At 37.5% G+C, this 131,321-nt stretch overlaps 7 protein-coding genes and 1 long non-coding RNA gene across 10 annotated transcripts; 4 read left to right on the top strand and 4 right to left on the bottom strand.

Moving 5' to 3' along the window:
- The first annotated feature begins 22,665 nt into the window (after window positions 1-22,665).
- On the top strand, window positions 22,666-23,906 carry LOC127162410 (uncharacterized). The gene is made up of 3 exons (XR_007827337.1): window positions 22,666-23,062; window positions 23,164-23,222; window positions 23,376-23,906. It is a non-coding gene; the product is annotated as an uncharacterized LOC127162410 (long non-coding RNA).
- A 13,030-nt stretch (window positions 23,907-36,936) lies between these two features.
- On the top strand, window positions 36,937-40,482 carry LOC127162407 (uncharacterized). Its single transcript, XM_051105195.1, has 3 exons — window positions 36,937-37,051; window positions 38,369-38,563; window positions 39,692-40,482. The coding sequence occupies exons 1-3, from the start codon at window positions 36,937-36,939 to the stop codon at window positions 40,261-40,263; spliced, it is 882 nt and encodes a 293-aa protein (XP_050961152.1). The 3' UTR covers window positions 40,264-40,482.
- Window positions 40,483-42,199: 1,717 nt separating this feature from the next.
- Window positions 42,200-67,764, bottom strand: LOC127162414 (segment polarity protein dishevelled homolog DVL-3). Of its 2 annotated transcripts, XM_051105199.1 has the most exons (4): window positions 67,331-67,764; window positions 57,249-58,080; window positions 56,609-56,844; window positions 56,265-56,456 (listed from the first exon to the last, which is right to left on the bottom strand). In XM_051105199.1, exons 1-2 carry the CDS (start codon window positions 67,489-67,491, stop codon window positions 57,846-57,848), a joined length of 396 nt encoding a protein of 131 aa, XP_050961156.1. In that variant the 5' UTR covers window positions 67,492-67,764; the 3' UTR covers window positions 56,265-56,456; window positions 56,609-56,844; window positions 57,249-57,845. The 2 variants fall into 2 exon arrangements, with proteins under 2 accessions (XP_050961157.1, XP_050961156.1); XM_051105200.1 differs by lacking the exons at window positions 56,265-56,456; window positions 56,609-56,844; window positions 57,249-58,080 and adding exons at window positions 42,200-44,556; window positions 55,698-55,767.
- Window positions 67,765-68,389: 625 nt separating this feature from the next.
- Window positions 68,390-70,995, bottom strand: LOC127162406 (zona pellucida sperm-binding protein 3-like). The gene is made up of 8 exons (XM_051105194.1): window positions 70,515-70,995; window positions 70,215-70,330; window positions 70,028-70,131; window positions 69,773-69,950; window positions 69,351-69,468; window positions 69,098-69,177; window positions 68,632-68,750; window positions 68,390-68,487 (listed from the first exon to the last, which is right to left on the bottom strand). Exons 1-8 carry the CDS (start codon window positions 70,923-70,925, stop codon window positions 68,435-68,437), a joined length of 1,179 nt encoding a protein of 392 aa, XP_050961151.1. The 5' UTR covers window positions 70,926-70,995; the 3' UTR covers window positions 68,390-68,434.
- Window positions 70,996-71,678: 683 nt separating this feature from the next.
- On the bottom strand, window positions 71,679-78,118 carry LOC127162405 (zona pellucida sperm-binding protein 3-like). Its single transcript, XM_051105193.1, has 10 exons — window positions 77,629-78,118; window positions 75,507-75,622; window positions 75,110-75,213; window positions 74,276-74,453; window positions 74,023-74,140; window positions 73,766-73,851; window positions 73,335-73,609; window positions 72,993-73,169; window positions 72,088-72,321; window positions 71,679-71,991 (listed from the first exon to the last, which is right to left on the bottom strand). Exons 1-10 carry the CDS (start codon window positions 78,034-78,036, stop codon window positions 71,864-71,866), a joined length of 1,824 nt encoding a protein of 607 aa, XP_050961150.1. The 5' UTR covers window positions 78,037-78,118; the 3' UTR covers window positions 71,679-71,863.
- Window positions 78,119-78,769: 651 nt separating this feature from the next.
- taf6 (TAF6 RNA polymerase II, TATA box binding protein (TBP)-associated factor) lies at window positions 78,770-117,652 on the top strand. The gene is given in 16 exon segments (XM_051105196.1): window positions 78,770-79,020; window positions 80,254-80,434; window positions 81,193-81,279; window positions 81,419-81,572; window positions 82,139-82,195; window positions 92,063-92,182; window positions 92,288-92,403; window positions 94,527-94,604; window positions 99,087-99,119; window positions 99,121-99,189; window positions 99,618-99,800; window positions 100,896-100,970; window positions 111,048-111,173; window positions 114,355-114,528; window positions 114,666-114,857; window positions 116,708-117,652. Coding segments are annotated over 15 exon segments (1,911 nt in total). The 5' UTR covers window positions 78,770-79,020; window positions 80,254-80,278; the 3' UTR covers window positions 116,999-117,652.
- Window positions 117,653-118,199: 547 nt separating this feature from the next.
- On the top strand, window positions 118,200-122,654 carry LOC127162413 (transmembrane protein 272-like). The gene is made up of 5 exons (XM_051105198.1): window positions 118,200-118,347; window positions 120,933-121,016; window positions 121,134-121,184; window positions 121,271-121,477; window positions 122,084-122,654. The coding sequence occupies exons 2-5, from the start codon at window positions 120,953-120,955 to the stop codon at window positions 122,278-122,280; spliced, it is 519 nt and encodes a 172-aa protein (XP_050961155.1). The 5' UTR covers window positions 118,200-118,347; window positions 120,933-120,952; the 3' UTR covers window positions 122,281-122,654.
- A 51-nt stretch (window positions 122,655-122,705) lies between these two features.
- LOC127162411 (low density lipoprotein receptor adapter protein 1-like) lies at window positions 122,706-127,704 on the bottom strand. 2 transcript variants are annotated; one of them, XR_007827338.1, is made up of 3 exons: window positions 127,564-127,704; window positions 127,395-127,462; window positions 122,706-125,641 (listed from the first exon to the last, which is right to left on the bottom strand). XR_007827338.1 is itself a non-coding variant. In XM_051105197.1 (2 exons), exon 2 carries the CDS (start codon window positions 125,637-125,639, stop codon window positions 125,034-125,036), a length of 606 nt encoding a protein of 201 aa, XP_050961154.1. In that variant the 5' UTR covers window positions 125,640-125,641; window positions 127,395-127,462; the 3' UTR covers window positions 123,043-125,033. The 2 variants fall into 2 exon arrangements, 1 of the variants encoding a protein (XP_050961154.1); XM_051105197.1 differs by lacking the exon at window positions 127,564-127,704 and having other exon boundaries at window positions 123,043-125,641.
- Between the last annotated feature and the right edge of the window lie 3,617 nt (window positions 127,705-131,321).

The raw sequence follows: 131,321 nt of genomic DNA, 5'->3' as shown, positions 1-131,321 counted from the left end.
TTCACTCAGCTGCTCTATCCTGGGTTTTATGTTTCAAACGGATCATCAGTGAAGCTGTGTTGATGAATCATGTGTGAAAACGTGTGAAACTCTTTCATGAAAAAAAAAACAAAACATTTTGGCATTTTAACTTATGAATGAGGACAGAATAATAAAATAAATTATTGGCAATTTCAATAACAGTTATGGTACAGCATTATAACATTTAATCTCAACTAATTAATCATCATGTATGTTAAATGTTTCAGATATTTGACTACTGTTACAGTGAAACATTACAATGACGGCAGTGCTTTAAGTGTGATTACTATTTACTGTATGGTATTAGCTAGTATTTTTGACTATTACACATTTAAAGCATATTTGTGCATATTTACTTTGTCACCATTGCAGTCAGATTTGAAACTTACATTTAATAATTCAATTATGTATTTTAGCAGGCCACATACATGCTTATTTGTTATCTGTCCTTTTTTTTCACAAATCTATTCTGGCACTACACATCCCTGCCTGTGATATGCTATCAAATATAATGTCCATTAATTAAATTGTTGATCAAATTGTTTTTCATATTAGTTAAAACGTAAGAGCACTGTATTTATTTGTTACCATGATTTAACAAAAAAAAACAAAAAACAAAAAGGTTCATACCAAAATAATGGAACATACACCAAGGGAAGTAATTAATAAAAATGTTCTTAAAAAGTTGACATCTTTTTTTGTTTTGCTCATTGTCATGCATGGAGCTTTGAATTGGCCTGCATTTATAATATTTTTTGTGCAAATTTAAGGTCATTTTAAGTTAAATTTAAGGTTTAAAAAAAATCTATACAAAAAATTATTTCATTTTAAAGGGGTCATGAACTGATAAACCAATAGGTTACTAGCATAACCCCAGTTCACAGATAGCATTAAGTGAGGCATTCAGTTAAAAATTAAAAACAAGCACACCTCTTCCTCTCTTCACACAGCACAGAGGGTGATCTGGTGAGACACCTCACTTAATGCTTTCAGAGAATCGGGGTTACGCTAGTAACCTATTGTTCTCTTTCAAGCATACGTTTTGGTGTCGAACTATGGGATATCCTAACTCCCGTATTGCCAGATAGCCTGTCTCGAAGTCTCCTGCCAACCACAATCAACACATCCGGGGTTGAACAAGTCTGACTCGCATGTGCTGAAGTTTGAGCTGTAACATCCAGTTTATAAAAAGCAAATGTATGCGGTGAGGACCAACTCACTGCTTCGCAAATATCCTGTAACGTGATTCCTTTAAATAGAGCCCACAAAGTTGACATTCCCCTTGTTGAATGTGCACGTAAACCAGGTGGGGGCACATGAAGCCCCTTATATGCCAATAAAATCACCTCCACTATCCAATGCGATAGACGCTGCTTAGTAATTGGCTTACCCGTACGGGGTTTCGTCCAAGAAACAAACAGCTGATCACTCTTTCTGAATCCTCTGGTTCTTTCTGTATAAATGTGCAAAGCACACACTGGGCACAATGTATTTAACTTTTGCTGTTCTGATGAATCAAAAGGTGGTGGATAGAAGGCTCTTAACTCAAGAGGAATGATAGCATTAACTATTTTGGGCATAAATGCAGGATTAGGTTTCAGAACTACTCCTGCTTCCCCAGACATGAACTGCAAGCACACTGAATGCACTGAAAACACGTGAATCTTGCTTACACGCTTTGCCGAAATAAAAGCTACTAGCAGTGCCATCTTAAATGACTATATTTAGAAATCAACCTTGTCCAGCGGCTCAACTGGGGACATGGAAAGGGCATCAAGCACCAATGCAAAATCCCATAAGGGGGAAAGCAGTTTTGAAACTGGCAAAGCACGGTGCACACCCTTCATGAATCTGCATGCCAAAGGATGCTACCGAACAGTTCTATTATCAAAACCAATGTGACAAGCAAATATAGCAGCCAGAAACACTTTTATGGTTGAAAACACTTGATAGAACAACTGCCACTGAGCACTGAAAGGGAATCTCATGTTTAGTTGTGCACCAAGACTCAAACACACCCCATTTGGATTCATAAAGAGACCTAGTCTAACAATAGTTAGTCCAGGTGTTTCTATTGCAACAGCTAATGGGTTGGAAAGCACATTTGGAGCTGATAGCTGGCTGCTAGATATTAAAACTTGGCTACAGTTGGTTGTTTTCCTTTTTGTGGATTGACTCTTGCTTCCACACTGTAAAATATTTGACAACAAATTCACAGTAAATTACTGGCTACAAGTTGCATTACTTTTACAGTAAGTTACTGTATGTAAATTCACAGTAAATTACTAAGAAGACAGCTGTATACTGTGACCTCACAGTAGTTATTCCATACTGTAATATAACAGTATGATGCTGTGGAACTACTGTATTTAGCTGTGCAGTTAATGCCATCAGATTACTGCGATTTAGCAGTATTCTGCTGTAGAATTACAGTGCAAACTGTAATAGTAATGCAAATCAGTAGCCAGTAATGTTCTTTTAATTTACTATAAAATGTATTGTCAATTAAAAACTTTTAACTAAAAATTTACTTCTAAGTTATTATAAAATACTGTAATTTTGACATTTTATTTTAGCCTATAACACTGGAATCAATAACCTATAATCAATAACCTATAATGCTGGAAAGATGTCCACTTCAAATAAACAAACAAACAAAAACAACAAAATCAATTTTACACATTTATCTGATAGTTTAATAAAGTTCTAAACTTTTCAGCAAAGAGGTTCAGATGGTCATGCAAGCTTCTCTCCACTGAATCAGGACACACCAGAGAACATATTCAGTGACATATTCAGTGATAATCTTACTACATGACTACATCTATTTTAACACAAGCAAGAATTGGGTGTGTCCATTTTGGCATTGGAACAGTGCTTACACACTAGATTGACATCCATTCAAACTCAGTGACTTTCCTGATAAGTGTACAGACTTGCTGATTGATATGTCCTCTCTGCCTCTTCGAATTTGTGCCTGTCTCTGGATTGATGCCCAAGAAGTATCTATAAACAAAAAGGCAGAGAGGAAAGCTGTTAGTTCCATTTAAGTGGGATGAAGAAGATGTCATTTCCCAGTCACCACCTTCACTGGTGGTCTGCAGTACAGACCAAAAAGGTGACAGAACAAGGTAATATTAACCCTAACTATTTAAATAACAGCTGCTTGAAAACATTTCCATCACAAACAGAAAGTCAAGAACAGTTCTGCAACAAAGTAGAGGTGTGTGAGTTATCCAAGCAGAGCATTAGCACACCGCAGTGTACATCATTCTATATGTTCTTTTGCAGAGGATGCAGCATCATTTTAAAATCAGCTTCCTCTCTGGTCTCCAAGACAACACAAAAGTATAATCTGCAACACACCACTTGTTTAACCCACCAAATAAATCATTGATCATACAAAATTTTATTTTTTATTTAGTACTGACCCGAATAAGGTATTTCACATAAGACATTCAGTCCACAAGAGAAAATAATAGTTGAATTTATAAAAATGATTCAAAAGTTTACATTCACTTGTCACTTGATTCTTAATACTGTGTTGTTTCCTGAATGATCAGTTTAACAACTTTTGAACAGAATGAAGATATGTACATTTTGTCTTTTTTTTCCCCTAAATATATACATTTTTAATTTAGTATGGTCCTTCAGAAGCTACTTACATGTTTCCAAGAAGACTAAGTAAGTTAAATTTACCCTGATTTTCACATTCAAAGTTTTCACTCCTGACTCTTTCATATGTTGTTTTTCCTGTAAACTTTTGGTTTAAACATTAAACTTTTTGGTTTAGCGCTCAAACATGAGTAAGCTAACTGCTAACAACGTGACAATGGGACCTACAACCAGTGGCATACCGCACATCTTAGAGGCCCCTCCCACCAGCTGTGATGTCATGCACGAAAATTTATTGTGCACCTGAGTCCATCCCCCCCATTTATATAACTGATTTATCAGTAATGAATGTGGTGAATTATCATTGCCATTGATGCATTTGACATTATTATTGAATAGCATAGTCTATATTATGCGTGTATTTGATATTGCTTTTCAGTCAGACTGAAATCCCTGCAGGAATAAATATATTTAGTCTATGAACGTGGAGGCAAAAGTGCTGTTGATTTATTTGATTCCTCAACAATAATAATACACAAATATCTGTTATAGGCCAAGGTCTGCATTTTATTTAATAGTAAGCTCAATAAAATCAATGTACGCCAGCATGTTTTAGTTCAAACACCGTGCCATACATACGACTGGCTAACTCTTTTAAAAAAAAAAAAAATATATATATATATATATATATATATATATATATATATACACACACACAAGCAAAATTCATGTCTTTCAGTGAGAAAATTAGCTTTCTATATATATACCAACTTTTGTAATGAACTTATTTATTCTTTTTAATGAGCTGACAATCACAAACAAGCAAAACTCTACCAAATCCTTTGCATACTCCGAGCGTTTTGGTGTGCAAAGACTTTGACTGCAGCTTAATGTCGATGTTGCGAGCGTGTGCATTCTCTATACTTAGAGGAGCTAAACTGGACAGTCTTTCTTGTAACATTATGCTCTGGAAAAATGTCTTAATCACTGTAAATTTTGAGAACAAATGGTAAATTTAATGTCAAAATCTGGTGACAAGTCATCAGTGAACAGCTAAAGCGTTTAACAAGAACCAAATGACTGAGAATGGACTGTTAAAATAGTATTTCGCAGAGATGTGGACTCAAGTCACATGACTTTTGAGGACTTGTGACTTGACATAATAAAGGAAGACTTGCGACTCAATTCAGCCTTTGACAACAATGACTCAAACCTTGACTTGGACTTGAGCCCTGTGACTCGGCTGTGACTCAGAAGTTTTTATGGCTTACCTTATATTTAATTTAAAAAAAAAACACGTATGGTCACACTGGTATGATTCTCGCAGCTTTTGGCAACGAGCCAAAGACACTAAGTGAGCGCTTCTTAGTGTTTTCATCCACATAATCTTACAGAAGAAATAGAATAAAGAAAAACAAAGACTAAAATAGATTATAACTGATATTGCGCTTGATCGTCTCCGTGACAGCATGAAATTTGAATAATTTGTTATTATGGATATTTGTTGAAGGAATAGCCTGTATAAGAACATAAAATACTATAGAACTATAATAAAAAACATCCCATCCAATCTTTTAAATCCATTCACGGATGGTTTCTTATTTTTTATTTAACATTTGTATATATTATAACCAGTGGTGTAGTGGTGCCTGAAGCAAGTATACCCGGCTGCAGCATTTGTGGGCGGGGCGATGTGTGTAGCCCCGCCCCCATATGCAGCCCCGCCCACAAATGCTTTAATTGGCTAATGACATGTAATGACGTAGTCAACTCCGTAAACAGGAAATGCGGTTACGAGCATAGTTCAAGCTACAATTCATTCGTGATATTAAATATCTGTTACATATAAAATATTAAACAATATATTATAAATTCGTTAATTATCTACGTGTCATAATAATAATAAATGGTCCAGTTGGCTAATGACATGTAATGACGTAGACACCTCTGTAAACAGGAAATGCGGTTAAGAGCACAGCTGAAACTATATATATATATATATATATATATATATATATAGAATATCATTCGTGATATTAACTTACATACAAAAATAAACAATATATTATGAATTCGTTAATTATCTACACGTTATATTAATCTATACCAAACATAATACATTATGTTTTCATTCATTATTTTGGGCAAAATTTCATTATTATTTCTAAGCAAGCATCCACTTCCTGCTTTCGACCTGTCATATCTTTGTGCATTAAGAACTGTATATCGCAACGATTAATGTTTATTTGCAAATTTAAATTATTTATGGGTTTTTATTTTTATTTACGCATTTACTTGTATTTAATGTATTTTTTTTTGTCACCAACTCAACACTTAAAGTTTCTGAAAATGTTGTCTTAGAATTGAATTGATAAAGTGCCATTTTTATAAGAACTACATGACAGCTATTGCTTTGTTCTGATAACAAAACCTTTCACAATAAATTATGTGTACATGTAGAGATAAAATATAGAGATTACCTCATGTTAAAGAAAGTTGGAAGTCCAAAAGCGTTGGACTAAACAATATATGAAGAGGAATAAACTCAAAGAACATGAAGATAATGCAGTTTGAGTATTTAATTTTATTGGTCATACAAAACTGCAGTTTAACATCACTGTTTTATTAGCAGAGGCACACCTGTTGTGTCTTCCGTTGTTACCACATACATTTAACATGTAATAATACACACACACACACACACGAGGGCAGTCTTATTTTAACTACTTCACATCTCCTTATACAATCGCTCATTAGTGACATAATGAACGCAATGTTGTAATCAAATATTACAACTAATCAAATAAGACAAAACTCGTAGCTCAACTACTCACCAACGCAGCGACAAACGAGTGGAAATAAAATCCTGCTGACCAATGATATAATTTGTGGGCGGGGTGACACATGTAGCCCTGCCCCACATGCAGCTCCACCCCATTCTGCAGGCTGCAGCCAGGACCTTCTCGCCTGAAGTGGGTATACGCTTCATTTATTCCCTGACTCTTCACAATCTCTGATAAAATCGGTTGGGTTTTCCCTGTATTAGAGCCGTTTAAACTTACTATTTGAACACATTCGTTTACTGGATCCTTGGACTGAAAAGTTTACAGGGGTTTACCGGTTTCAGAAATTTCTGATCGTAAAAACCTGCATCTTTTTTTTCGTAAGGTATTTTTTTCGTTAAAATGTAATGATTCAAATCAGTAATCAATAAAAATTATTATTTCACCACAGCGCACCTCCCCCGACATGCTCTCACGTATGACCGGGTGCGGAAGACTGAGCAGACGCGGGCGCATCAGGTGCAATCATCAAACATATTTTAAAAGGAGGCCGGCACCACGGTCCTGGCCGCATCACCACTGTCTTTACTGGGTTTTTTTAGTGAATATTTGCATTTATTCACACATGACTGGATGTGGTGGACTGTCATGATTTTGGCTAATGCAGGGCACTACTGAATGGTGCGCATCAGAGGGGTTTTAAGTGGGTATAGGTCTACTCTGTACTTGCGTATACCCTCCACTACACCACTGATTATAACTATTCTTATATATTTACTTTCCTGCTTCATTTCATGTATCTCTTTGCTCAGTAATTAATGTTCTGTATCAATGTATCAGTTTAGGACTTACAAATATTTTGTAAATATTATAAATGATACCTGTCAATCATTTCAATAAAGCTATGTTCTGTAGACCTAATGTTACGTCAGTAGGTGGCGATAAATGAGTGTCTGTACTATGTTTTAGCAAGTTATTAAATAATTTGACTCAGCTGATTCATTAAAATCACTGATTCATTAACAAATGAAACAGGGGACTTAAAATAAATTATTCATTCACATAGGCCCATATTTCTTCAAGAACAATGATTCATTCCTCAATGAAACACCACAAATTATTATATCTTTATATTATACTTACTATAGACTATTATTGATATTAAATTTACTGTAGTAATTAATACAGAGACACTAATTTGGGCAAATAGCACTAATGACTTTACGACTTGATGCTTAAAGCGGAGGACTTGTGACTCAAATTGGACTTGCCCGTCTTGACTCGGGACTTGACTTGAGACTTGAATGTAAAGACTCGAGACTTGCAAAAGAATGACTTGGTCCCACCTCTGGTATTTAGTTGAGCTGGGACTCTGAATCATTAACTGAATCGTTATCTCGTTCATGAAATGTGGAAAAGTTTCTGAAGGACTAGTTGATGTTGAAAACTAAAAGAACTAGTATTTTCACAAAGAAATGACTCATGCTATGGTTATAAGTGGGCACACAGACGTGAGTTAAGTTAAAAAATGTATTACATGAAGTGTTGTTTGTAATATTGGCTTTGAACATATGCTGATGTGATTTATTGTATTTATGTTTTCATTTATTCAGAACTCTGTTATGCATGTGATAATTGTTTAAGGAAGAAAGAAATTAGTCACAGCCAATACAGCTCAATGCACAGACAGCAGTACGAGTTTGTGTCGTCTTTTATAGATGTCTTAATTTTCCCTTTTTCAGGGGTGCAACACAGACGCGAGGCAGAATTTACAGTAGTTTCCTGTAACTGCTCCATCTGGATTGGTTCAACAGTAAAATTTTGAATATGCCATTATACTGTGAAATATAACAGTAAACGCCTGTAAAGTGAAAATAATGTAATTTACTGTGAAATATTACAGTTACATATGCGAAATCCTGGAAATGTTTTACAGTGCAAGATTGCCATCATTTAAGTGTTGCTTTTTTCTGTCATTTCGTATCTCTTTTGCTCAATTCTCAACCTCAGGCTTCTGAATCTTTTAATGATTTTTTTCTTTTACTCGACAGCATGATGAAAGCCTAGTGGAAAGGGCCAGAGCTTTTTTCTCCACGACATCCACTGCATTGGGGACCTCCATGAGGGTGGAAGCAGTCTTGGACCGAAATAGTTCCTCAATTTGTTGGGTCAAGTCATATGATTCTTGGGAGGGACGACGAAGAGCAACTGCCTGGAACTCTTAAGTTAACTAAAATGCTGTCATCTCCAGCAGAATTGTCATCATTGTACTGTGTTGCAGTTTTGCATTTTCCACAGATGCTGGGAAATTTGATGACTGTGGATAATGTAGCCTGGAAGATGAAAGAAAATACATTTCTCAGTTTTTGTGAGGTCATGTGCTGTTCTGTTCTCCACCATCAGCTGTTCCACTCTGTTGGAGTTACATTTTGTTACACTGTGTCCAGGAAGTCTGCCAAAATGCTACTGTCGTCTTCCTTGTAGCTCCCAGTCCTGACAGTGGTGAGAAACTGCCCCACAGAAATGATTCTCAGAGCATTGTGGAATTCCCCTGGAGTTGGTATGGGATTTTTAGACAGCTGAAAGTAGTTTTAAGGCAGTCTTGTGTGAACCTTCAGGTTAACACAAACCTATGTCCTCGTGCTAGCATCTCCTCCTGTATGGCCAAAATTGATGTTGTTGCCATTATAACCCCATTTTGAACAGGCTACCTTCCTCCCATTTGACCAATCTTCATCTCTCGGAGTAGATGGATGATATCCTGGAGGAAGGTGATGGCCATATCATACTGCGCCATCTTGATTTTGCTGGATGACGAGATGACATGAGGTAAAAAAAAAAACTGGTCAATTTGCTCTAGGAACCACACTGTAGTCAGGTAGGACAGAGGGTGGTTTTCTTGCTGTACCATGTATTTTAGTCCAGCACTTGTTGGCTTACTAAATACATTGAGAGCAGGACGAGCCTTCATTTTTTTCAAAGTGACTTGGCTCGATAGCTGCAGCTGATAGATGGGGAGCTATTTTTAATGCCATCCCATCTTGAAAGGACAATAAGTTCTTAATAGGGATCACTGAAACCTCGTTGGAGGGGAGGATCTCTTTTTTTAACATCATTCTCTGGAATTTTAAACACCTGTCCATGGACAAGGGCACTTCTTAGAATTTTTACCAGATGTGGGACATCAGGCATGAAATATAAAAAATTAAAAAAAATATAGAAAGCCTTTCTGGTGTTGATGGATGTGGCACAGATGTTTTGTTGTGGTCGACCACAAATGATTTCCACATGCCCTGTTAGGGCTACCCATATCAGTGGTGACATCAAGCACATGTAGCCCTATTGATGCTGCCCTCTGTATTATTTTGGTAATTATTGGCTTGTACTCTGCTCCATTGGTAGAACTGCCACTGTAATGATATGCCACTACTTGTTGCATAAACACACAAGCATGTGTTGCTGCTCCTGTGTGACCTGGCAAAGTGACATCACCGTATAATTTGCATGTGCAGCTCCACACATAGAGTAATTGCCATTTCATCCAAGGACAGCACACACTCCTTTTCAAGGTCTGTCAATCCATCTATCTTCAGTTTTAGGAAATTGAAGACCTCTGTCAGCACACCAAGTTCAGATTTAACACACTGCATCCTTCTTTGCAGGTTTCTGATTTCTGGCAGGGGAATCTGTGGTTCCTGTAGGGTCTTGTAGCCTGTTGGACCAGTGCCAAAGAGAATTTTTAATGCTTTCTTAATTGTCATTGCTCCATTTCATCCTGTTTGTAGTTAGTCTGCCTAATGTGTTAATTTGGTCTTTTGAAAATATTCTTTAAATTTTTGTACCTAATTTTCATCATCTTCTTGAGAGCTGCATTTCCTTCCTTATTCTTCTTAAAGCTGCCTTTGCATTTTTTTTGGTCTCTTTAATTTTTTTTAATAGACCCAGTTGACTTGCTGGTGGCTCCCTGTCTCTCCTTACTAGCCATGTCCTCTCTTTTTTCACTTTCACTGTCCTTTCTGAGTGTCCTCGTCCCGTTTTTCCTCAACCTTTGATACTGGTATAGGCAGACAATATGGTATTGCCAATATTAACTATTTAAAATAATACTAATAAATAAATAAATAAATAAATATTACTACAAAAAAGATCATACATGGCACCTGTAACGCTATAGCTGTGATCAGCAGCTGTGTGCTGTATGTGTATTGTGGTGCAGAGCTCTACACTTTTTGACCACATACATTCCAATAAGAAAGGCTTTACAATACTACACATTTCAATACTACACATTTATTCATATATTTTAAAAAATAATAGGCAAAATTCGTTTATTAGGGAGTGGACTATGTATGCCATAAAACAATGTGAATGACATTGCAAAACTTGCCTGATGCAACAGCTTTCACTGCAGTAGTTATTAGAAACAAACACAACTTTAAGAATAATTGAGAATTAGTTAATGAACTGTCAAAGCTCCACACTACATTCCAGTAGGTGGCGGAAATGCACCATAAGCTGGTTTGCTAACCGCCATAAAATGCAAAAGAACAAGAAGACAAATACAGGTCCAATGTTGACTCCTAACTGTATTTTGAAGGAGGCTTGTAATTGGTAGGTATGTTCAAAAGTCAGTTATTTTATTAAGTTAGCAAGTTATTTCACTTGCATATTACATTACAATAGAAAGCAAACAAGGGCTTTCAAGCACACGTGGTAGCACACGCCCCTTGCCGCCTGTGGTAATCAGCATGCTCCAGTGCAAATATTGCGCCAGTATCAAATCAAATTGAGTGCAATTTAAAATGGAGAAGAGGAGCGTGCAGAACTGATTTTGAACTTCCAAAATGCAGTTTAAATGCGACTTCAAACGATCCCAAATCTAGTTGTAGACATGAACACCTTGGATGACAAGGGGGTGATTACATTATATGTGAATCTTTGTTTTGGAAGTGGACTTCTCCTTTAAGCTGGCATTTTAGCTGATCACCAAGGTTAACCAGCATAAAAATGAGGCTAAAACCAGCCTGGGTGACCAGCTAACCAACAGGGTTTTTTTTTTCCAGCAGGGTGTCAAGTAGGTATCTCTTCAAAACCAAAAAGGGCTGTTTCCTAATCAGTGGACATTTGGCATCCACTTTACTTGACCTTTGTAAGTCATAAAGTTCCTCCTCAGTGGGTAACAGAAAGTCCGGTAAAGTGGTTTACCAGTGCCCAGATGATTGGGGAACAACCTCTAGAGCAGTGGTTCTCAATCCTGGTCCTGAGGGCCCCCTGCTCTGCACATTTTGCATGTCTTCTTTATATAACACACCTGATTGAGATCATCAGCTCATTAAGACAGCTCATTAAGAGATCCATGAGCGGAACAAGCTGATGACCTCAATCAGTGTGTTAAATTGCTCCTGATATTAAATTAGGGAGACATGCAAAATGTGCAAAGCAGGGGTCCCCCAGGACTGGAATCGAGAACCGTTGCTCTAAGGCAGTGGTTTTCATTCCTGGTTCTGGGGACCCACTGCTCTGCACATTTTGTGTGTCTCCCTTATTTAACACACCTGATTCAGATCATCAGCTCGTTAGGAGAGAGATCCTTTTACTGAACTGAGTGCGTCAAATAAGGGAGACATACAAACTGTGCAGAACATTGGGTCTCCCAGGACTAGGATTGAAAAGATCTGGAAGAGTAGTCACAGGTAAGTATACTACAGTATGGTACCTTTACACAATGTTCTGTTGCCATCCTATGAGTAAAACACAAAGGGAAAATGCACAGAATGCCAATGATGATACCTTAATTATAAAAAAATGTACAAAAGGTAAACAAACTGTTTCCTTTTTTGTGAAAGTTATTATGAGTGTTTCATCAGGTGAGTGTTTAACACTTTTGTTATGTTTTTGTCTAAGTTTGTTGAATGCTAATCTGATAATGATCGGTGATGGTTGATAAACAAGTGCCTATGCACTTGTAGGATAATTTTTGATTTAATATCGGTTTTGTCCTAATCTATATTCTGTGTAAATGTTATATTTGAGTTTAACTTGAGTTATATTGTTAATTGTTTTATGAGAATGTTATATTTGAGTCTGACTGAGCTAATTGCTTTAATGAGAATGTAAATTCAGCAGATAGCTGTGTCCCAGTTGTTTTTTGCTATATGAGGTGGGATCTCAGCTTACAAATTTTTTTTTATTTTCATCATTCTCAGTTGGAAGTACTGGGAAAGTCGTCTTCCTGGACTATGTTTCTTTGCTCAAGCCTTTATTATAATTTAGAGACTCCATAGCTGAACCTAACTGGTCCAAATAACATCCATAACTGCACTTGCGAAATTGAACGAAAAAATAACACAAAGAATAACTATGTGGTCCATAATTAGACATACTAGTTAAACATACTAACTGTTGAGGTAACCTAAATGTATTTGTGTGTGAAAATATCAGATGAACAACTTTTTGAATAGAAAATGTATTTATAAATTTAAAGCATGAGAGAATAAATATTTTATTTACGAATTAAATGCAACCAAAACATTTAAATGAACAGAAAATAAATGTTACTATATACATACTATATGTAAACAAACTGAACTAAATGAATTACTATAAACTACCAAATGAAAAAGCTACTATATTAACTAAATTCACTTATGACTGCAACTATGAACTAAACTATTAAACCATTTTTGGAGCAATACGTGGAGGAATTCCTGAGCGTTGTACACCTGGTGAGTTGAAGCGATGCAATGATTAACGCGTGTTTTCAGATGGGGCTAAAAGATGACCAGTTGTTCCATAACTCCTGACGATTGCCGCAGACCCATAGCGGAATTTATCAACTATGTCCTTGCTCTCTGTAATTCCAATTTCTATGTCGATGTGGAAGATTCTAATCTTCCCCCCATCCGTAAACACGCGGCCGCTCCAGCTCAGCACCAGCCAGTGTCCTCCGCCTGCTGCTCCAACGAGTTCATTTCCTCCGGTCCTCCCTCGCTCACCCCAGTTCTCCAGAGCTCCTCCCTCATCCTCAGCCCAGAACCCGCTCACAGACTCCATTCACGGACTTCAGCCACGGCCCCATGCTTGAGTCGGCCTTCCGTCGCCCCACGCTCAAATTGGCTGGAAGAGTAAGCCTGCAGCGAATAAGCCTGCAGCCGCCCCGCGCACTGGATTGACGGCTGAGAATATGGCAAGCCACATCTGCCATAAGGGACCCACCATGGCCGTCTGGACTGTGTACTCGGCCATGGCTTCCCGAGCTCCCTGATCCACCATGGCCGTCTGGACTGTGTGCTTGACCATGGCTTTCCGAGCTCCCTGACCTCCCATGGCCGCCTGGACTATGTACTCGGCCATGGCTTCCCGAGCTCCCTGATCCACCATGGCCGTCTGGACTGTGTGCTTGACCATGGCTTTCCGAGCTCCCTGACCTCCCATGGCCGCCTGGACTATGTACTTGGCCATGGCTCCCCGAGCTCCCTGATCCTCCATGGCACCCCGGACCGTATGCTCTGCCGTGGTTCCCTAGCTCCCTGATCATCCATGGCATCCGGACTGTATGCTCCGCCGTGGTTCCCCGAGCTCCCTGATCCTCCATGGCACCCCGGACTGTATGCTCCGCCGTGGCTCCCTGAGCTCCCTGACCTGCCATGGCATCCCGGACTGTATGCTCCGCCGTGGCTCCCTGAGCTCCCTGATCCACCCTGGAGGCATACCTCCTCTCCCTCCTGTGTCTGCCCTGCACAAGCCTCCAGGGCACCCATCCCCCTCCCCGGTGTATTTGTTATGGTGCGAGTCGCGCCTTATGGGAGGGGGGGGTAATGTCACACCGCTGTGGACTATTTCTTTGGTTTTTCCCTTTGTATGCCCTTATTTGTTTTTTCCTGTTCCACAAAACAAGTTATTTCATTTTTCGTTTTTTCTGTATAAGCCAAAAAATGACAGCTGATTTCTTTTTTCTGTTTTTCAAAATCTAAACCAAAAAATTAATAAACAGGAAAACCAAAACTAAATAATACGGCTAATTTACATTTTCCTCCCAAAGATTTACCTTTTTGCGCATGCGCAGTTAATGTATGACCTCTACTCAACCATGTGTGGTTACAGGTAGCCTACGTTCGGACTCTGAGGCAACATATTGTGACGAAATAGATCATTTATCATTATCATTTGTGCTTTTCACCTCGGCTAAAAGAGTCACATTGAGGGAGGAGGACATGATGGTGGAGAAAATTTCTAAAATATTCCAGGTAGGTCGGCGAACCACACTGACACTTGATTTTGAATCTGTGACATTGAGTGTATCCTTCCTACACAAAAGAGTCATTGTAATAAATACGTGGAAATCCATGGTTAACTTTACTACACCTTTATTATTAAAAAAGGTACATGTTCGTAAGAGTAGCTAGACAATGATGGACAACTACTTTTGTTAACCGCACAAGTGTCAGTCCATAGGTTACTGATCTATTAGAACCGTCCAGTTAGGGGATGCCAACAGTTTTTCTCCCCTTATCCCCGATCATTGTAGTTTATTAGGTCTGTCAAGCTAATACTAACGCGGTCTAAACATTTTGCTAGGAATTATTTTCGTGTTTATAATATTCAGACTGTATTAAAAAGGTTTTTAGCATTTTGTCTACACCATTTAGATTAGTTCATTTCATCTCAATGATAGAAACACTCTTCTGTGCAATACAGTTTGATAACGCCACAAACTGCGTTCTCCTACATCCTCAGTAAAACAAAAATCTGCCATTTGATTGTAGTGATTGCCTGTATCTACCTAAATAATAAAGGCTACAGTGAATTCCATGATGGTTGTGTTTGTGCATCCTTAAGAAAACCTTTTTTTTTTTTTTTTAGGTGAGCAGCCAGAGCCTGTACCTCACCGATTATGCAAATGTGGTAGTGTTTCCTAGAGCAGATGGCCACTTTAGCTCATTAGACCTCAGAGACAAGGCCCACTATGAGGTCCATGGGTCTGTTCTCAGTGGCAGTGCTGCTGCCTCTGGACCACCTCCATCCTGTCTCCAGTCTCTCACTGCCACCCAGGGCCCAATCTCTGAAATACTTCATGAAGTAAGCTAATTTTTAAAATTACTGTCCCTTAAAATAAAATATTTTTTCTTACATGTACATAATTTTCATCATGGTACAAGACTCTAAATAAAGCCGTTATGAATCCCAGGGGGAGCCTGGGGGAGTTTCATAGTGGGAAACTTGTCAGCAGCAGAATGGTGGTGATAAATACACAAAAAATGAAAAATGAAATACAAGTGGAATAACTGAATGATCAGCTCATACACAGATCACTTGCTCCCTACCATGTGTAAATGGTGAGTAAAATGTGTTCTTTTTTAGCAATCTGATGACACTGAATTTTAATGCACTGCCATAATAAATACAAGTTAATTTGCCCTTGCTCTCTTTTTTATTTATTTATTTATTTATTTTTATAGCCGAGTTGATAATTGTAAAGTACAGCGCTTGTCACTGTCACTATTTACCCAGCAGTAAATAGAGGAGAAGTCAATACTGTTTAGTGCTATTTATATATAGTAAAATTTTTAAAAATGAAATGCTAGTAAAACGTTACCGCCGTGGATATCCTAAATCATTGCAAACAAAGCACCTCAGTTGGAAAAACACTGCTACCAAAGCCACCGGCTGTCCGTTTTCATAAGAGCGCCTGACATTTTTTGCATCTGGCTAAAAACTCTTTGGTCGAAACGCATTGATGAAATATTGATTGTTGAATCTTTTTTTTTTTTTTTTTTTTTATGCATCTCTGCAATATACTGGAGCCAAACCTGAGAAAGTAGACCAGCTATTCCATTGTGTTCTGGACACGCATTTTGCGTAGCTGTAATTCATAGGCGGGGATTATGCTAATTGTGAATGAGCGTGCATATGCGCCCTGTTTACGAATGATTGGAATTCATTAACATACACGTTTAACAATCAGATCCGATGTTTATGAAGCAGTTGTGAATCCGGAGGAGAGTTTTTGGAAAGGTCTGTTTTACATGCAAATTACTCAGAAATTACTTATATATTTACGCAAGTTTCATGAATGAGGCCCATTATTCCTATTTATATGCACTTTTGAATTTGTTCTTAACTTAGTTGTCTTGCGCCGGGTTTCAAAGACAAGACTTAAGCCTAGTCCTAGACTAAAATGAAAGTCTGAGCTGTTTCAACTAAAAGAAACTCACTCTGCTTCCCTTTCGAGGCACTTGAACTGTGTCCTCTAGTCTGCATCCTCTAGTCCTCTAGTCTGCGTGACCCGTGTCTGAAGCTTACATATAAAAACTACAACCGTACTGACCGGCGACAGCCTATGATGTCACTGCCGACGTGACTCGTCACCGGCGGCGCGTCATACCAGTGCGACCACATAGTATGAAAGGGTGCGAACACATCATCCTCTTCTTCATCTTCAAACTGACCTTTTCTTTGTAGCTAAGCATGAATGGTGTGCATTTCTCTCACCGGGACGATGTGTGGTAAAAGAGCAAGCGCTTTCTGCTCCCAAGGGAGTTTATTGCGCTCATTATGTTTATGGTTTGTCTCTTGCGAGAGGCAAGCACACTCTGATACCCGCAGCTTTCATATGGCTCACGAGCTGTGTATGTATGGTGAGAAGTAAGCGAATGTCAGCTCTTGAGGGAGTTGAATGTGATTGTTGCATTCAATGCTTGGTTCTTACGAGAGACTGTCGTGCTTTCATACCCGCTTGCACTAGCTTGCGGGCCGTGTGTGTGGTTAAGAGCAGCGCGTCCAGCTCTCGAGGGAATTGGATGTGCCCATCGCAATGCATTTGCAAAGAACGGAGGCGAGTCTTTAACTGTTTACCTGTGTTGTAATATGCGAATTTGCATAAGTGGGTTCGCCTCTCGTGGCATTAACAACACACTGGCGGTGGCTCCCCTCAGCATGGCAACGTGGGTATAACCGTTCCGCATAGTGACCTCTAGAGGACGCAGCTCGAGTTTCTCGAAAGGGAACATCTCAGGTTACGTATGTAACCTTGGTTCCCTGAGAAGGGAACGAGACACTGCTTTCTCTAGACTCATGGCCATATTTCGAACATGAGCTTCAGACGAAGAAGCGGGTGATATGTTCGACCGGCATCCTTTCATACTATGTGGTCGCACTGGTATGACGCACCGACGGCGACGAGTCGCACCGGCAGTGACGTTATAGGCTGTCGCTGGTCAGTACGGTTGTAGTTTTTATATATAAGCTTCAGACACGGGTCACGCAGACAACGTTTCCCATAGCGACCTCTAGACCTCTACATACGTAACCTGAGACGTTTTCTCTGAACCAGTAAACAAGATGATTTTCACATCAATTTGTAGAAAAAACTCTAGCCTACCACATACAGTTCTCAAAAGTCTTGTGAAAAAATGTACTATATGTGTTTCATGGCTTTATTTCAGTGACTTAAAAAAATTAGTTTTTCACTAACTACACAAACGTTGTTTCCTCAAAAACACAAACATGTACATTCATGTTGCTTACATATTATTGTATCCCAGTTTGTGCTGATTACAGTGTAACCAGACTTTAGCCATTAATATGTTTTTAAGATACTGAAAATAGCACAAATGTCAGGACATGTCAAAACTGCTCCAGGGCACCAAAACACCCTCAGACCCCAGAGGAATTGAGACCACAACAGGAATTGAGGAATTAAGACCGCAATATCTCTGCCTTCATGATTGCCTTCTTTGTGATGCTGACTATTTGCGATTGTCTCTGTGTCCCAAGTGTTGAGGCTGTTGTGGTAGGTTGTTGCACTGGCATAAACTGTTGAATATTTACAGCTGTGGATAAAAACATAACATATGAGTGCTTTTGAACCATACATGGAACTGTTCTATAATAAATAGATGCTTGAACTAACTTAAGAACTAGAGGTGTTCTAAAACACTAAATGTATAAAGTCTACTTGTCAAGAAGAGAGAGGGCTGACAGAATGTACAAGACAGTAAGCAAGCTGGAACGAGAGATACAGTTTGCAGCTTTCTTATCTCTACTTTTACTATAAAAACACTGAAAGAATAACAGTGAAGTTCACTTCCAGAACAAAAACATTATAGATAATATACTCACCCCCTTGTCATCCAAGATGTTTATGTCTTTCTTTCTTCAGTTGTAAAGAAATTGTTTTTTGAAGAAAACATTTCAGGATTTTCCTTGATACAATGGACTTCTATGGTGCCCCGAGTTTGAACTTCCAAAATGCAGGTGAAATGCGGCTTCAATACCAAATGTGGTTGTAAATGATCACAGCTGAAGAAGAAGGGTCTTATCCGAAACAGTAACCGAAACAATTGGTTATTTTCATTATAAAAAAATACAAGTTATATACTTTTTAATGTCAAACGCTCATCTTGCTCTGCCTGAATTGTTTTTTTTTTTTCCAGTTCAATACAGTATGTCGGAAAACTCCCATCTCATGTTCTCCCTCAACTTCAAAATCGTCCTACATCATTGTTTTACCTTTTTTGTTAAGTGATCATCTTTGCATGTTCACTTCTACAGTACTTCTGTAGGATGTAGGATGATTTGAAATGATTTTTGAAGTCGAGGGAGTCGTCATACCCTAACTGTCTTGAACCAGAATACATAGAGATCAGGCAGAGCAAGACAAGACGAGCATTTGAGGTTAAAAAGTATTTAAATTGTATTTTTTTAAAGGGGTCATCGGATGCTAAGTTCACTTTTTCATGTTGTTTGAACATTAATGTGTGTTGGCAAGGTATGTACAAATCTACCCTATAATGATAAAAATAATAATTATAATGATGTGGCGTCACACCGACAGAGGCTGCTCCCACAACAGTTGATTGACATGAGCTCTTACCTTAGACCAGCTGTCACAGTCAAGTAACTTTTCTTGTTTTGATGCCAGAGCAGGGATGTAAATTAGACAAGAATATCTCAGATTGAGCGATTGAGGTGTTGTGTTGCTGGATGTAATAATGAACATAGTGGTCGTCATATACTCCCAACATCTGACCTGCTGAAGATGCAGTAGATTTACGTTTGTGAATGGAATGTGCCTCCCGATCTACATATATCCATCTATGTTCGCATGAATCATTCATGATCCAGCTTCACTTACAACAGAAGTGAAGGAGTATAAGCATTTTTTTATGATTCTTAGCGATTGCCTTTCCTTATAACGTGGTAGTTAGGAAATTTAGTGGCTAAACACGGCTAAATGCGGCTAATGTAAACAAGACTGTCTTTCCACAGAGAGAAGAGAGGGGCGGGGTGAGCAGAGCTCATTTGCATTTAATGGAACAACCCCTTAGAATGAGATGATTTTTGCAGAGCTGATTTTGGCAAGGTAAAAAGGGTGTTGTTTTACAAAACCATAGAGAATTTTTAATCAAAGTATATTAGAGACTTTTCATTAAGACCCTAAAGAATCATATCAACTTGTGGGAAATGGGCATCCGATGACCCCTTTAATGAAAATAACCGATCGTTTTGCAAAACGGCATTTTGGAAGTTCAAACTCACCATATCAGTCCATTATATGGAGAAATATCCTGAAATGTTTTCTCTAAAAAACAATTTCTTTACGACTGAAGAAAGACGTGAACATCTTGGATAACAAGGGGGCGAGTACATTATTTGTACATTTTTGTTCTTTTATTTTAATTCTGATAGGCTAAAATGAAGAAAAATTACTTGAACTTATGGTGTGTACATACAGCTGCACAATGTCTTTTTCCCTTGTCAATTACGTAAATGAAAACTACATATTTCTACAAAATATTTATATTGTATAAACTGAAATACATTTGGCGTGTAAGAAATCAACTGATATTCATTAATATCCATTTATCAATTCTGCACATACATCAATTTGTTCCATCAACATTTTTCAGTTGTTTTTTTTTTTTTTTACAATAAATACACATTATGTTAAATTGTACAGATATAGTTATAAATAAAGTTACCAAATAAGATATACACTGAATCAATGTAGAAATGTCAGAGTGCCTCGTTTTACAGTCGTGAACCTAATGATCTTATAATTAGCGGTCTGAACAAATTCAACTCTCCTGAGATGTACAGTATTGCCCATTTGATTGTTTTTTTACGTTTGAATGAAGAGATCCCCGTGGATTTTGACTAAACACTGACGCTGAACCGTATAATGATACAATCTCCACATTGTATCTTGATGAATTAACATTGTCCTTACATCATTGCGTACGTCTGTGTGGTAACGTTTTCTCTTGTCTTTAACATACCACTACCCGCTCAGGGTTTCTACAGATATAAACAAGTGATATTTAAGACTTTTTAAGACCTTTTTAATACCACCTTATATGAAATTTAAGACTTAATATTGTAATGTAAGTACACATTATATTAAATACATATATGTAATATTTAATGTGTTTAATGTAAAAAGAAAGCTAAATTTCATCGCTGTCATAAACTATATTTAATACTACAATATATAATAAACTTTTTATATCAGCAGATAATATTCCACACAAAATATCCCCATCCAAGTACCACATCACTGAGATTTTTGGTGGTGTAAACAATTTATTCTGAATCAATATTTTCATCAGAGCTCTATCAGCTTTTACATACTTATATCTGCATATTTTTATGTACTTTTATAAAGGCCTATTTTTTTTTTTTTTTTTTTTTTTTTTTTTTTTTACTTTTGGAATGTATGCATCACCTTTCATGGCAAATGATTACAATTTATCAATACATTCTATAGGGCTGTTACCAGTCAGATTAAATAATTTACACTGCAAAATTAAAATTGCAATGAATTATGTTAAGAGATTAATATTTTAAATACATATATGACTATTCAAATAAAAAAAATTAGGGGGGAAAACACATATTTTTAAACATACTAAACTACCAGTAGGTGGCGGTAAGTTACTGAATGAGTGGGTTATTAAGTTATTTTAACAGCTTCATTCAAAACGCTGAATCATTTAGTAGCAAAACACCATTTGGAGAATGTGTTATACTTCTGCCGTGAGCCTTATGTGGAACTATTATCATTCGTAAACTAGAGAAAAATGGTAAATATTGTGTTTGAAATGTAAGTAACTTAAGTTAATAATTACTTGACAAACTACTTGTATATTGAACTAAAATCAATGTAACATTTGCAATCATGAAAATATTCAGCAAAACAGCTCCCTTGGTATTATTATTATAAATAAACTACACAATTTGAATGTTTACCAGAGACAGACAGCGTGATTTTGATACCAGAAATACACTATCAATTATCAATCGCCATTTACCCTGAATGTATTAAAATAAGAAAAATCATTCTTGCGATGCTTCGCTAGTTATTTTTTTAGTCACTTAAGTTTTAATCAGGCTGTTTGTCAGGTCAGGCAAGTAAAAAATAATCAAATTATATATAAATTACAAAAAATATATAATGATATCTATTAAATAATACCTATCCTTTGACTCCTTGCTACGGTTTTGGAGTTATGAGTCATTATGTGTGTGCATGTCACAAGCATTTCATATCACAAAAAGAATTTTTACCATCTCTAATTCGGCGAATATGTCTGCGCACTTTTTAGAGCGTCATCAGTCAAATCCATTCCACATGAAGAATGCGCTAATAGATTAAGCACTATGCTCACGCTTGTGAACAGGCAGCATCTGGGGGTGGAGGAGTGGACGGAGCAGACGTGGGCACATCAGTGGCAATCATCAAACATATTTCAAAGGAAGCCGGTGCCATGGTCCTGACCGTATTGCTGTCTTTACTGGGTGTGTTTAGGGAATATTTGCATTTATTCACATGCGATTTGATTAGCTACTGGTGGATGGTCATGATTTTCCCAGCAAAACAGGGGACGTCCCCCGGACGTTGCAAACATTCGTTTAGGTCCGCAGTACGTCCGCTGGCGGACATTCGGAGGACGTCTGCATTTGGTCCGCCTTGTAATGTTCGCTGACCAACGTTCTGAGGACGTTAACTTACGTCCGCATTTGGTCCTCTTTTGACGTTTTGACATTCTTCCGAACCAGTTTGCGAACGTTAATGTTTCGTTCTTTTTCCATAACAACACTTGAAAAATCCAGTTGCCCATGCTTGGACTTTATCATCAGACCTGACACCTTGCAACTCAGACAAGAGGTCAGAGTCAATTAAATTAAAAACAAATAAACAAAAAATAAACCCATATTGGATTTGAAAGGGTATTATTCCTTATGTAACCAGGTTGAAAAGTTGTTGTTCCAAACAAAAGACTGGTTTATTTCATACCGTGGTTTGAATGTACTGCACATAGAGTGTGTTTTCGTGTCTTTCTCACTTTGTTGCCATAATGTTACGCTGGCCCTTTAAGAAACACGGTTGTGTGAGAGTCACAAAGTGTCGCGAGAGCTACAGATGAGCAGCGCGAGTTATCAGTGCAGAGTGAATGTGCCTTATGCGGTGGAGGATTGAGATCGTTAAAAGCCATTAAATCACACAATATAGAGAAATATGCACATGCAGTGAGTTATACACTCGTTCTCAATTATAGGGTGACTCGGATGGCTGTGTAGTTTCGCATATTGACAGCGAGTGCTGACGAACATATCAGTTTGGGGAAGATAACCACCAAAGCGTAAGTTTTGATAATATAATCTGTATTAGTGGACTGATAAACTTAATTTGTGCATAATCTTTTGTAAACCAGTGTTATGGAAACATAATTATTTTGTTTAGAGGGGAGAAAAGTGCTTCATCGACCCCTTTGTGTTTCCAGTGCGGTGTAAAGCATTCAAGTGAGTGTTGTTCACTTTTATTAATTGTAACAGTGCTTATTAGTTATGCACATACCTGTTTTTTTGGGACAAGGTTGAGGGAAATATTGTTCTAATGTCATGTTCTCCAAATGTTAAGAAACAGTTTTGTAACTTTCCCCTTATTGTGCGCAGAGGGAAGTCGAGTCAGCATTAATGTGTACCTGTGCTAGACTGCTGATGGACTGTAAGTTTTGAAACATCAAATTCATTTTTGAAGTCCTATAAGAACTCATTTACAAATGTGGGGTTGACTGAGTGTTAAATTGTGCAATAGTGTTGTAATGTATTAAGGATGCTCAAAAATGTAACTTAGAAATTCCTTCCCATGTACCCTTCATATAATTTGTGTAGCCTTATTCAGTTGATCACTTTGATTTGTTGACAGCTGTTACATCTACATTTCTATTTGTTTTTCCAGCATGAGAGGCTACTGCCGTTGTCTATGTTAGCTGGTTATTGTGAATGTGGAAAAAGACACATACTCAATTTGTAGTGAAGATCATTTTATTGGTCTCGTTGGCTGCTTAAAGCTTTAACTTTTCTGTTCTAATTCCCCAAAGTTTGCATACTTAACGCTGCGCTGATCCAAGTGCAGTCGGGATTAAAAGACCCCTTTAAATTCTTCATCCTGTGTCCGGTGTCACAAATTCATATTCCGGGCTACACTTAAAACAAAATCCTTTTTTTTTTTTTTAAACTGTGATAATGGAATGCAAAATGCAAAGATTGATATTAACGTTGTTGTTGTTGTTGTTATTATCATTATTATTATTATACTATAGTATAAACAATGTATTTCAATTCATTGTAAAATGAAGTTATATGGTAATAACTTTTATTTCTGCAAAACAAAAAGTAACTTCTGTAATTAAAGATGTCATCAAATCACGTCTGTTTTTAGCATTTAAACATCAAAAACAAGATACACTTCAATAATGTAATTTAAAATAGGCTACAATTAGGCCCTATATGTATTCCCCATACATAAATCTGACTAATGACATGTTTACATATGTTAAAATGACCTGTAGCGAACGTTCCCTATAGGTCCTCACAATATTTCATGAACGTCCGTGGTACATCCCGCGAACATCCCCGTTTCGTCCTCCGGACGTCCCGCGAACGGACTCGCGACATGCTCATGACGTCTAAAGAACCCTACACGAAGACGTCCAGGGGACGTTCGCGGATGCCATTCAGGGGACATTGTGGTGACCTTTTTGTGTTAGCTGGGTTGGCTAATACAGGATAACACTGTATGACACACATCAGAGGGGATTTAGAAGTGGGTATACGCAAAGCCGTCTGATACTTGGGTATACCCTGCACTACACCACTGCATGTTAATTAAACTCCATATTGTGTTTTGACTAGTTATTCGCACCTGCTGCACTCCCGAAACACAGCAAAGTAAACAAAGCATCTGAGCGTATCTGCTGCTCAGATACACCTAACAAACTTTATTTATTCAAACCTTTCGATTATTTCCATCACTTTTATTTTTACTGAAAACACATGCCTTTCCGATGTAAAATGAGATGAAAAACGCCAAGAATGATTTCGCAAAAGGCGGACGCAAACTCGGGTCGTTCGCGTCAAAAAGCACTTATTGCTCGCTCTACCACTTACGCCACTGGAAACGTGCTGAAAAAGCCATCTTTTGTAATGTTGTGACGTTAGTGGGCACAGGTAAGGTACATACACCCTGCCAGCAAGGCGGCCTATTCCATTAATTAAAAGCCACCAGACTACAGAAAATGGCATATCCCAGCTAACAAAAATACTTAACTGTTACATAACTGCAACGTAATCTGGTGACCAAAGTGTTGTCGTGGCGGGCAACTGGAAAAGTGAAAGACCCCTATACCTCGCCACAACGTAACTTTGTGACGTTGCCAGTTAGTAACTGCGACGTCATGGCAACGTTGTGGATCAATAGTTGTGTGCTGGTAATCAGATGGTAATTTTGTATAATTATTTATTTTCTGTGGGCGGACATGCAGTAGTTTAACCTATTTTATGTCCTCATTTACCCAAACTAATGTAAAGTCTGTTCCAACAGCTGTGAATGATGAATACAGCCTCGAAATGAATTCAGTTGATTTATTTTGAGAAACACACAAATATGAATAGTAAAATACACTCAAATTATTAATAAAAACAGGACATACAGCGAAATGTGAAAGAAAGCAATGAAGACGTTCTGTGCTCAGCATCATTAGAAACAGATATGCTATGCTAGTGTAACATTTACTAGCAGACATTTCAGATAATTAAGAAAATATACCATAATCACAGAAGTATAAATATTAACAAACGTACTTAAAAGTATACTGTGGGTAACGTTACTTAACTTACTTAATAAAATACAAATAATCTAAAACTCATTCTCTGAATCTCTCATTGTTTCTACCTGACAGTCACAGTCTCATTGATGGGCCATTAGGGAGGGCTCTTTGTCTCTCAGGTGTGAATCACTAAATATTCAGTGCCCATTGCCACTCCTTCGCATATTCCCTTTCGATCACAAAACATGTCTTAGAAAATTTACATCATTATATTGTTTTCTCTGAACGAGTGAACGAGATGATTTTCAAATCATTTTGTAGAAAAAACTCTAGACTACCACATCCAGTTCTCAAAAGTCTTGTGAACTAATGTTCTGAATGTGTTTCATGGCCTTGTTTCAGTGACTTAAAACATTTAGTTTTTCACTAACCACGCATAAACGTTTTCTCAAAAACACAAACATGTACATTCATGTTGCTTTCATATTATTGTAGCCCAGTTTGTGCTGATTACAGTGTAACCAGACTTTAGCCATGAATATGTTTTTAATATACTGAAAAAAGCACAAATGTCAGGGCATGTCAAAACTTCTCCAGGGCACCAAAACACCCTCAGGCCCCAGAGGATTAAAAGGGTCATCAATTTAGGGATGGTAGATTCAGGGCTCATCAGGAATAGAAGAACATCATCTGCATACATACAGATCTTGTGTTCGTTTCCTTTAATTGTGATCCCCTTTATCTCTGAATCCTCTCTTATTACTTGAGCCAGAGGCTCAGTAAATAATGCAAACAGAGATGGGCTTAGGGGACATCCCTGACGTGTCCCTCTTTCCAGGCTAATTGTTTTAGACAAATGTCCATTAATCTTAATCCTAGCTGTTGGAGAGGAGTATAACATTTTAATACACTTAATGAATTTATCGTTAAAACCGAATCTTCCCAGGACCTGATACAAATAATCCCATCCAACTGAGTCAAACGTTTTCTCAGCATCTAGACTCAGCAAGATTGTGCTTGTATTTCTTGTCATAATGTAGCTCATTATTTGTAGCGTTCTCCTTAAATTATCCTGTGTCTGTCTATTTTGTATAAATCCAGTTTGATCTAGATCTACCAACTCAGGAATAATGCCCTCCAATCTCTTAGATAAGATAGTAGCAAACAATTTATAGTCCACATTTAAGACCGATATTGGTCTATATGAGCTGCAATCACTGGGATTCTTCCCTTCCTTTGGGATGACCAAAATTACAGCTTCTTTCCAAGATTGTGGAATTTCGCCACCTCTCAGTATATAATTAAAGCATTTAAGCAGTATAGGTGTTATTTGGGCTCTGAAGGTTTTATAAAATTCAGACGGATAACCGTCTGTGCCTGGTGCTTTATTTGCTTTCAACTTTGATATAGCACTATCTAGTTGTTCCATTGTTATTTCAGCCGTAAATTCTTATTCTGTTTTTCCCCTATTGACGGTAGATCCAGTGAATCCAAAAAATGCTTTATGGTTACATTATCTGCCCTGGCTGGTTGGGTATATAGATTTTCATAAAATGATTCAAAAGATTCCTGAATATCCTTGATTTGTTACATACTTTCTGTGTTTTAGGATTCTTAATTTTATATTATATTTTTTGCCTGCTCTTTTCGTATCCTCCAAGATAATAATTTCATTGCTTTAGGGCCTGTTTCGTAATACCTCTGTTTGGCAAATATAATTTGCCTTTCTATTTCTTCATCATATATACGATTCAACTCTTGTTTTAACTTATTTATTTGAGTCCATATTTGTGGGTCTTTCTGTTTAGCGTGTTCAGTCTCTAGATTTTTCATTTCCACTTGTAAGTTTAATAATCTTTTCCGTTTTTCTTTTTTGCGGGACGCAGTAATAGCGATAATTCTACCCCTAATTACTGCCTTTGCAGCATCCCACAGAGTGCTAGGAGACACTTCACCATTATCGTTACTTTGGAGATATAATTTGAATTCATTCTAGATCTGCTTTTGGATCATTAGATCATTCAATATACTTGTGTTAAGTTTCCAAAGTGTATCTTTCTTTTGATTTTCTAAGTGTAGGGTGAGGTATACCCCGGCATGGTCAGATACATCCTTAAATGCCTATGTAGCAATTTTTAATTCTATGTCTATCTGAGATATTCATAAATATATAATCAATTCTTGAGTATACAGTATGGCAGGCTGAATAAAAAGTAAATTGCTTTTCCAATGGATGAAGCTCTCTCCATATATCGATCATACCCAATTCTTTAAGAAACCTTTGAACCATTTTAGCATTTGGATTCCGTGTTTTAAACGGACTAGTTGTATCAAGCCTGGGTTGAAGTTGGACATTTAAGTCCCCACCACGTATGAGAATTCCATGCGATTCTGTAGCTATTAAATTGAATATCTTTTTGAAAAATGTTTTAGTGCTTCCTGGCGGAGCATATACATTGAACAACGTTACTTCTTTATCATCTATTTTGCCTACCCTCTTTATCTTTAATTTCAGATATAAATTCAAAATTCACTGCATTAGGAATCAAAATAGCAACTCCTCTCCTGCGCCCAGATTTATGGGACGAGTAATAAGCATGTTGGAAACCTAGTTTCTTCAGTTTCTCATGTTCCTGTCTCCTGCCAATAAATTACCTGTATTCTTTCTCGTTTCATTTTAGCAATAATTTTGCTCCTCTTAATCGGATTATGTAGCCCATTGACATTAAGCGTAATTACTTTATATTCCTGACTGTGCATTTATTTGTTTCAAACCACATAACTTTTTGGACCTTTTTCCATGACAACCCACTAAACATCATAAACCATATGTGAACATTCTTAACAGAACGAGAAAAATACATAACAAAAAATAACAGACTTCCAAATCCAAGGTTTACCTTAAAACCTTCAATTTGAGAGGAAATCCTCGCGTTCGTCAAGGGCCTCTCTTCAGTGCAAAAGAAAACACTCAAATGTTGGATGCACTAGGCTAAGAGTTTCTAAACTATTCCCATTCAATCGGTTTCAAGTTTCAACTTTAACAGGCTCAAGATTAACCAAATATATCCTTTACATAAATTACTATGACATCTACTACGTTCTCACATCAGGTTGTCGCTTTAAAAAAAAAAAAAAAAAAAAGGGGAGAGGGGAGAGCCGCGACATTTATTCAGAATGTATATTATGTATAAAGAGTATTCAGAATGTCCATGTTATCCTCAAACTTTAAGTCCAAGTTACATTTTCAGTCATTACATTTTCCTGTCCTGTAGGATTATGACCTCTGTCACTTACCCCATGATCATTTTAGGGACAAACGCAGTTCAATTTTACTTATCAGAACCCGAAGATCCCCTCGTGACACGTTGAAAACTCTGTAACTTTTCGCGAATCCAATCTTGATCCACTGTTGCGCGGCGTCGATCTGCACTTGCCCTCTTCCACGATGCTGTGTTCTGCTGTTTCCAATATGTGGAGTCCAGATCCTTGACATTTTCCACAGAAAATCCTCTTTTCTTCAGGTCTTTAGCTGCGTCAGCCGCACTTTCGTAGATTTTAGTGTCGTTTTCAAAGAACACTTTTAGCTTGGCTGGGTATGGGGTTTGGAACCGAATGCCCTTGGTCTTGAGCTCCATCAGTATCCCCGCGTATGCCTTTCTTCTCATTAAAATCTCAGAGGGATAGTCGTGGTCAAAATAAATCCTCTTTCCTTCAAGTCTTACCTCCTTTTTTCTCCATGCTGTGTGCAGCACCTGCTCTTTTGTTCTGTGCTCTAAAAAACAGAGCACCAATGACCTGGGTGGTGCATCGTGGGGAGGCTTTGGAGCGAGCGCTCTATGACAGTGCTGGATACTCAGCCCCGTGTCCGATAGTGGCAGTCCCAGCTCCGATTTTATTAAATTTGTCACGAACTCCTGCAGATTACTACCTTCAGATCCCTCCGGGATTCCATATATGCGGAGGTTGTTCCGTCTCGAGCGGGCTTCCAGATCGGTTAACTTTTCTTGCATCTCCCTTTGTTTCTCCAAAACATCAAGCAGTGCATCACTCGCCGCTCCGTTCCATTCCTCGATATCAGCTGTGCATTGTTCTACTTCAGTCACTCTAACTGTGGTAGCTTGTAGATCAGATGACAGGTCTTTAAATTTCTGGTTAATTTCTTCTCTGAACTCGTTCAACTCTTTCGCATGTCTTCCCGAAGAGCGAGGCGAAATTCGTCCATGTCATTCTTAAAATCCACTCTGAACGCTCTAACCTCGTCTCGAAAGGCCCGTATGTCAGAGTTAGCTACTTCTCCGCTAACCTTCCCCTGCTCGCCATCTTTTTTTGCGGCCCTCTTCACCTCCGTCTATGTCTTCGATTATTTCTCCTTTTTCACGCTTTAAGCCCGTTTTGTTTTTACCCCTTTTTTGCTTCTCCCCTTCCATATTCACTTTCAACAAAAATTCAACTTTCTAAATGTAGTTTCTAGGGGAGTTTAAATCAACCGATTATGAGAGGTACTTTCAAGCAGCCATCTGCTTTAGCGCCACATCGGAAGTGAAGTCAAGAAATTATGTTTTTTGAGGAAAACATTTCAGTAATGATCTCCATATAGTGGACTTCAATGGTGCCCCCCCCAAGTCTGAACTTCCAAAATGTAGTTTAAATGCACCTTCAAAGGGCTCGAGGAAGAAGGGTCTTATCTAGCAAAACATTCTGTCATTTTCAAAACAAACTGACAGTTTAGAAACTTTTTAACCTCAAATGCTCGTCTTGTCTCGTCTCTGCGATGCGCATGCGCATGCGTAGTCTGTGTAATCCGGGTCAAGACGGTTAGGGTATGTCAAAAAACTCCCATCTCTTCTTCAACAAAAATCGTCCTATATCACCGTTTAGCTTTTTTTGTGTAAAGGGCGTTTGATCATCTTTGCATGTTCACATTGTAAACACTGGGTTGCTACTTCTGCAGTGAGGATGATTTTGAAGTTGGAGGAGAAAATGGGATCGTTTAGAGCCCTTTGAAGCTGCATTTAAACTGCATTTTGGAAGTGTAAACGTGGGGGTACCACTGAAGTCCACTATATGAAGAAAAATGGTGAAATGTTTTCCTCAAGAAACAATTTCTTATTGACTGAAGAAAGAAAGAAAGACATGAACATCCTGGATGACAAGGGGGTGAGTAAATTATCTGTACATTTTTTGTTCTGGAAGCGAACTACTCCTTTAATTCTTGGCCCACATTACATGTTTTCATGGTCCCAGTTAACCCACAAAATTAATGTAAACAATCAAAAATTTCAATATTAATAACGACTCCTTGACTTTGATACTGGTTCCGATTTTTTTAAAACTCTTATACCCTTTGATGCCTCACCACAGCCAATCACCAGCACTTGATTTGGGCACATCAAACATTTTGCATGCTTACTGGTTCACTGACGTTGAAGTATTAAATTTGTTATCGAACAACAAGACATTTTTTGATACTCAATGGTATCAAAGCAATTTGGTCAGTGCCTAAGTAGTATCAATACCGATACCCAGCTCTACACAACGGTTAAAATTCTCTTGTTTTACTCACCCCCATGCCTTCCAGTATTTTTTTTTCTTCTGCAGATCACTTTTGGATTTTTTTCTTTTTTAGAAAATTGTCCAAGATCTGTTGAGCAATAAAATACAGCTGAGTGTGTATACCAACATTTTGATTATCCAAAAATGTAATGCAGAAAGCATAAAGGTAATCCATATGGTTAATTAAACAAAGCACTATAGTTTAACTTCTGCTTAAAATGACAATGATTGTTGTTACATTACATAATGTAAGTTCCTTTAAAAGTGCTTCCCCCATACAATAAAACTCACAGACATCTTTTCATGCAGCTGTTTTAGACTGATTTTGGTTATTAAATGGTCATTGGTTTTATTCACCCATTGGTTTTATTATCATATGACATGAAAAGACTGGTTACAGATTTAATAATAATAATAATAATAATAATAATAAGTTTACTTGTTCTACACACCTGAATTGCCATGCTTATCTGCTATAGATCTCCACAGTCTTTCCACACGACCTAAAACCAAAAACAATTTTTAATACTTTGTTTTACATTCACACATTAAAGAACATGTTCCACTGAGACGTTGATCTAGAAGCTGAGCAGGAAAGTAGTTAAGCAGTAGTTAACAGTGATGCTTTGGTCATCTGTGTGATTTCAGCTAAAATTATAGACAGTAAATTTATACCATTTACTTTGACTTCACTGCATCATATAGTATTACACAAGGCTGTAACTGTCCAGGACAAATGCAATTTTTATAATCAACGATCCAATGTTTAATGACAGTTTACTTACCCTCAGGCCAGCCAAGATGTACGTTTCATTCCTAATTAGAACACAAAGATTATATAAATTATTATTCATTTTAAGGTTAACATATGCACTTATAGATGCATACCATAAATGTAGGCGCAACTGTGCCCAGGATTTAAATATAACGCTTTTTAATTGCAAGCAAATAATTTTCCTTGCTTACCTTGCGATTTACCATGTTGCGTTCATATTCATCATTAATGTGTATAGACTATTCAATTCATTCTTAAAACTGTTTTGATCAAAGACTATGGTTTTGATACAGTTTCAAATGTACTGCAGTTTGAGAGTATGAAAAACTCGAACGGACTGGAATATGAATAACAAATTTACTAAAACTTGTCTTTTGAGGTCAGCTGATCTTTCTTACAAATTGAAATCTAAACACTGTCTGCTGCAGTTTTCAGTGTCTTACCCTTCAATAAATGAGCAGCCACGCTATATAAAATATTTCACATGTTGTTATTTACCTTAGTCAGTTGGCATGATGTCTGCTGTAGTCTCGTCAAAATTTGTTGTAGTTGGCGAAACCGGTTTACTGAAAAGGCGCGTTATTTTCTCACACATTTCCCAATGGATAGCCTGAAATAATTTCTAATTATTCGCTCGGAGTTCCATCGCTGTTTTACAGTACTGAAATAACTGAATTTAGCAAACCATCGTAGGCGGAGCTAAATTGGCGGCAAATTTGAATTTGCGTCATCATGCGCGCGCACACCCTACTCTAAATCCACCATTAGGAAATAACTTTCTATATTTTTTTAAATAAAGTTGAAATGAAGCTTCAGTTGTGCTGTGTAAATATTTGCTTGTCTTTTTTTCTCAAATAAATAGGCAGGGCTACAATATCCTGACTATTAATTTCTCGAAAAATGCAGTGATTTATAAAGAAGAATGGCACAGATGTTGGTGCAGTTTACTATTTAGTTAAAATGTGTTTGGCATGAAACTTTAAACAAATCTGATTTTTCCAAAGCATCACAATTTTGTCCAAATAATTTGACAGTACACAGTGACAGTAACTATGCTGCAGAGTCTATAACAACCAGGTTTATTATATGTAACTCATAGAAATCATGATATTATATAATAATGATATTCTATATTTGTCAATACATATCCTGTAACATTCACAAGAATGTATGCAGCACATTAAATATGTACTTCATTACTATTTAATCGATCTGTGGCCCTTACAAAGCAGCTTTGCAGACATAAATGTGAATTATTCTTTGATTGTATGCACTAAACAGTTAACAAAAATGTTTTGATTCGTATAGCTATAGTATTAAACAGTCCAGTTGTTTAAAAAATTAACAAAAGTAGACCACTTAGTCAGGCCCGTAGCCAGGGGGGTTCGGGTGGTTCGAACGACCCACCCCATCCAGCCAAAGGTCCAGAGTTTATGTACGTTTTTTTTTTTTTAATAAACAAGTGTTCTTTTAAATAACAACGCACTTTTAAAGCCATTAAAAAGTATTAAATATCTTAATTAGTATAAGAAAGTCTTAATTATAATTTCAAGAGGTCTCACATTTGGGGACGGAAAGACAAGAATGGCTTTATGGATTAAATGTGCTAGTCATTTGAAGCGCGCCACGCGGACCGTTTATCCGCTGGGATCACAGTTCAAACAGCAGCGGAACGCAAGTTTACTAGAGCAGATGCGTTTACTCGCAAGCACTAAACAGCGCTGTGAGATCCAGAGTGGAGGCTCAGAGGTTAAAAGGGGCCTAGAATGGGGGCTCAGAAAACTCAGTAGAAGGGTGTAGCATGGGTCAAGGAAGAACATAGTATATTCTGACTGTAACGTGGGGAGAGAGACGAGAGGTGAGCGGATCCAAATGCCAGCTTTTATTCATGGGACGAGACAAAGACATGGTTGAACAGGCAGGGTCAGAACAACAGCAAACAGGTATAACAAAGGCAAAACGTGGGAATAGTCCATGTAGCAGGCGTGGGTCATTCCGTGGCGAACGTAGTACAGGAGGGTAAAGCGAGGGGATAATCTGTAAAATAAGCGTAAAGTCCAAAAGGCAGGCGGCGAGACAGACGAGACGAAATGGCCAGGTGAGAAAGCTAAACACAGGGAACTCGGGAACTAGGGAACTCAAACAACAATGCAAATAACCACAACGATAATCACAATATTCAGTAAGTTACAGAGGGAAAGTCTGGGGCTTTTATAGCATGCCTGATTGGCCACAGGTGCTGACTCAATCAGCGCGATGGATGATGGGAGTAGTAGTCCGGGGTGCGATGCAACAGTCTGTGTGATATGATGGAGCGAGAGCGACATCTGGTGACTGAAGATTCATGACACTGACCAGGGGCGGTTCTAAAACCTTTTTTTTAGACTGTCATCAACTTTTTTGTTTGTTCAATTTGCACAATGAACATGGGTTGGATTTCTCACTTTTGAGTTCTTAAAGTATACCAAATTAATGAATTTCACTTTAAAAAGTATACAATTTTCTCCTGGGGTGGCATGCCCGCAGACCCCCCTACAGGGACACACGTCCACCCACCATTTGTATATGTGTCAGTATAAAGAATCTGTAAATTTATTGCATTAAAAATGTCTTTCATTTAATTAACTAACTTATTGCTTTACATATTTGTGTATATTTACTGAACAAGGCGATATCCTGGTAAGCAGTTTGACAACATTGTAGTAAATATTTTTGGTGAATCAAAAAATCATGCTTAATAAGATACCAGCAGACATGATAATACAGCACAAACTGGTGCATGGGTAGTCACCAAAATGAAGTATTTGAACCTCATAGTTAAATACAAAATGGGTGGGAACTGAAAAAGGTCCACTTTTTGGAAAAAAAAAGAACCCCCCCTTCTGCTAGGCTGGCTACGGGCCTGCACTTTTATTTTAAAGACCGTTTTATTACTACTTTTACAAAATGCCATCACAACTAGTTTCACGTTTTAAACGGATTACACGCGAATTTGTGATTTGGCAATCTACATGTTACTAGCGCCATTGTTGTTCTAGAACACCAAAGACGAACACGACCAGCACAGCAACGTGACAGCTGAACTGCTTCCTCACACTTGGATGACAGGGGGGTAACCAACTTTTATTTGTCGGTTTAACTACATACATACATATTTTTTTTTTTAACTATCTGTAGTACCAGATCTTCAAAGGATCTTCAACTTTGTCTTAGTAATTTTACCATCTCTTCCACGTGCGCATACTGCGCAATAAGCCAGCTAAACTTTGAGTTAAAAACCTTGCTAAAAACTCTCTGAATAAAACGACACAGTTTATTTGGGGTTATTTGCGTTAAAAAATTACATGTGATACATTCTGACTGTAACATACGTTAACATACGTTAATTATATTGGATAGTGTTCCGCGTCTTTTGCATTTGCAGTCAGCACACAAAAAAACAATTCAAAGAAATACTTTACAAATGTGAATGTGAATACAAACATATCAGACTCAGATGCAGAAGCAGCTTTGAGTGGCTGGACAGATTTGAATTCTTCATGCAGCATTCCTCTTTCAACAGATTACAACAGGAAGCAGTTTTTCCACAGAAACTTCTCATATGTGCACCCACAAGCCATTCATCTAGGAACAGACGACAATAGGAATGACAGGTATGCACAGTACATCCCTCTTAAAGACACTTTAAAAGCTATATTAACAGATCCTGTGGTGTGGCAGCAATGTGTGAAAACTCAAAATGTCCCTCCATCTGGTGTGTTAACTGATGTTTGTGATGGATCAGTGTTTAAAACTAATGCTCTGTGTATGCAGTCAGGTGCGATCTTGAAGCTTATTCTGTACCAGGATGCTTTCAAAGTAGTTAATCCTCTAGGCTCTGCAAAGAAAAAGCACAAAATTGTGGGAGTGTACTTTACACTCGCCAACTTTGAGCCATTCTTGCGGTCAAGTGTTGATCACTTACAGCTTTTGCTTTTGTGCACAGAGCAAGATATGAAATACTTTGGGCATGAGAAACTGTTTTCAAGAATGCTGTCGGACATTAGAGATATTGAAGAAAATGGTATAGTCACTTCTTCAGGTCATACTGTACGCGCAACTGTCTTATGCATTGTTGGGGACAATTTGGGTTCCCACTGCATTGGCAGTTTTGCTGAGAATTTCAGCACTTCCTCTCACTTTTGCAGGTACTGTTTGGTACCCAGAGAGGAAATCGACAATGTAAACATTGGTTTTCCATTGAGGACAGTTGAGAACTCAAGTCTCAAGTCTCATTTATTTATATAGCCCTTTCTACTACAACGTAGACCAAAGGACTGTACATCTCAAAAAAGAAAAAAAAGAAAAGAAAACATACAAATGCATAACATACAAAAGAAAATCAAGAATTAAAAGCAACAGAATACAAATACGTTTCCACACGAATTTTAAAAACATCAACTGAAGTTGCAGATCTAATATCAGGGGGAAGCGCATTCCACAGTCTGGGGCCAACGACTGAAAAGGCTCGATCCCCTTTAGTTTTAAAACGAGTTTTCGGAACAAAGAGCAGTAAACAATTAGAAGACCTTTGTGATCTACCAGAGTTCATAAGCACCAAGTCCTTAATATATTCCGGGGCCAAGTCGTGAACAGCTTTATAAACATACAACACCACCTTGTACTGTATTCGATATTTCACAGGAAGCCAATGAAGCCTTTCTAAAACTGGTGTTATATGCTCCCTTTTCTTAGTACCAGTAAGGAGCCTCGCGGCAGCATTTTGAACCAGCTGCAATTTTGAAATAAGAGATTGACTAATTCCTACATAAAGAGCATTACAGTAATCCAAGCGAGAAAAGAAATAAATGCGTGAATCAATGTTTCTAGATCAGGAACAGACAAAAAAGATTTCATTTTCGCAATAGTCCTTAACTGATAAAAACAATTTTTTACCACATTTCTAACCTGATGGTCAAACATAAGAGCAGAATCAAAAATTACACCTAAGTTTCTTATTTTAGGCTGAACGTTTGTTTCCCATGTACCTAAAAAATCAGCTAAACCACTGTCATCCTTATTCATCCCAAAAACCATGACTTCCGACTTACTAGCATTTAACTGCAGGCAGTTTTGCTTTAACCAGCTGGTCACCTCCTTTAGACAAGATACCAAGGATAAGTTAGGGCTTGATCCTCCAGCTCTGATCGGTAAATAAATCTGAATGTCATCGGCATAAAGATGGTAAGATATACCATATTTCTTAAAAATTAGGCCTAAAGGCAGCAAAAACAGAGAAAAGAGAATAGGTCCCAAAATTGAACCTTGAGGAGAACTACAAAGAGGCAGTGCAGTTACTGACAAACAGTGGGGAAACCACTATACATGGAGTGAAGTTCGACTCGCTTTTCAATTGTCTTCAGTATTTTCATGTGTGTCAGCCAGGCCTGCCACCATGTATAGGCCATGATGTATTTGAAGGCGTAGTTGCGTATGATCTGTACATTTACCTACGGCACTTCATAAAAGAAAAGAAATGGATGACTTTCCAGCAACTAAATCGGCGAATTAGACAGTTTATGTATCTGGGATCAGATGGTAGTTCAGTCCCTTCAGATGTCGTTAAACGTGGAAAGAAAATCGGTGGACAGGCAATCCAGAATTGGTGTTTGTTGAGACTCCTTCCCATCATTATTGGAGACAAAATCAAAGACACTCAGGATCAGGTATGGCAGCTACTGATAATGCTGAAGAAAGTAGTTGAGCTAGTGTGTTCCCCCAAAATATCTGCTGCCCAAGTTAGTTTTCTTCAGGTCCACATTCAAGAATATCTTGAAACAAGGAAGCATCTGTTTCCTTCTGACAAATTAAAACCGAAGCATCACTACCTCCTCCACTACCCATCACTGATCATGAGGCTCGGACCTCTTGTTCACTTATGGACAATGAGGTTCGAGAGTAAACACTCATATTTCAAGCGGTGTGAGGAGGACACAAAACTTTACAAATGTTTGCAAGAGTCTTGCAAACAATCACCAGTTACTTCAGTCCTACATGAACTCCAGCTCCTTCTTTCCTCCAGTTTTGCAAGTGAAAGACTCCTCCCCTTACCATGCTGACCTTTATAGCAGTAAGGTACGCAGTGCTGTTGAGGCAGGCTTGGTCACACCTGACCTTGTGTCCACAGAAGCGAACTTTAGGGGAACTCTATATAAAAAGGGGTTCTTTGTATGCCTTAAGAATGATGAGTCTCTGGAATTTGGACAACTTGAGCTTGTTTTGATAAAAGAAAACAAAGATGTGCATTTTCTTGTGATGCCACACTCATCATCTTACATGCCAGAGTATGGGCTCCATAAAATTGGTGAAGCTGCCAAGGATATGGTTTGTATTAATGCTGATCAGTGTCTCAATTATTATCCACTGCCAGCATACAGTCTGTTTGAAATGAAAGTAATATCCCTGAAGCATAGTGTTTTGGACCTGTACCAGTTTCATATTCACTGATCATTGATTTCCTCTTTTAGCCATGAATGATATAGACACTCTTATTAAAGAAGCACTACCAATGTGTGGCACACCAGATAAACTGCAACCCATTTTGGATGCCCTTCAAAACCTTGGGGTGAAAACAGTTGAAGATATGAAGCTTGTCCAGAAGGATGACCTTGCAGGAGTGCTCAAACCCATTCAAGAAAGGAAGCTTCTTGCGCATGTAAACAGTAAGTAAGGCCCAATCCGTAATATGACAGATTGTTGATGTTGCCATTAGTGCCATTTTTTGGGATACCATGTGATTGGAATGAAAACATTCCACTTCTAAAAGATAGCTCTTGAAAGCTCTGTAATAACTTACAGAATGTGTCAGGTAGTCACCAACTTCAGGCTATAGTTTTAAATTTTAAATGTATTTTAATTACATTGTAAATATTGATACAGAGGGCCTGTATTTAGAATATAAGTGATATAAGTGTACTCATTTACCAATTTGTACAAAGCTGTGTATTTACACAGTAAAATGCTAAAGGGATAGTTTGACCCAAACCACTGTAGCCTTGTCCCTTGTAGCTTCAAACACATAAGACCTTTATTCATCTTCTGAACACAAATTAAGATATTTTTGATTAAATCCGAGAGCTCTCTGACCCTCCATTAACCGCAAGGGTCCTTCCACATTCAAGGTCCAGAAACATTGTAAGGACATTATTAAAATAGTCTATGTGACATCAGTGGTTCAACTGTAATTTTATGAAGCTACAAGAATACTTTTTGTGCAGTTGTCCTCCGCACAGGATGTATGCGTTGTCCTGGGAGAGAAGAAATCATTGAATAAAGTTGTTTTCTTTCCGCACAAAAAGTATTCTCGTAGCTTCATAAAATTACAGTTGAACCACTGATGTCACATGGATTTTTTTTTAAATGATGTCCTTACAACGTTTCTGGACCTTGAATATGGAAGGACCCTCACTGTCTATGGAGGGTCAGAAATATCTCAGATTTCATCAGAAATATCTTAATTTGTGTTCTGAAGATGAACAAAGGTCTTCTGGGTTTGGGGTGAAACTTTAATCTCTGTTAAAGACTGACATTGTTATTTTTAATGGACATTTCTCTGTGTTTTTTAGGTGTCTTCTCAGCTTCAAGCCACTCAAACATAGAGGAATATTTTCCAGTCTTGCCTCAGACTACTTAATACAAGCCCAAGCCAAGCTCAAGCCTTCCTGGTACTTCACAAGGCTCATTTTCAACACAGACCTCCTCTCTGTCTGATACTGACAGCACAAGTTCTACCACACAACTAAGTAGTGACTGGCACTACAATTTTAAAATCCCTTGGAATATGCTGCCAGCTGTTTTGAGGAAGAAATTAGAAGAAGAAACGAAAAGACTCCTATGGCCGTATTGTGTTGGAGCCTGTGCCTGTCAATATGGATGCACAGATGAAGAAAAAAAAGAGATGCAAGAAATGTTCATGGCAAATGACAGGAATGAAAAACGCATAAAGGAGTTAATGTCAGATACCTTTGTATCTCAGAGAAATGACATAACATCTGGTAAGGACACACAGGTCCTTAAAGAAGAATGGCCCTACCTATTCTCACTTGTTGGCATGAAGGAACACTTCAAACTTTTAACTGGTGTCCAGATAAACGAGGCATTTGAACAAGTCATGACAAATAAATTTTCAATAGTTCTTGACTACTTTCAGTCTCTTCCAATTGAGAAGTCAGTCATGGCTGGAAAAGACAGAGCTGAAATCCAAGCGAGTGGTGGACCCTCTGGAGCAGTGTTGATGCTACTTTCACACTTCAAAGAGGAGCACACAAAAATGTTCCACATTGTTGACAAAACATGCATTGCAGATGAGGTTGAGACTGAACGACTGCCACCCACACCATGCATTGTTGTATGTGGTAAGTGAGAGCTTACCAGCAGACCAGGAGGTGATAATGGAAAATTTGACAAGCTTCACTGACGCACTGGTCAGCATGTTCATCTGCTACTACATTTTCAACATGCACTACTCAGTGGAACTTGGGGCAACGCTGGAGTTTCTTCAAAGGTAAATGTGCCCTAATTCTCCTCTGATTGGGAATGGTTTTGGTTTTTAAGCTAGATTTTTCTGTTTGTCTCTGTATTTTTTTATGCTGTATTACTGAAAGTTGATGTTTTGTTGATATCAAACAGTGTTCGTATTTTGTGCTACTCCTTTACCAACAGGTGCATATTTAAGATCAATCCTGAAAAGGGCTCCAAAGTTGAGCGTCTGGAAAAGAAAAGGAGTAATGCAGTGAACCCGAAAGTCCTGACCCTTATAACCCGCATTTCTGAGTTTGAATGGAGGTCTTAGTTGGTAAGTTGCTGATTGTCAGATTTGCTTTCTTCTATGTACATTATTGTACATAACTGAAAATTGAACGCTGAGTGTAGACACTGCACAGGTGGCACAAATCCAATTTGCAATTTAATGTATATTATTAAATATGGATGACTGTATCTGTTTCTACAGTGTAGTTTATATAAATGAAAAGAGCAGCACATGATGTTAAATATAGAAATAAACGTAACACTATAATTTGTATAAATGTACACCATGTATAAATATATAAAATGTACACTATAATTTATCACTGTCATTAGTTTTACTGTTTATAATTGTAGCAGCTTTACAAGATCTTTGACACAACCATTTTGGATTTGATGAACATGCCCTTGTGGCACTACAATAGCTTTCAGCTGCCATATGAAGTAAACATAGACAATATGGAGGGGAAAATAGAAATAATAGAATAAAACAGAAAATGGAAATTAATAGAAATAAAACAGAAAATAACAGATGATCAGTAAAACTGGTGTACACCCATCTTGGTAAGATGAATGCATCTCTAACATCTCTCAACAAATATATGGTTTCTAGGTCCAAGGAGGATGATATGAGCCAGAGTTGGCCTGACCAGAAGAACCTGTGGAAAGCAATCCAAAATTCAAGATCCCCATGGAACAAAGTTTGAAAGGTTTTAAGTCTTTTATTATTGATTGGTACTATATATATATATATATAAATTATAGTGTACATTTTATATATAGTGTACATTTTATATATTTATACATGGTGTACATTTATACAAATTATAGTGTTACGTTTATTTCTATATTTAACATCATGTGCTGCTCTTTTCATTTATATAAACTACACTGTAGAAACAGATACAGTCATCCATATTTAATAATATATATTAAATTGCAAATTGGATTTGTGCCACCTGTGCAGTGTCTACACTCAGCGTTCAATTTTCAGTTATGTACAATAATGTACATAGAAGAAAGCAAATCTGACAATCAGCAACTTACCAACATTTGCTTTATATATATATATATATATATATATATGTATAAGCAAATGTAGTATGTATAAGCAAATTTACAGTTCTGTACATGTTAAAGTAAAGGAAATTATCTGTTTAAAAATGTAAAAACACCAATTTTCCATACTGGACCAATGGCAACACATGTTACTTTTTATCTGTATTTTTTTTTATATAGAAAGCCAATTTGTTACAGTTCTATACATGTTAAAGTAAACAAAATTATCTGTTTAAAAATGTAAAAATGCCAATTTTCCATACTGGACCAATGGCAACACGTTACTTTTTATTTTTATTTTTTTTTATATAGAAAGCCAATTTGTTACAGTTCTATACATGTCAAAGTAAACAAAATTACCTGTTTAAAAATGTAAAAACGCCAATTTTCAAAAATTGCCAATGCCTTGTGTTTTTGTTATGATGAATAAAAAAAGTTATTGTAAGTATTGAGTTCTGTGTAATTTTTTTTTTAAACTTGTAGTATTGCAGGTTTGTTGATATTATAGTAGCTGAAGTCATTGAAAAAAAAAAATATGGATAAGAAAAACGTAAATTGTGAACTTTTGTTTAATGTGACATGGGCATTTCTTTCCTACCAAGACATGGTGAACCCAGAAATAAACCAAAGTTTAATTTGTAATAACGTATATATGCAATAACAACAGCAATAGTAATAATAAAGCACTGATGCAGGGCCATGCCTTGATTGCACAGCAAATGCAATGCAGAGTTGGAAAAACATGAAGACAAGACATAATATGCAAATGAATAATAGATGTGGTTAGGAAACTTAGGGGAAAATAATACAATGCCAAATAATGTTTAAAATAAGCATTGCAAGACAAGGTTAAAAGAGTAGAAAAAGAAACAATGCATTATTTATAGTACATGTATTGTATGTACAAATACTATTATTTGACATTAATAACCTCACTTTAACCCTCACATAATCACGTCTATCTATCACATAAACACTATCTATGTTTATAAAGACATTTTGAATGATTTGTGGTTCCATTTTCCCCCTATTTTTACAGGAATGATCTGTAAATATTAAATAACATTCTATGTAAAATTACACACTACTTTGTAATGCCAAATTACAATTATCTGTAAATTCAATGGTGGAACTTTAAAATACAGAAAATATCTGTAAAACAACAGGTATTTCGTTGTATAATGAAAAAAAGGAAAATTCTGTAAAAAAAATACAGACAATTACCTGTAAAATAACATTTTTTTTAACAGTGTACACATATATATATATACATATATATATACAGACACACACACACACATATACACTTGAGTTTCAGTTCAGTTTTGTGACAGAAAGGAAACTCAAATGGCAGAAAGCGACATCTTATTTGTTTTTTGCTTAACCTGATTTTGCTGGTAAGCTGAAGTAATCATGCCGGCACACACAAACACAAAACATATACATGAGCGCCTCACTGTGTCACCATAGGAGCACGTTAGCATTTAGATACATCGTCAATATGATTTGTGCCGAATGTGAAAGGTAGAATACAAGAGCACAAAGCTCCATTTCACAAACAGTTGATTGCGCAAGCTTTTAAAGTAACGTTATCCACAAGTTTCCTACGCCCCATGAGGCCTTGAGTCAAAAGTGGGAGTGTCTTCCGGTTCAAAGGAAACAAGCGGGACGTGACGCTCATTAATTCAACAGTTGACAGGAGTGACGGGCAAACAAAGCCTCGTGATCACAGAGACTTTCCTCTGACTGTTTCGGGAAAAAATTCAAATCTTCTAGAGTGTCGAAAACAGCGTAATCTGGTGGTTATAAAGCAGCCAAAAGTCTCTGAACTCCGTTGGAATAAGCATTCCATTCAATAAAGCCGTGTGTGTGATTGTTTGTTGAATTTCTGACTCTGATGAATTACTTTACCCATTGAACAGTGCCATTAAATGCCAGTACGAATATCAATATATTGTAATAGAAGAATAATGTACACGTATATCAACTGCATATGGCATATATTTAATTTTCCTGAAATAATATGTATTCTTCATATTTCTTAATAGACTGGGTATTTAAAAATTTAATTATTAAATAGGTCCCAATGAAAATGTACTTGCAAATTAAGATCTGGGGGTCGAACTTTAGGACATGCAAAGTGAATCACGCACATGACTGGACATAATACTGAAATTTACCTTTTGGGAAGCTATTACAGGCTCGTTTAGAAAAGGGGCCTGTCCAAATTTACCCAAAATGCTATAAGGCCTAATGGAAAACTCAAACCTTTATGAAACCTGCTGAGCACATGTGACAGGTGATTCTAAACAAGCATGCAAAGTTTTGAGGAGAGCAGACCACAGCTGGCACTATAACAGTCATAAACATTAAAAAACTAAAATATTTATTTGGTAAATTACCACGATTTGCACACAGGTCAACGTGGCATGGCTCAAATGGCAACAAATTACAGACGTACAACTCAAGGGCAAGATCTACAAAACTGTCATATGCCGAGTCGTGTTATATGGCTCTGAGTGCTGGCCACTCACCACAAAGCACGAGCAGATCCTCCATGATATGGAGATGAAAATGGTCTGAATCACACTACTCGACTGTGTCCGGAATGAAGATGACGAAGGCATATGGGCGTGGCACCCATAATCGACAAGACGCACAAAGCCCAACTGGTATGGCCACTTAATCAGAAGCGCTGATGACACAGTGGTGAAATCAGCCTACCACCTGGATGACGACTACACAGCTGGCCAAAGAAGCCATGGCTCGACTGTTTGGCAGAGGACATGCGCTCAGTCAATATCACCCCTGACAATGCTCTGGACCGAGCCAAGTGGCAAAAGGATACATGCTAGGATGAAGAAGAAGAGATATTCCTCATTAGTCAGTACAATACATATCAGCAGTGAGAAAATCAAAACTACTCAGCAGCCAGCTACAATCTAGTCTAACTATTATTAGCAAGTTCACTGGCTAAATTAAAGAATTAAATTAAAGAAATTATTATTATTTTTATTTATTTGTTTGTTTGTTTAGTAATCGCTTACTTCCTGCAGTGCAAGGAAAGAAATAGGTTAAATAAAAACTAAATTTTAATACTGACTTTAATACATTGCATGGTCAATTTTAAGTGATGTTTTATTAACAAATTTCAGGAGGAGCACGCGCAGATAATTAACACGGCCAATTCATCATCAGCAATTGCACTCTCTATCCAATCAGCACAAGAGAGAATCCCTATAAATAACTGAAGCAGTCTTACTTTCAGCATTCGTTTTGCCCCATTTGCTACTATATCACAGCCCCAAATTTCTCCCTGTCCAAATAATGAGATCTATACTTAGGATTTTTCGGATAGCTGCTAAATGTAATTTAGTAAAACTGGATAGAATTCAAGCGCAGGCATTGAGAATCTGTTGTGGTGCATATATAACAACTCCAATTGCATCTCTGCAGGTAGAAGCAAATGAAATGCCACTTGATATCAGAAGACAGCAGCTGATGGCAGTGTATTGGTCGAACCTTAAGAGTCAGGATGCAGTGCATCCAACAAAAAAGGTAATAGAGAGCTGTTGGGAGCAAGGGCTGATGAGGTATAAGAGTTTTGGTTCGACTGTCACAGGATTAATAAGTGAGATGGGTTTGTATGAATATAAGTGCTTGGCAAGAGTCATTCATCCACATATCCCTTTGTGGATTATACCATGTCCAAAAGTAGATTTAACTTTATTGGAGATGAGGGAAAAAGATGGAGATAAGGCAATGGAAGTAATTAGAGCAAGAGAGTATATAAATATTAAGTATGGAAATAATACTCTTATATTCACTGATGCTTCCAGAAGTGGAGGACGAGTAGGAGTAGCAGTATATATCCCAAAGATTCAGATGAAGAAAAAGGTGAGAATTACTGATCAGCTGGCAGTATATACTGGTGAAATGATGGCTATTCTGCTAGCAGTACAGATGATCAAAGAAATCGAAATACGAGAGGCGGTTATTTGTTCTGACTCAAGTTCAGCATTAGTGAGTATTAGCAATCATCAATCAAAAACAAGACCAGATTTAGTTACGGAAATTCTTCAAAATCTTTTTTTTCTGCAGCAAAGGAGAATAAAAATACAATTCATGTGGGTTCCAGCTCATGTGGGAATAAAGGGTAATGAAGAGGTTGATAAGTTGGCTAAGCAGGCAGTAGAGGATGAGAGAGTGGAAATTGAATTCTCATAGTATAAGTGAAATTAAGTCTGCAATAAAAGAGAAAGTGATGCTGAGATGGCAACAGTACTGGGATTATGAGACTAAGTGGAGGCATTTATATGCAATACAAAGGAAAGTTGGAAAAGGAATGAGGAGGGGAAAAACAAGGAGAGAGGAAATGATAATCTCAAGATTAAGAAGTGGGCACACAGGTCTGAATAAAACACTTCAACTAGTATTTAAACATCCAACAGGATTGTGTGAGTGGTGCGGTCAAGATGAAACAGTTGAGCATGTGGTTATTAACTGTAGGAAGTATGAAGAGGAAAGGGAGTTGTTTCAAGAGGTGGTATGGAGGACAGAGAGGAAAGAGTTATCATTAGAAAGTATATTAAACTCAGATTCGGGCCATAATACTATTAATGCATTGTTCAGCTTCTTAGATAGTACAGGATTAATACATAGAATTTAATTTAAGAAATAAGAAAGCTTTTAGGTATGAATGTGGAAAAGTATAAATGTGGATAGGTATGGATGTATGATATATAGACTATTGTAGTGGAGTGTTAGATCTATTAGTATATATTAGAGGAGTTGCTTCTTTATCTATGGGCTGCATGGTGCTGGAGGTGCAGGCAGATGGTGCATGCAGCGCTGCGGGACTTCTGGCATGTGGCTGGGAGGAGAACCCTAGGAAACATGATCCAGCAGATGTAATGCACTGATAGGTGCGGTTTGCCAAAAATAGAAAGAAGAAGAAGAAGAAGAAGATTTTTCAGATCCTCCGCAGCAATCCACTGGCCCCGTGATCACCCTTTCTCCGTCAGTCTTCGTCGCGGCCGTCCAGCCACACGATTTCCCCGACGCCAAGGATTAACCTCGCCTTCACTGCCGAAACTTCAAACTTCCCCGGCATCCTAGTATCATTCGGCCGCGCCAACAATTCCTCCGATCGGAAAGCGGACCGTATTTAAGCATGAGGCAAACGCTCATTATTTCCGACGCATCATTCTCGCGGAGGGTAAACAAAGCGGATCCGCACGATCTATTCGTTACCCTGAAAATCAGCCAGCCCCGCTCCTAAATCCACTCCAGCAAAAGCCCCGAACTCAATCCACTCGAACAAAGCCCCGAACTTGCCTTGCTCAACACCGCCATTGTCCCGTACAAGACCCGGCTCTTCGCGATAATCGGGTCGCAGCAGCAGGCCTCCAACGAGCCTGGGCTGCGCCCAGCGCTCACCCCACTTACTCGATTCCTGCTTCGGCAGGAATCAGCCTTCCACCGTTGCTCTTCTGGCCGCAGCGCCGTTTGTAGCCGGGCCTCTAGCTTCCGTTTCTAGATGCTAGTGCGAGGCTGCCTCCGTTAGCCGTGCAGGCCACCTGTGTCGCCAAACAATTAAAAAAAAAAAAACGCTAAAGGCAGTCATTCGTTACTAAGAGTCATCGTATGTTAATGTCATCACGTAACCGTGACACAATATGCTAATAATACGCACTGAAATTACTTAAACTTTCTGTACTTTTACCAGCACTTTAGATTAGATTAGATTAGATTCAACTTTATTGTCATTACACATGTACAAGTACAAGGCAACAAAATGCAGTTTAGGTCTAACCAGGAGTGCAATAAGCAGTAAGTGCAGGATAAAGGTATAAGTTATAAGTGCACTTAAAAGGGATATGTGCAAGGAGAACTATGGGTAATATTTACAGATTGATATACTGTGAGCATAATATACAGATTGCTAGTAACTATAATCAGATTTACAAATAGATGAACAATATATACAAGTTGCTATTAACTGTAATCAGGAATTTGCAGATAGATATAAACAATGTACAGTTTGCTATATTCTATAAACAGGAATTTACAAATAGACATGTACAGATATATATGTAATCAGAAATTTACAAATGTATTGTGCAAAGGATATTTGCTTTCCAAATAGTTATGTACAGTGTAGTGCAATAAGTATTAAATAGTGCAATGGTAATGGAGAGAGTATAGGGGTGTGTGAGGGGGGCAAAGGTGTCAGTGGGGGGCAGAGTTCAATAAGGAGACCGCTCTGGGAAAGAAGCTGTTCCTCAGTCTGCTGGTTCTTGACCTGGGACACCTAAAGCGCCTACCGGAAGGCAGGAGTGAGAACAGTTTGTGGGCGGGATGAGAGTCATGCTTTAGAATACTGCGTGCTCGACGCATACAGTGTTTCTTCTGGATGTCCTCAATGGCTGGAAGGGGAGTCCCTATAATGCGCTGGGCAGTTTTTACCACCCGCTGCAGTGCCTTACGCTCAGCAACAGAGCAGTTTCCTTACCAGACTGTGACACAGTTGGTTAGGATGCATTCTATTGTGCAGCGATAGAAGTTCACCAGGATGGCTGAGGACAGCTGGTTCTTCTTAAGTGTTCTCAAGAAGAAGAGGCGCTGGTGAGCCTTCTTGACCAGGCTAGAGGTGTTGGTGGTCCAGGATAGGTCCTCCGAAATGTGGGTCCCCAGGAACTTGAAGGATGAGACAGGCTCAACAGCCATCCCTTTGATGTGAATGGGTTCATGTGAGCTGCTTCTTCCCTTCCTGAAGTCCACAATGAGCTCCTTGGTCTTAGTGGTGTTAAGGAGCAGATTATTGTCCGTGCACCAAGTGGCCAGGTGCTTGATGTCCTCCCTGTAGGCAGTCTCATCGTTGTTGCTGATGAGACCGATCACCGTAGTGTCATCTGCAAACTTGATGATGGTGTTAGATCCATGCATAGGCCTGCAGTCGTGGGTGAAGAGGGAGTAAAGGAAGGGGTTCAGCACACAGCCCTGTGGTACACCAGTGTTGAGCGTGATGGTAGTGGAGCAGATGTGGCCTGACCTAACATGCTGAGGTCTGTTGGTCAGAAAGTCCATAATCCAGTTGCAAAGTGAGGTGTTAATGTCCAGGTCTCTGAGTTTGGTGATTAACTTAGAGGGTAAGACAGTATTGAATGCTGAGCTAAAGTCAACAAACAGCATTCGTGCATAGGTGTTTGTACTGTCCAGGTGTGTGAGTACAGAGTGCAGCGCTATGGAGAATGCATCCTCAGTACTCCTATTGCCACGGTAGGCAAACTGGAGTGGGTCCAGTGAGGATTGGAGAGAGTCCTTTAGGTGTGTCAGGACCAACCGCTCAAAGCACTTCATAATGATGGGTGTGAGTGCTACAGGGCGGTAGTCATTCAGGCATGTTGGGCTAGAGTGTTTCGGCACTGGCACAATTGAGGTAGATTTAAAGCACGCTGGTACAGCTGCTTGGGCAAGGGACATGTTAAAAATGTCTGTGAATACCCCAGCGAGCTGCTCAGCACATGCCCTCAGTACGCGCCCAGGGATACCGTCTGGTCCAGCAGCCTTGCGTGCATTGATCCGGCTCAGTGCGGTGTAGACATCAGAGAAGGTAAGAGTGAAGGGTGAGTGGTCGGTTGAGGAGGCGATCTTGGTGGCAGTCTCTTTATTGTCTCTCTCAAAGCGAGCATAAAAGTCATTAAGCTCATTCAGAAAGAAGACATTAGTGGCTGTGGGGGTGGAGTGACTGGGTTTGTAGTCGCTGATGGCCTGGATGCCCTGCCACATGCGTCGAGGGTCAGAGTTCGAAAAGTGCTCCTCTAGCTTTAGTTTGTAGCAGTGCTTAGCCTTTTTGATACCCCTCTTCAGATTAGCCCTGGAAGTGCTGTAGGCCTGTGCATCACCTGATCTGAAGGCAGTGTTGCGTGCCTTTAACAGGATACGCACCTCCTTGTTCATCCATGGCTTCTGATTTGGGTATATGTTGATCTGCTTCTGTGTTGTAACACTGTCAATGGTAGTGTTTATGTAATCCAGAACAGAGGAAGTGTAGCTGTCTATGTTCGTGTGAGAGCCACAGGTGGCCTGAGTAGCAAACATACTCCAGTCCGTGTGTAGAAACCTGTCCTGGAGTGTGAAGTCTACCCCCGCTGGCCACACTTTGATGGTCTTCACTGATGGCTTCACACGGTTGATGAGGGGTGAATACTTGGGGGTGAGGAACAAAGAAAGGTGGTCTGATTGTCCCAAGTGGGGGAGGGGGGTCACAATATAGGCTTCAGCCATGTTTGTGTATACATGGTGTAAAGTTTTGTTTCCTCTGGTGTGACAAAAAATGTTTTGGTGAAATTTGGGGAGTACTGTCTTTAAGTTGGAGTGATTAAAATCCCCCACAACAATAAATGCAGCCTCCGGGTGAACAGTTTGTTGTTTGCTGATGGCCACATGAAGTTCGTTCATAGCAAGCTTGGCATCAGCATCGGGAGGAATGTAAGCAGCAGTTATAATGGTGGAGGTGAACTCCCGTGACAGATAAAACGGTCTACACTTAACCATGAGAAACTCTAGGTTAGCTGAGCAGTGTCTCCCAAGAATAACAGAGTTCGTGCACCAAGCATTGTTAACATAAATGCACAATCCTCCGCCTCTGGTCTTACCGGAGTCATCCGCCGTTCTGTCTGCCCGGAATGTGTGGTGCTCAGCTAGAGCGATAGCATTGTCCGATATGTCGCTGTTTAGCCATGTTTCAGTGAAAATCATGACATTGCAGTTCCAGAGTCTCTTGCTGTGGTTGATGTGGAGTCGAATCTCATCCATTTTGTTCACCAGCAACCGTACATTGGCGAGGAAAATGCTGGGTAAAGAGAGCCGGTGTGGTGTTAGCTTTAGCTTAGCTCTCAGTCCTCCGCGCTTCCCCCGTCTTTGTTTACGGTCTCGACGCCGTCTTCGAGCACTTCCGCCCAGCCGGGTAGGGTGCGCAGCCTCGGGTGTTCTGGCGATCTCAGGGACGAGTCGATAATTTCTGATAAAGCTGTCGGGAATGTACAAACCAATATCCAAAAGCTCCTGTCGGGTATACGATGTAAAAGCACTGCTGTTCTGCACGAACAGACCCGAGATGAGCAAGTAAAATACTGCAAAACTGCAGAAACTGTACGCGTTTACGCGTTGCGTAATGTGTACGCGCCGCCATCTTGGTCTTAGCCAAGATTTACCTGCATAAGATTAATTTTGTTTCTTGGATAAGACCAACAGTGGAAGAGAGGAGTTTCACTGTTTATCACAGCGGACCAACAGTAAATTATTAACAATCACGGGTACAAACTAAAAGGCGTATCATACATAAACAACTATTGAACAAATGCATTCTGCAACTTAATTCATATGTGAAGTGTGTACTGCTAGGCACCTCTCAAGTGTCTAGGTTACTAGTCCTGTAGTAAATAAATTAATAAAAAAAAAATATATAAATAAATAAAAATGCATGCCTTTTATCATTTCTACTTTTAAAGGTTGCCAAATAAATCGTTAAAATAGCTACACTCGTTGCTAGGGTAGTCTGAGAAATTGCTAAACAGACTTCCAGCCTTCTACCCTGAGTGTCACAAACCCCATGGCCCATGGCTACAGCAGCTGAAGCAAACGCAAGCCGTTTCCGCTTGGAACACAGGCCCTCGCATGTCTTTCCTCCTGTTACTTCTAACCCCTTTTTTCTTTTTCAGTTGCCTCCAGCTCCCATAGCAGATGCTAGCTACATAGACTTCATAGCCTCTTGAGGATATCACAAACCCCTCTCCCTTTCCATGACCTACAGCAGCTGAAGCAAGTGCAAGGTTGCCTCCGGTTGCAACACAGGCCCACACATCTCAGTCTTTTCCTGCCACTCCTAATAACCCCTTTTCCTTTCCAGTGACCTCCAGCTTCCATAGTAGACGTTAGTGTGAGGCCTCCTCCACTAATGGCGTAGACCCATCCACAGCCTTTTTCCTTACCCCACTTATGCCCGAAGCCCCACCATCCAACTCTAGTGTGAGGCCGCCTCCGCTAATAGCGCAGGCTACAATGCCTGCCATTCCCTGTCTCCCCCCCTCTTCTTCAGCTATCGCTCCCGGGGCTGCCCCAAGTGTGAGCGTGCCTCTGCAAGCGGTTCCGGCAGCTATCTTTTCTCCTCTCTCCTTGCATGCCCTTCCTTCTCTTTAACTTCTGCCATTCCTTACCCATCCCTCCAAATACTCTTGCCTTGGAACCAACCCTTGTAGCCAGCAGCATCAGGAGTCTTCAGAAGCCAGAGGCTTCAAAACCTACATGCGGTCAGACTGCTTCCATATCAAAGAAGCTCACCGAATTCTCATCAGACGACCCCTCTAACACCAGTCTATCCCCATTCACTCGAACTTTAGACCCGCCATAGCCATCCCCTTTAACACCGATAGTAGCTCATCTACACTTCAACCATCCCGGCAGCACCACGCTCCCGCAACAGCCCCCGGCCCCCCCCCCCCCATTTCCCCACTGCCACAGCAGCACATGCTTCCTCAGAAGCCACTTTCTCTTTTCAGATACTGCAGCAGGCAGAGCATGCTTCCACAGAAGCCACATTCTCTTTTCAGATGCCGCAGCAGTGCCCGCTCCTGCAGGAGCCTGTATCTCTACTTCCCACTCATCTCTACTTTCCACTACCACAGCAGTGCCCACTTCCACAAACCCACATCTATTTCAGTAGAAGCCACTTTTTCTTTCAGATGCCGCAGCAGCGTCTGTTTCCGCAGAAGCCACATTCTCTCTTCAAGATGCCGCAGCAGTGCCTGCTTCTGTAGAAGCCGCATTTTCTTCCAGATGCTGCAGCAGCACCCGTTCTGTAGAAGCCTCATTCTTTTTCCAGTGCCCGCTCCCACAGGAGCCTTTCTTCTGTATTACGACCCACTGCCGCAGCATTGCCCACTCCCGCAGTAGCCACATTCTCTTACAGAGGCCACAGCAGCGCCCACTCCCGCAGGAGCCCTTCTTCCGTATTACGACCAACTGCCGCAGCAGTGTCTGCTCCCACAGAAACCTTTCTTCTGTATTTCCCTCCCACTGTCGCAGCAGCGCCCGCTCCCACTGGAGCTTTATTCACAGTTTCCCCACTGTCGCAGCAGTGCCCGCTCCCACAGGAGCCTTTTTTCTCAGTTCCCCACTGCCGCAGCAGCGCCTGCTCCCGCAGGAGCCTTTTTCTCAGTTCTCCACTGCCACAGCAGCGCCCGCTCCCTCAAGAGTTTCATTCATAGTCCCCAACTGCCACAGCAACGCCCGCTCCCGCAGGAGTCTCATTCATAGTTCCCCACTGCCACAAAAGTTCCACTCCCGCAGGAGGTTTTCTATATTCTACCGCAGCAGTGCCTGCAGGAGCTCCTCCCGTATTTTCCCCCATGTCCGCTACTACAACCAACGTCCAGCATCCCTTCAGCCCAAGCTAGGCAAATTTTGGGGGTTATCTGGCTGCTGTCCTGCGATTTATTAGCCTTTTGGGGGAGCGTTTATTGGGTTCGGGCCAAATGCCGAGCTCGGACCCCTCTCCCTGGGCAGGGGGAGTGCCCCGGGTTCGGGAATGATTACCGAGCTCGGAGCCCTCTCCCGGACAGCACGCCAAATATGCATAACTTTTACTCTGTTTATTATATGTAAGTGTGAACTCGTGAAATGTATTTTGTGTATTATCAAAACACAAAATACTGTATTTGTATTTTGACTGACATATTTTGTATTTTTATTTTATATATATTTTTTATTTTATTTCCTTGTATTTGTGCCCATCTCCAAACATTGAGGATACATAGGATGCATTTGGTTGGGTTAATTAACAAGTTAACTAATTATTAACCGCTTCAATTTACAGTGTTTATCCACTGCTCATCTTCAGCTCACAAAGTTCAAATGTTGTTGCCTGACACTGTCTGATGATTGGATTCTTTAAACAATTGTATTCCTTTTAGGTGTTTCGGTAGCTGTGTCCCAAGTGGAGTGCGCGGACTCCGAAGTGCGTATTTTAAGTGCGAATGCGTCACAGCGGCGCGAAGAAGGCTGTCCCAAACTTAAGTCTGTGGACTCCGAAGTGCGAATTTGAAGGGCGATTGCGTCACGACGTAAGCTGTCCCAAATCAGAATGCACCGTCCGAAGTGCGCATTCCAAGGCCGAATGCGTCACCGCGGCGCGACAAAGGCTGCCGTAATTCGAAAGCGACTTCAAATGCGGTCTCCGATTCCCAGGAAAATGAAGTGTACATCTGATGGACACTTTGCACCCTACCATATCCCAGAATCACTTGCGCGCAGATGACGATGGGATTTATATTCAAAGAACATGAAGGGTGAGAGTTCTGTTGGGGAATTCACATTGAAATGTAAGTAAACAAACTTTAGCACTTTAGTATTTTGTATGCATGTCCTGCTGTGTCATGTTTTCTAATGTTAAGATTGCAAACCTTTCTTTATATTATTAATGTTTCCATTTTCTCTTGTTGTAGGACTATTTTAGAGAAAGTGAGCCTGCTGGGCAAAGACTTAAATACAAAGTAAGTTAATAGAGTGTTTTTTTTTTGTTTTGTTTTTTTCGCTGAAATTCATTGTGCTGTTGTTGTTAACGGGTATGGTTTATTTGCTCTGATTTAGGATTGCAGGTGTCGCAAATTTGTAATTTTTTTTTTTTTTTTGTCACTGTCAATGAAACAACCTAATTTCTGTAGTTTATTTTTGTAAGTTAAGAATGAAATGAATAATTTTTGTACATTTTGTATTTCTGTATTGTATATTCACATTTGTTAATAAAAGAGAGCTAATTATGTACAATTTGTAAATTACAATGTGTACATTTCTGTAATGCAGCTTACAAAACACTCTTCTATACGTTTATTTTATTTTTGTCCTGTAAATATATATATATATATATATATATATGTATATATATATATATATATTTTTTTTTTTTTTTTTTTCACATTAAAAGAAAATTGTTCTATACGTTACTGAAAAAACTTTTTACAACTATTTACAACATAGCTTAGGTTTAACATTAGAAAAACAACATGAATTTTAAGTCCAGCCCTGCCTCCATGTGGTTCTGGGGTCTTCGGGGAGGTGAATCTCTTGGTGGCGAATGGCGAACTCCTCAGTGACTCGGTGGACAGTGCGGTAGACAGTGGAATGAGGCATGTCAAACACTCTGCTGCTGCTGAACATTGAGGTGAACAATGCGTAATTTGTTTTTATTTATTCATAGTTTTATTTTTATGGTTACTTAACTGCCTAAAATCAGGGTTTCCGAATATGTTCACCATCAAGACAATGAACTATTATAAAATCGCACCTTGGTAATATATCAGTCAGTATTTGAACTGCTATATATTTCTGTGTGCATGGTTTTGTATTTTTTTCCATATGTATTTACATTATTCAAGTCTGTTCAAACGCAATGAATGCATTTAAAATTGTAATCTGGCAAGGATGCAGCAAAACAATACAATTTTCCCGGCCATGCTCTTGGCCAAGCCTGAGGTACATCCCCACCATCTCCTCCAGTAAAACATAAAATATAAAAACAAATATGACCAATGCTGGCTCCATAACTTAAACGTCTAAACCGGTCAGGATGGCAGGGCCCCTCTCACACCGTTGCTATGCAACAGGAGCGGTAATCGGGAACACCTGGTGGCGCAATTAGGAAATCCTGCGAAGGTGGAGCGTCTCATGCACTTCAGAGGGTCCTTCGTGCACTTCAGAGGCGTGGCCTTCGAAGTCCGTGCACTTCACTTTGGGACACAGCTAATGTTTTCAAAAACACTTAAGATGCATTATAAATAATCTTCTATCTACTCTGTAAATATTGACAGAATGCCCATCCCTATTTACCAATCTACTGTAGATAGTGTTTAAACATTTTGAAGATACAGCAAAATAATAACAGTTCAAGAGCAGGTTATGCTTGTACTGAATGTGGAAAGAGCCATCTCTTACCCAAGAAACCACTCTTCCATTAAAGCAGGGAAGTTCTGCAGAGTCGTCTGATATCTCTTCCTTCACCACCCTGCCAAAACATATCAAAGAGACACACAAAATTAACGTAGTTAAGTGTCATTTATACAAGCTCAAGCTGAAAGAAACACTGATAATATGATATGAAATAGATGCATATAGATACATAGTAATGTATGTCAAACTAATATGAAGCTATGGGAATGAAGCTATGAAAAGGAGTCAGTTAACCACCTGTTGCGTCTTCTATGGCCAGGTAAATATGAAGAGTCCAGTCTCAGAATTACAATTCAAGGCTTTTATTAACAAATGGCCTACGGCCTCACACAAACAGCTTGCCACATGGTTGCACACCATTCATTCTTCTCCTACACCTTTTATAGCTACCAACTTAGTACCAACTAGTAACCATTAGTGCCCTCTGCTGGTGACAATAATACAAGAACACAACACCACCTGTGTGAAACCATCAGTGCTGTTCTACAGTGGGGTCTACAGCTTATACTAAACCTATGTTTTGTTTAGTTAGATGTACGATACTTGCATTGCCTTGGTCGTTGAATGAGCGTCCGGATGCAATCTCGGAAAGTCTCAGTGGTTCAAATGTTTGATGGTATTGGATTTGCAATCACATTCTTCCGGGTTTGAAGAATGACAAACTCCAAAGATGTTATTCAGATTCGGTGGTGATTGAAAAAGTTTTCTCTCAGATGGAAAGTGAAGACATGGCTGTAGTTGAGGCTTGCCAAGTCAGCACACGAGCAGCATCCAGAAGATAAAGTGGAAGAGGAGAAGATGATGAGAGAGGAAAGAGAAGTCAGTGATGTAGTAAGGCCTTTTAATCTCTATGTAGGTCACACCTTCAGAGGGTCAGTGAGCCAATGCTGACTTACCAGGTTTTGGGTCATACACCAAATACACTGCTTGCCCAAAGCAGTGCCCCTACTGTTGTGTTGCTTTTTTAAAGAAATAAAAACCATGGCTTTTTTTTTTTACCCCCATGGCTTCTCTCAGTGGTTGGTCTGGAACTTGGGTTTGTTGCCATGGTGACGGTTCTGTCCTTGGCTGACTAGGGGCTTTCTGTAGAGGTGTCTTGTATTGTGCCAGTGCTGGATGCTTTCTGAAAAAGCTGCGAGATGAGATGCAATGGTCAAAGATGTCCATCTAGTGCATATTAACATTTGAAAGAAAACAAACAAACAACCAAAAATAATTTTAAAAAAGCAGCAGAGCTTTGTAAACAGCTCAGAGTAATCACGTCATCTCCATAAGAATGCTATGATTGGTCAATTTGGGCCAAACCTGACTTCATTCATCAGCCTGATTTACATGCTCATACTGGTAATCTTCATTCCATGTTCACACAGAGCACATTACAGGCAGTCTACTGGTAATGTTACAACTTCTTACACCAGTAAATTGGCAGAACAAATTTACCGGTATTTTTGAAAAGGTACTGTTCACACATGATCTCTTAATGATAATTTACCAGTAAAGACTTTATGTTTTATGTGTGAATGGGCTATGTCTCACATGTAGGCGTTGATGTCATGGCCTTCTTCAAGATCTGGTGTGAATACAGGGATGTTTCTGGTCATTCAGATGAGGTTTTTGAGTGTTTCTCCATGTGCTGTTTCAGGGCTGGCCTGAATGAATCATTTTCCTTCTGAGGCTGCCGAGATTTTCAGGAAACTGATAGTGTTCAGCAGAGGGCTTTGTGTTCAGAGATGAGGGGGATGAGCTGGCTGTGTGATGTGCAGCAGGGTGTCTTTTACTTGGTGAGTCCATTTGCAGGCTGTAGGACTGTTTCAGTTCATTCTGGACCATGTCAAGCACCTCTTTAATGCTGCAAAATTGCTGAGTCAAGGTTTGGATTTCAGCTCTGGCTGCATACAGATAGCCTTCTAAGACCTTAGTACTAGTGTCTCTCTTATTAAGTTCCACATAGGCTGTTTTTAACAGTTACTTTGTGTAAAACAGTTCTCTTTTCAAATCCTGTCTGGTGGCTTTTCTGAGCTGCTCTCGGTACCTAGCAGCTGTCAGAGCCTCCTGAAGACTGGTGATTTCCTTTTTCGCCATTCTGTCAGGTTCCTTGCATCTGTTTTGTGCCTTCTCTTGTTGAGTGGGTGGTCAGTTCCCTTTGACCTCTGTGACTTGCAGTTTCAGTTCATTTGTCTCCTGTCTCAGACCCTCAAGGGTGTGGGTCAAAGAGATGATGATGCTGGCCAGCTCCTGGTATTTCAGGCTGGGTGTCAGGTGTCCACTTGTGTTGTCGTCTCTCTGCCGTTGCTGGTCATTGGCTGCTTTGGGCTGAAGGATGTCCATCACACTGTTCTGCCATGTAATGGGTGGCATAATTGGATGTCTATGAGAGAAAGAAGGCAGAAGGCAAATGGCAGAAGGCATAAACAGGTGGTAAGCTATTTGTATGGGAAATGGCTGCGCAGGCTGTGTAAGGTGTATTTGTTGGACATTATATCAGTGGAACTCTCAGCTTCTCGTATACATGGATCTAATGTCAAAACTGTAAATCTATGGGATTCAGCTTTTAATGTTGTGTCATCTTTTCTAAAATCGTTGTAAAATTATTTTATTATATCTTATTTATCTATTTGTTTATTATTACTATTTTTATTATTATTATTAAGGTCTACATTGTACATTTTTTGTTTTTTTTTGTTGTTGTTGTTTGTTTTGTTTTGTTTTGTTTAAAGTCTACCAGGGGTGGGTTCTTAATTTGCACAATTGATTTTTGCTTTATATTACTGTTATTTGAAAAAAAAAATCAATAAACAGTTGTTAACAAAAAAAACAAAAAAACAATACAAATACAAAGATAATTACAAAAAAGGTAATTAAGAGCTGAATCACTGTGTTGCTCACACTACACAACAAGATTTCTTCTCATCTGTTGTTGTCATAGCTGCGCGCATACTACACACAACACAACACAACGCCAACGAGGTGCACACACTACAAAACATTCAGTCAAGAGGCGTTCCCAACCATCAGTGAAAATACGTTTTCTCACATAAACTGCCACAAGAAATTACAGCGATTATAGGCCATATTTTTAAGCATGGACGATCAACTGACCCTTCAATTGGTCTCTGCAGTTATTTTATCCGAAAGAAATAAGAAACCACAACAAAAGAAAATATGTTAGAAACAATGGCTTGGAAGACATGGAAAAAGAGTTGGAGGTAATTAAACTGTACAATGAAATGTGGTATTATATACACATTCTATGCGTTTGTTACATTTATTTCTAGTTAATTGATTTGATTAATTTGTGGCTTTTCGTTTCTGTTCATAAAGATGCATGATAAGCGTGTTTATACCACCTGCACTATGATTGGCTGGATTAGTTCCACCTTGTCATTGTGTCACTCACATTACGAAATCATGTGGCAATAATAACAGGGACGTAGGAAGATTTGAAGGAAAATGCAGTAAAATATGGAAAATACCACCATGTAAAGAAGACTATTTAGTCATAAAGGAAGGCCCACAACCTATATTTGATGAAATCGATATTGCATTAACAGACGGCTTCAAATGATCCCAAATGCGGTTGTAAGCAATCCCAGCCGAGGAAGAAGGGTCTTATCTAGTGAAACGATTGGTTATTTACATTAAAAAATACAATTTAAATACTTTTTAATCTCAAATGCTTGACCCTTCCTCCTCAGGTGGTATCGTTTACAACTGCATTTGGGATCGTTTGAAGCCACATTTAAACTGCATTTTGGAAGTTCAAACTTGGGACACCATAGAGGTCTACTATATGGAGAAAAATGCTGAAATGTTTTCCTCAAGAAACATAATTTCTTTACAACTGAAGAAAGAAAGACATGAACACCTTGCATGACAAGGTGGTGAGCACATCATCTGTAAATTTTTGTTCTGGAAGTGGACTTTAAGTCTGTCTGGAAACAAGTCACATTTACATATTTCCAGGCTGTTACAGATAATAACTTATCACCATATTTATCCAGGTTTATGTGATTTGTGGTTTTGAACCTTTAAAAATATAATAAAGAGTTCTGATTAAGAATATCTTGTTTACCTGTACTTTTAAGCTAACTGTTTACCAGTGGCATTTAAATATATTCTTCTAATCTATTTTAATTTCAGACATACAGGGGTTGGACATTGAAACTCAAACTTTGGCCAGTATAGTGTTGGAGGTTTCATGGCTATATTTGCCCAGCCTGTTGGCCAATCTTCACTGACTGCACATTCCACCAGTAAGGGCAGAGTGTGAAGGTTGACTATGTGCACCCAATGGTTCAGATATTGTACCCTGAAGGCAGTGCCGTGTATCAGGATGATAATGCACCAATACACACAGCGATACTGGTGACAGAGTGGTTTGATGAACATGAAAGTGAAGCTGAACATCTCCTATGGCCTACACAGTCACCAGATCTAAATATTATTGAGCCACTTTGGGGTGTTTTGGAGGAGTGAATCAGGAAATGTTTTCCTACGTAGTGACCTGGCCACTGTTCTGCAAGAGGAATAGCTCAGAATTCTTCTGGCTACTGTGCAGGACTTCTATTTGTCATTATCAAGATGAAATGATGCTGTATAGGCCGCCAAAGCAGGCCCAACACCATACTAATTGTGGTCTAAAAATAGGTGTTTCAGTTTCATTGTCCAACCCCTGTACCTCCCCCTAAATGTCAAAACTGTAAAATATTTTTAGCAGGGAATATTTTTAAGTGAACAGTAAATTACCATCACTCAAAGCAAGTGAAAATAAGAAACATACTGTAGCATTACACATGCAAACAAAATCATGTTGAACTTAAATGTTTAATTTATAACAATCTCCACCTGGCCATTATTCTTTGCTTCAAGCTTTCTTCTCTAAACAATAAATGACACACATTTTTGAAAGCAACCAGCACATGTGGAAGTTATCAAGGCAAATAAAGACCCCACTGGGAGCTACAAAAGTAGGATAGTACAACAGTAGTATAATTAACATGCACATGTCATTCAGGTTTTATTTAGAATTTACATTTAATTTGCATAACTATAAAGGACAGAAATGCCCATAACTCTTACATACTGTTTAATATTTTTGCAGAAAAGATAAATGAAATAAGGCAGATATTGAGCAAACTTGTCTTAAACATATCCTATATGTTCATTAATAATATAAATTAAACAGGAAAAATTTAATTTTGGAAGTCAAAAAATCAGTTCAAGATAATTCCAATTCAAAATGACTAACAACAACAACAAAAGACTATTACTAACAGTAAGTCTTCTGTAAGAATGAAGAAAATAACAGCATTTTCTAAATAAAAGTGCTTGACGGATGTGTTTGACCGAAGCACTTGCATCTTGAGCATGAAACCACACTCTAAAAATACAACATTCAAGAAAGTTCAACTCGCATCTCATGTGTTTTTTTTTTTTCTAATTTCATTGACAACAGTTAAAAGAGAAAAAAAAGATCCACCACTCTTACTCTATGAATACTGTAACAAAATAAAATAAATAAACTGAAAAACTGTAAAACCATTTACAGAACAAACTGTAAATTTTACAGTATAAAACTGTAATTTACAAATAAGAAAATTCAAATGTAAACCAGTACATTTAACAACACACACTACTACTAAAATCTGTTTTGTAACGTGTAACATACTGACATGGTAACACACATGACACTTAAATAAAGCAATAAACATTCATTAAACCACAGATGATATAACATAAAACCCAACTCTACTGTACAATTAACAGCATTTTACTGTAAAATTACATTAAATATCTGGTTGGTTCTTCTTTGTATATAGTACAGAAACTTACGGTTAACCTATAAACTTTTTTTCAGTAGCATTTTTACAATATTTGGACAGTTAAAATTACACTATTTTTTTCAGTGAAAGACCGTAACTAAAAATATATCTCTAGTCCTAAGTGGCTATTCACACAGAATGCTTTTTTGCATTTAAAACAAACAGTATTTCACCATTTTGAGTTTTAAGGACATTGGCCGATAACTGTGGATGAAGGTGGTAATTCCAAACACGCACACAAATGAATATACTGTTTTTTTAAGTAAACAGTGTGCTCAATAAGTGTCCTTTTGAATGGTTGTTTAATTGTTTAGATTTTTGTGTAAATTATTAGCTATTTTTGTATAAAACTATATTCATGGATTTTATGTGACGTTACACAGTGGTGCGGCTGCCATTTGTAGGACCAAATTGCAATTCCATCTATCTGCTGTGCTGTGGGCTGTGATAACAGGAAATAACAATTAGTTATTTACCAAGAGATGTGGATGTATGGGTTCATTGCGATTTAATATATTTTTCATAAGCATAGATGCATTTTTACATTTTTCTTTAGCGAGTTCACAAAGGAACTTGCAAAATGTTAATTTCGCATGCAAGACTGCTAATTTGCCATAGGACTTTAATTTTGCTCCACCTAAAGCTTACAAATCAACGAGATGTCTTTGATCTGTGACAAGTCACTATTCTCTGCTTTAGCGCTGTTTCGAACTTAATGTTTCAATGCTTCTGCTTACTAGATCATTGGACACCTTCCAGGGGTTTAGCAGTTTAAAATTATGTGATCACAACCTGCTTTTTTTAGTTTTTATTTGGTGTGCTATTCATACGCTGAAATTGACTTTGGCGTGCATATAATATGCATGTGTTTGACGTGCGTAATATGCAGTTTTCGCGTGCATATTATACGCAAAATGCGCCAAGTCATTTTAAGTCAATTTCTGCGTATAAATAGTAACCTTCCTCAAATACACACTTTCATGAGGTGACAAAAGGGGTTCCTGAGGTAGACAGACTCTGCTTGCATTAATTTACATGAATTGTCAAGATAAGGTGACCCTTTCTGGTAGTGTGATTTATATAGTGTCATTTCTAATCACCCAGACACTGATGCTTTGACTGAGTACCAAGTATAAAATGTTTAATTCCAAAACTTTGCCATTTACCAAGTTTTTCAAAATACCTTTATTTATTAAATGTTACAGTCCAAGTGTATATAAATGCCTCATTCATTTAAGTAAATGCATGGATAATTTTGCAAAAGGTGTTAAATATTTTATCTACACTTAAAACTGCTGTTTTTTGCTGTAATTACATGGTTTTGTAGATAAATTGTTGTGGAAATAAATACTCATGCCAGCTTGATCAACTTGAGTTCTTTAATGGACTTTAAAATTGCTTTCATAATGAGATGTTTATAGATTTGTTAAGCCATGTTATTTATGTATTCTAATCTGTATAATTAAAATGAAAGTAAACGTTTTGGGTAGATAACGTTATCAATTTTAAGTGAAATATTAAAGGAGAACTCCACTTCCAGAACAACAATTCACAAATAATTTACTCACCCCCTTGTCATCCAAGATATTCATGTCTTTCTGTCTTCAGTCGTAAAGAAATTATGGTTTTTGAGGAAAACATTTCAGGATTTTTCTTCATATAATGGACTTCAGTTGTGCCCCCAATTTTGAACTTCCAAAATGTAGTTTAAATGCAGCTTCAAAAGGTTCTAAACGATCCCAGCCGAGGAATCTAGCGAAACAATCTGTCATTTTTTTCGAAAAATAAAAATTTGTATACTTTTTAAGCACAAAAGCTCATGTAGCACAGGCTCTGGTATGCGCATTCTTGAATAATTTGTTTATTTTGAACAGATCTTTAATGTGACTCGGGAAGAACGAGTCGTCTCGGGGAGTGATTTGTTCAGTCGCGCATGCGCAACATTCTATTAGGTTGTGTACTGAAATTAGTTCACCTGTTTCGAGTCTTCGGGTTTTTCGAGTCGTTCATACGTCTTATGAGGCTGTCACGTGATGAACAAACGACTCAACCCAAAAACTTGTCAGATGAGGTGAGCTAATCATAGACTAAAGACCCAGGTAAACAATTAATTAATCTTTTCTGTTTCTTATAGCATTACAGTTTTGTCTTGTTTGTAGTGTAATCAATGTTTGTGTAAGCAGTAGATTTGTTAGGGAAGCAACACGTAACATTTTAATTATATTTTGCTAAAATGAACGAAATGACTCGGAAAAAGATTCGTTCATTTTGCTGAACGAGACTCAAAGGTCCGAGTCGGTAAAATGATCCGAACTTCCCATCACTACTAAGCTAAACGCGGCTAAACGCAGCAAAGTAAACAGGCTCGTCTCTCCACAGAGAGAAGAGAGGGGCGGGGCGAGCAAAGCTTATTTGCATTTAAAGCAGCCTCAACCAGAATGAGATGATTTTTGCAGAGCTGATTTTGGCAAGGTAAAAAGGGTGTTGTTTTACACAACCACTGAGAATTTTTAACCAAAGTGTATTATAGACTTTTCATTAAGACCCTAAAAAATCATATCAACTTGTGGAAAATGGGCATCCGATGACCCCTTTAAGCCTGGCTCACACTACAGGATTTTTAAAATCCTAAGTGATTATGAAATCTGGTTGCAGCGCACACATAAGGGGAATCTTTGCAGATTATCTTCCCTTAAATCTTAAACATGCACAAACTACAAGATTTGAAAATTGTGGCGCATCACACACTACAAAATATTATTAAGATTATCATGACGGAGGGAGCACCTAACGTGATCTTACGCAACAGGTCGTCATTTCAGCAACTAATGTTTACATATGTTAACTAGCGTGCTAAGCAGCTTTATGCACTCACTATGCTGAAAACTGAGACTATTTCACTCCAGAGCTTTCCTTGCTCCGGTTATGGTATGTTTTCAACATATTATAAAGACTGTGTTACTACAGAAACATAAGAAGCAGTTTCCTCCATGGACCACTATCCAACTGATATGATCGGGGCGGCCATGATTTGTGAGAGCAGATCAGGAGGTGCACGATTAGATCTGGGAATGTCTCACATTACCAGATAATCCATGCCGAACATCAGGACCGATCGTGGTGCTCGACAATCTCGTAGTTTTAGCCTGGCTTTACTTGAACTTTTTTAGTCTTTGCGCGTTCGCTTTGTAAACACTGGGTTCTGTAGTTCCACATGACGTGATTCAATAGTGTCGTGAACGTGCATCTCAGAGCCTGTGCTACACAAGCTTTTGTGCTAAAAATATATATATATTTTGGAAAAAAAATGGGCAATCGTTTCGCTAGATTAGACCCTTCTTCCTTGGCTGGGATCATTTAGAACCTTTTGAAGCTGCATTTAAACTACATTTTGGAAGTTCAAAATCGGGGGCACAATTGAAGTCCATTATATGAAGAAAAAACCTGAATGTTTTCCTCAAAAACTATGATTTCTTTACGACTGAAGACAGAAAGACATGAACATCTTGGATGACAAGGGGGTGAGTACATTATTTGTAAATTGTTGATCTGGACATGGAGTTCTCCTTTAATGAACAGTACAAGTTATTAATGAACAGGCTAAGTCTCTGGCGTGCTGCACAACGGACCGATTCCGGCTTGGATGGATACGGCTTATCTCAGATTGACTCAGTCATGGCTGTCTCAGATTGATTGGGTCCAGAATCTGGCATTGAGTACACAGACATCCTGGCCGGGTGCGGCAGACGGGCAAGTCTCTGGCAGGTGAGAATTTACCTGAAACTGGCCCGAGTGTATTGTGTATGAGGCCAAATTGTATGTTTTCAGTCAGCAGTTCGCTTGACAGTAAATATGGATATAATCCTAATGTATCTATTTAAAAAAAAAAGAAAAAGAAAAACATTGTTTTTCGCTGTAGGTGAAGTGTTATTTTGGTTTCCGATCACCAAGGAGAGGCTACGCAAGATCCTAAAGATGGCGGCCGCGACAAAAAAGTCACGTGACTGAAACCTATGAATTGCCATAATGTTGGTCACCAGCCAAAATGGCCTCCAGCAGTTACAATTAAAAACAACAATGGAAAATGGATATTTGCTATATAAATAAAGCATACATTTCAAACTGAACAATAGTTTTTTTAAATCAATAAAGTCAATACAGAAAGCTTGAATGGCAATTGCCAAAGTTTACAACTAAAAATGGACCATACAAATCTAAAGTAAAATTTTATTTAAATGAACACATTCTTTATTCACATCCAGAAGCTGCAGTCTTTTTACTGTGCTACCATACATTGTGTGTTGTTGTGTATGTGATAAAACAATGCTACAGGTGGCTTTTACTGTGAGTGCTCTAAGGTCAGGAAGGTCATACACTGGACGAGAACAGCGTACTGTGTAAATACAGTGTATGGATGGCTTTACCAACGCACATTACAGCAACAATAATGGAGAAAGCAGAGAAAAATCAGAGCTTTAATGTTTTAACCAGCATACTCTGTGTGGAACAGCGAGCACATGCTTCTGCTATCAAAGGTTCATGGGAAAGGTGGGCATATATAGGACAAACAGCTGCTGAGAGGAGGCAGTTTGGCACAATACCTTCTAACACAAACAACAGAAAAAAAAACACCCTGGATTTCACAGACAAAATGGGTGCAGACTGGGTGGTGTACACTGTTCTACCATACAGCATTTAAGGTATGGATGCTAACACTGACAATAACAGGTCTATTTGGAAAAAAAAATATGATAATAAAATGGGATTCTATAATTTTTCTCATAGTAGGACCTCATAGTACCACTACCACTTAAATACCAAACCATACCACATCTAAATACACCACAGCATTACTATCTGATAACATCACTGAACCATGATATTTTTTGTAAGGGGATGCACCAAATTCCATCTATCAATCTATAAATAAAAACTACTGTGGAGTAAATAAATATTGCTAACCACCACAGGATTTGTTCCTGTAATTAGAGGGGAAACTAATAGCAACATTTGCAGCACCACTGGTGTGCGTTGATTTAGTCAACAGCTGCTCTAAAGCCACATTCCCCTCAATAACATTAACTGTCAGACCCTACTTTCTGCTTGCTTCAGTAAACACTCAGGGGATTTTCCTACTACAGACATGCATGCCTTAGTTAGGCTCTTTAAAACAATAATTGTGTTGCCAAATTACAAAAATTGAGGTGGAATTGAATCTCAGCACTTTTTCTGAATGGGTACCATGTGTGATAAATGTGCTAAAAAATGTTTTTGTTCATGATATTAATAAATGTTAATAATGTATGATATTAATAAATGATACTCATTTTTATTTATTTATTTATTTAATTCTTTGAATATTGTACCCTTACAAAACTGTGCTGTGGCTAGTAACATCAGGGTGCTTTGTCATATTGCACTGAAATTCATGTACTCAAAAACTATACTTTTTGGAAATACAAAACCCGTGGTAATCTTGGTAAGTATAATTTCATTCATGATATTTGCAAATGAAACCATTGCAACACCATAGTTTATTTGAAATATCATACCATTTTTTTGTGTATTTTCCATTCTTGTACATTGTATTACTGCATCTTCGAAGACTATGAAAATAGCATAATCAATAGATTGTACTGCTTTTAAACACCATGTAAATACTATGTTTATAGATAATCATCTACTAAAGTAAAATCCAAAGCCCATTGGAACTTCTGAGTCTGATACAAACACTGAACAATGATACAGCCACATTCAAACGCCTTTCCAGGATGCGCGTTCACAGCCGCAACTCACCCGAAGTCCTGATCCATAGACTTGAAGAAGAACGTGTGGTTGGGTTTGTTGAGGACTTGTTTAAAATCTAACAGGGTGATTTCCTCCGAAGAGATGGGGATCTTCACCAGGTACGGCGTCTCCTCCTCGTCGATACGATAAATTATTTTGGTTTCCACCATTTCCTCTGCAGTTTTTTTTTTCTACTTAGGTTGAACAACCCTAACTTTCCAGGCAAATTAGCTGGGCAAATGTTGAAACATGAACTAGCTTTCAAGGCATAAACGATCTTTGTGTTTCCCTAGGCGATCATTTTTTGACACCCGCGGTAATGGTTTCTACTAACTAATAAATTGTACTACTAATAAAATGTATTCCTGTTGTCCTCCTTTTGTTGCTGTTAAATCCCCCAGGTACTCATACTTTCACGTTGTTCCCAAACTTTTCCAGGGAAAGCTCATACTGTGCGTTTAGGGGGAGGAGAGAGAAAGCCAACGCGGCGTTGTGACGTTAAACAAAGCGTGAAACCCCTTCACCCTCCTCCATCAACAATAATCGCCCCAGCATTCAAAAGTTTGATCAAGTCACAAAGTGCACCCAAAAAGTTTGTGTACACTTACGACACAGATAAACCCTGCTGTAACATCACCTATAAAATATCACAGAAATCTCAAAAAAAAAAAAAAAAAAAAAAAAAAAGTAAACAAATAAAAATAATAATAATAAAAATAAAATTACAAAAACAGAAATACATTAAATCAAAAGACCCTTTTGCTGAATGTATGTATGGGAAACCGGTTTACAACTATTTGTAGTTCCAAGGTTTCTGTGGCAGCATCAGAATATTGTGTGTGTGTGTTTTTTTTTTTTTTGTTTGTTTGTTTTTTGTTGTTGTTGTTGTTTGTTTTTTTGTTGTTGTTGTTGTTGTTTGTTTTGTTTTGTTTTTTGTTTTGTTTTTTTTTGTTTTGTCTTTTTTTTGTTTGTTTGTTTTTTTAGCATCCCAACCAGACACTTGTGCAATACTTGTGCAGTACACATTTACAAATTAAGTGATTAAATCTTATTAAAACAATGCAAACAGAATGACAAACAACAGTTTTTATTTTTCATTAATTGCACAAAAATTTAGCCAAGAACTGTTATAGGACCAAGCATCACAGTGTTGGACTCTGTTGAATCTAAAAAAACAAAACAAGACTTATTTTAAATTATTCATTTAGCAGATGCATTCCATTCCAAAGCAACTTGCAACAAAGCGTGTCTTCCTCTGCTTCTTTAAAGTTGTGATGGTCTTAGCAAAAAGGTCTTCGGTAAAAGCTTACCTCTACTGACTGACCACTTTGGTAGTCTACTCCATTTTCCAGTTTGTTTCTGGCTGATGACATCACAAGTATTCTCACAGCATTTACAGACCTCATCCCGACCATCCACACTGAGCCACCTTTAGAAATCAGATTCATGAATCAGAAGTCATCAATATTAGAGATGTTATCTAATCCAAACACTGTATTTCAAACAAGTTATTTTTGAATATGAGAATCCTTATACCCTAAGGGACACATAGTTGATATAAATTAATTAATTACTTGTAAGTAATAATGTCTCTCTCTCTCTCTCTCTCTCTCTGTCTCTCTCTGTCTCTCTCTGTCTCTCTGTCTCTCTCTCTCTCTCTCTCTCTCTCTCTCTCTCTCTCTCTCTCTCTCTCTCTCTCTCTCTCTCTCTCTCTCTCTCTCTCTCTCTCTCTCTCTCTCTCTCTCCAAACCACCACAACAAAAACTTCACTTATACCTGTTTACAGAATAGGTACAGGCTTTGTTCATGATATTCACCTCCAGATCAACAATTTTCAGCTGGCATGTAATATATATCTATAAAGTAAAGATTTTATTAATTTACATGTGTTAATTTAGCATAACGTGTTATTTTTAAAAAATAAAACCCAGCTACTACCAAAAAAAAAAACAACAAAAATAAACAACTCTTACAATACACTGTTCTAAAAAACAATAGAGTGAAATGCTTTAGTTTATAAAGGGCTCACAGCGTTTCGGTGGTCTTCATGGAAACGGAAAGCATCCATCTGCATCTGAAGCACATTATTTTGTTTTCTGGGCATGAAACGGGCACTGGATTCTGGCACTTTAGAGTCAATAAGACATCTACAGCATAAGGGATAGAAATTCCTTTTGTTAACATTTAAATGCAAATACTGGTTAATCATCAGTTTTATCATCATGTTTAATGCCACCTTAAGAGTGGTATATTGCAAAACGTGCAATTCATTTCAGTTCAAAGAGATGCAACAATACCTGACATAATAATAATAATAATAATAATAATAATAATAATAACTCATTCAAGATTTAATTTAAAACAATGGTTTCTAGGCCAAGGATATTTGTACATTACTTATGATATAATTGTCTTGTTTTCTGGAAAATACAGTCCTGTATCCTGACTGACCCATTGTTCTGAACAAACATGTAGCGGGGCACTGATGCAGCATTAGGCTCCAGAGTGACCACACAATTTTCCATTACTAGTCTCAATGGAGAATGCCCAGCCATTAAGAAAGAAGCCTGAATATTCATGACTTCCCCAAGGTGGTACATATAGAATGACCTTTTAGTCCTCCAGTCATCTAAAAAAGAAGAAGAAGAAGAAGAAAGGTCAAAGAAGATCGAGGGGAAAATGCTTTTTATCTGATCTTGAACATACTATTCATAAGACGAAAAGAAAAACCGATCAATTCCACAGCAGATTTAGTAGATGTAAATGGCTCCCAGGAAGGCTTCATATCAATACTGCTTACGAAGTGAATCCTGATATGCAGATTTCAGCAAATACACAGTAAGTAAACAGGAAAAGGTAAAAATGATGATAACCATATAGGTAAAGTCCTAACCTCTTGTAGTGACATTCAATAGGAATAGAAATGCTGCTTGTCCTTACGATACCGAAGCTGTTTTGCATTGGGGTGTAGATCAGCTGGTTTGAATAAATTAAATGATCTCCATCAATCTAATAATTAAATAAGGAAAATGGATAAACTTGGTACAAATGGTTTTCCCAGTTCTGAATATGCAGTCATGCTCTTGATATTTACAGATAAAGCTAATATTTATTTAGTATAAGTATAAATATTTAATTTATCATTTTATTTATTTAGGAAAACTGAACATTCGGAGCAAACAATCTTACATACCGTTAACTCTGAGCCACACTGGTGCAAATCTGCTTTAATCACATATTCAGTATCACTGTACTGAGAGGGTTTGCAGCTTTCGGTTGACCCACCTAGGCTCAATTCTCCAGAAGTGACAGGACGGCCGTTAGAGTTAAGGTCCGCACTGATGAGCAAAATCATGCTTCGCTCAGTGCAAAGCACCTGCACAGGTGCAGCTCTGCTCGAGGGCACGTCTGTAAAATCGTTTGTATGATCCTCATTTGGTAAAGATTTAATTTTGTACTGTCTAGAATCTGGCCCTATCATTGGCCCTTCTTTTAAATTACGAATGGCGCTTGTAACGCAAATACCTAATAGAAAGATTGTCCCTATATGTTTACTCTCTGGCATCGTCGTGGTACAAGTAAAGCAGGAAGTGAGAATGCTCATTTAGACGCATTTTAAGGTATCTATTCAATTACGCAGTTGTTCTTAATTGAATTGTAGTAGGGACTCTGAGTCGTCGCAATCACTCAAATCTTATGAATTCATTCCTTTAAAAATTTATTCAGTGATTCATTCATTCAGCTTGCATCCTTACACCGGCTGTACGTCTAAATTAATAAATTAGTTGGCCAAATTCATTGGCCGAAACAAATAATGTCGTGGTCATAGACTTTTCGGCACAATCTCAAATGTTACTATATGTTAAGCAAAACACTCATTTACTTCGCAAAACCTTACCAATATGTTTGATACACACACACACACACACAAATCTATTCATTCTGTTCTTTTATAATTTACATTTTTCCAGGTCATACTTTTGTAGTTTTCTAAAACATCTTTATAATATATTTAGAATATTTAAAGTATTTAACCTCTAACAGAACCCAGGAAATTATAATATGTACCACAGGTGATCTTCCCCAAAACACATGGATCCATGTGAACGGGGATCATTTTGGGAAAGTTGTCCACTATATGCGAAAACCGCAAAGGGAGAACATTTCCGTTTTAGTATTTTGATGTCATGTAAACGTACCCATAGACGCACTAGCTTTATTTAGTGTATTTGCTGCATATCAGCATTCAAAACAATTCGCAACTTATCTACTGTACATACATATCCAAAGCTACTATAACTCACAGGTTTGTTTTGTATATGTAGTAATATAAACAGACAAACACACACACAAAGGCTGAAGACAAGGAAAAATGTTTAATTTATGAAACCATTTAATTAGTGCAACGAGTGAAAGCTTTTAAGCCCTGGTTCCAGCTTGTGTGCTTCACAAACAAGGTTCTCCTCCAACTCAGCAAGATTGCTTGATCTGTGTCAGCATTCAAAAAAAAAAAATAAAAAAAAAAAAATAAAAAATAAAAGTTCAGGAATCTTTAGAAGGGTGATATGTAATCCCCTCTTCCTCTGGTAGGGAAGGGCTTGTATCTAATGTATGCAGTCCAGAGTCTTCCTCACTGTTAGAGGTTTGAGTTGTGAAGAGTTCTTTCAAATCTGCAAGATAAAACTATTGTATGAGCAAATATGCATACTCCAAACAACGTCACCACACTTCACTAAACAAATACCAAGCCAGTTTTTTTACAGTACCTTCTTCTGGCAAGAGTCTAGTCTTCCACACGCTTTGATTAGCCTCTTTTGCCTTTCCTTTTTCCTCTTCATAGCCATGGTCTTCATCTCCACCATCATAGTCTTCTTTATCATCAGCATCGTCATATTCATCGTCCACCTCCTCCAGTTTCTTGGATTCTGGTTCACTTTCCATGATAATAACTTCCTCAGTGGGTTCCAATGAGGGTAGAGGAGTTATAGCACCCTCTTGATCTAACAGAGACTTTAATAATTTAGGCTGCAGTTTTAAGCATTTTAACGGCTGTAAACATTATCAACCAGCGTTACCATTTATACAGAAAAGGTTTAAAAAAAAAAAAAAAAAAATAAATACACACCCACACACAACCCAAAACATTTATGCGCATAAAATGGACCTTCCTGAAAACTCTCCTCCAGATTAAATACGCTAAGCACGCCAATTCCAATCAGTTGAGAATAAGGTGTACGTGCACACATTTACAATTAGCATTAACTGTGAATGCTAATTCACGATTGCCTATGAAATAATTGTGAAGTACACGTACAGGAATGCTGCGAGATCCCACGGTCTCCCTTGTCAGGTTGGTTCCAGTTTATTACGTAAAATGCAAAAGAGACTAACTGGCCATATTCCTATTTTACAGACAAATCCTACTGGTAATTTCTTGGTAAAATTGTTATTAAAGCTGTATTACAAATTATAGTAAAATTATGGTTCAAAATCCAGTGTTAGTGAAAATGGAAACATGGCTTTACAGAATTTAGATTCATTCTGCTTGTTTTATGTTCAATGCTTAAATAGTAGTTTTAGGCACTGGGGAGTTAGAGACATGTACTACCTCCTGACCCAAATACACTTTTAGAAAAAGACCATAGCATAGAATTATTTGTAGAATACAAACCCATCTCAGCAGAAACACCATTCTTCCACAGGCTACTATGAGGCATCGGTTTCTTATCTTTACTGAGAGAAGGGACCGGAGGAACACCCTGCTTCACTCTGGGAGGAGCCAGAAACCCCATTTTGCTTTTCTTTGGAAAGATGGCCAGTGGACCCACTGTTTTCTCCTGTTCCCGTTCTATTGACACAGAGCCACATTTGTCAAAATATTTAGTAGAAACATGTTTACCTGCCATTTAAATATCAAGACCATGGCTTTAAAATACACCGATTGTTTAAATGACTTTGTTTGACTCCTTCTCTGAAAGAGACAAAGACAATCACTAGACCTGGGAATGCTTACCCACTGAAACAATTCCCTCATCCTCCTCTTGTGGGAGAATTATGTTCCTCCAGGAGGGAACAGGCTCATTTGCTGTTAGAAAGGAATTGAAGGAACTTCCAGAACCCTCTTGAATCCTGGGCTGAAATTTGTTAGGCCTTTGGGAAGATGAGGTTTGGTCTTGTCTGGGAGAAGGTGGCTCAGTTTGCTGCAGTGTAGAACGGAAGGATGGTGCATAATCTTTTGTTGCTTGGCAGCTGTAACAAGCCCAGTCACTTCCATCTGCAGCCTTCCAGCTTGTAGATTAAAGAGGGGAGCGAGGGAAACTTGAGGTTGGTTCCCAAAATAAAAAAGTACCAGAAAATACAGTTTGCATGGCAAAAAGTAAGAGTCCATGATTTAATGTTCTGTACTAGACAACAAACCCCAAGTATGAAAGCAAAGCTTCACACCTTCCACTGATAAAGGAGCATGCTTTATGAAATGGGTTAACTACATCCATTACAGGGTAAGCTTGAAGAGTACAAGTGATGTACATCTGTATAACAAAGTGAAAAGTATGTTAATTTGAATTAAATATAACTACTAAGTGACATCAGAATTTAATGTGCAAAGTAACAAAGTAACACCACTCTCATTTCCTCCAATATTATTTACTTGGCAAATATAACAAACCCTCCACCACCATGTTATTACACACTGTATACACCTCTGGCCTGGTCTCTTGGTGGAATTTGAATGCATCCAGTTGTAGTTGGAGTTTGTCATTCTGGATTCTGGGCAAGAAACGAGACTTTGAGCCTGTTGTCTGTCCATCCATCAGACAACTAATGAGGGAGAGGGGAAAAAACACCACCACAAACAGACTTAATGATTAGCCAAATAATATTTAATTTAATTGCATGGTGGCTTGCCTGCACAAAACTCTGATTAAAAAAAAACATCCTTATGAATGTACTTACCCATGATTCTCAATAAACGTGTATCTGGGGACAGATTTAATATCTGGAGTCACTGTAGCAACACAGCTCTCAAAATATATGCGGAGGTTAACATGATGTCCCAGACGAACTGAGGCTTCTATGTTTATGATGTCACCCAGGAAGTACACAGAAGAGGCCCGTTCAGAGCGCCAATCACCTGTACCAGAAATAATGCAGACAATAGTGTGACCATGCCTACTTTACATATCCAGGTAAGAAGTCATAATAAAGTCTCCTGAAATTTCAAATAGGTTAACAATTACATTAGCAATTACATTTTGTGGTAGTCCATGTCTGTCTACATGCTAGCATACTCCTAACATGTCAAAATGAATCTCTGGAAGATGTTGGCATTTCTCTCATGAAATTAAAAATCCTTATAAATAATCCAGAACTACAGGTCCAATCAGATCTTCTCTACAATGTGAATGTCCCTCCACATATAAAAAAAAAAACCCTGCACATAGCTATCAACCAAAATATAGCAATTTAAGATTCATGGCTATGTTGTGTCCATAACCCACAGGTCTCCAATCTCGGTCCTGGAGGGCCAGTCTCCTTCAGAGTTTAGCACAAAATTGCCTTAACACACCTGCCTGGAAGTTTCTAGTAAGACCTTGATTAGCTGGTTGAGGTGAGTTTGATTAGGGCTGGAGCTAAACTCTGCAGGACACTAGCCCTCAAAGATTGAGTTTGGAGATCCTGCTATAACCTATTAGCTATATTTTTTATTAAATGGACAAAGTAAACTTCCCATTTCAACAAGAAATAGATTAACAAATTGTGTTTATTCTTGTAAAAATGTGCACATACTTGTCATTAACTTTAGTGAAAACTCTAACTCCTCCACTGCAGATTGAGTTGAACCATAAGGAATCCATGTTGGTCTGATGGGGTTACTGGTAACATCAAACTTTCTGGGAGACAAAAGACACAACATAAATGCTGCATCTCTAAAAAACGGGACAGAGCGACATTGTGTTTTTTTGTTTTTACCTCTGTAATTCCCAAATCGATGCTACTGATAGCCTTTACAAAATAGTAAGAGTATAGAGTTAAGAGTATCATGGTTCAGTGACCATATCAGTGTGCTTGTCAAAAAAACAGAAACTGCCGCTGAATGCCTTTTCACCATGATTGATTCACTTATAAGTAATTAGACAAGATACCACTGGATAAACCTTAATTTTGCACATCACAGTTCACTTACCTGCTGTAATAACATTCAATGGGAACTACTGCCTGCTCAAGGCGAACCACTCCATCTGGAGAGGGTTGTGGAGTGAAGATAAGGAGGTTGGTGTATATAAGAGAGTCATCTGTAATCTGAACAAAAGGTAATCTTTACTGATTAAAATAATTAAAATGATTTAGTTAGCTGGTGTTTAAGTGGTTGGTTGTCAATGAAATGGTCTTATATTTCCAGAAGAAAATATTTTGCAGCTTTGTAATCAAGTTTTAGGTTGTAGGATCTGTTGTTTAAAATAAATAAATAAAAATGTATAATAATAACATAAAAAAAAGAAAAAAAAAAACACATGTGGATGCTTCTAATTTAAGCAGCACAATTTCCAAAAATTGTAGTTTGTGTTTGCAGAACTTGCAAATAAACTTTCTTGAAAGGCGTTACAAATCCGGTGACCTTCGGTCTGCTCACCGACAACATCTGTTCCACTACATTTTCTGTCATAGGCCAACAAACAAAAATTGTAGTTTGTGTTTGCAGAACTTGCAAATAAACTTTCTTGAAAGGCGTTACAAATCTGGCCGGTGACCTTCGGTCTGCTCACCACCAGATGTCGCCCTCTCACATTCATATTACATTGACTGTTACACCACACCCCGGACTACGTTCCCCATCAGCCATTGCACTTATCACCTGCGTCCAATCAGAGACCCTATTTAAGCCCTGGACTTCCTTTCAGTGGTTGCCTAGTATTGAACTGTTTGCGCATTCTTACAAAGCCTTGTCATAGTTATCCTGTGTCTAGTTTCTTCTCGTTTTGCATTGCTTTCCTAGTTTTGTCTCCTAGCCTAGTTATATCGTTCAGTCTGTCTCACTGCCTGCCTTCTTGGAACTCCTGCCTGTCCTTTCGGATTACCCTTTTTGCTTTACGGACTACTCTTTGTCTTGCTCTAACATACCTGAATGCCGTTGCCTGACCCTGCCTGTTTGACCACGTCTTTGTCGATGTACCTAAATAAAGCTCTGCAGATGGTTCCGCCCGTTTCACGTTTCGTTCATCTCCATGTTACAAAAGGAAGTATTAAGCAACCAAGATGTTGGTTTAGTAACCACACTGATTCAGGATTGGGCAAATTCCAGTCAGAAGTAAGCATCTCTATGCCCTAATAACTCTGAAGGGATAAACCCTTAAAGTTGGGATGTCGGAGGGAGCAGGGCACTTAAGTGTCATAATGAAGCCATTTAGAACGCAAAAGACAACAATTTCTTTATTCACGTGGAAGGTTACCACGACACTGCCACAACAGTAATTTCTTATTACTGCTGTTAATATAATAGTTGCAAATAAACCTTTTATAATGAAGCTTTTAAAAGTATTTTTAAACACTATGTTCTTTGTTTTTCCTCTCTGGTCTCAAACTGCCCTCTCATCTTTTGACCTCATTAAAACGTTTTTAACTATTAAACCTATTTAAACTTAATATGAAATGCATGTGAAAATGGATCACAAAACAAAACACTACAAACAGAATTACTTCATTTAAAACTCAAACTCTTCCGCCATCTAGCTTTGAGCAATTCAAAATTGCTGGCTCATAAGAGTCATTTAGGAATGTCTCAAACTACATCGAGCAATAGGTTTGTTGCATTTAGACCGCAAAAACAATTCGCCTGACTGACGACATACATACATACATACATACATACATAACCAAGCAAGCCAGTTCAGGCAACACAGACGGCAACACCTTCGTTGGGTTTTGTTGGATCAGTGTGCTCCCTTCTTGGTGTCTGTCAGACTAATGCAATGTCTGAGAAGTGACGTACTGTAATCTGGTGATTATCAGCGTTGGTCAGCCACTGTTGGTTCAGTGTGATTTGGCCACGTATTGTCTCGACTTTAGATTGTTGTACCGTGGTCTTTATTTAGTCCAATTCAGTGGAGACTACAAGCACACTACACACAAAGGGAAATATAACTTTACTGTATATTTTACAGCACAATCATCGAAAAGCGTGCAAAGGGAGCGGAATTAAATGAACCAGACCAAATTGCGCATACGCGACAATTTAGCATATTCCCTCATATGTATGACCCAAAATAAGAACCAAAAAAAAAAAAAAAAAACAACTGAATTGCTCATACCCAATGCTGAGTGCCACAGTCGGTGAGTTCAGCTGCTATGATGTACTCGTTAGTGGATAACGCGGTCACTTTACAAGAAGGAATGAATTGACTGTCAGCGCCAAGCCGCAGCTCTGAAGCATCTACAGGTAGGCCAACATCAAAGAGGTCAGCCTTAATCGCAATCTCCATGTAATTCTCGTGACAAATCACGGCTACGGTTTTGACACGTGTGACCTGTCTGCCGGGTGACGCTTTCATTTGATTCGAGGGCTGCTTAATTTGGAAAGGTTTACTCATCTGCGACCGATCGGATGGATAGGGTATACGGGGGTCAGAGTTTAGTGGAGATGCCCTCACATAACTAAACTCTACTGTCAAAATAAGGATTAGAAGATACAAGATTAAACTTTCTGTCATCGTTCTCATTAAAATTAGAGAACCAAATTTGCAAGCTATAACCCTGCATCACCTAGCAAACTTTTGGTCCACTTCCGCTCCTTTAAATAAACAATTAGCCCATTTTTAAACAGTTCCATAATCACGGGTTAATTAGGCGTTGCACTGCTGAAAGTCGGGCAATAATTAAAGGGACGATTTAAAAAAAATCCCCTCCCACTTACACAAAATGGAAAATGTGTATTTTTTTCCATTCATACATCTCGTTATGTTTCACATCCTCTTTTCTCCCTTCGTGTCTCTCCCGCTATACACGAATGTAGTTGGTCTGTCTTTTATGTGGACATGTTACTTTTGTTCTGTGCATATTCGTGATTTCGATGAGCAGTTATTTAACACTGCATAATTTACAAAATCTTAATAATCGTTTACAAGTTTTTTTTACATTCTTTAATATTAATTTTGGCATGAGCGAACATTTCAGCAAGTGAATATTATCTATAATTTATTATTATAAACCAAATGAAAATAAAATTTGTGGAAGATGACTTTTTGATTATTGTAGGCATGACTAGCTGATAGCGGGAGTCTTCAGCAGACTCGACAAATCGATGTCTTGAAAGATGCATAAGAATTAAACCTATATGCGTTTTTTTCTCTTTTTTGCGTGAAATGTCAGCTGTAGTTAATAGTAAATCGCTAGTCAGTTTATTGATGAAGTCTATTAAAAGCCACGGTGCTAAAATGTGCATTTTTTGTAAATACGTGTATGTGGTCTTAAATTTTGATTTTACCTTCGCACTCTCAGGACCTGCCAGCAAAATCAAAATGGCGGATTTTCGGAAAAATGGTTCGGAGCTAAACAGGATATATCAAGTATAAATACAAAAAACAAATACAGTGGATAAATAAACAGTTAGCTGTACAAACAAAAGTGAGTAGCCATAAATAAGGGATTTGCTTATTTTTTATTGGTTTTTATCGTTTTAACTTTGCAGCATCCCCTTTTTAAAGGTAAGAACGACATGCAGTTCAGTTCAGCTTTTTGTGTTCTTTTATTGCAGGAAAAACGTCTACGATCAACCCCAGTCGTATATAAATAATCAGCTTTATAGGTCTCAAAACATTTATATCATCTATAATATGTGCATATACAACTTTTTGATAGCGTAGTAACATATTATATGAGTAACGTTACTTGATACCGCATTAAGTGTGTTTAAATATGTGCTTGAAAACACATCGACTCGAATAAACATTATCGGTCATTATGGTATGTTTTCTGGAACAAATTAAATCTGACAGACCTTTACAAGAGTTGAATTGTGGAAAAAAGTGTTGATGCTGCTGTTGATGCGTACAGAGGAGGAGTGTTCTGAATTCCCTTTGCAATCTTAAACGATCTTATGTGAAATTTAGATATTGAAAATTAATCATAATACAGACCAACAACTACATATTCTAGGCATAGCTCTCTATAGGATTCTTATAATTACCAATAGAATACAGTGCTCCTGTTGGACATCAAAAGCTAAGAACCTGTACAAAAATATTCGAAAAGTTTTATTATTTCTTTACTTTTTGCAGATAATATGTATACATCTCATTTTTATCATTAAATTGGATTGTTTGTAGTAGTCACCAGTTGCCCTCAACTATGGATATTTGTTTTGGCATCAGCCATATAACTTGCAACTTGTTTTGATTCCAGTTTTTGCTAATAACCTTTGTGAACAATCAAATGTACATGCATGTGTAATACAGAATGAAAGTATGTCAATTTTTGTTAATATGGGAAGTCAGTACTCAGTTTTAATTTTGGTTTGGTCAGGTTGAACTAACGCTTCAGATTTGCCCTGCCAACATTTTCACTGTGGCCCCACTATTTAGAACTGGAAAAAAAAAAATGTGTATATATATATATATATATATATATATATATTCTTCTTTTTTTATAAATAAGTATTTGGACTAAGGATTTTAAGTTGCGAGAAATTAATTGAATAGAAAATATGTGACTATAATGTTATTACATCTATACATTAATAAACATACATTCGGAAAGGATAGCATTAATGTAAAATATTACAGATTTGTTTAAGATTTTTTTTTTTTATTTAGTCATTTTTAAAGTTGAATCAAAACTTTAGAGTATGCAGATCATTCTTAACATTCTCTAATTATCTTTTTAGTAAACATTATTAATGATAGTTACTTGAAATGTGAATATATCTGACTGAAATGTAGCTGTTTTCCTGCTGCAGAGTGAGACATGGCAGAGGAGCGCAGACAGAAGCTGTGTTCGGTGACCTTGCCCACCGAATCCATGAAGGCAATGGCGGAGTCAGTGGGTGTGGGCTCACTGCAGGAAGACAGTTGTCTGGCCCTCAGTGAAGAAGTTAGCTACAGGATCAAAGAGATTGCGCAGGTATTTACAATTGCAGTTAACAATTTATTTGTATTTTTCTGTTTATGAAAGTTGTAGTTTATACAGACAACATGACTAATACTCAGAATATGTATATATTACATGTTTGTCAAATTTTCCTTTTTTAGTGCAGTTATCAGGATAATATAATGTTAATATAATATAATATACAGTGTTTCCCATTTAATTTTATATAGTAGCGTATAGTTTTATGTGCTGAGTGTTTCAGGATGAAATGCAGCAGTGTTAATTTACACTTGAGCAGTTAATAATGTGGTGTTTTCAGGACCTCACAGCATCTCAGTTCACAGTAAATGTAGCGATGCATGTGCTGTGAGTTTAATGTGCATTTGGGAATGCAGTCTGCCTGTTGCACTTTATTTTCACATTCACATCATTTTTGTGAACCAATGATTACAGCATTTCACTAAATTTGTAAACCTATTTACAAATTTTCTTCTGGTTGAACATGCCCCTGGTCCCTCCCTAGATGGACCAAGACATACCCACCATAGTACCACAAATTCCTGTGTGAAGCACTGTAATATACTTGTTTTAAGCACCCTTATTTAATATATAAGTTGAAATCTAAAGTGTACAATGATTCCTGTTAGGTCAAATAATTACATAATAGCTGGTGATTATAACCAGTTGATACTGCAATAACTGATTACAAAAGTGTGCATTCTTTTCCATTTAAGAGATTGCACAGAAAAACTGAAGGTGTTGTTTATCTGTTGATGTGGTATCTCCCACAGGATGCACTGAAGTTTATGCACCACGGTAAAAGACGCAAACTTACTACTGGTGACATTGACCACGCTCTTAAACTAAAAAACGTGGAGGTGAGAAAACTGGAACAAAGTGAGAACTATTGGTTTTCTCTTTGTAGCTAAACTACAACATTCAGAGCCCTTCACAAATTCTTTTTCCTTGTATATCAAGTTTTTCTTTTTCTTTAATTTAATGATTTTTTTCTTTTAGCCTCTGTATGGATTCCAGTCTCAAGAGTTCATCCCGTTTCGCTTTGCAAGTGGAGGTGGCAGAGAATTGCACTTCTATGAAGAAAAGGAAGTGGATCTTAGTGATATCATCAACACTCCCCTCCCTAGAGTCCCTCTTGATGTTTCGCTCAAAGGTAATTAACAAGTGTTTCTCATATGAAGCCAGATTATTTGCTATTTAGATGCAAGTTCTGTACCAAAATCTAGCAGCTGCTAACCTACACAGCATATTAGCATTATAGATGCTGAACTTGACTAAACAGCCATTCCAAATGTAACACAGCATAATTGTTTTTGCTTTTTAGGTTACCTTATTATTTCTGCTTAATACTAAGGATAAATACTTCAATGTGTCCTTGCCAAAATGCATTGGAATTGAGCTCAGTTTCAAGTTTGACGTTATACACTCATTATACACTAAAAGTGAACTTACTAAATCTAATAAATTTTTTTTAAATATAATTAAAATGGACTGTTAACCCTTTATTTGTTTGTGCGGTTTATATTTATCACAACTGTTTGTAATGAGTGTGACATCATTAGCAACATGCTAACATCTGATTGAATCAATTCGGAGTCAAGTCTCCAGTGTGCTTTGTGTGAGAAGTGCTATTTGTATGCCACATTTGTTGACTTGAATAACATTATATTTACCTCATGAAGAACGAGGAAAATAGACTGTTATCTCTTTGTCTTTCAGCTCATTGGTTAAGTATTGATGGTGCCCAGCCTGCAATACCAGAAAACCCACCTCCAGGTAAGAGAGCTTTTGGTTTGTTAATCTTTTGTTAATGTGCATTACTTTGTAATAGAGTCAGGGACTATGTTTGTACTATTTTACTTTGATGAGGTATGATTTAAATTATTAAATAAAATTTAAATAATAATATTTTTTGCAGTTTATAAATTAGAGTTGGCTCAATACCACAATTTTGGCTTCAGTACAATACCAGAATTGAAAACCTTTGTACAAATAAGAAAAATATGTAATGATGTCTATGGAAGCGGCAGTAATGATCCTTTTAAATATAATTTGACTGTGTTTTATTCATATGTGACCCTGGACGCTAACATGATCGTTATAAAGGTTTTTAAACAACCAAATATGTTTACTTACACGTTTAAGGATCAGAATATCAGATGTTACATGATGTAGTTAGCAAGTTTGTGAATATTTTTAATAAACAAGGATAATAAAAGCAATACATCAACAATACAGAACTTTTGTGGCTGTCTGACAAGCATGAAATGTCGCAATGGAAATAATAAGGTGATACATTCTAAAATTATGGTCGCCTTAAAAACTCTATTCGGACTCAGAATATTTTAAGGCCCATTTGTGGTAAAATTAAGTTTTTATCAATTTCTGTCTTGTGTTTTTAATATACTGAAACACAAACCATGAGCAAAATCAGTCAACACCATTGCAGAGTATTTTCTTCTTAAAACACTGGTCAGTGTAAATCAGTTTTAAAATGCGGTTTGAAACCACCATTGTTTTCCTACATTTCAAACATTTAACCAATCCCGTCAAATTGCGGGGCGGGCTTTCATATCTGGTCAAAGGTTTGTATTTAAAATGTGTTTTTGCAGCATTGAGCAGTGAAATCACAGACATATCTGTTGATTTCATGAACGCAATGGCCAATCAGGTGTTCAAGTTAGTCAGAATCCACTCGCCTCTCAAATCGTGAGTTTTGTATCGTGCTGTATTATGCATGGTTACGATTACACAATGTACACAACTTAAATATGAGAATTATGCAGTGTAGAACTTCACTGATTATAACAGCTTTCTGATGTCACTATGAACTAAAGAGTGACAACTTTTCATAATTATTAAGGGGAACGCTCATTCATTCTCAAAACTGCAATGAATGACATAGTGATAACCATTAATCCAAGATTGGCACTGCCATTGTGTAACATTTACTACAGCATTTACTTCTGCTAACTGAGTATAAATGAGGCAGATCTGAGCTGGTGTGATTGAGTGGAAGCGGGGACTAATTTAATGATTCATAGATCCACATATACTCAAAGAGGTAAGGGTGTAAAGTTATATTCAGGCCATTTTAACACATGAAAAAATTATTTTAATTGGAAAATACATTTAATTATGTCAATTTGATTATCAAAGATGAGTTTTAAAGGCATAAAATCAGTGACTGCAGGGGCACTCGTGTGCGAAAAGGTTGAAAATATATTTTTATTAATATTATTATTGAACTGTTGAATTACTTGTAATTGAATTACTATTAATAAATTATACAAAAGTGAAATCTTCGTGTTAAAGGGGTCATGAACTGCCTTTTTTATTATATTGAACTGTTCTTTCCACTTATAATGATACCAAGATTTTAACAAAAAAACAACATGATTTAGAAGTAATAGGCTATTTTCTGTCCTGTTTTGACCCCACTCATCAGAACACTCTGTTTGAATGGGTGTGGCGGATTGTAGACTCGGAAATATATGCCCACTGTCATGATTGTGTGTGTTTGACAGCATACTTCCTACATAGATGCACGCTGCTGTAATTTAGGTTAAAACGCATAAATACTTAACACATATCAAACAATCTGTAATAACAGGCAAAGCAATAGTGATCACGTAATAAAAACAAATTACTCACACTGTGGTGCGACAGCACTGTCGGATCCAATATAGGGCCAGATTTACTAACAGCTTGCGCCATCGCAAACCATCTTTTGGTGTTAAAATAGTGTCAGTGTCAGGATTTACTAAAGACGCACAGGGTAGAATTAGCAATGAAAAGGTGTGGACAGAGTTATTTTTGCGCTTGCCCTTTCAGATGCAAAATTTTTTGGAGGAGAGTATTAAAATTAATCACGAAAAAAGCATGTCTTAAAGTAGGCGTTCATTTGTGTGCTCTTGGTAGATTGCGCTGATCGTTATAGAAATTAGATGTTGCTTCTGTATTCTTTATTGTTTACCTTCTCAGTAAGTTACCTGCAGAATTTTCCCCTCCCATTGGTGCTTTTATAGAATCGTGTTCTGACGCTAATTTGCACTTTTTAGTAAATCTGGCCCATGGTCGGCACAGCATAGTCTTTTAGTATCAATCTTTCTGAAAATCTTGCATTGAATTGTGCCTTGCTTGTAAAAGAATCTGCGATAAAATGAAATGAACAAAAGACCGTGTTCTTACTGACTCCTTCTTGAACATTAAAAATAAAGTTCATCCACTCTTTCCTAATGTTAGGATCAGAAGGAAGGCAATGCAAAGACTGTGTTCCCTTTCGAACGGTCTCTGCCGTTTCCCATATGGGAAAACTCCTGTTTTACTCTGTACTGAAGCCTGATTTGTTCACGTTTGTGTGGCTGCACAAACCAATGGTGCTTTAGCCCGCCAGAAAGGGTGGAGCCGACTAGGGCTGCACGATTAATCACACGATATTGTGAGGCGCGCTTAGATAATGAAGCCGGTACTTTGATTAGTAGTAAAGCTCCATCACGTGCATTCAGCTGGAGCGGCAATTAATACACAGAGCCGTAAATCACTGACAAGCTACGTCAAATCGCGCTCATGATGATAGCTTTCAGTGTTTCCCCTAGGATCATGGCCTTGGGAGGGGGGGGGGGGGGGGTGGGGTTGTGGTGTTATGGGTGGTGCGGCAAAACACTCACACAAACACTTCATAGTGTTTATATGTTTCTTTTAATTGCAGTATACCAATATATTATAATGTCTGAACAATTACTGTACAATAACTAAACAACTGACACTGAACTAAACACTAAACATCAGATTTATTTTAATATGTTAATTATCCACAAAGTGTGCAGCTTTTGTCACTGCAGTGTATCTTTCTATCTTTCTTACTAACTAGCTAGCTATTAATTAAGCAATTTATTTATCAATTCGTTCATTCATGCATGTGTGTATTTACTTACTTACCAAGATCAGTCTTGTACAGCCAGGGGGGGTATTTCCCCTCTGACAGCCAAGCTGGGTCAAAACCTGTCGTTCTGTGGTGGCTAGACTTTTGCTGCTTGTCAGGGGCAGGACATGCAGCACTTGGGCTCTTTTCTGTACTTTGATTCGGAGTAGGAAAGCTACACCGGCTGCTGCTCGCAGCAGAACACGTGCTGTCATCGTCACCACCTTGGGAGCGTTTAAAAAACGCGGATATTTTTGCCTGCTGCGACATACTCTCCGACGCGCGGTCTCTGTCCGCTGGTGGGTGTGTGTGTGCGCGCGCATCGGGGCGGAACTCCGCCGTGCGCGATACGGAGGACAATTGTAAACGCGCAAACGTTGGGACAGAAATTACATGCCATCGTATAAATAACATAATGCTATTTAGTTTAATAAAAGAAAAAAGCACAGACCTGTTATATATAAATTACTTCTGTCGTTATTCGACGAAAATAAAATAAAATTAACTTGATCTTCAAGGGGGGCGGGGGGTGCCGTTGGGGGGGCGGGGCGCCCCCCTAATATAATGGTAGGGGAAACACTGGCTTTACTACTAATCAAAGTACCGGCTTCATTGACTAAGCGCGCCTCACAATATCGTGCAATTAATCGTGCAGCCCTAGAGCCGACCCCTATATAAGTCGGCTCGTAGCGCCATTCATCAGATCATTCTCCTTCAGCGACGAGGATCATCTCTTTGCTGACTTTGCAGCTTGCCACCGTTGTAGAGCCCTGGCAGCGGAAGAAGCGGTAAGCCTTCCACTGTGGCCACCCGGCACTTAAATATCCTGGTGACGTTGATTCAAATGTCATGCCGTGACAGTGGCTTGTGCAGGAAATTTCAGAAGAAGGACAGTGAGCACGTTGCCTGTTTGGGCAGTGCCTATGCAGAGACTGCGCGCTCACTGAGATGGAATGCTCTCACTTAGAGCATGAATCCCGCTCCTCTACGCTAGCGGACTGCCTTCTTCAACAAAGGCAGCCCCACTCTACTGTTTCTTTTCTCTCAGTAAGCTCGGAGAAAAGAAACAACTGAGTCACGAGACTGAGCACCCGAGTTCGAGTGATCCTATGCTGGCTGAGAGCCTGTGTGCTCACTCTTCCTGCAGCACTTTGATCCGCCGGTGTGTTACACATAAGGATCAGCGCCTCTTGTTACTCCGAGTGGCTCCATCCTTCTTGGCGGGTCAGAGTAGAATGCTGTCACCAATGACTTCATATTGCTGACAGCATTGCATTTGTATGTGCGTCACTGAAGCTGCGCTCACTAAGACAGGCTGGTTTCAGTTTGAAAGTATTAGTCTGGCTCTCAATTACCTGCAGCGCTCTGGTCCGCCAGTGTGTTTTACATGTGAGGATTAGCGCCCTTGTCTGCACGAGTAGCTTTTATCCTTTTATCCTTTAAGTGCAGGATGCACGCTGCACTTGATCTGCACCCCTCATCTAATGAGCGGTTTTTTTTTTTTTTTTTTTTTTTTTTTTTTTTTTTTAGGTGGATTAAGTTAAAATGCTGTCACCAATAATTATTATTATTAGCTTCAGACTAGATGATTTGGACCATGCCCATGCCCATGCCCTGCGTTCATGGGGGCTGGCTGCTCTCATTGCCAGAGCATTGAGTCTAGCAAAGCAACCTTTGCAGTGAGGAAGAGACAGCTTGCTTTCATCATCCATCCCTCTGAACACCTCGGAATGATAGTTTTCTTCTCTGCGGGTCACGCCCTACTGGTGCAGTGCATGCCCAAATGTTTTACTCCTATGATAGCAGACCAAAGAGCAAAAATTTCCTCATCACACTTTCTCACTTTTGCAAATTCAGGAGCGGCAAGCCTTCTTTTGCAAAAAATACCAGACGTGTCGAGTTGGATTCTAAACACAATTCAACGAGGCTACTCACTTCAGTTTGCTCGCAGGCCACTTCACTTTAGGGGTATTATTCAAACTTCTGTCTCGGACAACAAAGCTCTCGTTCTTCGACAGAAAGTTTCCGTGGATATAGTGCTGTCAGCGAACAGTGAGTCAGGCTTTTCAGCCGCAACTTCCTCATCCCAAAAGAGATGGCGGGCTCAGACCCATTCTGGATCTCAGACATCTGAATCGCTTACTAATGCGCTGGTCGTTCAGGATGTTAACTATCAAACAGATCCTCACGCATATCTGCCCCAGGGACTGGGTTTTGACAGTGGATCTGAAAGACGCTTTCACATCCACATAGCCCCCCATCACAGACCTTTCTTGAGATTGGCATTCAAGGGAGTGGCCTATCAGTATGCAGTCCTTCTGTTTGGACTGTCCCTGGCCCCTCGCACTTTTATGAAGGCAGATCTCTGAGGCAGATGGGAATCTGCATACTAAATCACCTTGATGACTGGCTAATACTAGCCAAATCGGAGCGGGAATTGATCACTCACAAGGAGCTGCTATTCAGCCACTTAGAGCGCTTCAGGTTGATTATCAACCCACACAAGAGCCACTTTTTACCCAGACAGCGGGTTGTCTTTCTGGGAACATTTCTAGGCTCCACCAGATGCGGGCATGGATTATGCTGGAATGATCCCTGACGATTCAACGATTGGCGGCCTCTTTCAAACCAGGGACGATGCATCCTTTGAAGGTTTTTCAGATGTTGCTCGGCCTAATGGTGGCCGCCACCTCCACAATACCCTTGGGCCTGCTCAACATGCGACCCCTTCATTTCTGGCTCAAAACTCGCGGTGGACCATCGCTGCATCAAGGCTGTGGCTCCCTGGACAACCTCTCGCTTGTTTCAGACGGTGGTAGCCTACATCAATCATTAAGGCGGTCTCAGGTCACCCCCTCTTTACAGGATGGATCTTCGCCTCCTTCTTTGGGCACAGAAGGAACTCCTTTCGCTAAGAGTGGTTCATGTGTCAGGCAGATTGAATCTTTCCTTCGGGAAGGAAGTGTTCGACCTTTTTCGCCACAGAAGACAACTCCCACTGCCCAATTTATTTCTCGATGCAGCGAGACACCCTGGCCCACGATTGGTCCATTGCTCACCTATACAGTTTTCCCCCGACAGCTCTGATTCCTCAGATCATCGGGAGGATCAAGGAGACAAGATGGTCACTCCTCCTAGAGGCCCTGCTCTGGAGGAACCAGACTTGGTTTCCACAGCTGATGCAGCTCTCAGCAGCAAACCTGTGGCCCATTCCACTGAGGAGGGATCTCATCTCTCAGCCGAAAGGCATGATTTGGGATTCCCGACCGGAGTTGTGGAGCCTTCATGTATGGTGCCTTGACGGGAGCTTGAACAGTTCTCAGAAAGAGCGAGCAATACCATTTTGGAGGCAAGGGCGCTGTCTACGAGATGCCTCTATGGCCGGAAAGGGCAGGTCTTTTCTTATTGGTGCTTGGCATAAAGACTGGACCCATGTTCATGCAACGTGTCCCGCATGCTAGCCCTTTTACAGGAGTTGTTGCATAAGCCCCTTCCACACTCAAAGTATACATGGCAGCCATCGCAGCGAGTCATTCACCTGAGGCTGGCTGTTTACTGGGTAAAAACAATTTTATCATTGAGTTCCCGAAGGGCACTTGGAGGCTTAATCCCCCTCATCCTCAGATGATACCCTCATGGAACTTGTCAACAGTCCTGAGGGCCCTGAAGGGTCCTCCCTTTAAACCACTCACTTTGGTCGACTTGCAGCCTCTTCCACTTAAAACAGAATCCAAGAACAAAAAAATCATTCACTGATCTTGACTAGGGATGCGACAATACAGTTAGTCCACGGTTCAATAAGTAGCTCGGTTTTTAACCATGGTTTTCGGTTCAGTTCTGATATCTTGCTAGTTCAGTGTTTTTTTTTTTTTTTTTTTTTTTTTGTAACAAATTAACAAAATACTCCCGTAATCCTATGTACACTGGAAAAAGTGTGGTTTAGTATATGTCTGCTTATCTTTCTTTTGAGAGAGGTATTATTTTTTGATTTTTACACAAAATATAATGGGTTTCATTCATACTGGACGCCAGAGGGCGCCCTCATGTAGAAAATCCACATATGCGTAAAAGAAGTATCACTGATGACGTTCCCTTCCAGCTTCTCTAATATGGATAAAGGCATTGCTATTGATGTAACTGAATAAAAACAGGATATAATGTTAAAGGGGTCATCGGATGCCCATTTTCCACAAGTTGATATGATTCTTTAGGGTCTTAATGAAAAGTCTATATAATATACTTTGGTTAAAAATTCTCAATGGTAGTGTAAAACAACACCCTTTTTACCTTGCCAAAATCAGCTCTGCAAAAATCATCTCATTCTGGTCGAGGCTTCTTTAAATGCAAACGAGCTCTGCTCGCCCCGCCCCTCTCTTTTCTCTGTGGATTGACAAGCCTGTTTACTTTAGCCGCGTTTAGCCACTAAACTTGCTAACTAGCACATTATTAGGAAAGGCGATCGCAAAGATTCATAAAAAAAAACCTTGTACTCCCCTCTGTTGTAAGTGAAGCTGGAACACGAATGATTTGTGCGAACACAGACGGAAATGTATGTATGTAGATAGGGAGGCGCATTCCCTTCACAAACAAACAATTCACAAGCACGTATTGAACCGTGAATGTCGTACCGAACGGTTCGATATTATATTGATAATTGTGACATCCCTAATCTTGACTGAATATTTTTCATAACTTTAATGACGTTTAATCTATATTTTATTTATGAAAAGAAAACTATGCAGTTTTTTTAAACGTTCAATTTAAATTCCTGTACCTGTAATTTGTTCAGTTGTATTATTTATGCTATTGCTAATTTATTTGCTTCTATTTTATTATTGACTGTTTATTTGTCTTGGACAATTTAATGTTTGAAATTTATATTAGTCTAGTTGTTTTTGCTGTGGTATTTTTTGTTAAAGGAGATCTCCACTTTCAGAATAACTTTCTGTCTTCAGTCGTGAAGAAATTATGTTTTTTGAGGAAAGCATTTCAGGATTTTTCTCCATGTAATGGACTTCATTGGTGCCCCGATTTTGAACTTCCAAAATGTAGTTTAAATGCCGCTTCAAGGGGCTCTAAATCCCAGCCGAGGAAGAAGGGTCTTATCTAGCGAAACGTGTATATTATCTAGCGAAAATGTGTATACTTTTTAAGCACAAAAGCTTGTGTAGCACAGGCTCTGGGATGCGCGTTCACGTACTATCCAAAAGGTCACATGGAACGTAGGCGGAACCACAGACCCAGTGTTTACAAAGTGAACGTGTAAAGACTTAGAAAGTGCAAGTAAGTCAAACGCTGTTTACAAACAAAAAGGTACAACGATGTCGGACGATTCTGAAGTTATAAGAGAAAATAGCATGGAGTTTTTCGACATGCTCTACCTTTTTGAGCCAGAGTACACAGACAATGAACTTGTGGTGATTCGAAGACGTGATTCGTAGTAGTGATGGGAAGTTCGGATCATTTTACCTTAGAGTTTCGTTCAGCAAAATGAACAAATCTTTTTTTCGAGTCATTTCGTTCATTTTAGCAAAATCAGCATCACATGACAGCCCCAAAAGATGAACCAAAGACTCGAAAAACACGAAGACTCGAAACAGGTGAACTAATTCCGGTACAGAACCTAATAGGATGACTGAATGAATCACTTCCTGAGACGACTCGTTCTTCCCGAGTCACATTAAAGATTTGTTCAAAATGAACAAATCGTTCAAGAACAACCCATGGAAGTGCATCCCAGAGCCTATGCTACACAAGATTTTGTGCTTAAAAAGTATACAAATATTTATTTTTCAAAAACAAAGACCGTTTGTTTCACTAGATAAGATCCTTCTTCCTTGGCTGGGATCGTTTAGAGCCCTTTGAAGCTGCATTTAAACTGTATTTTGGAAGTTCAAATTCGGGGCACCAATGAAGTCCATTATATGCAGAAAAATCCTGAAATGCTTTCCTCAAAAACCATAATTTCTTCACGACTGAAGACAGAAAGACATGAACATCTTGGATGACAAGAGGGTGAGTAAATAATTTGTAAATTGTTGTTCTGGAAGTGGAGTTCTCCTTTAAAGCCATAGACAAAAGTGTTCTGTAGGCTGCTGATTTTTGCTCATGTTATTCAGCTCCAACAGAAAGCTTTGTAAAAATACAGAATAAAAATGTTTGACCTAATTTTTTATTGACATTTTTTATAATATTGGAATTGAAACTAGGAATCATTAAGAATCGGAATCGGAATCGATAAAATTCAAACAATACCCAAACCTAGTAACCAATTGGTATTTGCACATGGTTGGCCACTGCTCAGAGGCAAAGGACTGTTGATGTCCTGCAACTTAGTGAGCAATTGGAATACACATTTACTTTCCTACCACATTTATCTTACCATGCTCTGCACACAGCTGGCCACTTATTTAAGGCAAGGGGATGCTGACACACACTTGAACCTAAAATAATCATTAATAAAGATCGAAAAGGTTAAAGCGAATTACAAGGGTGTTCAATTATATTAATCAGCCAAATGCACATGCGCTCTTCAGCAATCTTTGTGAGTATTTGAGTGTGTGGTTAAAAACTAGATTAGAGCACCATGTGCTGTTAAAAACTAAGCTCAGAATCGATTCCAGAAAGAATCACAATGCATTTGGAAAATCTCAGAATCAATACACAAATCACAATGCATCAATATTATTGTCTTTCCTTACTCTTAATCTTCCTCTCAGTTCCTAAAGAGCAGCAGAAGACAGATTCTACAGAGCCACTCAAAGCTGTCAAACCTGGACAGGAAGAGGAAGGCTCTATTCAGGCCAAGGGTCAGGGTGCAAGCTCTGCCGAAGTCAAAGGTCAGACATTAGTTCAACTAGTTCAACAAAGGTGCCTCTGGTGTTTTAGTTGTTTTTATTCTACTGATTTTTGTACTTTACTCATACTTCTCTCTGGTGCTTCAGGAAAAGAGAAGATGCGGATGAAGCCACGTAGCACACATGAGCTCTCTGTGGAGCAGCAGCTGTACTATAAAGAAATCACAGAAGCTTGTGTGGGATCCTGTGAAGCCAAAAGAGCGGTATGTGTGTGTGCCCAGAGTCCAGAATTAAAGGGGTCCTATTATGCACTTTTTAAAAGATGTAATATAATATAGTCTAAGGTAAGTGTCAGAATGTGTTTATGAAGTTTCAGCTTTTGTGAAGAATTTTCAGTTTAAAGGCCTTTTCAAACTAAATGTGAAAATTCAGCACGATGACGCTTTTGAATTGAAACAGCAGATCCTTATAGGGCTATTCACATGCTGTGAGCTGTATCAACCAGTAATTTATTTCCAGTAAGGGACAGTAGAAAGTTCAGGAATGAATGGTATGCGATTTATGACGGAATATGGTCCCACAATTGATTTTTTTTTTTCCTTTACGTGTCTCGCCTTCGATGGCAACAATACAACACAGACACATTTCAAATGACACTGTTTAGTAAAAGTTGGCAACCTCTTTAAAATCTGTCTAAAGGCAACTCAGAGAATTGTATTTAAATGCATTATAAATGTTATAAGTGTATTGCTCAAACATGTTACAAGACTCTGTACTCTGTACTCTGAACTATGTAGTATTTAAGTGTGGAATTAGAAGGTTAAATAGTTTTCCCATTTTTGTGCAGGATTACTATTAGTTGCTACAGCTTACAGTTTGTTATCTAGCTTTGCCTTCGTCATGTAAATGCATTATTACCTGGTTGCGATAATTTACAAAACAGCTCAGTCTCCTTATTTAAAGATATATATATATATATATATATTATATATTATATATATATATGGTGTTTCCCACAGAATTTTGTGAGACTGTGGTGGTGGACCTCGGTCCCACTAGGAGGGTGTGGGGGGGGCATGCCCCCCCAGGATAAAATTTTGTACATTTTAAAGTTAAATTCATCTCTCTGGTGCACTCTGAGAGTTAAAAATTAAGAGCTCCAAAACAGGTCAGTGTACAAACTAAACAAAGAAAGAAATCTGGTGAATTGACTTGTTCTTAAAGTTTACAGGGAACTCAGTCAGTTGTGAGATAGTGTCTCAGTGTAAAGTACACTCTCACTGGTCAATTTGGAAGCCAAACAAATTAGAATATTATAATAATAATAATTGTATATTATTATTCCTATGACAGGAATAGCCATATATTGTAAAATAATTGCACTGTAAAATAAATTAGTAAATAAATACTTGTTAGTAATTAGTAAGTAAAATAAATGAAATAAAATTTGTCTTTTTCAGGTATATTATTTTACCTTATTCTTCTGTAGGAAAATTACAATACTTTTGTCCTAATTTCTACACTTGCAAGCAGGACCTAAAACTAGTTTTGCCACATCTGCCAATGGCTGGTGATTTGAGAAAATTTATCAGCCCTAAATATTTTTTTTCCTGGCCATTAATCTGTTTTTGCAGTTGTACTACTACAAAAACTAAACAAAGAACCAACCACTGAATTTTAATCACAATACAAACAGAGATGAAACACATGTAGCATGAGCATTTTTTAATTTCAATTTGTCTGTATCATTTCAACATTTGAATCCAAAACAGAATGGTCTGACTTTAAAGCCTTGTGAAACTATGCTAAAACCTGCATAAAACCAAAACAACAGACTGAATTTCACTCTCTGCAAAAATGATGTTCACCGCATTGACTGTCAATCAAAGAGTCGCTCTGACTCTGACGCGGCAAACATCAAATCACGAACTGATCGTCTGAAGTGCGTGCTTCACAAACAAGCAGCGAAACAGACTTGATGAACGGATAAAACCATATAACGCTTAGTTCGTTTGACGGACACTTTTCCAAAGCGATGGCACAAAACACAACGTTAAAGACGTCTATGTTAAAATGAAGAGTATAAATATTTTCGGTTTATTATATATATATATTGGATTTGTGTGTTTGAGGGAGTTGGACTTTGTACTTATAACTTTTCAGATCTTTTTTCATGCACAAACAGAAACTTGCATTAAAGGAAGTTAAAAATGTAAAAAAGCATGATAGGAATCCTGTAAGTTTATAGCCATAAATCGTGTAATGCATTTTTTCCTTAAAATGTTTGTCCCTGTGACATTCACTTTTGTTTTGCATGTTTTGCAGCATCATAATATATTAATGGTGCTTTTTTTTTTCATTTTGTTTGTTGTAATTCTGCCAACAGGAAGCACTGCAGAGCATAGCCACAGACCCAGGACTGTACCAGATGCTGCCAAGGTTCAGTACCTTCATCTCTGAGGGCGTGAGTACATTCATGGACTACTCATATCTGCTAAAAATTTTATTAGCCAGTGTAAAATGTCCAGGGGTTCCCAACTTTTTTTTATTCCAGGATCCACCTAGACAAGTATGATTTATCCCAAGACCCACCAAAATATTTTTAAAAGAAATTAACTTTGATAGGATAACTTTAAAAATATAGATTGTTCGATACTATTTTCGATACCATGGGGGAAGTAGGACTGTAGGACTGGGCATTATGACGTTATATTACATTACCACGGTATGAAGTGTCTATCATTACAGATTTTGCTATATGTTTATAGACATTTTTGTCTGTATAGGGCCATTTTTTCTAACCTAATGAAATGTATGCATCATCTTTTGTCACATTCTTAAACTGAATAAATACATTTAAATAGTAAGACACTATAGGGCTGTTACCAATCAATTGAAATTGGTGTAAAAAAAATAATAGTTTGCAATGCAGAGGTGGCACAGAATCTGCATCTGAAGTGGCATTTAGATGCTTTTACACAGACTGTTTAATGCAGGACATGAATGCATAAATAATATTTTGATGTTTTAAGAACAAAATGTTCAATAGTGTATTTAAAATTATTTTAGGGGGAAAATATATTTTAAATATAAGCCTAAAATCACCAGTAGGTGGTGGCAAATTACTGTAGTCATTGAGTCATTCATTCAACTGATTCGTTCAAATGGCTGATTGATTCAGTAATGAAACACGTCTCCCGTGTTGCTCAGAGACGCACAGCATTTCTGCTGTGGCTTTGTTTGAAACTAATTTAGTTGACAAAACAGAGCAAAAACAGGAACTTTTGTCTATTAATATTAACTTGTTTATTGGACTGTTTTGTAAAATCAGTATCACATTTGCAATCATACTGGTATTTGGAGAAAAACTGTACTCTTTGTGTGATATTAACTACATCAGATGATGTAAATATAAAAGGTATATAAAAGTCATACAGGGCATATTTACCCCCTTATTTTGAATTTTGGGGGAATTCTAAATGTGTTTTTATAGATTACATCATGCAGTGAAATCGTGAACTGTAAATGTGCTTGTGCAGTTGTCTAACCCATTGGTTCCCATCCACGTTCCTGGAGTTCCCATCCCCCCCACAACACTACACATTTTGTATCTCTTCTTTGTCTTGGGCCTTGTCCACACTAATACTTTTTCATTTAAAAATGTATCTTTTTCTCTTCGTTTTGGCCTTCTCCCCACACTGACACAATGTTTTTGTCAAGGAAAACTGAGCTTTTAGAAAACATTCTTCAGAGTGGATAAATTTGAAAATGCCATTTTCGCATTGTTTGGACTGTGTAAATGGAGGCTTTTGAAAACGATGAAAATGTTGGTATATTGTACCAATAGGCATCTGTGTTTATACTGATAAAACACTAATGTGGACAGAGAGTGTTTTAAAAACTTTGTGGTCAAATGTTCCTGGATTATTGTAGACATAGCCTTGGAGTCTCTACTAATGTGCTGATGATCTGGTGTTTGATTAAGGAGACATGGAAAACAGTGCAGTGTTGGGGGTCCACCAGGAGTGTGGTTGGGAACCCCTGGTCTAACCTACATCTACAGTGTATGTGTGCACTCTCTGGGTGTGTTTTTGCATTAGGTCTTAAAGTGACAGCAGCCTAATATACTTGCTGGCTGCTGCCATGTCATTAATGTAGGGATGCACGATATTGGATTTTTGCTGATAACCGATATTCAGATATTTTTTAACTCATTTTGGTCGATACCCAATGCTGAAACAGATATATTTTCTTTTGTTTAGAAACAACACCAAATTTCCTCTGTGCAGAAATTAAAAACAATTATTTTTCATTTTGATTAGTTTTTAACAAAAATGTACTTGTTAGAATTATAATGTAGCTCTTGTATAATGAAAGTACATTGAAATCTTTGAAAATAACTCTAAATGAACTATAAATCAATCACTGCATTCTTTGTCAGACAGATGCAGTAGTAACCTTAACATATTATTTGTAGATTTAAAGGTGCAATTGGAGAATAAATCTTGGAAAAGGTAACTTTAGCCTGATAGCACTGAAAGTGAAACGTCCCACCCTTCCTGCAAATTCCTGTCCAACTGTAATGTTTATTGTTTTTTCAAGCAGGATAATATGGCCTATAAACAATTATTATAGGGGGAGGGGTCAAACAACACATGCAAGCAACGCACAAATTTTGCGCAAGAGTTATAAAAGTGAAAGTAAAAAAGAAACTATGGCTAATACTACATTAATGGCACACATTCTCTCAGAGACAACGAGAGACAAATCTACTTTACCATGCTGATAACGGTATATAACTGTCTTAAAGTATTCCCTTAATATTTCTGTTCAACATCTTGCTTGGACAGTAATGCTTGGAAATACTTAACGTCTTTAATTCCTCTCATCATTTGCAGCGTTCCTGCCATCCAATAATCGCAGAAAGTTTTGTGCTTACTTTTTTATCAGAAATAAAGTATCAGCTCTCAAATTCTGTCAATTCTATCACAAACTACAATTTATAAATGTGTTTTTTCAGCCACAGAAAGACGTCAGTAGACCGCAATGCACAATTGTCACGTAAATTCACATTTACCTCAGGAAAGACGTTCATTGTACATGAACTCGATAGCTAGAAAAAAAATAACTCTAGAGAGAAGCATTGTATTACATTCAATATATTTAATTAACCTGTCGCCATTTTTAGTGTTAGTCTGAAGAAATATGTCATGGGAATGTATAGGGAGACCTCAGATATAAAAACGTGGACATGTTAGGAAATATTTAGTTAATGAAATTATTTTGCGTGGCTTCACTTCTTATGATATCTTGAGCAGTTTAGTTTTATATTAATAGTTGTAGCCATTGCAGCGTGGGTGTTGTCTCAGCTATCACTGCGGGAGAATGTGTTTGCGTAGCCGTGCATCGTCTATGCCGGGCCTAGTTGCGCCTGGTCGTAGTTTTAGCTGGTGCAACAGGTGTAAATATTTATTGTAAAGTTGGACGTTGCAAAGCCCAGCGTACGGCTTACACCCATCTTTTTTACGTCTAGCTGGTGCAGCCGGCCCCTGACGACCAGAGACAGCATTACTACAATACATTGTAACACTGAGTTGAAATGTTCATCAGCCCAGCTAGGAAAACTTTGTGATGCTAATAATGCATGGGAGATGAGAAGATATAAGTGTGCATCCAACTAAAGTTAATAAAATAAAGAGAGACAGATGTCGGTAAAACGAGTCATCTCCTCACCTTTCCAGAATGTGCAGACACACATGCGCAGTTGTATCAGTGTGCCACAAAACTACCGTAAATGCTGTAGTGGCCGTTAAAACATCATATGTCATTAACTGTGAGAACACTTTATAGTACAGTTAGTAAAAGTATTACAATACCAGGAAGGAAGATCAGGTTGTTGCTGTTTGCCTGCCATTCTCGCTCTGTTTGCATAACGTACCTGAATGCGTTGAGGACGTATGCTGTCTGCACGAACAGCGTGCGCAGAAGTATGCAAATATATATGTTGACTGGCAGGTCAGACCGAACATTTTGATTGAATGAACATTTCTTGGTCCTATTCTTCCACATAATATATAAATACATATAAATACATTTAGATCACTTAACTTAATGATTGCTATCGGGTTGTGAAGAGACTTTCAACCAGCATAACAAAAAATGTTTCTGAAGACAATCACCTATTGCACCTAACATTTGTAAATGCTCTAAAACAAAAAAGTTGTAAAAATTCTGAAGATCTTTTAGACCTCCTTGTATTTAAAGGGGACATTGGATGCCCATTTTCCTTAAGTTGTTATGATTCTTTAGGGTCTTAATAAAATATCTGTAACACACTTTGGTTAAAATTCCTTAATGGTTGTGTCAAACAACACCCACTGTTTTTTTTTTTTTTTTTTATTATTTATTTATTTATCTCGGACAGTGTACATTTAATCAACATTCATGAATGTAAATGTATCCAAATTAGCCCAAAGGCTAGTTTTTAATGGTAGTTCCTTGGTAGTGCCAGATGTTATTAGGCCCACACTAGGAGGTTGAAATATTTCTCACACCCAACAGGAAAAAATAATAAGCACCATCATTTGTAACTCATGCAGTGCTATACATTGTCCCTGTGGATTGTTCTATGGTGAATCAAGAGAATTGAGAACTCAAAAATGTGAACATTGTAGTGGCATAAGATGTGGTGATGTTACTAACTCAGTTGAACAACAATTTAGAGAGGGTTCACATTCTGTCTCTGAGTTCCTTTATTTTGGCATTAAACAAGTTGTTCCAGTAGCCCGGAGAGGAGATTTTGATATGAACTCTAGGTCCAGGGAAACGTTTAGAAGTTTGGCCAATATGCTATTATTACGGTTTCTACTGAGGGTGCACCCTGATCAAACTGTTAGTTCCTCTATATTGTTGTAACAATAATAAGTGTTACCTCTTTCTCTTTCAGGTCCGTGTAAATGTTGTTCAGAATAACCTGGCTTTTGCTGATATACTTGATGAGGATGGTGAAGGCTTTAATGGACAATCCAACTCTATATTTAGAGAAATATGTGAGCTATTCACACACTACATACTAATAATAACATACACTTTATTTATATCTCTTATGAAAATGTTGCCTATTTTATTTTACCTTTTTGATTATACAATAGGTATGATTTTACCTTTTGATTAGTTTTTTTTTTTTTTTTAAATCATGTTCACTCTCACTCTGACCTTTAGAATTAAGACTCTTGATTTGTTTTTCTGCTGTACCTTTTAAAGTTCTATGTAACATGCTGTGTTATGATAGACTGACTTTGCATAAAAAACAAGCTGTTTTTTGAGATTACAATACTTTTTTTTTTTTGACTGGGGAAGAACATTTTGAGTTCTTAAACTTGCTATATTTATTTTTTGTAGTACAAACTGTTTAATCTCAAAAGTTGTAGGAAAATTATATTTTTCTTAATGTAACTACATTCACTCTCTCTTTTAGCTCCATGAGTTGATCCCAGCAGTGGTGACATGTATTGTCAGTAAGCAGCTATGTCTGAGGCCTGACGTGGACAATCACTGGGCTCTGCGAGACTTTGCTGCCCGGCTGATGGCTCAAAGCTGCAAGACGTTCAGCACAACAACCAACAACATCCAGTCACGTATCACCAAGACCTTTACTAAGGTATTAGACACTGTGCTCAGACTTGAGATTTAGAGTCATTAGGCCTCATTCATGAAACATGAGCAAAACAAATTTTTGTGTAAATCATTCGTAAATCCGTTCTGACGTAAACTTTTGAATTCATGAAGATCTTCGTATTTTCAAAATGTTAGTTGGTACGAAAGAAATGTACACCTGCTCTCTAACACATGTAAATGGTGCATAAAACGTTCTGCGTTCTTTTTTGCAAACTCACGACACTGAATTTTGATGCACTACCATAATAATTGCAAGTTAATTTGCACTTGCCCTCTTTTGTTTTTTGTTTTTTTTTAAAAAGCTGTAAAACGCAGCGCTCGTCACTGTCAATATTTACCCAGCCATAAAAAGAGGAGGGGCGGGACAAATACAGACCAACCATCCTCCTTGTACAATGACAATAAAGAAGTCAATATTACTGGTTACTGCTTTTTTATGTTTAGTAAAATTCTTAAAAATTACATACTAGTAATACGTTACCGCCGTGGATATTCCAAATCATAGCAACCAAAGCGTGACACCAAAGCATTTTCAAGCGCCACCAGCTAGTCGTTATAAGAAGAGTGCCTGACATTTTTTCAGCTGGCTAAAAACTCTTTGGTGGACACATGTTATTAAATATTTATTGTTAGGCATATGGCCTATTAGTATTTTTTGCATTTATGCAATATACTGGAGCCAAACTTGAGAAAGTAGACCAGAATATTCCACTGCATTCCTGGACACGCTATTTGCGTAGCTGTAATTAATAGGCAGGGATTATGCTAATTGTGAATGAGCGTACACGAACGCTCTCTTTACGAATGATTAAAATTCATTTACATACACGTTTAATTGTCAAATTGGACGTTTATGAAGTGTTTGTGAATTCGGAGGAGAGTTTTTAGGAAGGTCTGTTTAACGTGCAATTACTCCAAATTTGCATTTGCATTTGCACATCTCCGAAGTTTCATGAATGAAGCCCAGTGTGTGGTAAAAAACTATTATTAGTTTTATCTAAGTGAGGCAAAGCACTGAAAGTGGTCTAAAAAGCTTGAAGTGCCTGTCATCGTTTTATGTCTTTTTTTCAATTGTCAGGCATTGTTGGATGATAAGACTCAGTGGACGACTCGTTATGGCTGCATTGCTGGACTTGCTGAACTAGGTCATGATGTGAGTCTCCTTCTTTTACTGTCAACTAAAACTGTACTTAATGCCGTGGAAGCACTTTTATAGATAAACTTTTTAATTTAATATTTCCATGCCATTTTTCATAGGGTCTTGACCTGAGCTGGGTAGATGGTCTGTTACTGATTCCAAGTTACATGACAAAAATTGTAGTTTAGTAATGTAATCCATTACATTACACATTTTAGGTAATATAGTCAGACTAATTTTTAATTACTTTTAGATTACTTTTGACCTCTTGAACTCTTTTATTACATTGAATTAAATGGGATAATCTTGTACTATATTTAGGGCTCAACGCTAAGGATTTTCTACTGGCCCGGTCGGGCAAGTGGTTCAAATTCTTACTTCAAAATTTTCACTGGCCCTGCCACAAAAAAACAAAGTAGTTGCTGTTATCATTGTTTTTGACCCATGTTATCTTTTATTTTAATAAATAAGCTTATGTGACATCAAAATTTTACATATCAATTAAACTGTACAATTCTCGATTCTAATTTTGATATCACAGCAAAACCTACTAGCCTAACAAATATAGAATTCAAACATTATTTGTTTGTTCAAAAATTATTTTATTACAAATTAAATGATGCTTTAGGGGAAAAACAGCAGACGGACTAACTGAGCGCAAATTCGGTCTCTGCCAGCAGGCGGCGCTTATGGAATAATGATACAGCGTTTCTCTGGTTTACCGCTGTAAACAAAGCACCCTGCCCTGCTTATGTACTGTACTTGTCCCTCTCGTTCTGCACCAATACACATACTGTACGTGATCACGTTGCACGTTATGCTTGCCTCATGAGTGTTTCTGCATTATATGAGTCGCTTTGGATTACAGCCTATGAGTCGCTTTGGATTACAGTCTCTTTGTTAATGGATGTTTAAAGAGTTCATAATATTTCCATGCGCATGACATTTTGAATAATGATTGCTTGCAGTTCGTGTGCAAGCCCGGAACAGACATTGGTCGATGCATCTGTACTCCACTGTATAAATTAAATATATGTTTATCATTGTTAAAACTACAAAGTTCCTCTTCAAGACGGGTATTTTGACATAATTCTGTAGGCTATCTGTCCGTCAGAGAGGAGTCTCTCTGTGATCGCTTGAAATTTTAAATGAACAAGGCTTAAAAATGCGTCCAAATGATAAACTTTCGTGACAACGCAGCAGTGGCCCGATCGGGCCAGTGACAGATTCGTCAGCTGTCCCAAGCATCTTTCACACTCCTTATTGTTGAGTCCTGATATTGCTATAAAAAATAAAAGAGTAAGAAAATATATTCCATTCACTGTTATTAACAACATGAAGTGCATTAAACGTTACATTACACCAAGGTTTCCCATAAAGGACCTGCAGGGGGTTTGTGAGTTTAATGAAAAGCTAACAATTAATTCGTTCATAAAAATGGAAAAATCATATGTAATGATTTTAAAACAGAATCAATCAAAATAAAACACTAAAAAAATGAAATATTCGAATACCATATTCGAAAAGGAAATGACTTGTACTATGGAAGCCCTAAAGGGAATAAATTTGATATGGGAGAAAAAAATATCTTGCAAATATCGTTGGGTAATTGTACTGTATATAAATAGCAGGAATCTGTGATCTGCTATTAATATGCCGGGCATTGAAATCACTTTTAAATACGTGGTCACTTTTTACTTTCACTTTCGAGATTCATGATCACACATACTCTCTGCATACTACTGAGCAGTAGCACTTACCACACATTTTACTAGATGTTTGTGAGTGGTGTTCAGGATGTGCAGATCATTTACAGTCAGGATCAGTCATCTCTCCTTAATCTGTTTATGTTGTAAGTGAAATTTTATGTACTGTAATGCAGCAGGCTGCTGCTAAAAAGTGGCTAACCATAGAGTGTTTTCTGTGCCTTACTGAGTATGGATTCACTAATCACATTCCTAGTACAGATGGTTTGCTTTATTTTTTTTGGTTCATTGTAATTATTTGGTGGAAGATGCAGGTCCACCTCTGCCATGTTAATTTACATTCTATGTGACTCTCAGGACATGCGTCGATCTCCGTAGTGTTGTGATGCATCATATTCACGTAGCAGCAGTGGTGATGAGAGAGAACATATTCAGACGAAGAAACACTGACAACAGAACAACAGACAGCAGAATCGAGTCATTAGAGATTAAGGAAGTCTATGAAGTATATGCAGTAAATATAATGTTAAAAAGAATTGATGCCTGTACAGCTGATGCGCGTGAGCTGATAAGCAAAGCAAGCAGAGTGGATTGAGCGTGTGGCGGCACAGATGTGTGAGCTTGTCGAGTGAATATGCCTTTCTCACAAACATCACTGGAAAGTTTGTAGTTCGGTCGGATATGTCAAAAACAAGTAAGTAAAACAATGCACAAGTTACTTAACGGTAGGGTGAGAGAGAGCACACTTCCGTTGCGTGATCTTTATTGATGTTTGCTCGCTTAGCGCACGCATCATTTGGATTAAAACTAATTTGTAAATATAAAACAAAATTTCTGGGGGCATTCACTATAAACATAATTTATTTTCAACCTTAAGCATAGGCTACACAACTTGATGGCAAAAGTGAAACTAACAGCCCATGTGAAATGCGCTAGGCTGTACTGTACTCGTCCCTCTCGTTCTGCACCAATACACATACTGTACGTGGTCACGTTGCACGTTATGCTTGCCTCATGAGTGTTTCTGCATTATATGAGTCGCTTTGGATTAGAGCCTAAATCAAAGCATGTATTGACAACACAGATCACAGCAATCACAGCAATACACAACAAAGTATTGATAGTTTTGTAAATATTGTCATACTAACAGTTACCTGAATAATGTCTGGTTGATTGTAATCCATTACGTACCTTTCTATCAAAGTTATCTAACATTATCAAGCTGAATTTGTTCTGACACAGTTTAACTCTGAGTTCTTGTCGTATTTTATGACCATTTTCTAAAGCAAATAAACTGTGATAATGTGAGACATGTTGAAGTTGTCTGAATAAATTTTGGTTTGACTGCATCTATTTGATAAATGAAGTTAACCAACTAACATCATACATATTATTTTAGTTTCTGTACCCAATATTTTACAAATTTACTGGTAAATTTAAAAATATCGGTATCTGTACTCGGAATCGGCAAGTACAAAATATAAAAGTATTGGTATCGGGCAAGTACTTGAAAAGTGAAAGTGACGATGTATTGTCAGGTATGGTGACCCATACTCGAAACTGGTCCTCTGCATTTAACCCATCACGAGTGCACACACACAGCAGTGAGAAGTGAACACACACGCGCGCACACACCCTGAGCAGTGGGCAGCCATTGCTCCAGTGCCCGGGGAGCAGTTGGGGGTTCAGTGCCTTGCTCAAGGGCACTTCAGTCATGGTATTGAAGGTGGAAAGAGTGTTGTTCATTCATAATCCCCACCTTCAATTCCTGCTGGTGTGGGAATCAAACCAGCGACCTTTGGGTTACAAGCCCGACTCTCTAACCATCAGGCCATGACTGATTGAAAAAGTGGTACTGATGCATCCCTAATATAAAATATTGGTTACAAATTATTGGTTGTTTTCTAAATAATAAAATTATAGCACATCTACTAATAATTATACATAAATGATTTAAACATAAATGCCCTTTTTTTTTTTTTTTAACGATATATCACAATACAAATGCCAACTTGTATCAGATGCACACTTTTTTAAATCAGTGCGTCATATCATTACATTTTATGCTGATGCACTGGTGCAAATTGGTGAATCTTACCGTTCCTAGACTTTATGAAAGCAGTAGGCTATTTTAGAAAGGAACATTTAAAAGATGAAAAGGAAGAATTAGGAAGAATCAATAAATTGCATCAATAAATCAATAAACCCAGTCATGGCGAGAGTGCAATTAAAATTTATGTCGGTAACAATAATAAGCTTTGGGCATTTTTATTCGTTATATATTAATCTAACAGCCTACCAAGCCTGCATCGTCTGCCTGTCTTTAGGGCTTTTCACACTTAAAATTGTTAACTCTGGGTCATCCTAAACACCGGATAAAAGGAATCCTGGGTTATCTGTAATCACGTTTTACACTGCTCATACTAGTTAACTGTTAATCCTGGGTATTCATTAATAGACGTTTCACAATGTACATTTCTAAACCCCAGGTTAATGTTCTTATTTGCATATTTGCGGTGTCACTGTCACTGATTGGACAAATACCAGACAACCTGTTTGCATGGCTTTTCCCTGCATTTTGCCAGTTATTAAAAAAAAATGTCAAATGATACCCAGCCTCAGCTAATGTGTCCATCAGTTTCTTAAATACTCTGTTATTTCTGACCGTGCCTTCCAATTTGTCTTGAGCAGACTTTTCTGACCATAACTGTAAGAATAATACCATCTCCTCATCACTCCAGTTCACACGTTTTTCTTACTTTTCTCTCACCGGCTGCTGTTTACACGACACGCTTTTTGTGTTACTGACGTGACATGAGCCATACTGCTCAGTTTCTGATTGGCTGTCTGTTGCCAAGCGTTCAGCAACAACAAGTTAACACCGCAAATGTGGTGCTAACCCTACTCCGGAACAGGGTTTCATAAACCTGGGTAAAATTACAGGTGTGAAACTTTTCTTTTAGCGATGCACCGATGTATCAGCTGCCGATATTTATCGGCCGATTTTTGAATCATTTAAAACCATCGGCATATCGGGCCTATCCACCTGTTTCCGAGGGCCGCTACTGTAAAAAAGAACATGGGGTACAACTTCTGGTGAGGCAGCAGTAGTAGTATACCAATGGTATTTTGTGTGCTAATTAGCGAGAGCCTTTTCGGATCATTGTTTACTGTGTACAGTTGCAAACCTTTATGAGAGATGTCATTACGGTGCTCAGGGACAACATGTGCTGTTCGAAGCTCCCACATCGTTAGCAAGTTTGGATCACTAAATCTTGAATGACTGTTAACTAGTGATGTGAAATCACAAAGCCTCATTTTCTCTACCCAGTTCGAACCCCCAGATCTTACTTATTCATTTATATTTTAAAATACCCAGTCATACAAGTAATATACAGATTATTTCAGGAAAATTAAATATTTGCCATACGCACTTAATGTGTACATTATTCTTCTATTACATCATATAGATATTCGTACTAGCATTTAATGCCACGGTTTAATGGGTAAATTAATTTATCAGAGACAGAAATTCAACAAACAAACGGACTTATATTTGTGCATGTAACATGAGTCGATCTGTGGAATGTGTGAATGTTTGTCCCACGGTGTTTCTTTTACAGGCTTTTGGCTGCTTTATTTTTTACTAACCACCAGATTGCGCTATTTTCGGCACACTCAAAGCTTTGAATTTTTTGCTGAAACAGTCAGAGGAAAATGTCAGTGTTGCACAAGGCTCATAGTGTTTTCAGTGTCTGCTATCTCAGTATATGAGAACAGTGCACATGAACTTCATCTCTAGAACTGTTCTGAGCATCTACTTCACAAGCTTTAAGGAAAACTACCGTTTTTCATTTTAATTTAGACAGTTCTGTTGTGCAACATCTTATTTAACAAAAAAATAAATAAATAAATAAATAAAAATGCAATGTTTTGTTCGAAGTCATTTGTTGATTTACCAGACTAATTAAATTGTTAAAGCTTTATTTACTAATTTCAGGGCACCCGTGGGTTCCTAAAAAGTATTAAAAGTTGATAAAAAAAAAAATCTGTAGAAAATTAAGGCCCTTAAAAAGTATTAAAAAGTCTTCAATGCCATTTTCCAAGGTATTAAATTTTGTATTATCTTTCCGTTATGTAAGCTATATTTGTCCAAAGAGGTTGTATGCTAAAGTTTGCCTGAATTTAATCATTGCGCAGGCGAATAATGGTATTCTGCGTGGGTTTCGTTTTTTTTTTTTTATGTTGGTTTGTTTGTTTGTTTGTTTGTTTGTTTTAGGAAATCCCGCTAGATTTGACGTCATCTGTTATCGCGCTCACTGACTGACTGCAACCGCTGGGTGATAGCACGGGTTTTCTTGATGCCGCTCCATCCCGTTCATGCTAAATTTCTGACCATTACCGCCCGCTCCCACAACATGTGTGTCCCGCTTCCGCCCGCTCCAGCAACCATTCTATTGAATATAATTATCGTGCATTAGGGAGCCACTATCAATATGCAGGTTATTTAAGTCACCTTTGAAAAAGCACTCCCTGTTAACTTTCGATTTCACGATCATGCACACTCTGTATAAAGAGAGCAGATCTTACAATATAAGATATTTGTCAATGAGCTCAGGATCTGTTGAGCAGCAAGTCTTGATCAGATGCAGTACTAACACTCAGTGTTTGAAGTACTTGCTCTGGTGCATCAGATCATACACTCTGTAATCACAGTTGAACTATCTGGCCAGTCAGGTGTTTGTCATTACAAGTGAAAGTGAAAAAGAGCTATGGTTTGCAGCCAGTTATAAGAGTTGATATCACAAATACGTCTTTTGAATACAGTTAAGGTCCAAACTTTACATCCCCCTTTCAGAATCATTAAAAATGTTAATTATTTTACCAGAATCAGAGGGATAATACAAAATGCATGTTATTGTTTATTTATTATAATATATTTTACATAAAAGATGTTTACATATAGTCCACAAGAGAAAATAATAGAATTTATAAAAATGACATCCCCTTGATTCTTAATACTGTGTTCTTACCTGACTGATCCACATCTGTGTGATTGTTGTTCATGAACAGTAGTTTTTCCTGAACAGTTAAACTGCCTGCTGTTCTTCAGAAAAATTCTTCAGGTCCCACAAATTCTTTGGTTTTCCAGCATTTTGTGTATTGAACCCTTTCCAACAATGACTGTATGATTTTGAGATCCATCTTTTCACACTGAGGACAACTGAGGGACTCATATGCAACTATTACAGAAGGTTCAAATGCTCACTGATGCTCCAGAAGGAAACACGATGCATTAAGAGCTGGGTGGTGAAGATCAGGGTAAATTTAACTTAGGTTGTGATCTGGGAAACATAAAACTATCTTCTATAGCCTCTGAAGGGCAGTACTAAATAAAAAAATATGATATTTAGGCAAAATAATCTCCATTCTGTTCAAAAGTTTTCACCCTCCGGCTCCCCGTGGGTAACCCGATTCCCCCCCACCCCCCCTCCCAGAACAGCGGGCAGTTTAACACTTAAAAAAAAAAAAAAAAAAAAAACACACACACAGCTGTAGATCATTTAGGTAAGGACACTGTATTAAAGCTGTCATTGGATGCCCATTTTCCCAAGTTGGATTCTTTAGTAGGGGTGTAAAGGTACATGTATTCGTACCGAAAATTTTTGGTACAAGTCTTGCAGTTCAATACACGTGTACCAAACAAACGTTTTTTTTTTGCCCAGGAAATTCAAACAATAAATGACGTTTTGACAGTCTTTGATGTGGCATGATCGCTGTATAAATGACTCGTAGAGTAAACTCTCGTAGAGTTTTTCGCTTCTGGGACGCTTCAGAAACATCAGAAATATACTATATATACTCATTATATTAAACTTTACCTGTTAGTGATGTCTTTTTTATTTAATGTATAATTAAATTAATCTGTAATGAAACAAGTTATGACAGCCACTGTATAATTGAATATATTTCAACAAATAGAAATTTTATAATTTATTTGGTTAATTTAAAAACTGCATTATGTGCAATTTACAGGTTTGCATACAAATTTTAATTTGAGTGTTGATTATTATATTTAAAGATAAATAGAAATTAAAATTAAGTTTGGGCTCTGTTGTTAATTGTAACCTTAGTGCAGGGGTGGCAAACTCCGGTCCTGGAGAGCCGAGCCCTGCAGAGTTCAGCTCCAACCCTAATTAAAACTCACCTGCCTGCTGCTTTCTAGTAACCCTTCAGACCTCGATTAGCTTGTTCAGGTGCGTTTGATTAGGGTTGAAGCAAAACTATGCAGGGCTGTGGCTCTCCAGGACCGACGTTCGCCACCCCTGCCTTAGAATAATGTAAAAAGGCTTTCTATAATTTAAAGCATAAGCTGAGGTAGATTTTTGTCACTAAGAAAATTTTAATTATAACAGAATTTATTTAAAGAAACAGCTGCACCGAAATCATACTGAACCGTGATGTCAAAACCGAGGTACATACTAAACTGTCTTGTTTGTGTACCGTTACACCCCTATTCTTTAGGGTCTTAAATAAAAGTCTATAACATGCTTTGGTTAAAATTTCTCAATGCTAGTGTAAAAAACATCATTTTTACCTTCTCAAACTCAGCTCTGTTCACAGCAAGTTTTGTTGCATGTTCCTTTAAATGCTAATGAGCTCTACTTACCCCATCCCACTGTTCTGTGGAGTGTTGAGCCATAATGTTTACTTTAGCTGCATTTAGATTAAAAAAACCCTTATACTCACTTCTTCTGTAGGTGAAGCTGCATCACGAATGATTTGGGCGAACTTAGACGCATTTAGACAGATCGGGGATCGGTGTATTCCCTTCAAAAACTAAAGTAACGTTAAATGCTCTGCGTCTTCAGCAGCTCAGATGTCGGGAGTAAATGACGACTGCTATGTTCATTAAAACATCCAAAAACAGAACACCTCATTCGCTTAGGAGAGATTCTTGTCTTCCCCTACTCCGGCATCGACACAATGGCAGACTGTTCTTAGCTAATCAGGGCAGGTCTAAGGTAAGACAGGAGTGTCAGTCAACTATCGTGGGAGCGGCCTTGGTCTGTGTCATGTCACATAGCCAAGAAACTGAAAATGGCTTGATTTTAAAAAGGGGACATTAATTACAGGGATTAAATAAAAACCACTGGGTGGATTTTTATCATTATAGGGTGGTTGTGTAGACACACTGCCAACACACATTTATGTTCAAACAACATGTAAAAGTGAATTTTGCATCCGATGACCCTTTCTCTTGTGGACTATATGTAAACATCTTTTATGTGAAATATTTTATTCAGGTCAGTACTAAATAAACAATAACATGCATTTTGTATGATCAGTGTTATTTTGGTAAAATAATTAACATTTTTAAGGATTCTAAAAGGGGGATGTAAACTTTAAAACTCGACTGTATACTGCGTGAACTCGTTGTTCTATTTCCTCTTCAATAAGTTCAATAAGTTGTCAACTGTTTTGTTTGATGGTCTAATTCTTGTTTCTGGTTTCTCTTTCTAATAAACCTTGCATTGGGTTAGTCACTCAATTCTGTTGTGCTTCATTCCCACCCTTCTGAATTATGTTGCATTGATAAGGAGTATTACAAACGAAGAATGTTTAGTTGTGCTATCCTACAATCGATATATAGTAAATGTAAGTTAAAGTGTCGCTGATGTAACTGGTTAAAATTTTAAGTGGTGATGAGGTCTTAAAATATATGGAAAGATTCTTTAAAAGGGTCTTAAAAGGTATTAAATTTAACTCTTGCATATTGCCTGTCATTTCTTTAGACACCATTTTTGATGATACATTTGTATTAAATCATAAAACAGGTAAAATAATAACAATAATAGTAATTAGGGCTGCCCTTAAATAAAGTTTTTTCTGGTTGTCTAGTAGTCATTCATGTTAAGTGATTAGTCAACTAATTGCATGTTTATATTAATAAACCATATAATGCATAATAAAGAGCGTTTAATCAACACTTAAGCGCACACATAAAACTTGCCACAGCGCAGTAAGGCAGAAGTAATTATTATGAATGCGTCAGGAAAAGAACATTAATAAATAAACATTAATAAATAAAACAGAAAATACAGAATTTAGGGAATGAATAAAATGGACTTCATGGTGTCCAAAATTAAAAGGTAGCTTACTCTGTGCAGTTTAATGGTGACATAAAGGCCAACTGATAACTTTAGTCTACCTGTCAGGGTCTGGATCTTCTAGTTCAAGATTGGGAGTTAATGAATAATGAATTTGCTTACTACTGTTACTACAAGCATTAATACTACAAGCTTTTTCAGAAACTGTTTTGTATCATTCCAGTGTGCTTATCATTCACTGAGAGTAAATCTTTAATGGTTTAATTTCCATGTAGGTGATAAAGACATTGATCATCCCTCGGCTATCTGTAGAGGGTGCTCGTATTAAAGCTGTGATGGATGGGCCAGTGGTGTCCAACATTGATAAAATTGGAGCTGACCACGTCCAAAGTCTGTTACTGGTAAGTACCTCACAACGGCACAAGTTAGTCATTCTGGTGTTGTCATGTATGTTCATGTTGTTGTTATTTATGCAAATAAATGCACATTTTTAAAAAGTATTAAAGTGGAAATGAAGCAGCCAGTCAGGGTAACATCATTTAGTAAATGAATAATGAATAATTATATAACAAACACAATAAATATAAACATAGAAAAGAAAAAATATGTTTTTAGCAATGTCACAATGTTTGTCTGTTGGGTGGAGATCAGCAGTTCCCTATCAAGCGTTTACTCGCATTATAAAGCATTTGCTATGGGAACTCCTCCCCTTTTCCGAAATCCTGAAACCTTATAGGATAGCGCCAGTTCAATAAACTGGCCAGTTGTCACTAATCTATGCAAATCGCATATAAAAATGCGGTGAGAGCGACAATAGAGTATATGTTGAACGTCACCTGACCAGACCCGGAAAACAGGTCTCATTGCTTCCGCTTATCGGAGAACATATTAATAGCCATATTAAATAATGGTGTTAATGATGGACTTTTAAGGTAATCAGTTAAACTAGCTAGCTGTTTTTATTGTTGATGTTTTATTCGATTTTTATGTATAAATGTTAGTGAAAAGAATAAAAATAAAAAACTTTTAGATATCAATCTACATATGTGATGGACATTGGATATGATCATCTTTAGTGTCTACTTTGAAGGCATCTTGAGTAAAACAGCTTCATATTTAGCGAGGCATATGCAAAACGCGTGAACCGGAAGCAACGAGACCTGTTTAGCTGTTTAGCAGAATATGGACGTCTGTTGCGCATAACCCCTGTTGCCATCATCAAAGATGCACCAGAAGATAAGACACAAAGAAAAACAACTAATGCATAGCCTGCCGAGGTGGGGTTCTCCGAGTCCAACTACGTGCACTGCATTGAGTTGTTGGTGCACGTTTTGAGGCCCCGACACAAAGGGACCCTGGGACCCCAGGAGGAGTCGAGTTAGCTCAACTCAGGTGGTGAAGTTGGGGTTTGCACACCAGTCGGAGCGTGTCCACTATTCTACAAAGGCCATGTTCTCCCATGTGGACGGGGTGGAGGCCCACAACACTTAGGGTACTTTTAGTTTATTGCTAAGCATGCCGTTGGGGCACAGTTAGTTACCACGTACAGCTATTGACACTGCAGGCTCATGTACATTTTTCCTTTGTTTCTTTTTTATGTGTTGTTGCGCTGCCTTGCTATTGTTGCGTCTGTGTCTTAATCCAGTCTCTTCCACATGTTAAAACCCCATTGCTTCCGCTCTGATTCACCCTTTCTTATAAGATGAATAAAACCCTTTCTAACATTCCATCTGACAAACCCACAACAAAACACTGTAACACGTACGTATACATGTTACTGGAGACCAAAGCTGAACTATAGAACAAAATCAAAACATCAGAATAATATAGACCAACAAAACAAAACAAAAAAACATTTTGAAATAATAACTTAATGTGGGGGGAGTAGTCTAGCTAATCACCAAAGCCCACCTTTAGTGCAACTTATAGTGTACTTGTTGGTCAACTATATTCTCACTAAGGACTAAGAGCAGATCTAGTAAGTTGTAATAATAATTAATAATCATGATAAAAGTAATCCCCCTGTTGTAGTAGATTTCCTTTTTCTTTCACATGGCAATGAAGAAGAAATTTGTTGACTCTCGTGTTCATCAGCCATAATGCCCTTGATTATTTTGTCAGTCTTCTCCACTTTCCCAGACTGTTTCCCTTGCCATTTCTATACTTCTCCTATTCCATTGTTAACTGAATCAAAATGTAAATCTTACTTGCATTCATATTGAAAAATATACTCAAAACAAACAGGAATGACCAATTATGCAGCCATGCAGTTTAGCTTACCAAATTTTTAATGAGAATCGTTTAAAAATCTATCAATAACAGAGAAGCTCCCTCCAAAATATAAGCAGTATGGTTTAATGTTTGAAAGCAATAAAATTAAGCCATAAATTTTAGTATTGTAATTTTACTGTTATTCTGTAAAATAATAATAATAATAAAATACTAAATTAAATACTTTTTTTCATTTATAGTACAATACAATTATTTCAATAGTAATATAATTATTCGATGTAATTTTTATAATTTCAAAAATAACAAATATTTTAATACTAATAAGTATAATATTATTAGGGTCCTTCTATGGAAATTTCCATTTTTCTGTCCTTAGCCTTTACAAAAATATTACATTCGAAAAACACTTCAGGGTTACAATTTCTTTATATTTTAAAATGAAACAATATGTTATTTGAACAATTACATCATCCTGAGCCATCAATGTGGCAATGTTTGTTTTTAATTAATTATATAAAATTCCCAGCAACACAAAACTGCTCGTCAACACAGCCATGTACAGAGGGAAAGTGTTATAGTTTTTTTCTACCATTTAAAATACAATAATGTATTCATAACTATCAAATATATGATCTAAATGGGATAAAAAACACAATGCTGAATAAATATTATAAAATATATAATGAAACTAGTGGTCCCCTTGAGTTGTGTCACTGGTGTTACCGTGTAACAAAAACACACTGATGATATCACTTGACTTCCTTCGTCCTGTTTCCTTTAGATCTATGAAGAAATACCCATGATAAGTCCACTGTCTCTTTCAGTTATCAGAAATTTTCTCATTTATCTCATGATTTCATATGAAGCTTGTAGTTGAACTCACTGGTATGACCTGCTTTATTGTTAGGGGGGAAAAAACTAGAATACAAATGGATTAAACTACTTAATTTAGTGAGTATGCCATGATTGACAACAAGTGGTTTGATACCTTGCAGCAGTCATTTTGTAAAATACATTTTTCATGATCATTGTCACTGGTGTGTCACCTAAATGAATGCACTAGTAAGATAAAGAAAAAAAAAACATTAAGCTGTCATTTATGTGTATTTATATAGTCAAAAGGTAATCTAATAATGTGGTATAAGTTTAAATGTTAGGAAAAAATATATATTTTAAGACATCTTGCCATACCAAAGTGTTCATTTCTGTAGAATTACCCATTATTATTATCATTATTGCATAGTTGTACTGAATGAGGAAAATAATGAATAGGGTTTTCCTACTTCTTTCTTAGTTGGTCATGTGCCCGGTTTATTCACAACATGATTCTCTCTCTTGTTCCATGTTTAGAAACACTGTGCAAGTGTGGTTGCTAAAACTAGACCGCTCCCAGATGTGGTGGATCAATACAAGGCAGATTATGGTTATCTGGGCACCATGCTCTGTTCACATGTGGTGAAAGCCCGTGCACAGGCTGCCTTTCAGGCCCAAACTGTTAACAGAACCACACTTACTATCACACAGGTGAGCAAATATGAAAAATAATTTTTGTTGAGATAATCTGAATCATAACCAGTAGGTCTCTTCTAAAAATACTTTAACTTCAAGTCTGTTCAATTGTTCAAATCAAACCTGAATTCTCACTTTGCCTCTCACTGCAGCCACGCCCAACTCTGTCAGTGTCTCAGAGTGGATTGTCAGCGTCAAGTGGTTCACGCACACCCAGCATTATTAAAGTACCCAGTTCACTCACCCTCATGTCCACTCGCCCTGGAACGCCCACCCAGCCGTCACCCCCAGCAACCAAATATATTGTTATGGCAACAAGTGCAGGAGCTGCTTCCACACAGCAGGTAAGAGTTTTAAATGAGTTTGTCAAAAAAAAAAAATATATATATATATATATATATGTATGTATGTATGTATGTATGTATATATATATATATATATATATATATATATATATATATACACAGATTACACATTTTTACTACACATTTTCACTCAAAAATGACATAACAGCTGGTAATTAAGCTTTAACATTTAATACATAATAATTCTTGCATTACGCAATCATTTAATGCATAAAACAACAGAATTTACCTGCATTAGGATTACTGCGGTAGTCGTTGTTCTGTGGTGTTCGGGCCATGCACTAATTACATTACTTGCCCACCCCCCCACTTTCAATTTATAGAAATAAAACCTATTTAGGTCAGTTGGACACCGGATGCTACAATTAAAAACTGAAAGTGCTCCATACAGAATGACCTGCAGAGTCGCAGTACAGTGCAGCAGATTTCGCTTAACCTGTGACGAGAGTAAGGAGAAATGACTAACCAGACCATGGCGGAGGATTTAGTGGGTAACAGATCCTGAGCGCAATTGGCGAATATCTTACCTTGTAAATAGTGCAGTACTATACACACCCTATGCACAACAATGCACAGAGTGTGCTCCATATACACAGGGTACACGATTGCACATTCAAAAGCAGTTTCAATACTCTGCATATTAATAGTGGCTCCCTGATGCATGCAAATGATATACAAATTCTATGCAATGAAATTTATCAGTTATATAAAATATAGGCCCTAGAGTTTCTTTATGTTGTAGTAATTACTTGGCTCACAGTACTACAGAAGCTCAACAATATAGATAAAACTTACTTGCCTGTGATGTCAAAGATAGCCTTATTATTGGTCTTATGAACTGAGCATGAGCAAATTATACTGCCAAAATAAATTATAAGACTAACAAAAAATTATATTAAGTGGTTAATACATTTTTTTAAATTAAGCTTTGCTGTTCATAATGATTAAACTTGGTTTCGTTTTGGTTGTTTCTTTTCAAATTTTTCAAAAGTTTCTGGGTTTTGTTTTCATTCCTTGAACTGGTTCAAAGTCCTGTGTTTGAGCAAATATTACAAAGAAATGGTCAGGACCAGTGTTGGGGGTAACGCATTACAAGTAACAAGTTACGTCAGATTACTTTTTCCAAGTAACTAGTAAAGTAATGCATTACTTTTTAATTTAATTAAAGAAAATATTAGAGTTACTTTTTCAAATAAGTAACACCAGTTACTTTTTTCCCCCATTTATTGATTAAAAGTTGTTGAGAGAAATCAGGAGTAACATGTTACTTTAGTTATAGAATAAATGTGAACATGCATTAATTCAAAACGATTCAGTATTCCTCAAAATGAATAAAAACAGTGACGTGCAACTCGGAATATGACTTAAACCTACAATAATTAAATATGTTAAATAATACAAATATCCTTTATTTATTTAACACATTACTTTCCATAAAAAGTAACTAAGTAACATAATTTGTTACTTTTTTAGGGAGTAAAAAAGTAACTTTGTAATGCTTTACTTTGAAAAGTAACTTTCCCCAACACTGGTCAGGACTCAAAAGAAAACAATGTAATAAACTTTGCCTAAAGAATTAGAGGAAAAAAGAAATAGAAAGCCTGTTTTTAACCATGTATTTTAAACTATTTTTATTCTTTATTTTTAAAAAAAATACTTTTTTTTTTTATGACAATTAAACTCATTTTAAGTAACCCACCTAGCAACAATCCAGAAGACCTAAGAAATGGCAAAGCAATGCCCTGAAACCACCTAAAATAACAGGATTTTGGCAGTGAGCTTTTATCTATATGTCTGTTGTAATTGTAGACTTTCACTCTTTTTTTCAGGTAATCACTCTCAGCTCCTCCCAGTCTGGATCTCCTGTCACAAGTACAGTCCCCAGCACCCCCACATCTTTACAGCCACTTGTTAAACTGGAGTCTGGAAACACGGGTGCAGTGAGTGGCTCACGCCCTCTTCAGAAATACATTGTGGTGTCTTTGCCTTCATCCTCTTCCTCACTGGAGAACAAGGGCTCAGGTGTACTCCCATCCTCTACCTCACCTATCAGCATGGAGTCAGCTGTCAAGCTAGAACGTTCAGAATCACCGGCTGCAAACACGCAATCGCCACACTGAAACACTCACACACACTCACCACCACCAAAATACAGAACAACAATAAATGTAGCTTGAGACTGGTAACTGTGCTTACACAGCACTTTCAGACAAACTGACATGCATGCTTAGTATTAGGAAAGCGAGCAAAGAGCTATGTAAATAGCTGTTAATTGTGTATATATATATACAATTAATCGTGTATACACAAATACATGTCTGAATACTGTGTGTGTGTGTGTGTGTGTGTACACACATACAAGGTTGCCATTTTGGCTGCAAGTACAAAAAAGCTGTACCAGTGATAGCCATACACCACAGAAAAATACAGGATGGAAATTGATTGTGGTTTGAGATTTAGAAAATGTGGTGTGTTTGAAGATTGCACAAGTCTTCTTGGTTAAGTGTCACAGCTCTAGCCATGCTTCATTAATGAACGTAACAATATGGTTGTATTTATAACGGGAGAAGTAAAGATAGATGTAGATTGTGTGGGTAGAAATCACAAAAAAGAGACGGTGGGTCTAATCACTGTCTAATTTATGTTTGTATAATTGAGCACATATGTGTGCTTTATGATCGAAAACTGGGCATTTATAGGGTTTAATGAACAATTTAACTGATTTACTATTTCATGTTCATTTTTTATCTTCTATAATAAAGATGGTTTTTAAATGTGGTTGTCATTTTTCATTTCCCTATGAGCTGTAGAAACCACGGTTTTCAGGCGTCACGTGCTGAACAGGAGAAAGATGTCACGTTTTAGCTTTCTTTCTTGAAAACAAAACATGGTATTTGTTAATTGCAGTAGTAGCCTGAACACATTTAGCAACTAGTAAAAATTGATTCCTCACTCCCCTAATTAAGTTAAAAACATAACAGGGACCGGTGGTGCTTGAGGAAGGATGAAAATTGCTTGAGATTTGTAAATGTGAAGAGTATATATATATATATATATATATATATATATATATATATAATCAATCAATAAATATATTATAATAAAAAAGAAGAGAAAGAGAGAAACAGAAGCTCATGTACAGCATCGTCACCGAATACATATATAAGGTATATTGATATATAATTTACATATTAGCTCATATAAATACTTGTAATATGTAGCATGCATTTAGTAATTTTTTATGTTTAACATGTAAACTACATGCGTTGTGTTGAAAGTCAGTTTTTCAACGTGATCCTGACCGTATGTTTCTGGGTTTTAACGTGTGCTTGTCAAATAAACGCAAACTGAACGATCCCTCCCCGATAAGTGCTTCCTATACGCGGTAGTAAGGCCACAGTTTCCGTATGTTACTCCAGTCTGTTTTAATTATAATAGCAACCCGTGCTTTGGGAGTTTTCTAAAATTGGTAAGTAGATTAAGTATTTCTCTCAACTTATCAGAATGTTGCTGTTCCGTCAAGCTGTTTTTCAGCCATATTAAACGCCTCGGGTGAGAGAAAGGACATATGTTGTGAATTTGAACTCAGCACAGTGTTCGAAAACACGTAAAAATTGTATTCCTACGCGAGATTAAGATGACGTTTCTGCGCTCACACATTATTATTTTTTAAACTTTATAAAACAGAAACACGCACTGTTTGCAGATAACCCTAACGAAAAGACTCGCGATCTGCCATGAACTACCAGCCTGGACACACTTGTTTTGTTGCGTGTTTCGTTTGCTAGCTGAGTTTGCTTATTTCTTCAAACGTTGGTCTGGTTAAAAGGCTCTGAGGGTTTCAAAGCTCTTTTGCTGCTCCTAAAAAGAATTTTGTGTTTTTAACTTTGCCTATGTTTTAGGCTACACAGTTCTAAAGCTCTTATTGCACAGTTTTGACTCGTGATCGTTAATTAAATATTGTTGTCTTTGTTCGTTAGATCAAATGGTAAAAGACTTTTTGTTTTTTAATATCATTTCACTTTTTATACTACTTAATTGTTTTATTTTTACTCTGAGATCATAAGCTTGTCCAGGTGCTTTCTTTTTTGTTTTACAAACATCATTGCTAACAGGCGCTTGGAGCACTGTAATGGGTGTGTCTGTGTCTGTGAGTGTGAGTGGAGATGATTTTATATATATATATATATATATATATATATATACACACATGTAGTGTAATTATATAATACCTTTAAGTATAATGCTATGCCACATGAATATGTATAATACTATCCGACAGATCACTACAACAAAATTATTTTTCTACTAGTGAATCTGTATTGAGAAACATTACAATTCTGCATGAAATCAAAATACTTATTTACTTTGCTAGTACATATCACTATTCTTGTGGTTAACAGTTATTCTGTGCAACTTAATCAAAAATAAATAAATAAATAAACAAATTGAATGCCTCAGTCAGAAATCTGAAAACTTCCTCTTTGGATGTGCCTTAGTGCCCACCCACAGTATTTTTAGGAAGTATTTTTAGGCGTTCAAGCACCTAGTGCTGAAACCCTGTTGTTTTTTGTTATTATTATATAACCTAATGCTAAAATCAAGCCCCACCTTCTGTTTTTCTATTCTTTTTCTTTATTTTTCTTTCTTTCTTTCTTTCTTTCTTTCTTTCTTTCTTTCTTTCTTTTTTGTACAAAAGTATACACAAGTACAAATTACACAATATACAAAAAAGATGCAAAACTATTTATTCATTAATCATATACTGTTTATCATGCAATTTTTTTCTTTCCCAAAATAATAATATAAATAACAATAAAAGTTAAATTATTAATAATTTTATTTGGAATAATACATGAATAGTTTTTTTTGTTTTTTTGTTTGTTTGTTTGTTTTTAACTTGAATATATTATATTTGAATATATTATATTTGAAGTTTTTCTTCAAATGAATATCCACCCAGAAAATCTCGGTATACGTAATTACAAAACAGATGGATCATAGCTTATTTTTCTTTGTCTAAACAAAATCAAACGCACTTTTAGCTGGATACATACCATGTCAAATTAAATATAACCACTTTTACTTTATTATTTAAACAGCACAATTTTCTCTATTTTTCTTATTCAAAATTGTTCCACTCTAAAATACATCACAACACTGAAGTAAAGTCGGTCGCAACTTCTGGTTCATATGGACTTTAAAATGGAAAGACTAAAGCTCCATTTTCATATTGGCAGTGTCTTTATGTACAGAATATCTATTGAAGTTGAAGTTCATTTGACATAAAGCATTTATTCATCAAACGTACAGGGACACTTAAGTCATAAGTGCATATTAGATAAGTTTAATATATGACACAATATTCTATATGTTTGTGTAATATGCATATGTTTATAATACATCCGTGTGCAAAATATATATATATATATATATATATATATATACATGAAAAGTTCAGATGCAAAACCAGCTAAAAGCCATCTCGGTCAAAAATGAGATGATGATAATGAGTGAATGCTCTCGACACATATTATACGTCCATCAAATACTTTTTTCAAATTTGCTAAAATACCAGCCTCAGCCCAATCTGAAACCTATACATCTGAGCCTGATAAAAATGCATTTTTTAAAGAAAGACGTCAGATGGATTTAATATATATATATATATATATATATATATATACATATTAAATCATGATAGTTGCATTTCAACTGTTGCATCTCACACACTTTTTTTAACCCGCAATAGCTGCAAACAAACCTCTCTAGGGTTAATTTTCTTTAATCACTGTCTTAAATTTATTACAATTTCTTTGAGTGTTGGGGTGATGCACAATAACTGGTGGCTAAATTTCCCTCAAAAAGTTAATGAACATTTCCTTCACTGTTGCGTAGGAAAGAAGTTGTCAGCAAAATCAGAATTTAAGACTTTTTGAAAGTGTTTGTTTTTTGAAGATTTGACTTAATGTGGCTCTTGTCATCTAGCCACAGTTTCCCTTTGCAAGACATAAAAAAAGCTTACTGTTAATTTTTCTTTCCTATTTTTGTCAGGTCAAAGTGAAATAAAGAGAATGGAGGACAGAAGTTTATTACAGAATATTCGCAGACCCCCCAAACTCAGCACACCTGTTCTAAGTACTCACAGTTACTTTGTTGTTTTATGTGTGAGCGTAATATGTTGTGACAATTCAATAAATTATGACAAAAGTACAATAAAAACAGCTTAAATTTTCTCTAACCAATGTTTCACAGTAATCTCCAAACTCATTGTGACCGCCCTGCCCATTGCACAGGTATCAATTGGTATGTGTCTTTATTTTATCAGGTCTTTATAAACCAAAGTTAATTAAGGATGTAAACAAGTCTGTTATCTCCTTTCTTCATCACAGGTGCAATATATCTGCATGACTGCCCAAAGCAGCCCTATATCCCCATCTATCTGCTAGTGTCAGGTGTTTTTGCACTGGTGCTGGGTCTGTTGTCCTGCCTGCCATGCACTCAGGAGCCAGAAGATGGCACTCAATCTCCACTGAGCAGTCTTTGCACCGCCTGGAATTCAGTGGTGTCACTCTTCCTCTTCTGCTGGTTCATCGCTGGTAAGATATGTTTTAGAAACTTAATGTAAAATTTTGGTTATTTAGCTATTATAGTTAAGATTAAATTAGTGTACATGGTCCACAAAAATTATACTTGTAACAAAAAATAAAGTGAACATTGGCTTTGGTGAGTAAATGAGTAAGTAAAAGCTTAGTTTTTGAAATTGTCAAATAATGCATGGTTTAAATTGCAATAAAGAAGAACTGAACAACTCGGTTATTATTATTATTATTATTATTATTATTATTATTATTATTATTATTATTACTGTTGTGTTTTTGTGTCAACAATGAATTCAAAGACATAAATGTATTAGTTTTTCATTTTTCCAACTAAACTTAGCTTTGCTTACATATAAACAAATTTCTTAATTTAAAGGTGCACTAAGTATTGTTTTGTCTGTGTTTTGTGGTTGGTATGACACTAGTTTTAGGTGGCATACTAGTATTAGTTTTAGTAGTAGTTTATTTATTTATTTATTTGGTCTGTTTATCACATTGAATATTTGAATCATATGCAATAATTCTGTTAGTGACAGATAGTTTTAAATTATGTTCTTTGTAAAGTGCTTCTTAACGCCCTCTTCACCCCTCTCTACCCTACAGGTAATGTTTGGATCTACTCTATTTATCAGCCTAATTACAACGTTGGGACCGATTATTGCAATAAGACATTGTACCTTTTTGCTTTCTGGACCACCACATTGGTCTATATATTGCTGGGCATTACCTTCCTAGGGGGTTGCTGTATGTTATTCTGCCTGTGTTTGTGTGGAAGGAGTGGAAATGTGGATGATGTATAATTGACAAGGCCAGCAGCCAACACTGATATTACTAATAATAACACTGTTGTGCACTTCTGCAGTTTCAGGCCTGCTTATTCTTCCTTTTTTCCTTATTTCATGTAGTGCCACTTACTAGGTCAGTTATGAGCTTTTGCACTATTGATAAGTGGCATTACACTATTAAGTAACTCTACAAGTTCCTGTGTGTAAATATATCTGTATTGTGGAGCACCAGAGACTTTAGGAGATGCAAGTTTATTAACTGGACTAGTTTAATGTCTTTATAATGGCATTTGTTAAGAGTTTGCCTTTGAGAATATTGTGTAATGTGGAAAGACAAAAAAATAAATAAATAAATACATAAATAAATTGATATTTAAAAAAATCTGGTTACCAGTCATTCAGTTTGTTCATGTTTCGATAATTATTACACTATTCTCTGAAGTACTTGATTTCGACTAGTGAAATGTTGCATTTTGCACATATTGCATATATTTTTGTAAATTGATGCTGAACTGTATATTTGACTATTATCTCAACTGGCAAATGGTTTCCTTCATAGCTGTGTTGGTTTCATGTCTTTTCTCACATAATTAAATAATTGCAACTCAGGTCAGTATTTCAGATATATATATATGTATAGGTTGTGCATGAAAATCCCAGGAGATCAACAGTTTCTGAAATACTGAGACCAGCCCATCTGGCACCAACAACGATGCCACGTTGAAAGGCACTTAAATTACCCTTTTTTTTTATATATATATATATATATATATATATATATATATATATATATATAGGCCTATATACCTTTCTGTCTGTTCTTGACTATGGAGAGATGTTCTGTATAAATTAGCACCCACCTATCTTTTACATTTCTTGGTACAAACAAATGGTCATTTAATACAATACATACAAATAATTTGTCATTTTACAGCTCATCATTTGTACATATAATTTGTACATGAAGAGTGCAATTTGTACATGTTAGTCCACATTACTAACACAGATGTGATCATTGATGTTTGTTCATCTGTAAATCTATTTTGGGTTTATTGTCATATCTTTGTTCTCTTGCTCAACAGAAAATTGTTGGGGCTTATTTTTTACATTCATAGAACTGTTCCATCTGTAAGAACCAAATACATCAGTAATGATTTGAAGATGCAAAGTCTGTTGTTAAATCTCCTGTTTGTACGATGGTAAAAGCAAATTTATTTCCTGCTTAAATAAGAAATAATAATTAAAAAAAAGGTTCAGGTAAGATAAGGTAGTAACAGTTTAGTGCTAAACATGCTGCCTTAAAGAAAACTGATGAGAACAAGAACCCTGAATGTCCAAATGTCAGTAACTAATGTCAATGTCAATGACAGATGAGACTCCTAGTGCATGTGCAGCTTGTCAGACCAAGCAACAATACCCAAGCAGGGTGGAACTTAATGAATAATCAGTAAGTAACTTATAACCTAACAAACAAGCTCAACAGTGAAATTGGGTTTCATTTTAGAAACATGCTATTACAAGCACAATATAGATGAATAACTCTTTTAATAAATTTGTAAACACAATTTTCTAAATTTCTAAATGCTTGGATAATAAAGCAAAATATTTTGACCAAATATATTAATAAGGAAAAATATAATGTAATAAGGCATTTAGAAGAACTCAGCAAAGAGCTGCAATGGAGTATTGGGCAACAAGCGCAAAGCTGGCTTTCTTTGAAAGCATATGTTGCAATGTTTGGCTTTTATTTTTTTTCTGATGCAACCGATTCTAGGTACAGGAAACCCCCTGATAAGCAGTAGTAACACTCCCATGTAACACTGTCTCACTGTAACACCCATAGTTGTCTGAACATAAAGCTGCTCCCTATTACTCTCACACTTTTTTTTATTGTGGTAGTCATATGTCAGTCACTGATACTGATTCTCGTCATCAGCTCTCTCAAATGGCTCCGTCTCCTCCACCGACCTGTAATTAAAGACAAAAGAACAACACAAATTAATGTAAAAGCATGTCTATAAATTGTCACATACACAACAACTTTATGACAAGCATAGAGTCCAAAGTTCTAGAGATAAAACATTCACTGAACGGTGAATGGTATTCATTTATACAGTTTTAATTGTAGTTAATAGTCCATATTATTATGACTGAGATGCCACCTAATTTGAATAAACAAAAATAACAGTATTTTAGTCGACAAGTGCAAAATTTAAGCCAAATATTAAAACTTTTTACATATTTTTCAAATGTGTCCGCTTTTAGCAAAAAGTAAACACTCTTGTAAAAACTGTTAATATCTATCATCTAAACTTTTCTTGTCATATTTTCATCAACAGAATGTTTTATTTAAACCACACATTTTTAATCTCATCTACATCATTATAGTTGTCGTTGATTAAATAAAAGCATTATTAATGATCATTTTTGTCAGTAATTCCATTGCAGTTAACACTGAGGGTGAATTCAACAGAATTTTTCAAAAGTGTGTAAAACAGTATATACAAATAACTTGGTGGCACTTTTTTACAGTCCTGTTCTGCATGTACATACTGCATGTACTTATTATAGTAATTACAATAACTAGGTAATAACCCTGAATCCCTGTAGCTACCTTACATCACCCTGTAATTTCTAAGGTAGGTAGAGATAAACGCACTATTAAAAAAAAAAAAAAAAATTGTAACTCATAACTTCATCAACACTACAAATTATGGAAGTGTGCAAGTTCCACTTTCCTATTCTCCACACATCACAGCATCACTCCCTCATTTTTTTCTCAAGTCCGCTTGTGTGGACCTTTTTCTTTCTCTCGTCACTGCAGTTGGCTTCCCATCCTTTTGATTTTCTTCTCCTATAGCATGAGTGGTCTCCTCCTCCTGCAAGTCATTCAGAGCCTTCTGGAAAGATCTGGCTAAGCAGGCGGTCATATCTTTTGCCCGGTCAGGTCTGCTACACCAGAACACTCTGCACTGCAGCTGCTGGCCTCGCTGCTTACAGATGTAGAGGAAAAGATTGGGTTTGCTTGTATCAGCTGTGCAATATGCAATGTCTTTCAGATAGGTTTTAGTGAGCTGTCTGCCTGTTCTGATCTCCTTCACTTCTACGTAGCGAGGTCGGACAACAAGAGCATGCTCCTTGCCAAGTTTGTCTAGGGTGGCCATATCTGGTAATTTCTCCAGTAACCGGCCTATGGCCTCTTCAGCCTGTTCTACATCCAGGGAATAGATCTTTTCTGTACCAAGGTAGTGCACCTTGAAAAGTGGGTCGCCGTGTGAGAGGGTCTGGGTACGGTCCTGGTGGAAACGGCGACGGAAAACAGCCGGAGATTTCCTTAAAGTCTGTATGAGCTGAAATGACCTGCCCCGAGACATGGCTGAGATAGAAAAATGAAGAAGAATGAAGGAACAATAAGTTAATGTGGCCTTTTCACATCATATACACTAAACACACTGAAATGTTGGAATTAATCATCATGGAGCTATTGAGCAACTGCAAAAAGCAATATTGTGCAAACTATTATTTTAATGGTCACTTCTGTTATTCTTGTCCATCATCTGATTTGTTATTGGAACCTTCAGGGAGTTCAATAAGCAGTTCCAAGCAGAATCACCAAAACTCTGCCTTACTATTATTGTTAGTTAAGTATATTAATCGTAACTGTAATATCTATGTTAAGATTACAAAAATGAACAAATTATTCTGGTCCTAATGTAAACATACTATATGTTTTTGAATGATCTTTTTTCTGTTGAACACACAAAAGATAATATTTTAAAGAATAATGATCAAAGGCCAAAATAAATTGATATATTGATTTTCACTGTATGGACAAAAAAAGAGAACATCTTCATATTAGACTATTTCAGAATATCTTGTTTGGTGTCCAGCAGAAAGAAACCTTTCTTTCCCTCTTTTTTTTTAATTAAATATTGATGAAGTAGGTTAAACAAAAACATTTTAACCCCACACTCTGAACTGTAGAAAGAGCAGTTTTCTATCAATGCAGCTAAACGTGTTTCATCATAACACAGCACAGGGATGTGGGAGGAGCTGAGTAAATCATAATGTTGTCATATTTGCGTTTATATAATAATTGTGGAACTTGATTTAAAACACAGTAAGTACATGTTTTTGCACTCAACAATATGGAATTATGAAAATGTTTTCTATTATTATACATCCTTGAAAGAAACAGATTCATTTCAGTGGAGATTCATTATTCTTAATGACCTCCAGTGCCTCATTCAAGCTTGACTTCAGAAAACTTGGAAATGCATAAGTCATATAGATTACTTTTATATGCTCAATCTATGCGTGACTTTCTCTTATGGCAAATGCTCCACACTCTCAATGGCATGGGAAAAGGGAGAAAAAACAAAGTATGGGGAAGTCTGTATTGTACTCACACAGGAAACACTAATTCTTTTAAACTGATTTCCCAAACTTGACAATGAACGTGTCCCTCTGTCATTAGAGGCACAAAACCACTGCACAAGAATTGTGGGGAGCCTACTACATCAGCACACTTAAAATATTCGCTGAAAAGATTAATTTAAAAAAATAAACAATAAATAAACATGATGCCATAAAATGAGAGTTTCTTAAGATTCTGTAGACTGTTACAACATACAAACCCAACTGTATGTTTAACAAGTTTATTTATTTTACGAATCAGTGGGATAACCTTGTTTAACCACAAAATAGAATTTGCTTCTTTTAATTTATGGAACACTAATTTATTCTAACATTAGTTTATGTTAATTTATTCTGGATGCTTTAGTATTTTGATATAAAACAGCTTGTTAACCACCTGTAGCTTATTTTACGACGTCCTGTGTAGGGAGGAATGTTGAGAAACTCGTTATTCAAAAATGCACTTCACTACAGCGTCGCATCTGTTTCGGTGCGATTATTCAAAGAGGTCTTGACCTAGTTTGAAAATCTCACGACAATTAGATTAAAATATCGTGTTAAAAAACTCTATAGGCGTATTCGAAGCCATTAAACACTGGTTTAGTAGTTGGTCTTTGTTTAAAAGCATTGCAGATTTTAAATATTTGATAATCACATTCAACAGTTCCAACAAACCGCTATAATGTGAGCACTTGAAATCATGAAACACTTACCGCGGATACGTGAGTGTTAATTTTTTTCTTCACCGCTGGATTTAAACCAAGGATGAATAACGATTCATCTGAATAAGTACGGTGGCCGGGAAGTGCAAAACAACATTACAAAGTTTGAAACACTTTTACGAAGCTCGAGACAAATTTACATTTTGGAAAACATTTTTACCTATCATAAGACACAATTACATGGGAAAAACGATTTTACCAAGGACGAAACAAATTTACATTTTAGAAAAAAAATTAACAAGACGCAAAACACTTTTACCAGTCCCGAAACAAATTTACAATGACAGATTCTTTACGGAAAGGGAATGTACCACACACCGGAAGTGACGCGGTGAAAGGTGTTGTGTTGTTGTTGTTGTTGGTGGTGGTGAGCGCGGTAAATTCGTGTTGTGGAGTAAATGGCGTAAATAAAGTTTATGGTGACCGAACATGGACTGCGGCAGAGGGATGTTTTGCCCGTTTTGTGGCAAACACATGAGCAGCTTAACGTGGTTTTGCTTTAAGTGTGGTCGGTGTTAGGAGTTTCTAAAGCACGCGGACCAGACGGAAACACCAGACATACTGCATCAATGTGTTCAATATTTTAACGAGGGTCACTCACCTCCGTGAAGTTGGCACCCCATAAAAAGAAATAATGACCAAAACTATGCCATTCGTTTGTGCTGATTTGTGCCGCAAAAACGAACGTTTGTGCTGGTTTGGTGTTTAAGATATTAAACATTATTTTTTTGACCGTGTGACGTCACTTTCGACCCCATGTTGTCCAAATCGCTCCAAACCGGCGCAGTTCGTTTGTGCTCGATTTGTGCTCGATTGTACCGTTAAAATAAACACTGTATCTGTTTTCCTTCCCTAGATATAACAAAAATATTTTCGGGGCTGTGACGTCACTCCCCACCCCAGTTCGTCTAAATCACACAAAACTGGTGTCATTCGTTTGTGCTCGATTTGTGCTGGTTTGTGCCGTTGAAATGAACGTCAAATATATTTCCCCTTCTTAGAAATAACAAAAACAATTTGAGGCAGTGACGTCACTCTCCACCCCATGCCTTCCAAATCTCTCTAAACCGGTGCCGTTCCTTTGTGCTAGATTTGTGCCGCTAAAAGAAACTATGTAACCATGACCTCTTTTTAAATATAACGAAAATGTCACTGTCAACTGCATTTAGCGCCACTGCAGAGTTTTAAAGAAGTTAGTGTTCGTGCTGCGTTAAAATTTAAAATGTACTCTTTTCATTTAGTCTTTTCAAGTTAGTTTTTACTAACTTCATATTTAAATTTGACTAAATTAATAAATTAATAAATTATTAATAAATTGTATAGCCTGTATATAATTATATAGCCTAATTCAAAGCGCTCCCCACACAAAATGGCGTGTTTATTTGTGCTGATTTGTGCCAGAAATCCTGGTTGTGACTAAAATTCGTTTAAAAATGGATATTTAAAGGGAGAAAACTTAAGCACTTAATATACCATTATCTATAGGAAACATGTAGCCTAAAAGTAATTGCATGGCATGACTGCATTTTAATAGCTAATATGGTAAAGTTTTTCTGTCCCCCTTATAAACGATTATTTACCGCACTGCTTAAGAAAACGAAAAAGGGGCTCGTAGATAAAATAGGCTCAAGCTATAGACTACTGAATGTGTGCATGGCAGGAAAAATTACCGGTCATTGGAAAAAGACTACAAGAAATTGATAGATACTACTGTAGCTAATCACAATTGCTAATCAACGAGGTAAATCTATATTTGTACATATTTGTATATATTTTAATGCATGTTGAATGTTGAAAAAATCTAAATTTAATTAAAACGAATGTTTTGTTGATGTTGTGAGTGCACACAAATCAAAGTAGATTCGTTGCAGTTCCGAATAATGTATTACTCCTACCTTTAGCAAAAATGATGGCGTGTAGATATTAATTAAAAAATCGCAAGCGATATTGCCGGCGCCTCCATATCTGCGTGCTGTAGTTTCCACACTCCTCATGGATTAAAATGCACCTAAAAGCGCACATTTATATGTGGAATGTTTAAATTAATATTGTGAAATGCATTAATTGTTTTATATCTATAAATTTTATTTTAGGCAAGTGTTGATTTTGAGAAGGCTATCAGCTCACTGTCTGCTGCTGGCAGCTTGGTCGGCAAAAAAAAAAAGAATTTAACAAACATAAAATTTCCAAACATATTTCTAAAATAACTTAAAGAAACGAAAATAAATACAGCCACTTTGCTATTAAAAATATTAACGAATATTCGTGGGGAATCTATGTTTAATACTCTAATGGCACAAATCGAACACAACCGAATTATAACGATTTTTTTTGTTGAAGTTAGTGTTCTGCCTTTAAATTTAAATTTAGTCAATTTGAAATATAAAGTTACTGCAAACTTGGAGCTGACAAAATGTAAAATTATAAGGCAGCATGAACACTAACTTTTTTTTAAACTCTGCAGTGGCGCTAAATGGGGTGGAGAGTGAAATTTTCGTTATATTTAAAGAGAGGTTTGGAAGGCATGGGGTGGAGAGTGACCTCACTGGCCCATATTGTATTTGTTTTTTTCTAACGAAGGGAATTAGGTACAATGTTTATTTTAGCGGCACAAATCGAGCACAAAGGAACGGCACCGGTTTGGAGAGATTTGGACTACATGGGGTGGAGAGTGACGTCACTGCCTCAAATTGTTTTTGTTATTTCTAAGAAGGAGAAATATATTCGACGTTCATTTCAACCGCACAAACCGGCACAAACGAATGACACCAGTTTTGTGTGATTTAGACGAACCGGGGTTGGAGAGTGACGTCACAGCCCCGAAAATATTTTTGTTATATCTAGGGAAGGAAAACAAATACAGTATTTATTTTAACGGCACAAATCGAGCACAAACGAACTGCGCCGGTTTGGAGCGATTTGGGCAACATGGGGTCGAAAGTGACGTCACACGGTCAAAAAAATAATGTTTAATATCTTAAACACCAAACCAGCACAAACGTTCACGGAGGTGAGTGACCCTCGTTAAAATATTGAACACATTGATGCAGTATGTCTGGTGTTTCCGTCTGGTCCGCGTGCTTTAGAAACTCCAAACACCGACCACACGTAAAGCAAAACCACGTTAAGCTGCTCATGTGTTTGCCACAAAACGGGCAAAACATCCCTCTGCCGCAGTCCATGTTCGGTCACCATAAACTTTATTTACGCCATTTACTCCACAACACGAATTTACCGCGCTCACCAACAACAACGCAACACATTTCACTGCGTCACTTCCGGTGTGTGGTACATTCCCTTTCCGTAAAGAATCTGTCATTGTAAATTTGTTTCGGGACTGGTAAAAGTGTTTTGCGTCTTGTTATTTTTTTTTCTAAAATGTAAATTTGTTTCGTCCTTGGTAAAATCGTTTTTCCCATGTACTTGTGTTTTATGATAGGTAAAAATGTTTTCCAAAATGTAAATTTGTCTTGAGCTTTGTAAAAGTGTTTCACACTTTGTAATGTTGTTTTGCACTTCCCGGCCACCGTAAATAAGCGTTAAGTACTAAAAAACAACACGAAAGGAAAGTTTGTAAGAATACGCCTGTTTTATTTAACGCCCTAAAGTAAAATAATTAAAGTATACCCTCCAATCACTTCAAAAATCGCTCCACTGGATTAAGAGGACACGTTTGCTGCAGAGCATGTGTGAGAGGGTCTCTGTGCTGAATGGGGCGGAGCTGAGGTGAGATGGGCGTTTTGCTAAACCACGCACACAATAGACCTTTCTCACAGAAACCGGAAATACGCAGTCGCAGGGAATGCAGACTTCCTGTCTAATGTCAACACAGCAGAAAGCCGGGTAATTTAAAAATGGAGAGACTCTACACAACTTCCCTTAGGGGTTTGCCAAAGATCACCTTTGCCGACGTGTCAA

The sequence above is a fragment of the Labeo rohita genome, unplaced genomic scaffold, assembly GCF_022985175.1.
Source record: "Labeo rohita strain BAU-BD-2019 unplaced genomic scaffold, IGBB_LRoh.1.0 scaffold_93, whole genome shotgun sequence".
Taxonomy (NCBI): Eukaryota; Metazoa; Chordata; class Actinopteri; order Cypriniformes; family Cyprinidae; genus Labeo; species Labeo rohita.
The sequence above is the reverse complement of the archived record's forward strand: the minus strand, read 5'-3'. Positions and strand labels throughout refer to the sequence as shown.

Bases quoted from the DNA above. Each gene is read 5' to 3' on its own strand.
- LOC127162407 (XM_051105195.1), top strand. From the start codon at position 36,937: ATGACTTCCGACTTACTAGCATTTAACTGCAGGCAGTTTTGCTTTAAC. The intron at 37,052-38,368 runs GTAAATAAATCT...TTCCTCTTTTAG, and splicing joins TGATCCTCCAGCTCTGATCG to CCATGAATGATATAGACACT. The intron at 38,564-39,691 runs GTAAGTAAGGCC...ATATGCTGCCAG, and splicing joins GCTTCTTGCGCATGTAAACA to CTGTTTTGAGGAAGAAATTA.
- LOC127162414 (XM_051105200.1), bottom strand. From the start codon at position 67,491: ATGGTGGAAACCAAAATAATTTATCGTATCGACGAGGAGGAGACGCCG. The intron at 55,768-67,330 runs GTGAGTTGCGGC...ATGTTTTGGCAG, and splicing joins TCTATGGATCAGGACTTCGG to GGTGGTGAAGGAAGAGATAT. The intron at 44,557-55,697 runs GTAAGAGATGGC...TCTTCATCCTAG, and splicing joins ATGGAAGAGTGGTTTCTTGG to CATGTATCCTTTTGCCACTT.
- LOC127162406 (XM_051105194.1), bottom strand. From the start codon at position 70,925: ATGAGCATTCTCACTTCCTGCTTTACTTGTACCACGACGATGCCAGAG. The intron at 70,132-70,214 runs GTTAGGACTTTA...TCTGCATATCAG, and splicing joins ATTGAATGTCACTACAAGAG to GATTCACTTCGTAAGCAGTA. The intron at 68,488-68,631 runs GTAAGCTTTTAC...TTGTTTTTTTAG, and splicing joins AAAGTGGTCAGTCAGTAGAG to ATTCAACAGAGTCCAACACT.
- LOC127162405 (XM_051105193.1), bottom strand. From the start codon at position 78,036: ATGAGAACGATGACAGAAAGTTTAATCTTGTATCTTCTAATCCTTATT. The intron at 74,141-74,275 runs GTAAGTACATTC...CTCCCTCATTAG, and splicing joins ACGTTTATTGAGAATCATGG to TTGTCTGATGGATGGACAGA. The intron at 72,322-72,992 runs GTTTGTATTCTA...AGTCTCTGTTAG, and splicing joins TGGTGTTTCTGCTGAGATGG to ATCAAGAGGGTGCTATAACT.
- LOC127162413 (XM_051105198.1), top strand. From the start codon at position 120,953: ATGGAGGACAGAAGTTTATTACAGAATATTCGCAGACCCCCCAAACTC. The intron at 121,017-121,133 runs GTACTCACAGTT...AATGTTTCACAG, and splicing joins ACTCAGCACACCTGTTCTAA to TAATCTCCAAACTCATTGTG. The intron at 121,478-122,083 runs GTAAGATATGTT...TCTACCCTACAG, and splicing joins CTTCTGCTGGTTCATCGCTG to GTAATGTTTGGATCTACTCT.
- LOC127162411 (XM_051105197.1), bottom strand. From the start codon at position 125,639: ATGTCTCGGGGCAGGTCATTTCAGCTCATACAGACTTTAAGGAAATCT.